Raw genomic sequence first — 144,179 nt, 5'->3', positions numbered from 1 at the left:
TTCTCCACTTCTAGTAAATCATAAACTCTTCAATGCCCAGTTGGTGGTTCAGCATCAGCTACATTATCTGTGACCAAAATTATTTTCGGTGAATAACGTCCCAAAAATAATTAATTAATTAATTAAACATGAAAAAAAGAGTTAGAAGCACAACGATCGTCCTAAAAATTCAAATAAATTTGGAATAAAAGGATTCCATGTAACCTTAAATGAAATCTTAAATCATTAAACCATCATATCAAATATTATCACTTGATTTCAAAGAAGCAAATAAACAAAATGGATAATTATAAATAGATTACTAATTAAAACCATTGAAATATAAAATCATCAAATAATCAAATTCATATTTATAAGGACTCTTCAAAACAATTAACAAATGTGGACACACGGTCCATAAGGGTAAGTAACCAAACGCGGCTAAAGCCACGAAACAGATGTGGACACATAGTCCATGAGGGTAACTAACCAGACGTGGTCATAGCCATGAAACAGATGCAGCTATGATACCCATGAATAACAGATGTGAGGACAAAGCTCATGAAAATCAAACTAGCTAGCAATTGGCCATGGCACACCAAGGGCTAACGGAACTGCTGTTAGTAACCAGTGTTCTATCTAAAGTTCCTTTAAAAATCAATTTCCAAACATACAAGAAAATAATCATTATCAAATTAAAATTTTCTCTTCTCCATATCAGACTCGCATGAATTATATAAACACCCATTCTTTTCAATGTAAAAACTTACAAATTCTTTCATGAATTTTCATGATTGTCCTTGTTGAATAAAGGATTACTAGAACTTGTAAGAAAATAATTGATCAATGTTGTAAGCAAATAACATGACTTTAGGAAATAAAGTTATTCAATTAATAGAAATAATCAATGTTTTTGAAATATATACATATACATACATATATAAACAAATAAAATTGTGAATTGTTGAAATCAATATCTTTGATAAAAAGAAACTTTGCTAATAAATTATTTAGGACGTTATCTACTCACTTAAAAATTTTAAAATACAAAATTTCCCTTTAAGCTTTAATCACATTTTTTTCTTTTCCAAACACCCTAAAAATCATGTTAAGAATTTAAATAAACTTTGAATAAATTCAATAATTTCCTTCCAATATTACCACTATCAAAATTTTGCCATAATTATTTAAAATTTTAAAATCAAAACTCTACATATAAAATTCCATCAAAGCTATAGCTCAATGCTCGGTTAAAATACAATCTCATATTAAACTTTTTGTCAAAATATTAAAAGTACATTATTTTCAAAGAACTCTACTATCTACTTAATATTTTCATAATTAAATTTATATGGCCAACCCCAAGCTCAATTAGAACACAAACTCACATCATCATCACAAATGAACCTCAATTTCCACTTTTCTCAAACCTTGCATCAACATTTTATAAATATTTCGAAGACATGAATGTATTTACAATACATAAACAGCAAAATAGCTCTAAAATTACCAATCAATATACTCTTCCCAAACCTCTTTTCTTCAATTTCAACTTCCTTATGGATGGTAATTGGCTTTCATAACAATTGATTTTCCAATAACACAATCATATCTTTTAACTTTCATAACTCTACAAAATATTTCTTTTTAAGCATTTTAACAAGCATCCTATGGGCATGATTTCCTTTACTACTACCAAGCTTCCTTTCTTCAAATTTCATTCCCTAAACTTTACTAATATTCATATTTAAAATAAGACAGTCTTCTAAATTTCAGTTCTTCAACACAGATGCATCAAATTTTTTTTTATGTATACCAAGGAAAATCAAACTCCCAACTCTATAACATTCACAGGTAGCAGAATAAAGAAGGAAAATTCATAATATTTCACTATTTCAACCCAGAATCAGATGCATATAGCATGGGAAAGAGATTAAAACTCCTCACCTTAAGTATTTTACGAAACAAGCATAGTCAAGGGAAGAACAGAACCTTTAACCAAACAGGGGAAGGAGAAAATAACACTGAACTAGCCTCAACTCACAAATCAGTGATCTTATAGCATCAATCCAACTCCTCACTTGTCTATTACTCACAAATAGAAAGAATAGGGAAAGAAAAATATCCAACGATGAGGAACAAAGCAGAGAAAAGCTATGAGCATAGCGGATCAGTGTCGGCAGCCTCACGGCAACTCCTCTCCCTCGTCGGCGGTGGCAACGAATAAAGAAGAAGGATCAGAGGTCGAGAATGGCAGAAGAAACAGAGGTCACATGCAAGTTCTAGGTTTTTCTTTCCCTCTCTCACTCTGATGCCCAACACGATTCAGCAAAGAGGAAGAAGAAAAAAAATTATATCTGATAGGCTGAGGGTATTTTGGTAATTTGGAGGCTAGAAATAAAGAAAATTAAAAACAATAACTCCCAAAGGCTTCAGCTAGTTCTAACTCTGGACCTCCTAATTAAATGGCTGCACTAGCTCCACCAAGCTAGCTCTTGTTTCTTGCTATATTTACTCTAAAATTACTAAAATACATTTAAAACATAATATAATAATTATACTTAAAATTCCTAGGATATTACACCAAACATGGTTGAAACCACAAAAGAGACATGGACACGCAGTCTATGAGGGTGACTAACCAGACGTGGTTGAAGTCACGAAACAAATGTGGGTACAAGGCCCATGAATAATAGACATAAGAACAAAGCTCATAAAAATCAAACTAGCTAGTTATTAACCATGGCATGCCAAGGCTAATGAAATTATCATTAACAACCAGTGTTCTGTATAAAGTCTTCTTAGAAATCACATTTCAAACATGCGAGAAAAATAATCATTTCTAAAATAAGATTTTCATTTTCAATGCCAAACTCACATGAATTGCTTCAAATCTCAAAACTTGCCAAAATAATACTTCATAGTTAATGTACAAATTTGCATTAGTTGAGTAACCAAGAATTTTTAGAGTAAAATAAACAAAGATGCCTTCATCAATCTTGAAAGTATATTTCTTAAGAAAAATATATGCACACGTCATAATTTAATTATCCTTCATCATCATTCAATAATTTCCAAAACCAAAATAATTTAATTACGAAGTACTTAATAATCATCATAGTCGTTAAAAAAATGATTTATATAAAATTGCAATATTTTCAAAAATAGACTGTTTTTATTGATAGAATAATGAGGGTGCTATTCACTTACCTGCACTGTTACCCATCACTAGAATTCACCATCTAGAGCTTTAATCAAATTTTCCTTCCTCCAAACATCCTAACCAATAAAAAGGCAACTTAATGGCATATATTCAAATTTAATAGCCTCTTTCCCCATGTTAACAACACCACAATCAATTAAGTTCTTGATCCAATCTAATTTATACATTTGATCCTTCAATTTCTACCACACTATAAACACACATACTTTCTACCTAAAACTTTATTTATAACAATTTGTCTTCCCAACTCTTTTCAAGCACATGTAGCTAAATTTTAATTAAGGATGTATATATGCACATGCCATACCTTACTTCAAATTAATTTTGGGGAGTGGAATGGACAAATTTTAATTCAAACATAGCTCAAACATTACAACAGATTTTCTATAGATATACTAAAAACCAAAACAAAAATAGAAATTTGGTATATGAATTACTAATGAAAATACTCTCTTCAAAAATCCTATCTTCAATTACACTTCCCTTAAAGAGAATAATTATCTCCCACATCAACTTAATTGTTACTAATAAAATTAACATGTTTATTTATCCCACTATATACTAAAATTCTTCCTATCAATCAGTCATTTTATCATACATCTTGTATGTTTCAAAGTTTAAACTAATACTAAGTTTATTCTTCTTTTCCAAGGATTTTTCAAACATCTATATAAATTTTTTTTAATTTCTTTTATGCTTCCCATTAAAATAGAACCTAAATTTAAATTCATCAAAAAAACAAAATCTGTACGCACAATATAAGGCCTAATGCATTGAAAATACTAAATTACTCCACTCCAATTCTTCAACACATCTAATTGAACAGGTGCTTTAAAGTTCAAACTACAATAACAAGCTTCTTCTTCTTCTTCAATTTCCTTTCAAGTTTTCCTAATTTAGTTCTTTCAACATAGATCAATTTTAAACTCAAAGAAAAATCAGTCCACATTCATCTTCATCAACAATAATCCACTCATCAATTATACTGAAATTACATAAATAAAAAAATACTCTTCTATACTCCCATTTTCGCACTAGCTAGAACAAAGAAGAGGAATCATAGTTGCTCCAATCCAAGTCAGCATACATGCACAGATTTCTTTTTTTTTTTTAACTAAGGTAGAAAGGAGGGAAATTAAGGAGGGAAAATCATAACTTCAGCCCCAAAACAAACATATACACATGGCATTAGTAGAGAGCTGAAGAATGTGAAGACCCTTACCTCAGATCAATTACGAAAGAACAGAGAAAAAGAGAAAGAACTATGCGGTACTGAATAAGGGAGGATATAGACAACAACTTCAATGGCAAAGGAAAAAGAAGAAGGTCCAACGCACGTATAGCAACAAGGACCGAGGATGAACAAAAGGCTCAACAACAATAAAGCAAGGAGGACAAAAGAGCCAAGAGATTGATAGAGCATCAACAGGTCTCGTCCCCTTGCACATCGATGATGAATTGGGCAGCGGAGGATGATGGGAAAAGTGAACAGAGGGAGGAAAGGAATGACGATGGGCTGGAGGGAGATTGAATCTCTCTCGCTCTCTCTCAATGGTTTCTAGAGTTTTCAACTGGGAAAGAAATATAGAGAAGAAAGAAGAAGTCGTGTGTTTTAGATCTCTATCACTTTTTTTTACTACAGAATGGCATTTTGGTAATTTTGTCAAATAGGTTGAGGAAAAAAATGAGAAAAATTTTTTCACTCTTGGACTTAAGAGGTTCAAACTTGTGATCAGTTAGGCAAATGGCAACATAATCTCTACTAAACCAATTCCTCTTCTTGTTAATTTATTTCAAAACTAACATAAAAACACTTAAAACACAATATTATATATTTTAAATCTTACTTAAAATTCTTAGGTTATTACACCTAGCATGGTAGACCTTAGGATAACTAGGGTTTCTCTGTTGTTGGAACAAACAAAAGATGGATCAACCCTAGAATGAAAAGAGGAACACTAAATGATGCACTTTTGAATAGTGTTGAAATGTAGTATCTTTCACCAGAAGAAATAATCAGTCAAGTTGTAACATCCCAAAAAATTTTAAGACTTGAATTTATTTAAAAAAATAAAATATCTATAATTAAATTAAAATTTAGAATAATTTGATAGAGGTCCAGAGTTTGAATTTTTCTCAGCAAAAGTTTGGTTTTATTTGATTTTTAACTATAGAAAAAATTACCAAAGTTGACTCAAGCTTTTATGCTATAATAAAAAATGTTAGGCCCTTTCTTATAATTTTTCCCAAACTTTTAGATCAAGATTTTAAAGAGCAAATAGAATGTAAAAACGAAAAGCAAGAAATAAAGGAAAGAAGGAAACGAATGTGTGAGAGAGAGAGAGGAAGAAGAAAGGAGAAAGAGAGGAAGTTAGGCTCGGATCTAGGAGGCTTTGCAGCCATTACGAGCTCAGCTACATGATAAGTAAACTCCCTACTTCAATCCTCTTCCCTCCTTCTTTGTTTTTCTCAATTTTGGAAAAGAAAATTTTTGAAATTTGATCCAAAATGCTTTATTTTTGTAAGCTTTAGTTTCCTTGGGTTCTAGGGAGGATGTTTTGAGTTTCTATATGGTGTTCTAATGTTTTGAGTGAATAATTGGATGAAAAGAGGTGTTTTGGGCATAAATCAAACCCCAAGAGGTTGGGTTTTGCTCTTCAATGATTTAAATCTATTGATTTAGTTATAATTTTACCATTTGAGCCGAATAAGATTTAAATTAAGGTTTGGTTTTCATTATACGGGCTAATGGTGAAAGTTAGTGACATTAAGTAAAGGTTTTTAATTGATAAAAAATTATATAGATTGAAATTTAGCCTAATGATAGCTAATAAATGGTTTTGGTGGTTAAGTGACACTATGTGAATGGTTGGTTTAATATATGAACCATTGGAATGAATTATGGCTCATAGACCCAAGTTGTGTGGTGTGAGTTATAGTCTTCATTAATGCTATTTGTCATGATAAATGATGTGGATCACTTACATGTTGTAGGGATTGTTGGTGGAATTTGTTCGAAAGTTAAGGAATAAGCCGAGTCCTATTTTGTACAAGAGGACCCTTTTGGTACCAAAGGGTTGAGATAACAAGAAAATTTATATTTCTTATTACTTTGTTTTAGCTATTTTTGAATAAATATTACTAGCTATCATGCATTACATGTTTTAAAAGATTAAATGTGCTTTATAAGGGGTTATGGGGTACTACTTTGATTATAGTGCAAATATGTTTTCTAATTGTTTAACAACAATGTTTTTATGGAAACAAGATTTGTTTACATATATTTTAATCATAAGAAATAGAAGTTTCACTTAAGGAAGTGTAACTAAGTAAGGTGCCTTAAATAAGCTAAGGAACTGTTTAAGGGAGATTTATAAATGTAATACTACCTTAGAGTATTGAAGTGGTCAATACTCGGGAAAGGTAGACACAAATAAAAGGCATGATCTCAGAGGGAGTTCACTAATGAGAAGGTATGGACTTTTGTATTCTATGGTACACTGCCAGTACTCAGTGTTGTCTTATGTATTGTGGGCTCAGTACACTAAAGTGGTTAGTGTATTAAGTGTTCGACACCTCTCAGTGGGGGAGGGAATCCGACATATGAAGTGTGAGGTTGAGTGCCTAGGCCAAGGAAGCCCTCACATGGAGAGTAAGTCAGGCTGGCTCTGGGAAGGAGTTAGCTTTGACTGCTTAGGATTCACGTTGAAAGGGCATAGACGGTTTGGTGGATTAGATCATGCCTTAGATTATGTTTTGTGCCTGTGGAGGTACAAGTAGGTATAAGGTTTACCCACGAGTTAAAGAGTGTCAGGAGACATTTGTTGGTCATGAAAGGCCATACCGGCCTAGGTCATGCATTCATGCATTTTAAATGGCTAAATTATATACTATGTTGACTTTATTATTCGTTTATTCGATTATGGCTTGCTTTGTAATAATCAATATAGATTTTTCTATTACTGAGACTGTGGTTGTCTCACCCCTTTCTTTTCAATATTTTTAGGTCCAAGTGAAAGAACCAGTGGAAGACGGGGAAAGGAGCAGAGCTAGAGGTTGTTTGTGAATTGTAAAGGACTGCAACCCTTTTCTTTTGAGCAAATCTATTGTAATGTGTTTAGGATTAGGGTGCCAGTAGGATATGATTATGTATATGTATGTAAGTATGTGTAGATTGTATGGCTTGTGTATGAAGTTTTGTTTGCTTGTAGACTTGTGACTAGGAAACTTGGCTATGGTGTGTGATTTTGATAGATTTATTTAATAGACTAAGTTTTCACTACAAGCAAATATTTATTTTAGTATATATGTGATTTCACAAGCAAATGCAAAGTAGTTGCATTGCAAATGGTGTGTTATAGGCAAACATATACCTTAGATAAAGAGAGTGGGTGCGTGGACCCCACAGAGATCTCTGAGCTAAATGAAAATGTTTAGCATGTGTATTCATATGTATATATGATATTTGGAATAGTTTTTTGCCACTCTTATGTGATTTGTGTATTTTGGGGATTTAGGGTCCATTTTGAAAAATGGCATTCGAGTGGTCAAATTTTAGTATAAATGGTTTTTCTATCATTTAAATGTTCTATCAGGTGTTTTTAGTCCTATTTGACGTGTCCAAAGTGTTTCCACAAGTTTATGACCATTAGGATGAGATTTGGACAATTTTGAAAATGATTTTTACCAAAAAACTGCACTTTTACATTCAGGTGTCTAAATCTTAATCTGACTGTTGGATTTCTCTAAAATTTAGGTCACAAGTAAAACCTTTTATAAGCTTCGTGTGGGCTTTAGAATCACTTCGATCGGATATCAGACAAAGAAACGCCGCACTCTAAAATTTGGTCCGGAGGAGCTGTCATGACAGCAAAGGTGCTGTCATGACAGCAATATATATTGATGTTGCAATATACACGAAATTTAATTCATCCGTTGAATCTTTTCAAAATTTGGTATGCTAATAGTACTATTTAAAAGTGACATGTGGATTTTGGAATAGCTCCGATCGGAGGTCGGATGATGAAATGGTGCACCCCAAAAGTTAGTCCAGAGGTGTTGTCATGACAGCTAAAAAGCTGTCATGACAGCAAAAATAGCCAATCTTTTAACATATCTAATTTTTAATCCAACCGTTGGATCTTTTTGAAATTTGGTACACTTATAGTACCCTTTGAACGTGACGTGTGAGATTTAAAATCACTTCAATCGAAGGTCGAATGATGGAACGGAGTCTCCCAAAAATTAGCCCAGGAGGGCTGTCATGATAGCAATTTAATGCTGTCACGACAGCATCTTTTTATTCCACTTTCGTCTAGCTTGCTTCCGTACACTATAAGTAGAACCTATAAATTTTTTTTTAAGGTTTTAAATGATTTATGTCTTAAGTTGGTTAGAGGATCAACTCCTTAACCACACTTAATTTATTTGAATTATGTGATTTTTGGATAACACTCAGGGCAAGTATTACACAAGTCATGCCTTTGATGGATCCAAATTCTTGTCTTTTCAACCTATTTCTTGAACTAAATGGACTATCTTGGATAAAATGACAGCACACATTAGATGTCTTTCTTAATGGGTCAAGTAACTTATTTTCCTTGACCCATTTCTTTATTTCCAATCTAAGCTCTTGACATAACCTAAATCAGGTAGGCATGACAAGCAACTTGTTTCAAGCTTAAAACTTTTGCTCTGGTACCATGTTGAAGTTGGTGAATCTATAGATTCACAAATTTGAAAGCAATCCTTTAATAAATTGAATAATACACATTTGCATTAATTAAGAAGAAGAAGTATTTACACAAGTATTTATAAAATACATAAACTCAACAAAAGGCTAAAATACCCAACTAGACAAAAATAACAGAATACAAAAAATACATCATATATTCTCAACAAATAGATTCAAGATGATATGGATAATTGATGAAAGAATTTATTGAAGGTTTTGAAGAGTTTCTTAATCAAGCATGTCAATTAGCTCCTTACATAGATTCAAGGGAAATTAAGTGTCCATGTGCTAGGTGTGAATGCCTAAAGTATCGGTCTCTTGACATTAATGTAAAGTCACATCTATGTAAACATGAATTTAAGGTAGATTATTATCAATCGATTAGTCATTTTGAATAATCTATTAAGGCAAGTACAAGCCTCCATCTAATGAATGTTAACCAATGTAAATTTTGTAAGTAACTTGGTGAACATTTCACAGTCTATAAGTCTATTATGATAGAGGTAGTATGGCCAAGCTTTGTGTATAACTACAATGACAATATAGAAGAGGAACCAAATCATGATGCACAAGCCTTTTATGACATGTTGCATTGTGGGAAGGTTGTGAAGATTAGTCTCAACTTTTAACAGCTTACTAAATATTAAGGCAAACTCCATCATGTCACATCAAACTTATAATGAAATTTCATGGTTTGTGAGGGCTAACAAATTTATACTAAACAAAGAAGGTAGTGTCAAAGTTGGGGCTTGAATATAAGAAGATTGATTGTTGTGAGAATGGGTGTATGCTATGTTATAAATATGATTTGGGTGCAACCCTTTCTAATTTTCGTGGTGAAGCAAGGTATCTCAAAAGAAAAATACTAAGGGAAGAAAAAAGAAAATTCAAAAATAATAATTGCAGTTCCTACCACTTATACTTAGACTTCAAAAATTACTTACTTTCAAAAAAAATAGCAAAAGAAATGAGGTAGCTTAATGAGAATCATCAAGTTATTGGCATCTTATCTCACTCTTTTAATGGAGAAGCATGGAAAGTGTTTAATAACACCTACCTTAAATTTGCATGTGATCCATAAAATGTAGGATTTGAGTTAGGTGTTGATAGGTTTAACCCCTTTGCCTAATATGGGAGATGTTATTCTTGTTAGCTAGTTATTGTTACTTCTTATAACCTATCACTTGACTTATGCATGAAAAAAGACCTCATGTTCTTAACATTGATTATCCTAAGGCTAAATAATCCAAAAAGCATAATAGATGTTTATATTCAATTGTTGATAGATGAATTGAAGTTATTATAGGGAGTGAGTGTACTAATATATGATGCTTCATTAAGACAAAACTTTCAATATCAAACTAGAACCTAATTCTCTATTTGGTTTCAATATCATCTAAAATCAAGCAACAATGTTGTTCTACTTTTACCTGACATTGCTAAAGATTGAATTGGGTGGTTGTAACATAGCCTATCTACTTTGTTAATAAATATAAGTTTCACACACATTCATACACCCATAAAAAATCTACTATAAATAGTAGAGTTTATGTTAAGGGTTTTTGCTTTAGCTAATCAAAATGAAAGCATTACAGCATAATACAAGAGACTATGCAAATAGAATATATTAGGCTTCTTGAGAAAAAAATTTTTTGTTCAATTTTAAGTGATTTGATCCAACCCTTAATCGTGGTATGATAATTCATAAGCAATACAAGATTATTGAACTTAATACATCAAGGAGGTACAACAAGTATGATCCTTTCGTTCTTGCACAACAAGCAATGCAAGTATACTATATACCTTATCCAAGTTTTATTTGTCAAAAATCTAATTATGTAGTTGTCATTAAAGTAAAGGCTAGAAGTATAATTGATGCACCAACATGTACAACTAACATTGGGACATTTCAAGATGATGAGCTGCAAGTTGTGTAACCTTTTTTTGTTGTCCATGATGATGAAATGTACAATTTAATGGATCCTGAAGGTGATTGTAAAGTACGTGATGGAGAAGATGAAGAAAATGATGAAAAAAGAGGAGGAGAGGGAGAAGGATTGGTATTTAGAATATGATACTAAAGAAGGTGATGGCAAACATGATGTGGAAGATGAAGAATCAGATAATTTAGAAGATAATATTTAGAGGAATTCATAGTTCATGTTAAATTATAGGTTTGTTTTAAAACTATGTTTTTTATGTATTTGCTTTTTAAAAAAAAACATATATGTTACATACTATTGTGCAAATATAACCTATTTATGTTAGTTGTACAAATAGCAAGTCATGACATTAAGCATGGTTATTGTTGACTAAATAATCCCATGACACCACAAGCTAGTGTTGGATCATTATCTCCTCCTTACCAATCTCCTTCTATTGGCATATCTAATCCCTCTAGGATTTATAGCAGAGCTTATCATATCATCATCTTTTAAAGTTAGTAGTCAAAATCCTACCAATGGTCAAATTTAGGTGGAACTTGATAATAAAACATAAGCTAAAATTTTGAAATGGTACATTATTATAAATTTTATATTTTTATAAAAATTTTGAACTTTTTATAACAATTAATCTTATGGATGAAAATGTAGGTTTAACCCTGCCAATACTGTTAGGAGTTTCCTTCTCATTATTAAATCCAAATTTGAGTATACATATTCCAAAATGGGGAAAACACCTCCTAAGATTTAAGGCTATTAGTTCTCTAAATGGATGGTAGTTCTATTTGAACATTTTGAATTAACTTGTTTATGTTCTTGTTCTTTATTTCATTGGTGATTTATGAACTTTTCATTTTATACACAAAAAACTTTTGAATTGCTACCATAAAATGATATGAGAATTAAGGCTAATTGAAAGAAAAGTGTGGTGATATCTTGAGAAAACATATGACTAGAGTAAGGAGTTTAGATATTAGGACAAATTGGATTCTAAAAATAGTAGGAAAAGACTTAGAAGCACAATGGAATAAGCTAGAATATCATAACAAGAAATAAAAGGCTAAGGCAAATTGAGGCTCTACCAAAGAAGGAATGAACAATAGATGTGGTAGCATTTCTGCATCTAAGCCTAAAGGAAGTATGGTAAGTTTTTCAAAACAAATTACTAATTATTTTTTATATTGAATGAATACTTTTAATTATTGTTAATAATTGTAGAGAGCTTGGGAGGGAGCTAACAATGGTTGAGCTACTGAAACATACATATTATAATGAAAAAATGGACAATTTGTTGATCAGAGATCAACTAATGTATATGTTAGTATATATATATATATATTTTGTTGTGATTTGTTGAGATAATAGTGATGGTTGGAGGCTTGACTGCCTATTGTTGTGATTGGAATTGTTTTTTATACTTGCTAAAGTTGTGAGTTAGACTTGAATGAAAGTGATATCAAACTGTACCTCTTATTGTATTTTTTATAGAATGCTAAACCTTTGCATTTTAATTTTTCTTTGTAGTCACCTTGTCAATTTGTTAAGTTTAATGAATGCTTATCACTCAATTTGTTGAGTTATAAAATTGAGTTAAATTATAATATAATCACCTATCTTTTTATAGGAATACTACATGACTCTAAAGAGATCTAACAGATCCTCTAATTAGGGAGAGCTCCTATATATGGAAAGAAGAAGAAGAAGGCTATTGGTTTTGTTCACAAGAAGGGACGCATTTTTTGGCATTGGATCTAAGGCTTCTTCATAACATGGCTCTTGTTCTATATAAGTTGCCTCTTATCATACAGGATTCCATCTATAATCTAAAAATGAGCATAAAAGCATGTGGATGCTTTGATAGAGATGAACAAAAAGCTTGAGTCAATAATACACTAGCAGCGACAAGAGATCCAAAATTTCTAAAAGAATTTGCCAAACGAATATTAGTATTTTGCTTACGCATATACTATCTGTGGAGGTGAAGATGAAGCTCATGCTTCTATTTGATTATGTTTAGTAATTATAGTGTTATTTAACTACTTTATCCTTTCAAATGATTTTACTATGGTTTGACATTTGAGTATGATTTTATTATATTTTAAGTACTAAATGAGATGTTTTGTTCTTAATGTTTTAAGATAAATTTATTATAATTTTGCTGATTTTTATATATATAATTATTGTTATAGGTTGAGGTTGTAAGGTAATAATGAGGGAAAATAACAATTAAAATTAAATTAAATTAATAATTAAAAATTGCTTTGCTATTAGGCATAGATTTGCAATGGATTTGGGATAACATAGCCCTTCACAAAATTTGAAACACATTTGCAACAAACTTTCCTTCACAAATATTGGCATGCATTAATGAATGACAATTCCTTCACAAAACTTTAGGACAATTTTGTGACAACCAAATCCGTCACAAATTTAGGATGCATTTGCAATGCTAACATCATTCCCAAATGTAGGGATAGAAATTCTATCCCAAAATATTCCATCGCAAAGTGTGATAGATGTTCAAAATCCATCACGAAAGGCTGTCCATTGCAAACTATGTTTGAGATGGAAATTCCGCTCCAAAACTAGGGCAAAATCCATCACAAAATGGATGTTTTTTGGTAGTGAATATGAATTGTTGACACATTACTCTAAGTGTATGGCACCACATTACAAGGAGAACGAGAACAGTGCAAGCAAGGCAATGTGATATTTGCCAATGTATCAAATTTTAAATGTTTGTCAGCATACTAAAAGACGCAAAAAAATGTAACATAGCATGCAAATAAAAGGATTAAAAATGGCTTATTTTGGCATCCTAGCATCCTATCGACGCTTCTAAATGGAACAAGTTTAATCATAAATACCCTGAATTCTGACGAAAAGATAAGAACATGCACCTCACATTTTCTACTAATGGGATGAATCTGCATGGGCTTCAAAGCAACATGTATAGTACATGACCAATGATCTTGATAATCTATATAACCTTCCTCCATGGCTTTTGCATGAAGTGCCATAATGATTCAAAAATAATATACTTCCAATTTTTTTAAAATAAAATCCAAAAACTTTATTTTAATTTTAATATTATATATTAATTGAAAAGATTTCATAGTTTTGAAATTTTTATTCATTTAAAATTTTATATCATATATAAATTAATTAATTAAATTATTTAATTAAATTTAAAATATAAATTATGTCAACAAGCCATTTGAAAGCCCATGTCTGTAATTATTTACATTTTGAGTTATGGCTCCGTAGTAGACTTGTTGCCATTTAATACCTTCTTTTTATTTTTTTTAATTTACATTAATTTTTATATCCATGACGATTAACTTAACCGCCCGCGACTCCCCTTATCTTCTCTTCTATCAGACATCTCCCTCAGCTCAGCTGGCCTCCCTCTGACTCTAAAGAAATCCAACGCTTCATGGCCAGTTTATGATTTTGAATTGCTTTTTGTTGACAAGGATTTGTAGGTCCTTGGAGTCAAAGATCCCAAGAAAGCTCTTTTCCGATGATTGAATAAATTCTCCAAGGTACGCTCTTAACCTTCTTTACGCTTCAAACTATGTGTATGTTTGGATAACACCCCAACTAAGGTTTGGGCCCATTGTTTGGTTCATTCTTTTTTCTTTTTTTATTTTTTTTTTTTACCAACTTCCTTCAGAGGAAAAACGGCATTGTGGTTGAAGCTAGAGAAAGTAGCTTATCGCATTGAGGCCTGAGCTTTGCATTGTCATTTGCTGTCACTTTACTTTATGCTCCTCATTCTCTCTCCTCCATGGCAATGCCAGAAGCCATTTGTTTTTTTGTTAAAAATGTTGATATTAAATGCTTTTTTTTTCATTAAATGTGATTTTTAATTAGAATTGTTACCAATATTTTTAAATTAGATCACGTATGTAAGATATGATATTTAGTATATATCTATATGATAGGATTAAAATATTTTGTAATCTAATATTTTTCTAATTTATTAATTTATTTTAGCTTTTTAAAATTTAATTTTTTTATAGTTTATCATTTAAATTTTACAATTTATTTTATATTTTAAATTCTAACTTTTAAAAAATATAATTTTATGTTTAATTTAATTTTTTTCTTAAAAATATTAAATTAATCATAAAAATATTTATAAAAAAACTCATGTCTATTTTTGTTATTATACATCTAACTAGCTTCTAAATTGAATTATCTAAACGAATTTGCCCAACTAATTTTTGAACAAAAAAATATATTCAAATATAAATCACAGACTTTTTTCTTAACGTTAGTTTGCTAACTTTAATTGATTCTAATATCAGTTGTAAATTTTTTAATTTAAAAAATCTTTTTCTACTCTCCACGAGGTGTTGATTTTTTGGGGGTCTTGTTATTGTCTTTCTCGACTTGTTACATGTTTAGTATCCAGTTTATTTTAATTTGTATCAGATCATCCTTAAATTTGATAAATCTATGCAGTATGCTAGCCAAATCATGAAGTGAATCTTTGTATATATTTAGTCTTTAAAGCCACAGCATCCTCAACTATATATCATCACTGTTTATATGCATTTAAGAAAAATATAAATTTAGGTCCTTACAGTTTACTCAAATTTTGTTAAAGGTCCCTGTATTTTTTAGGAGGGATCTAGAATATCAAAAAATAAAAATATAAAGGCTTAAAATATTCAAAAAAATACAGAAATTTATAACAAAATTTAAATAAAGTATAGAGACATAAAATTATATTTTTTCTATATATTTCTTTCATAACGGCGTAGTATACTTTGTATAACATGTACATATGAATCAGCAATGCAACTTCGAGAGAAAGGAGAGGTGGTGGTAGATGATACTTTATTGAAGTATTTGAGTTCTGTCCACATCAAGAATGAAATTAATACTTTATACCCAATTTGAGGTAATCAATTACCACTGCATTTTTACTTGTTACTTTAATGTTGTGATTGGCTTACTGGAAAAAATAAAGAAAAGAAAAAAATATGCAGAGACAAAATGAAGAGAAAAGAAAAGTAGATAGATATAATTTTCTTTCATATATTTGGCTGGATAAGAGAAAATAAGAGGAAGAAAAAATTATTAATTTCGCATGAACAATAATAACCTTATTTTTATATAAAAATATTTATATATAACAAAATTTAATATTTTAACATATTATTTATATATTTTTTATTATATATTACTCATTAAAAAATATAAATTGTAAATTCTTTTATCTGATACTAGCAAAAAAATTATTTTGTCCATTTTTAACTTTTATTTCTTAAATTATTAAATATATGATATTATAAATTATAAAGTGAAGGGGAAATTATGATGAAAATGGAGGGAGGTAATAGGTAGGAAATAAAAAGATTCATATATAAATTTGAAAATTGAGTATTCTTTTTAAAATCTTTTCAAATTTGAAGAGAAAAATAGAGGAAAGGAAAAAGTGAGAGAGAAAAGTGCGGGAAAATTACATTTTCTTTTACTTGGATGAGAAGAGAAAAATGAGAGGGATAGAAATAGGGAAGAACATAACATAATATTGAAGAGTCTTATTCTTAAATTTCCGGGTTGCAAGTTTTATCTCACATTTTGTAATTCATGACATGATTACAAATATTTTGTACATAGATTCACTTATTTAACTTACAATCTAATTTTAGCAGACTAAAAAGATGAAGTTGACTGCCAATTTTTTGTTTGCCATGTAATGAGATTTTGATAAATACCTGATGCCAACTCTTTCAGTGCAATAATAAAATTAAGGTACTTTTAGTTATATAACTCATGTTATAGATTAAACTAAGCAAATAATTTAAAATTTATTATATTTTGCACTATAGTCAGTTTATTATATTTATCAATGATATGCTATTGTATATTAATGATAAATTTTTTATAAATTTTTAAATTTTTAATAATAAACTCCCTGTATATCAAATAGAACTAGCCACACTCCCAAATTTTTAAAAATTTGGTATATAATTTTTGGGCACAAGATTTTTTTTTTCCAGTGAATTAATCTATCCTATAGGAAAAGCATCTTTTTAACTCAACAGGGCATATAGGAAAATACAAAGGCAAAAGATACATAAAATTCTCTACGAGCATATTTTAATTTGTCGGTAGATGGGATAATGGTTATCAATCATTCTTTTTCCCATTCTTCTAATTAGGTCCTATGAGCATATTTTAATCAGTCAAGCCATGCCTCCGAATTTAAAACATATATATATATATATAGATATATATATATATATATATATTTATAAAGATACTTACAAAAGACTAAATATAAAATGTTGTTTCGCTAGCCTGAATTATTTTCCCCCTTTCCAATTATGATGGGCTTGAATGCTTGTTGTTTGATAATTGACAACAAGAAATGGATCTCCAACAAAGGACTTGAGGCCCAAAGAATAGGTTTTTGGGCTTGAAGGACAATGAGCCATAGTAAACTAAAACCCAGGCCACCCTATGTTTTATAATGTTCTCATTTTCTGTAATAGACATAAGAAATGAATATACAAATGTGAATATATTATTGCGATAACAAAATTTTAATCCTTTAAGTTTATCTCAATTATTAATTTAATCTATTAAATTTAATTTTTATTGATTTGGTTTTTTTTTTGTTTGATAACTGACAACAACAAATGGATTCTAATAAAACACTTGAGGCCCAAACAATAGATTTTTGGGCTTGAAGGACCATTAGCCGTAGTAAACTAAAACCCAGGCCACCCTGTTTTTTAATGTTCTCAATTTCGAGTGATAGAAATAAGAAATGAATACAGAAATGCCAATATATATTGGGATGATGAAATTTTTATGGGAGAATAACACTTAGGTTCTAAGAGAATGAATTAATGACAGTTGAATTATTGATAAAAAATTTTATAAAATGAATTATAAAAATTAATTTAAATATTTACAAACAAAAATTTCTATTACAAACTTAAAATTATATTTGATATTTAAATATTAATTTTTAATTAACGCTCCTAAATTTATAATAATTTAAATTGATATTTTTAACTTATTTTTTAAAAAATTTGTTAGGACTTAATTAGTATTAATTCAACATTCTAAGACCTACTTGTCATTATTTCAATTTTTATTCTCTTAAGTTCGTCTTAGTTATCAATTTGGTATATTAAATTTAGTTTTTATTTATTTGATTCTTTATATTTGTCTCAATTATTGATTTGGCCCATATTGTTTAAAAAGAAGATAATACTATTAAAATGTGCTGACACGGATAATGGAATATTGATAACAGTTTCTCCCTCCGTTTAAAAATGTAAAGCATTTTTAACTGAATCTCACCCCCAATAAAGTAGTTACTTATTTTTCAACTAACCTTATCTTTCTATATTTATCCCTATTAAACACCCTATAATAAATATAAAGTCATTATAAATAGGGACACTTTTGAAAAAAAAAAAAGACAATGATTATACCTCAAAAGATTAAAAATTTCTTACATTTTTTAACATCCAACTCCTCAAAAAATACCTTACATTTTTAAACAGATGGAGTATATAGATTAATGAAAAATGTGCAATTATTTAGGTAGACAAAAAAAAGACCCAAAAAATTTTAAAAAATAAAATAATAAAATGCAACAAAACAGACTATATTAATAAAAATTAATAATATGATTTACGGGTTAATTGGTTTTCATTTAACTATATATACATATCAAGTTATCAACATACTTCAAACATTAGATTAATTTAAAAATTGACTTGCGTTTTAAGCATAAGAAACAAAATTAATAAAAATTAAACTTAAATAACTAAATTAATAATTGAGATAAATTTCAAAGACTAAAAGTTTTATTTTCCTTATATTATTAATCTTTAATGCTAGAAAAGTCATTAACAAATTACAAGTACCGAGGATGATATAATATATTTTTTTCAACCAGTTAGAACATATCACTAATGAGAAAATGCTCATTATGAGCCAAGTAAATTGCCTTGTTATCTAACTTGGTTAATTATATCATTACATTGATCTCTTTTACAATTACCTGACATTGCAGGAAAATGATGGACTCGGCACAAGGACGTATCCACGTCATGGAAAGAGAGGGCAATTGTTCCCATAAATTTGCAAAAATTACACCAATTTCTTGTCAAAATTACACTTGCCACCCCATGGAAAATTAATTGTCCCACTTTTTTAAAATTATCAAGCACACATATTTAAAAATATTGTTTACTCTTGTATTTATTATAAAAATAATTTTATATATAAACAAAATTAAGATATATTTTAAATTCTTATATAATTTTTATATATTATTTTTAATTAATATTTAGAATTATATTGTTTAAAAATATTAATATTTATATTTGACAAAAATATTGCCTCTATTACTAAATTTTTCTGGTCAATCAACGACTTGACATATGAGAAAGCCATCTATGTACAAGAACAAGCTTCAACTTCCCCTTTGCACCTTATATACTCATGGAGTATGTACATTGCATAGCATGACATGAAGATATATATGAAATGAAAAGGGAAATTTTAGTTGCCAAAAATGACAAAAAGCTCGACTGTAATTACTAAAAGGCATATTGACCCAAAAAAAAAATTACCAAAAAGCATGCTTCTCAATAATATTTGTATAATTCCTGTAAATAGATATTTCATTGCACTTAAATTTTAGGAAAAATTATATATAGATTTTGTGGAGCAGACTTATTTACTAATAAATCTCATGAAGTTCAAAAACTGTAGCAAGGTCCTTGAGACCTAAGTGTAATTTGAAATTAGAATATAAAGATAATAATACCCCTATTAAACATATATTACATTAATTAAATAATTAATTTACAACTACTTCATCAATAATTTATAATTATAATTTTAACTTTTTATAACTCTAATTTCATATATCTAATAGTTAAAAAATTATGTATTATTAACAAAGATTAATATTAATTATTTACAACTACTTTATCAGTATTTTATAGCTATAACTTCACATGTTCAATAATTAAACTAATCAGTTTAACTATTAGATATATAAAGTTACAGTTATAAAAAGTTAAAGTTATATTTATAAAATACTGATGAAATAATTGTAAATTATTTGACTGATGTGATATATATATATATATATATTTAATAAAAGTGTTATTGTCTTTTTATTTTAATTTTAAATTACATTCAAATTTTAAGAAGTCTAGTTGTTGTTTCTGAATTTTATACAATTTATTGTAAATAAAATTACTCAACAGGACCCATGTAGAATTTTCCCTAAATTTTGTTGTTAATTTTTTGGGTGCATTGTGGGGCTAAAAGTGGCCTAAAAGGTTTTTATTAATTTAATTACTTATATAAATTGTCATATTAATATTAATATAGTAGTTCGGACAAAAGTAAAATTGAGGCTGGGCCTCTTGTCCCAACAAAGGTCACAACCTAATGTTGGATGTGCATCTCACAAATGTTACAATAATTGTCACATGTGTATAGAGTGGTTTATTTACTAGAATAGCAGAGTAAATTAACTTTTAAACTATAAGTTCATGATTATTTGAGATTTTAAATTTATTTTTAATACATTAATTTTTTTTTAATTTTTGAGAACAATGAAATTTAGTTCTTATCATTAATAAAAGTTAATTTTATCGTTAGTTGACTAAAAAATAATAAATAATGAGCTTAAAAATTATAAAAAAAATGACCAAAAAAATTATAGTAAAGGACCTGAAGATTATAGATAAGTATATAAAAAATTATAGAAAATGACTAAAAAAATTGTATTGGTCCTTGTTATAATTTTTGAGGTCCTTACACCCAAAAATTACAAAAAAATACTAAGAAAATTTTATTAGTCATTTTTTTATAATTTTTAAGATTCTTTTCTATCATTTGTTAGTCAATGAATAGTCAAAATTAATTTTTATAAATGATAGAGGCTTAATTACATTATTTTCAAAAGTTGAAATGAAATATTGCATCAAAATTAAATTTAAAATCCTAAACATTTTTAACCATGTATTTTGGGATCAATTTGTTCATTCACCCCATTTTCTTACATGTGCGTGTGTGTGTGTTTTTTGTGCAAAACATGTGGATATTTCATGTTTTTTAATTAAATTATTTTTGCACGCCATTTTTAATTAAGTTTTAGTACAGTGTTTACCATATGTGTGTAAGCCATTTTAAATTAGACTTTTAATTAAAAAAATTTTAATTTTTAAATCAAGGGTTAATATTATATATTCCCTCCATTCAAAAATATAAGACATTTTTTGAGGAATTGAATATTCAAAAATGTAAGATATTTTTTGTCTTTCAAGGTATAATTACTGTCTTTTTTTAAAAGTACCCCTATTAATAATAAATTTATATTTATTATAGGGTATTTAATAAGGGTAAATATAAAAAGAGACGATTAGTTAGAAGGTATGTAAATACTTTATTGAGGGATAAAATTCAATTAAAAATGTCTCATATTTTAAAATGAAGGTAGTAATTGTTTTTTAAAAAAATCAATATAGCTACTATTCTTTTATCAATTGTTGTGAAAATTCTCCAATTATATTACATTACATCTTGTATTGCAAAAATACTTTTTTAACTTCATGAAAATTATTTTTGTACTAGTTTTTTATGGACTCAAGAGCGTTTTCACTCCACAATTTTGCAAATTGCACGAAGGTATATTAGGGTCTAGAATTTCATGAGATACATGAAGAGAAAGGGAAGCTTCATGTTACGGGGTTAGTCTTTCAACCCGCGCGGCACTTAGACAATTTTTATTGAAAGTTGCTAAGTAAGTCTAACTTGTATGAAAAGAGAATGTTTGGTTAAGTTGAGGAAAGGGAAAGCTTGAGGGCAAAGGATATTTAAAAGAGAGCTTGGAAAATGTGAGAGTAGTATTGCTTTGAGAATTCAAGATTGGTTACAAATGAAGTGGGGTGAGGTATTTATAGACCTCCCCCTTGGATCTAGAAAGTTTCCACCTCCTTAATGGACGGTGTAGATTAAATCAATCCTATAGTTATAATTATTTCTCTAGAATTCTCTCCTAAATATTTATAACAAATATCTAGATATTTACATGAAAATATCTAGTGGCAAATATTAAAATATTGAGGCTAGAGTTGTGTAGATTTCTTTATAACATTTTTGCACTCTCTAGCACTCATAAGGTTATCTAGGAGCCTTTTAGAGGGTTCTAGAACGTTCCAAAGCTCCTTAACCTAATGAAAAGTAATGAATCGTGACATTTAGCTGGAACAAATAGAAACAGATGGGAATGAATTCTGGAAGTAGTGTAGGAACCTCATGCACCTTTTTTTTGGAAAAATTTCACTCAAGACTCTCTGACTATACATATTAAAAAGAAAGACCTCAAAAATACCAATATATCACTGCAAGGTCGGGGCACTGATTTAAGATTGAATTTCACAACCAAATGACATTATTGCCCCTCATTGAAAGAAAACAAGCGAACATAGATCAAGAAATAGGACGATGCATGGAGTGAAGATGAAGAACACAGACACCTCCATCACCGGAGATGAATCTCTCCAAGACTTGAACTAAGGCATTTGAATATCAGTGAGACCTCCATCAACTTTTAGTACTTAAACTAAAGGATCAACTCTTATGTATAATTAATTACAAGCAAGGATTATTCATCATAATTACAAATCTTAAAATATAAAAACTATAAATAGAGATTCGAATCTCTTTAAGACTTGAACTAGGGCACCTGAAGATCAACGACACCTCTGTTGTCAGAACTCCTGCACAAGAATCATTTGATGGATGAAGAATTGTGGGTAACGCACGAAAAATTGGACAAAGAAACCATAAATGTCATATCCATATGTCTCTGATACACCAATATGTGTTTGAAAGAATTTCAAGTAAAACATACTAGTGAAACATAATCATACCGATATGTCTCTAATATACCATTATGTGTTTGAAAGAATCTCAAGTAACACTTACCAGTAAAACATGCTCATACTAATATGATTTTATGTTTAAATGACTTGTTTGTTGCCTTAGAGTGTGTGGTTAATTACTTTACGATAGTTTTTAATTTCCTTCCCACACTTGTTTGTTACAATATTAGTTGAAAGAATTCCAAGCAAAATATACTAGTAGAACATGCTCATATCGATAGGATTTTATATTTGAATGACTTATTTATTGCCTTAGTGTGTGGTTAATTACCCTATGACAATTGTTAATTTCCTTATCGCACTTGTTTTTTCACAACAATGACTGCTTTCCAAGTGTTGGTTTAATGTTTGAATGACTTATTTGTTACCTTACTATGTGGTGTTCATTACCCTACTGCATGTTGTTAATTTCCTTACTTGTTCTTTACAACAAGCATATATGGTAGAGGAATAGAAAAAGAGGTATCGATATGTAACACATATATTGATAAGAAGCACATATATCAATATGAGAGGGATATACTTATTTGATTCTTCAATATGCACAAAGGAATAGCTAAGGAGATATCAATATATAACACATACACCAATAAGAATGACATATACTAGTATCAAATGCTCAATAGAACCCTCTTTTTACATCTAAACTGAGGGTAGAACAATGCAGACTAAAAGAAGCTGTGAGGTTAAAGGCAGCGCTCGACTGGCTAGTGACTTAGTCAAGGGAGATTCTTGGGTAGAAATTCCGACAATAGAGGTGTCACTGATCTTCATGCTTGAGAGTTTGTGAAGCTTAAGTGCATCATCTGTCCTTATTGAAGATGTGTCTAATGATGGATAAGATGAGAATTCCCCTAAGTGAGATTTTCTCACTCGCTCAAGAGAGATTCTATTGGTTCAAATTTGAAATGGAGGTGTTCTTGATCTTTTATATCTTTACAAGATATGTGCGTTGTGGTTGAGTTAACGGACAATTTTGTTTTTGTTCTTATAGTAAAGGGCAATATTGTCGTTTGGCTGTAAAATTTAATCTCAAATCAGTGCTCGTGCTTTGTAGTGATGTATCAACATTTTTGGGGTTTTCTTTTTTATTGAGTAAGGTCAGAGGGTCTAGATTGAAATCCCCCCCTTTCATCCTTTATTCTAAACTTTTGTTCAATGATGTTGCTTAGATATAATTTTTTTTATTAGTTTGTTTCAATGAAGATAAATCACTTATTTTTTTAAAAAAATTATTTTATGATTTCTTATTATTATTTAAATTTTTGAAAATAATCAAAATCCAAAAAAATATAAATTTTTAATTATTTTAAGAATTTACTTTTAATAAATTCTAAAAATAGATTTTTGAGAAGATATTTTAGTAACAATACCTCAATGATTTCATTTGTTCCCAATGGTAGTCTGATTTGTTCCATTAGTAATTTGTTGTTTTATTGTATGCTTGGATTAATGTGAATTTGGATTTGAACCAAATTCTTTAGTTGGATATACAAAAATTTATGTTAAATCCAAATCCATCTTTTATTAATAAATTTTATTTATAATTTTAAATTTTCTCTATATCCTTATTATTTGAAATTCTAGTCATTCCAAACCTATCATTCTCTTCATATTTTTACTATTCATATCTCTCTGACTCTTGTATTTTTTTTATCTCTCATCGATTAAAAAATATATGTAAACTCATCACTTTCAATTTTTTTATTTTCGTTTTAGATTTCAATCATATCTTCATTTGAATTTTTTTAAATTACTTAAATCAAGAATTTTAAATACATGAATTCCAAATATGAAATTTGAAATACAAGATTTTAAATCCAAAATTCAAACCCAAATTCACCAATCTACACACTATTTTAATGTTACTCTTAAAATGAATTGGAAGTTAGTTTTCTAATGATTTCAAATAAAATGACCGTATTTATTCAATTATGTCAATATATTTTAGAGAAAATAATATTAAAATCTCTTTAAACTATCTAAATGATATTTTGATCCCTCAAAATATTATAATTCTCCTAAAGTCCCTAGAGACTTTTTTATCATTAAGTAATTAATATAAAAGATCAAATTACCCTTGATTGAAATAAAAATCCCAAATCTCAAAAATAGATACTTATAAACTTGTGAATTGTTATTAAATTCTTATAATTTTAGGTAGAAAAGTTGTGAATATTAAAACAAAACTTGTGAATGGTAATTGATATTTACAACACTTAAGAAATATCAGGATTTTACATGCAAACTTGTAAATTGTTATTACATTCTTGTGAATTTAAGAAGAAAATTTATGAATCTTAGAACAAAATTTATGGATGATAATTGATATTTGCAACATTTGAGGCATAATAGAATTTCAAATGCAAACTTACGAATTGTTGTTGCATTCTTGCGAATTTAAGAAGAAAAGTTGTGAATCTTAGAACAAAAATTGTGAATAGTAACTGATATTTGCAATATTTGAGGAATATCAGAATTTCAAATGTAAACTTGCAAGTTGCTGTTAAATTCTTACAAATTTAAAAAGAAAAGTTGTAAATTTTATAACAAAAATTATGAATTAAGGGCGTGAAGAATCTATTTTGAGAATTGGGTTTTTTATTTCAATTAAGGACATATGGTCATTATATTAATTCCTTGATAACAGAAAAGTCCCTAAAGACTTTAAGAAAATTATGACATTTTGAGGAATCAAATGTCATTTACATAATTTGAAGAGATTTTATTATTATTTTACCTATATTATATTATGTAAAAGTGAATCTAGTTGATGAAAAGACTCATCATCAATTCAACCTCAACATAGCAAACCTTATTATTGGGTGATAAATAAAGTTTATATAAGTTCAATCTTGTAATGGAGTTTCATCAAAATATTGAGAAAATATTAATCTTTATGTGTAATATACTTGGGCACTTAGGTACAATTTTCTCCTATCTATTTGAAAAAAGTGAAAACAATTTTTATAATGCAAGTGCTAATTTCTGTGGGTCTGGCTTATTTAAACTATCCCATATAAGCCCAAATTTGTTAAAAATCCATACAGTTAAACCTGATACTCCCAAGTTTTGAACTTATTCAAGCCAGTGGGAATACTCAATTGTTAAAAAAATTTTCATTTTTTCAAAACAAATTTCAATTTTTTCTTTAAAATTAATTATTTCTATTATTATGGAAAATGTAAAATATATTTTTTGAATACTTAAAAAATATATAAGACTCCATTTTTAAAAAAATAATTGTGGGTGTTAATTTTTAAAAAATTAAGATTAAAATGCTTAAATAGTATATTAAGATATTTTATAAATTAAAAATAATAAAAATATAACAATATTAATTTTTTTAAAAAAAATCTATAATAATATACTCAAACATATGACCTCTTAATATAAAATTAACTAAAACTTAAAGAATTAATTAAAAAATAATATTATATATATATATATATATTAAAAAAAGTAAATTGTCATTCAAGTATTTGGGATTGGTGTGGCCGAAATTTGTTCGGGCCTATTTAAATATGACCAAACATAAAAAAAGTATACTATTTTATGAAACTTGGCCCTAAATTTTTTTTTTTTGAACTCATACAAGTTGGTCTGTTAAACTTAATCTAAATTATTAACTTTAATTATAACTGTGCTTGCACGATTAGCATAAACCACCAGGTGTGGGTTGCACATTAGAGAGGCCAGCATATGAAAGTAAAAGCTCTCTCTGAAACCAGAGGAATGTCCCTTCTCTTTTTCTCTTCTCTTCTCTTCTCTTCTCTTCGTGTATTTATTGTATATAGTCAAAAATGAGTTCAGACATGTAACTCCGTTCCGCTATAAAATCCAACCAGTGCTACATATCAGGTATATTTCCTTGTCTGCGAACACTTAGAAAAGAGACGCATAACCGAACAAAGAAAATTGAAGATCAGGCCAAAACAAACGTGACTCCATCAAGTAGGCATCCACTGACATGAATAAGGGTTAGGTTTAGATATTTTTGGATCGTTCAACTAAATAGATCAGCTTTCGGTCAAAAGGTTGGGGAGCGGGGGGAATTTCAAATTTTCAATATAAACCCTTGATCAAACTTATTTATATTTAAAATTCTTAAATTTTTAAAATTTTATTGTAATCTATTGATATTAATTTGATATTAAATTTTTTTTAAAAAATGATAAAAATTGCTTCTTTTTTAAATTAATATTAGAACTTCTTTGTTTTATTTATTGATTGCCCTACTTCACTCGTTTACTTACTTATACAATATTGTTAATTGCCTTATTTAACTTATTTTCATTTTATATATTTAAATTATTTTAAAACAACTTGTTGATTCCCATACTGTATGTTGTTCATTTACTCATGGACTATTATTAATTGTCATATTTCACTTGTTGATTGTTTTACTTCACTTGTTCATTACCAAACTTTTACTTGATTTCATTCTAAGGAAATAAACAAGTGAAGTGAGGCAATTAACAATATTTGGTAAGTAAATGAATAAGTGAAATTAACATGTGAAATAGGGAAGTCTTAATATTAATTTAAGGGAAAGCATAACTTTTGATTCTTACATTTTGCTCGTATTTTATTATAAGTTCCTGCACTTTTTTCAGTGTTTTGAATCCCTATACTTTCATTTTTAGTGTTTTATGTTCATTTAAAGTCCCTAAACTTTGTTCATTTTGGCTATTTTGGAATATAGAATATCAAATAATAAAAGTGTACGGACTCAAAACACCAAAAAAAAGTATAGGGATCTATAATAAAACATGAGCAAAAGACAGAGATCAAAATTTATGTTTTCTCTTAATTTAAAAGAGAGGCAATTTTATTATTTTCTTTATAAATTTAATATTAAATTAATACCTTGAATTGTAATGAAATTTTAAAAATTTAAAAGTTTAATTTTAATAAATTTGGTCAAGTGGTCATTATTGAAATTCTCTCCAGGAAAAAAAGAAAAACCTAATAGATCAGCTTGGTATCAAGTTTTATTCGATTTAGACTTTGGTAATAAAAATTTCCCCATTTATTGACCTTTTTGCCCCCTTGCCAAACAGTAAGCACTTGACTTAATATAGGACTTGTGAATTTAAATCTTATTATCCATGTGAGATTTTTTTTAAATAAGGATAATGCATCTCAAATATACTCTTAAACAATAAAAATAATAAAATAGGTTAAATATCTCATTAAACTTTTTAACTTGACGTGTCAATAACTTTTTTTTCGGAGCATAATTCATCTCCAAGTGTTTTCTTCAGTGCAGGTCGATGGATTCAAGTGTTTCGAGGGGGGAAAAAAAGTGACAACATAAAATTGGTAAATTCGATAACATCATAAATCCTATAAATGGCGGGACAAAAATTTCATTTTCGGTCTAATAAATAATCTATAAGTATTATTTTTCGTTACTTTTCTCTGTGTTTTTTTGACTAGTTCGTTCTTTTCTTATTAAAATTGCTTTTCTCTGCTTGACTTGCTGGACTCACCTTACCTTTACACTCCCTCTCTCTCAGATAATTATATGTGTGTATATACACACACCTTTACTCTTAAATATAGTTGAAAAAAATAAAAGAGATTAAACAATCTCTGATATAATGGAAGAAATGATAAATAAATTTTATGGTAATAGACAAATGATAAAAGAGTACCATCAAATGGAAAAATTACTTTAAATTCTCTAGGAACCTATATGATTTTTTTTTTGTAAAATTATGTTTATAATATCAATAAAATAATAGAAAAAGTATAGTTATCAAAACTTAAACTAAAGTTATTAGTAATATAATGAAAGTAAAGTTATTCATATAGATAGTTAATTGTTATTTTTTAAAAATAAATAGTCAATTATTAGTTTAGATATGCAATAAAAAATAAATTTTTTATCTTAACAATTTGAGTTCAAACATTAATAATGTAGTTGACCAAAACTTCTATTACCTTTTTTTATATTAATAAATTTATCTTTATTATTATTAGCAACTTGAATTTAGATTTTAACAACTAAATACAGGATTAAAACGTAATTTTATAAAACTAATTATGTCAAATAAATTTTAACAACTTTAAAGTAATTACCCGAGCTACAAATATATTATTTAGACATTAGATGATTTATTATTATTAAAAAATTACTTTTAAATCTCATAAAAAAGAATTTATTATCAAGAAGTACATAAAATTTATAAAATACTTTTAAATATTAAATCATGTGTATTTACAACTTAATAAAAGACATTTATAAATGAACAATGAGCAAATTATAAATGCTTGTTGTCTAGTTATAAATGTCCATTTTCAAATTATAAATTTGTAAGATTTGAGACTTGAGAGTTTGTAAATTTTATGACAACTTTTGATAATAAATTCTTTTACGTGGACTTTCCCATAATAATAATATTAATATTATTATTATTATTACTTTTTTTGTTTTAAATTATAAAATACTTTTAAAAAAATTTAATATTTTAAAATATAAAAAATTTTGATGAAAATAAGGTTTCATTAATGATAGTTTTTTAATATTACTCTTTTCATATATTCTCTCTCTTCAATATTCTTTTATTAATGAAGTACTAAATGTAGGATATTTTTAAAATTTTATATTTTTATCTTGAAAAGGTAAGGTCATAAAGTATATTTAATAGACTTTATTGATATTTGAGATTTTATTTAAAAATATTTTATAATTTTAGATATATGAAGTATTATACTTTTTCTGTTTAAAAATGTAAAGTATTTTTTAAAAAGTTAAATATTAAAAAATATAAAGAATTTTTAGTTTTTCGATGTGTAATTATTGTCTTTTTAAAAAAGTATCTAATAGTAACTTTATATTTATTATAAGATGTTTAATATTAATAAATATAAAAAAATAAAATTTTTTAAAAATAAAATTTAATTAAATTAATATTTTATTTTTTAAGTGGGTGCCACCGACACCGAATGCACATGGACTTCTGGACCCCATCACACGCGTGCTTGTGTTGTGTATAAGAATCCACGTGGAACATTACTATCTAATGCTATTTTCTTATTACTAGTTTTCAAAACCTTTTCCCTTTCTTTTCTTTTCTGTTTTTTTTTTCAGTAAGACCGGAAAAAAAGGAGCTTTTTACGACTATTATTTTGTCAGAGTGGCAGGCTGGCAGCGAGCCACGATGACAACATTAATCACACGAATTCAACCAAACAAAATGAAATAAATCATTACTTGTTTTGTTGGTCAAAAAACATCATTACTGTTTCTGTTTTTTTAACTGACTCAGCTTCCCTTCTTCCACTTTTTATTAAATTTGAATTATTTCAATTAAATTTTTTAATTTTAATTTTTTTAAAAAATTATTAAATCTCATTGGCAATTTCTTCGGTTTTTTGGCGCCTCGTCCTAATTTTTTTAATAAATTTTAAATTTTTATAACCCTTTATTAATAAGAGAGAGTGAAGAAATTTTATTAAAGAAACAGTAAAATGATAAGAAATAATATTAAATATTTTGTAAAATAGGAGTATTTCTTGGAGCATCAACGGGCCTCATAAATCGAGGGCCCATAAATAGTGAAACCAGCAATGCTGGCGCCATACTTGACTTGCCAAAAGCGACCCGTTAAAATATACATGTGTGTTTGGATAATCAAAATTGCACAGTTTAAATTAATATAAGTTATTTAAATTTAATATTAATAATTTTTATAAATTGACTATTTAAATATTATTTAAATAATTTAAATTTTTAATTTTTAATTTTTAAACATTTCCATGTTAAAAGATTATTTCTATTTTTAATATTGTATTATCAAAATAAAATTTATAAAAATTATAAATAATTTTAATATTAAATTTGGACTACCTTTATTAAAAACTAGACAATCAGGTTGATGACTGACAAATTTATCAAAATTTTTTATATTTTTATAAATTATTAATTTAATACATAAAAATTAAAATTGAAAACTTTAAATATTTAATACATATAGAGAGGAGGGTAGGAGGAGGGGCTTTTCAAAAAAGGAAAGCCAACTCTTTTATTTTATTTTATTTTATTAAGGGTCTAGTAAAAGAGATTAATTTTTCACAAGTTTACAAATATAAAAAATGTGTTCACACTTTATAATTGATCATACTTTAAATGAAATTATTTTTAATAGAAGAATATTTTTTATAATAAAAAATATTTTTTTTAATAATGGAAAAAAAACCTAAAAGCACAAACAATGCTTGTACAGTCATTATTCAGAAGAAACAAGAAATCCCATGAGGATTCGAAAAGCGATAAAATCTCAGTCATGCGTGCACAAGGTTTTTTTTTTTTTTGGGGGGGGGGGTGGGGCAGGAATGAAAATCTTTATTTTAAACCATGGTTAGTCATCTATTAAAAAATAAAAAATATGGTAATTAGATTAGTGTAAGAAATTTAATATCTTTTTAACCAAAATCCTAAAATCAATTATTATGAAATTAAAATCATGTTTGCTAATGATTTTCTAATTAAGACATAGCCCAATTTTAATTTAAATTAGTTTAATTTTATTCCACATAAGCGTTCTCTTATTAGAAGTAATTAGTAGACATTCTCAAGTGCACCTAGTGCATCACCATTTATACTCTCTCCAGTAAAAATATACCAAGTCACATTGTTTTAATTATACAAGACAATTCCTTAATATGTACTCCCTCCATTTTAAATATAAATGAAAATGATCAATTCATACAGTTTAAAAAAATTGATTAAGTATAATAATTATGTTTGAAATGAAAAAATTGATTAAATTATCCCTATAATTAATGGAACAAATTTGTATTATGAAAATAAGCATTGACTTTATGAGGCACAATTAAAAAAAATGTCATAAATGTTTGTTGAAATTTATAGTTTTGCTTATAAATAAAAATAAAGAGATACAAGAGAATTTCTCTTATATTTGAGGAGTACTAATATTTTATTGTTTATGTTTTTGGTTTTTCTTAAAAAATATAAACACTTAAATATTACAAATTTGGAGTGGCAACATCGAGTTAAAATAATGTGATTTGTAGAATCCCCGATGGAAGAGGTGCCCACATTAATGCTCAACCATGTCTTGAACAAGATTGTTTCTAATTAAAGAATACTTCTATTTGTTATCAATAAAATGTGACTTTGTAGATAATTTTTTAAAATAAATTTGACCAAAAATTGAAAAAATAAATAAAAATAAAAAATCTTCCCTTTTTTTTTGGAGAATGACATTGAGAGCCTATAAAAGAAAATTATTACAATAAAAACCTATCAATTTTGTATAGGATATTGTGTTGTGAAAACACAGATATATTATTGTGAAAACCTGAACCTTAATTTGTTAAATTTTTAAGGAAACCGTAGCAAAAAAATATAAGTTAAAGTTTAACTTTACCAACAATATGTGTATGTTTTCACAATACGATAGTTGATATAAAATTGATAAGCCTTTATTATAATAATTTTTTTTAAGGTCTTCAATGTCATATTTCTTTCTTTCTTTCTTTTTTTCAGCAAAAATCTTCCCTTAGTGAAATTGCCAGTCTCTGGACTTTCTATTTGCCTTGGCTAAAAATATGACTGCGTTTCGAACTAGAACATAGATTCCCTTTTCACATGTAAAAATACACACTGCTACCTCATGTTCTTAAGAGAGCACTAGAAAGCCAGATTACTCGACATCTAGAACAATTATGTTGCTCCCAAGAAAGGGTAATAACTATTATTGCCTGAAAATGCCAACGCATGCCTTAACTGTTTCTCTTGTCCTTCCCTTGTCTAAACTCTTTTTTTTTTTTTTTAATTTCATTACCGAACACCAGTTTTGCTTTCATTTAAAATTAAAATTAGGACCATTAGCAAGTGGGTGAGGGACATGCAATAACGATATGAACTCTTTAAGTATTATTCCAGAGTTTGATTCCTAAAGCTGCGTATGGACATCTCGCTATTTTAAAAGTTAACATGGACTATTAGTTGTAACATCTTGATCTCTAAATAAAAAATTAATAGTGGAAAAAATTTAAGGTTTATTGAGGAATTTAAATGGGCACTATTATTACTTTTAGGTTTCATTAGGAAATAAATTTTTATTTGACATGAATTGAGGTTAACCAGGTGTTTAGGGAATTAATCAGGGTTTAAATTGGGCTTACAGTCATATGAGAGGGGGTGAAGGGGTCCAAAATAAGAATTAGGCCAAATTAGGGCCTAAAAGGGGAGAACTGGGTCTATGAAGCTTGACCATGCATGGACAAGCACAACACAGTGCACGATCGCTCATGGAAAACAAGGGGAAAACAAGATCTTTTGATTAATGGTCGTTCCAGTGAGGACACGATTTTGCTTGTCTCGACCATGCGCAGACAAGCAAATTAAAAGGCACCCCTATTTCACGTTTTAGACATGACGTGATAGAGGGAGGAAGAAATCAAATGAAGCTCTGTCATTATAGTTTTAGGCCATGAAACTATTTGAGGTAAGTTTCTAGCCTTCCCCTCTATCACTCTAGGTAACTTTTCTTGAGTTTGAGGAAGAGTTACATATTAGGTTTTTTCTAGAGATTGAATAATCCAAAGTTACAATGATTTATTAGGTTTATTGAGATTGTTGGGAGTCTATTGAATAGTATGGAACATCTCCTAGAGGTTGAATTTCAAATTTAGAGATTTTGATTGAAACTCTAGGCTCATAATGTTTAATCTGAGGATTAATTTGAACTTTTGGAATGTTTTATGATGGCTAGATGCTTATTTGAGTATGAATAAATGATTCTAAAGTTGTGGAATGGTGATTTGAGGCTTGAGAGTAATTTTTGAATTTTCAATGAATTTTTTTGTAATATGGACCGGTAAAGTTGTGATATTAAGAATGATTTGAGACTTAATTATAATTTATTAAGATAGGAGAATTTTAGAAAGGAGTTTGGAAAGGTCATTTGGGACACTAATATTAAATTAGCCTTAATATGAGTTTTCAAGCCAAAACTTTCTAACTCTAAAATTAAATATTATTTATTGATTTCAATATGAAATTAATATTTAGTATTATGAAATAATTGTGTAGATTGTATTAACAAAGAGAGTGTTGAAGGAGGAGTAAGGGAATTTGTTGTCCAAACCACAAAGGAACCATTATTAATGTGTGATTATGTTTATGTTATAATTGATTATGTGTGATTTTATCTTGTTTGGAAAATAATGTTGTATTTGGAAAGCATGTTTAGTGTTTGGAAAATAATTGCCAAGTGATGAGTATTATTTTGATATAAATATTGATTGGAAGAATGAAAACTATTTGATTATATTTTTTTTGTCGATTATTGTAAAAATGTGCATGACTAATCAGGTTGTTTTGAAATATTATTGATGTTGGGATTTTATTTAGAAAATTAATTATTATATGGTAAGCCCTCATTAGATTCAATGAATAGTTTGTAGCTCGACCCAACTCACCTTTGGCTAGGTGATTCGACTTTTGGGCATGGTGAATGAAGGGATATGATGTATAGTCATGCAATTTAATATTTGTTTGGATTATTTGAACAATTTTTATTTGAAAAAATGTTTTACATGCCCCACTTAATAATTGTATAGTTAGTTGCATCACAAGCATAATTGTATATTGATTCTAGTTACTAGGACCTTTGTATCTCATTTCTCATGATTTAACATTTTTACAAGAAAAGAGCCAGTCAAAAAAGCATTGAAAGAGTAGCTTGGTGTGTATTGGCACACATGGGCTTGGTTGGCCTATTTTGTTGAGTTTTATATAAATGTGCCAAAGTAGAATATATTTTGATTACATTTTGAGCATGTAGACTCATTATTTTGATTAACTCCTCATTAGTTGCCTGAGATTCATGTTTGCCCCTCATGGCGATATTAAATACATTATATTTTGATTAAATATTTCACGTGTTGGTTATGAGACTTTTATCTACCTCTCATGGCTATAGTTTAGACTTTATATCTTGAAAGAATATTTTATTTACTAGCCATGATACTTCTTTTTGGCTCTGATGGCTTTAGTTGATTAAATTGAATATTTATACATGAGATTTGAGGTTTATATTAGAATGTGATATCTATTGTTGTGGTGTTGTGATCAAGTGTACACCATTAAGGACTTTGGTTGAATTGTAACCATGTATGGAGGAAAGCATTGTTCAGGCCCAAACCAAACCTATTTTTATAGCGAGTGTTGGTTAACCAACTAAGTTTTGTATTCATGTCAAGGGTGTACACTTGAGTCACTTAAATGATAAATGTTTTGAGGGTAATATGTTGTTTGAGAAATAATTTGCCTGAGAAATCCATGTTTTAGAAGTATCTAAAATTTTCAAGGAAGTGTTGAGTTTTAAATAATTGTTTTTTTTAGGGATCATATTAGGTACACTTTAATATAGGCATTTCTTATATTTTCATAGTAGAAATTTTTTACTATGTTTAATTTTTTTATCATAGTAGATCCTGTTTTACCAAGATATTTTAATTGTAAAATGTTTCTATTGTAAGGAAATCTTTTTCTACCATGGAAAATTGTATGAAAATGGTTTTATTTATTTGTTACCATAGTAAACTTTTTTTACCACGGTAAGTATTTAATAACTGTGACTCATGTAAACAAAATATATATTTATGAAAAGTTAATATGAAATTTTAGGATATTATATTAGTCAACTAAAAAGATTACAAAAAAAAAAAGGAATCATAAATTGCAAATAAGTATCCTATTGAAAAATTAATATCAATTAAGTGTAATGTTCAATCTCACATTACCAAACAATTAACATTCCAAACAACCTATCACAATAATTACAAATTAATTAATCTCCTGTAGATTACCATGATAAAAAAGGTTAAACAAATTCATAATTGAAAAAATTCAAAACTAAGATCTCATTAATAACCTTTTTATAAAAGGTGTTTGAGCTTAAACAATATATTTAAATTAGAGTTGAAATTCATTTGGAAGCATGGCATAACTCAACAAAAGATAATACAAAGACACAATAGCAAAAAGGTCATTCTTTCAATATTGGTCCATGCTATAGCTAATGTGTCACGCATTGCTATGTGGACAACATGTGTCATAGAGCATTATGTAGTTCATGACAGCATTTTACTATCATGATTGCATGTCGAGATAAACTTTCAATGTTCATCATTTCTTTGTCGAACATCCGATTAGGATGATTCAAGTACTCACACAAAGATTATTCATTTATTTAACTAATGATGCTACTTACATTTCAAAATGATACCTTGTTTAAAAGTTAGATACTTAGATGCAAAAAGGTTACTTTTTAAAAAGAAAAAGCGCAATTAAGTGTCCTAAAACTAAACCAATTGTCATTAGTCTTAATTAAAGCTTGGACCATGTCAAATGGATTGAGAAAGCACTTGACTAATAATTTATACAAAGAATAACACAATTCATTCAAGATTTGGCCAATCAAACCCCACTTTGAATCAAAATGGGGACACATGTTTTAATTACCCTACATTGACTACTAAGTGGCTATTTCATAGCATATCCAAGTTACATATTATTTAATATATACTTATACTAGTATTTTGGCTCCACACCACTGATACATCTCAAAACACATATTTCAAACCAAAACACATATTTCAATCCAAAATACAACACACAACAGCCATCCATATCATGCAAGCATATCTAAAAACTACATACAATCCTAGTTCACAATATAATTACATATACATTCATTTACACATTAAACAAAACAACAAGGCTATACAAAAGTAGTAGTGCACTACCCCTTGCCTAGATCCTTTCCCTTACTCCTATTAGTGTTATCACTTATAAAATTGTAACTATAAGATGAGATAAAGTTCTAGTAATCAAATAATCTAAACTATTTATAAACAAGTCAAGCTGTAAACAAGCATGCAAAGTGGGATAATAGTAAAACATGTGATCATGGCACATAAAGTATAATTGTCAAACTATATCATGCATAATCATAAATTTCCATCTTTACCTTTGCAACGACTTCCAATTAAATCCATTAGCTAACAATATACTAGACCAAGACTATATAACTAGACTAACGTGAGCTCACCTAATATGGAAGGTTGCTTGGCCAATGGAGCTATTACTACTTTTGGACTACATATTCCCCATTTATAGATACTCAGAGTACCATAATGCTATGGGCCACACCCTTTCGAGTGATAATAGAGCTTCCAAAATAATAATTGAACACCAGGGCCATTTATGGTGTTAGTGGTATTGTATGAATTTTTAACCTAACTTCTTTAAGGGTGAACTCCCATCCTCTCACTGATCATGCCATGCAATACAATAATACAACTCATGCATATTCTTTAACTTACGTATGCTCACCACACAACTAGACCGTCATGATCAACTTATCCATTTCATAAATTTATAAATATACTTTTAATCTTTTGAAAATTATTCTTCGCATGTTTCACATGTTTCTAAAATAAAACACTTACACACACACAAACATGTATGCTCATAAAATAACATTTATTTCACAAAAGCTTATAAATAATCTAACATGCAAGTAAAGATAATAGATTATTTGGTTATTTCAACTCTTTTATCGCTAAAATGATTACCCATGAAAATTAATACCCTTTACTAGCTTCCAATTGCTCAAAGAGCACTTGATAACAAAAATTTACAAGATTTATCACTATATGTCAATTCTTTACTTAACATAGGTACTTCATAGCTTAAATAAGTTAACCAAAATTTTAAGTTCTATTAGTAAGCAAATCAAAGTCCTAATCATCTTTCATTAACTTTATTTAACTTCTATTAAGGGTTAAATTCACTTCCAAAATCCCCATTTAAAGCTAGGGTTCAACCAACCCTAAGTTCCCGACATTTAAACTCCATAAAACCACTAATCCTAGGTATAAAACTTAATCAACTCCTAATAACTCCAATTGAGTCTTTCTTTGAGTTGAACCCAAACCCTTATGTTACAAAATCATCACCTCCCACTTCACAAAACCAAGAGAAATCCAATAAAAAAGAAGAGGAAAGAGATACAAAGTTTATCTGAAAGATCGGAGGTTCAAACTAACTCTCAAGTGACCAAATTCTAAAGCCCTAGCAGAGAAGACTCTTCTCCCTTGAGTCTTCCCAATTCTCTCTTCCTCATTCCTCTTTTGTTTTTTGTGATTGAACACATCTAATTTATTAAATTTTCAAATAGTCCACCATGGCAAATGATATAGAATGCCCTTAATGCTCCACTTAGGCCCAGTTTTCCTAGTAACCATCCTTGCCCAATTTCAAACTGTGCAAACAATCTAAAAGGTCCAGTAGTAATTCAAAAACCCAAATAACTTAATTTATTCACTAATTCACTAATTTACCCTTGGTTAATTCATAAATTTTTGAATTTAAAATTTGGGATGTGATATTAAGTTCCTAAAATAATGGTCAGTCAAAATTATATTTTGGCCTTTTATGTGGTTAAACAATAACATTTGTATCTTGTTATTTAAATGTAATTTAAAAGACTTAATTGACATTTATTTTCTTGTAAGATACTTTTGTGTAATTTTATAGGTCATTTGCTATAAATTTTGAGGTCATTTTCAAAAATTTTTAAATCAACTAACCATTAAAGTTAACTTGTTTAATATTAGGGTATTCAATGTACTATTTTAAATGTTAAAGGAGAAAATTGTAACGTACAAAAGTTTTTGACACCATATATTCCTGAGCAAATATGCTCTATAACCCTACTTTTTTTTGGCCAAATAAAAAAAAAACTAGAGGCTAAAGTGCACCTTTACTCCTTTAATTTTATAAAAAGTTTCATTTTAGTCTCTTAATTTTATAAATTGTCATTTTAGTATTTTAATTCTGACACTGTTAGTTTCATTAACAAAAAATTTCCACATTTAACTTTTAAATATTGATAAAATATTTTTTAAATATTGACCTATTAAGTTTTAAAATAACAATGATTAGTAGAAAAAATCATTTGAGACTATTGATGTTATGGTTAAAGTAGTACAAAGATACTTTATAAAATTAACTATTTATTTGGATGGAGAGAAAAAAAAAGAGAAGAAAGAAAATTAAGAGAGAAAACTCCTAAAATAATAAAGAAATTTATTTATTTATTTATTTTGGAAATTTCTCATTGTAGTTTTCTCTCACTATTTTCTTATTACTTTTTTCTTCATCCAAACCAAACTTAAAGGACCAAACTAAAAACTTATATAAAATTAAAAGATTAAATATATACTTTAGTCAAAAAATTATGATTTTGTGCATAAATGAACAACTATGTTGTCATGTAGGGGATGTTCAACCAACTTGATAACTCCAATAGGCTAATTTTAGCTGAAAATCAGGCTAGGCTAGGCCCTAAATTTAGTCCAAATGCGGTCTTGCCTAGCTCTGAGTGTGTACATCTTATTATAAATTTTTGTACTAGTATTAACAGACTTTATGTGATTGGTTTTTCCTTGTAGATCAGTAGATTGTTTTATTTTTATTTAATAAAAAGAAAAGTGGGTTCCCGGTAAATGAATGTTCGTTGGCTTCATTTGTTCGGTTTGGCATGCGCGTAGTGAACAGTGTTTTGCAAATCAAGAGGTACCCGACCGAAACGAATTTTTTTTTTTAAATATATATTAGATTAGGAACTGAAACGATTTTTAAATAATAGAAGAGTCTTGCACGCACCAAGCCAACTGATTGGCGGTAGATGAAGATCCCATTTCCGTTTTGTCGTTACTGCAGAGATTCAAAAATCATCTTGAGGAGCCACGTCCATGCTTGAATCAGTGGCCAGCTATTTGAAACTTTGAAGCAAGAAAATCCTCGTTCGGCCATTTGGGCTGTGGGTGTCTTCTCTATCCCTAGTCGTCTTTCACTTTACTCACAAGGTTCAAGAAACTGGAAAGTGCGGTTCTTAGTAATCTTATTCTGTAAGTATTACCATTTCGATTAAAAATTCTGAAGAATCTCTCGGCGTTTCCTTGTTTTTATTTTTTTATTTTTTGGGTTGTAGGAAAAATGAAATAGCAGCAAGACGCCATGCGTCAAGTAGCTGAACCCTCTTCCATTTCTGTTGTTAAATTTGGGCAGTTAGCTGATTCTGTTACTACTGTAGAACCAAAAGGATTCAGGTATTTAAGTGTTAGATTTTAGGATTTCTTATTTAGAATTTTTGGACAGGCCCCTCTATGTTGTTTCTTAAGTCTAGTTTCGCTCTTGATTGTTTCAGTTTGATTGTTGGGGAAAAATTATGTTAGTTTACAGTGATGAATATCCCTCATCTTCACAACCGTGTATGATGATGAACTTCGTGTTGTTTTTGTTCTGTTAAACTTTGCTGAGAGTATAATATGGCGTCCCAAAGAATGTATCGCTTAATTGAATTAATTTTTTTCTTACTTGCTTACCGCTTGAAGACTTTTAACAATGATTTACATATTTTTCTTTTATCCTTATTCACTTGTCCTGCAGCGAAACCGCTAAATTATGTTCCCTCCTTTTTTTTGTGGAGTTTATAATTAATTTGATATTTCTCATTGTTTGTTTCTTGTTTTGCAGGGACCTTAATCATAGATGGCAGTGATCATGGCTTCACAAGGTTGCTATTGCCACCATGTAGGGGTGACAAGCCAAGGAAGAACACCAACCAATCTTGGATTCTCTGGCTCAATTTCTATTGATAGATTTTTCAAGTCTAAAAAGTTAAGCCTTATTTTGGCTAGGAAACACAGATTCCCAATGTTTCTAGTGGAGATGCAACAGACTGAGGTGGGATCATCAAAGTACGGTACCAATGGTAGACCTATTAAAATGGTACCAGCGAATGAACTAGTGAAAAGAAGGACAACGTCAGCAAATAAAATCAAGATTGTAAATGGTTCAAAGCAAGTAGTTAATGGGGCAACTATAATAAGAAAAGATCTTGCCACATCATTGACAAAAAAAGTGAAGTCTGGAAACTCGCAAGAACTTCAACCGTTGGAGGAGCTAAAAGTTTTGCCTTCAGATGAAGGCTTCAGTTGGGCCAATGAAAATTACAATTCTATACAAAGATCTATAGATGTTTGGTCATTTGTTCTTTCTTTACGCATTCGTGTTCTGTTGGACAATGCTAAATGGGCATATGTAGGAGGCTTCACAGAAGAAAAGCAGGTAGGTTCTTAAAAAAAATTCAATGTTACATGTTGCTTTTAAATCATTATCTATTAAAAGCCCCTTAAACATAGTTTTCTGCAGCTAGAAGCTAGGTTTTATTTTGGGGTCTTATCATGTCAAGTTTCAGTTTTAGTTATTGAAGTGTTTTATCATTTCATTCAGAAAACCAGAAGGCAGAAAACTGCCTCATGGCTACGAGAGTGTGTATTACAGCTAGGTCCAACTTTCATCAAACTTGGACAGTTATCATCAACAAGGTCTGATCTATTTCCCCGTGAATTTGTGGACGAGCTTGCAAAGTTGCAGGTATTCATTTTTACTATCTCATCTTTTTCTTTCTTCTCATTTTTTTATCCTTATTACACAAATATCTTATTCAAATTAAAATCCCTTAGCCTAATTAATTTACTATATGTGCATGAGATTTTGGCCAACCATGAGATTTGATCATTAATCAACGTATATCTCAATAAAACATTCTTCAGGATAAAGTCCCTGCCTTCTCACCAAAGAAAGCAATAGGATTCATAGAGAGTGAACTAGGGGCACCCATCAACGTGTTGTTTAAGGAGTTTGAAGATCGTCCAATTGCTGCCGCTAGTCTTGGTCAGGTATTTGAGTCATGGTGTTGAGTGTCTACATTCCTTTGTGCATTAACTTTTTTAAAAGTTTGTTGGTTATGGTATGTTTTGATGTTTTCTGATGATGATTTTATAGAAAGTGAGATCATAACATCAAAGTAGCTAAAGGATCTTTCTCAGTAGATTCGGAGCAATATAAAAATCTTTGATGGTTTAGTTTATCTTTTCTAACTTCTATTCTTGCTCAACAAATCTGCAGTATTCATGTAGTGTTATTTGCTGAATAATGTCACTGCAGCTTTTATGTACAGAGAATCCTTGAGCTTATTATTTTATGTGCTATGAATTTTGGTTGGCCATATCTGTAGGTTCATCGTGCTATTCTGCATAATGGAGAAAAAGTAGTTATTAAAGTCCAAAGGCCTGGTCTGAAGAGGCTTTTTGACATTGACTTGCGTAAGTTATGCTTACTTTATTTGTACCAGTAACCATTGCTGACATTTTGTTGGAATGGGTTGATGTTGCTGTTGCTCATTACAACTTTTGGCATCGTTAATATTGTAAATCAGTCTCACTTGTTACACTAATAAACCTGATACTTACATCCAGGAAACTTAAAGCTGATTGCAGAGTATTTTCAGAGAAGTGAAACTTTTGGTGGTCCAAGTAGGGATTGGATTGGAATATATGAAGAATGTTCAACGTAAGTGATAATCATCAAAATTCATCATTATTGAGATTTTCTGATGTGGTCATTCACCTACTAAGAACACTCTTGGAAGTTATTAAACGCGATCTCTTAATTAATAATATTCCTAAAAACTTGATAAATGATAAAGCACAATGGCGTCTTGCAATCCATGTAGCCGACCCCACCTAGTGGGATAAAGGCTTGTTGTTGTTGTTGGTCATTCACCTACTAAGTTCTCGTGGTTGTCTAGATGGGCAGTTTAAGTAGATGTGTCTTCTGGTGTGCTTGGGAAGAAAGGAAATTTTTTTGTAGCAATTCACCATATGCATTGTGGCATTTAAGATATGTTGAATTGAAGAGAATGGAGGGAAAAGGAGAGGATGAGAAATACTAATTTAAACATTTTATTTGATATAATTTTTTTTTTGGGGTCAAATTTGATATTCTGTTCATTAAAATATGTTTGGTTTGGATACAATAGATGTGAAGGGAAGGAAATAAGCATTTATTTAAATATAAGCTTCAAATAAACATGATAGAAATTCCTTTTCCCTTGGCCACCATTCTGCTCAGTCCAAACATATACTTAGTCTTAATTTATACGGACTGGTTTACCCATTCCCACTAGTTAGTTATGTTGTTGTTGTGCATAATGCTTGATCTCCCTCTGGTAATGGATTTCTTGTTCTTTTTCCCTCTAATACTAAATTGTATTGCTTATGTTATGTTATAGGATTTTGTATCAAGAAATTGATTACATAAATGAAGGAAAGAATGCTGATAGGTTCCGCCGAGATTTTCGAAACATAAAGTGGGTTCGCGTACCTGTATGTTTCTTTCTGGAACACTAAAAGCTATTGTACACTCCTATAGTTTCAGTTTCCTCAAAGCATTTGGCCCCCTTCCATTTCCCTTGCTTATGGAATATGTCAAACATGTTAATTTATGATGCAAAAGCTACTAATATCAAGAATTGAATTATTAACTCTTAACCTTATGTGCTTCTTTATTTGCTTCTTTGCAGTTGGTTTATTGGGATTATACTGCTACAAAAGTGTTGACCTTGGAGTATGTACCAGGTTTTCATCTTGCCTCATTCACATGTCTTGTTTCCTTTTTTACTTATCAATGGAACCTAACAATATTTTTCATGGTGAAAACTTGCATGTCATTATTTCATTGAACTTAATTTCTTATCCCATGTTGCCTGGATTTTACTTGTGTTAGGTGTCAAAATAAATCAGGTGGAGACGCTAACTTCTAGGGGCTATGATCGATTGAGGATCTCATCACATGCTATTGAAGCATACCTTATTCAGGTACTTGATTTGAATATAATTACTTTTCTATTGCTGTGAATAATAAAGAATTTTTAAGGGTATTGTCCTTTCATTTCCCCTATCATTTAACCATGTGGTATCTTGTTAATTGGAGCAAGGATAAGTGACAATATATGTCAAATTTTGCTTGTCGTGCAGATACTGAAAACAGGATTCTTCCATGCTGATCCTCATCCTGGGAATCTTGCAGTTGATGTGGATGAAACACTTATTTATTATGACTTTGGCATGATGGGGGAGATCAAATCATTCACCCGAGAGAGGCTGCTTGAACTTTTTTATTCTGTTTATGAGAAGGATGCTAAAAAGGTCTAGCTTTCTGCTATCTTTCATGGATCACTTAAAATTTTATGTATTATCTCATTCTAGCAAGCTACTATCATATGATACTTGATATCCTATTTGGGATAAATTTTCTTCCTTCGTCTTATGAAATGATTCTTAGGTTGGTCCAAAATTAAATAGCTTAATATCCTGCAATGTTGGAATTGAAATTTTTCGATGGGTTATTTGTCACATGTTTGTCATCAAAATTAAATTTATGTTTCTTAATAGATCTGAGGAGTGCTTGAATATATTTTTTTAAAAATCATGATTTTGAGTTCATAATTGATTTTGACAGATAATAGGATGTTTGGATATATTTTTACAAAACCATGGCTAGCTTATGCATTTAGTAAAGACAGAAGTAAATATTTCTATGCATAAATATATGTTTGAACTAACATGCAGCAATGGTGCAGGTTATGCAATGCCTGATAGATCTTGGTGCACTTAAACCAACTGGAGACTTATCATCAGTAAGTAAATTAACTTCCATGGCTTGACAAGATTTCCGTTTCATTGCTTTTATTTATAATCCATATGTTAGAGATATAAATTCCTTTACTTGACTTCTAGGTAAGGTGATCTGTAAGGTTTTTCTTAGTTCAGTGCGTTTACTTATAATCCATGTCTTAGAGTTTCAAATGACTAATGTGATTTCCAGGTGAAGAGATCTGTACAGTTTTTCTTGGACAATTTGCTAAGCCAGACACCAGATCAGCAACAAACTTTGTCTGCGATTGGAGAAGTATGTGAATATTTTAGTAATGATGGATCAATGAATTTTAGTTTTTTTCAACATTACTTTGGGTTTTTGTTTCTTCGCTGATGAAGATCATGTTAAGATTGATAATTATTGCCATAGGCCATACTTGACTATAATAATTTCAAAAATTATGCAAATGGCCTCCTTCAACTTTGAGCTACTTGCAAACTACTCCTGCGATTATTAAAACCAGTAAATGCCACACTCAAATGCCTTTTAGGATTTTGATGCTTTGTTTAGATTTCATATTTCTTAGCTGATGACAATGCTACATTAGAACAGTGACATGCTATGATGCACAACTAGGATAAATGGATACGTTCCGAGATGTTGATACTTCCATTTTTGAAAAATATAATATATGATATTTTTTAGGATACGTGTGTGTGTGTGTGTGTGTGTGTGTGTTCATAAAACATCTATTAAACACGCTCCAAACTAGAAATTCGTATAGTATTGAATACCAAACAAAAGCTAGCCATACTTTTACTATTATCATTGTCTACTTGCCTACTGCCTAGTGCTTATTAATAAGAACAGTATCATATATTTTCTATTCCCTGCCCATCATCTATGAAGCAAATAACTTCTATATCTGGGTCATCAAAACATAAGTTTGCCAATGCCATTATGGGGTTTATTTTCCTATTTTTCAAGTTAATGAGCGTATTTGCTCAAAATTCAAAGGGGCTATTTGCATTTTCCCCACGATCTACACCTGACAGCTTGTAAACTTGTGGCTTTTCATGGCAGGATTTATTTGCCATAGCTCAAGATCAACCTTTCCGATTTCCATCTACCTTCACCTTTGTTATCAGGGCCTTCTCAACACTTGAAGGTGTTCCTCTGCCTTTTGCTTCTGAAAATTTTATCTAGTCAGTAGATCAATAACAAAAGAATGAACTAAAGATTATGATTTAACATACTGTCTTTTCTTCCCCCTTCCTCGCTTTTTCAACTGCTTGTTCTTTTTTTAACAGGCATAGGTTACATTCTCAATCCAGATTTCTCCTTTGTGAAGATTGCTGCACCTTATGCTCAGGTTCATATTGTCTATAGCATGTTTGTTTTCTCATAATTTGTTAATTGTTGTTTAGCCAGTGCCATTTGTTATAACCATAGTATGGAAATTTAGGTCAACTTACTTGGTTGAACCGGTAAACCGTTAAACTAGTGCCTTAACCGGTTTAATACAGTGCTTTGTTTATGACCAGTTTGATTATAGTTCAACTATAGTTCTGATCATCAACCCTTGAATTAGTGTCTTAACTAGCTCAATAACTAGTTTGGTTTTCAATAGCTTGGTTACAACTCTAAGTGGGCTTCCATGCATAACATAGAGTCCAAGGAATCCAAGGACTAAGCTACACTGATGACTAGTTACAAATGGTGTGGCTTAGCTTACTATATTGCATTTGATATTGATTATGCCTTTTAATTTGTACAGGAACTTTTAGATATAAGGCAAAAGCAGCAGACGGGGCCACGACTAGTGGAGCAAATAAGGAAACAAGCAGATGATGTATGAAACATTACCTAGAACTTGTATTTTTTTTTCCCCATTTGGTTCAGATGATGTTCTTTGATGCAAGAAAATTCTTAAAAGAAATTATTCAATGATGCTATAATCAATCAACTTATGCCATTTTGTTCCTTGGAACTATATTAGGCTAGATCCTCCACCATGTCAATGCCATACAGAGTACAAAGAATAGAGGAGTTTGTGAAGCAACTTGAGGATGGGGATCTTAAACTCCGGGTCCGGGTGCTTGAGGTAAACATTTTTTTTCTTTTAAATTTTATTCAAAAAGACTGGTTACTGAACAGTGAACTAAGGAGGTCAAGTATAATTATAAAACAAATTTAGCACAACATACTTTATTGTGATGAATCAAAACATAAATATGAAGTTATGGAAAAGTAGTCATGAACTAAATAAAATGAATTATTTAAAGGAATGAACCTGTTCATCATGATTCAATTGTGCCAGATCAACGTTTTATTTGTTTAGCTGGTGGAACAAGGTCAAGGCCTGAGTATATATTAAAAGGGAAATGATAAGCTGCAACATAGTTTAATTGTAGAACCAGACCAGTTTGGTGGAAGGTTTAATAGCTAAACTAGTTATGTCGGTCTGGTTTGTGTGGGTGTTTCCTTATATCTCAAAAGGCATGGAATGTAAACATTTTCTGAGGGAATTAATATCTAGTAATAACAAACCTTATTCCATTAGGTAGGGTTGGCTACATGAATTGCACGATGCTGTTGGCTACATTAGTATATAGTAAGATGCCTTTATTTTGCTTACAAATTGTCATCTTAAACTTGTGACTTGATTTTCCAGTCTGAAAGAGCTGCTCGAAAAGCAACAGTATTGCAAATGGCAACTATGTATACAGTGTTGGGAGGAACCTTGCTAAATCTTGGTGTCACCTTGAGCAGCCAAGGAAATATCGCCATTGCAAATGGATCATTTGTTGGTGCAGGTAACTTCTGCATCAAAACGCTTCGATTAAGATGTTTATCCTCTCAATTCTTTTTGCCCTGAAAAATTTACAACATTAATATGAGATGGGTGTGGGGTCCATAGAAATGGGTTTGGCACTCCCAATTGAGCCTCAATTGAGGAATCTTAACCATTAGACTATGATCTAATGGTGTTAAGAGAAGGGTTACATTTTTTTTTTAAATAAAAATAAACAGGGGTCTTTAATCATTAATTTTCTTTAAAAAAGATTGTAACTTTCCTCAGCACATTATATTAATATCCCTCAATTGAGACTCAACACCAAATCCCCAGAGAAATTTGTGAGGTCCATCTTTTTAAGTGGGTTATTCTGCACATTTGGGGTGTTGTAAATTTTCGAGTTCTCTCATCATCCTCTCTCTCATTTTCTTCTCATCTCATTCTCACCCTTGAATTAAAAATTGAATGGTTAAGATTTAATATTTTAAAAAATATTATAATAAAAAAAATAAATGAATAGATATAAATTGTTAAAATCTGATTTGAGCAGTTCACTAATGTAAACTAACTGTAGACTATGATTAATATATGAATTTGACTAAATCTCAACTGTTGAATTTTTAATCCATGGGTGACTATGAGACGAGGAGAAGAAAAGGAGAGAAAGGATGATGAGATGATCCAAATCCGTGGATGTCCAATGGCCAATGCCAGCATTGGTTTGAGAGATCCAATGGTTTACATTCGCTGTTGCCATGGCTATTGAATGAACAAGTCAATTTCTGGTCGTTAGATTTTGTTGTGTTGGTGCAGAGAATTTGAATCCCAATTTGCAGGAGTCTCATACGCTTTGTGATTGCCTCTCTTAAAGAGCCCATTTTTGATTACTAGGAAGGAATGAAATGAATTAAAAAAAATAAAGATAAAATTGGAATGATTGTGGAGAAAAAATAAATTAGCCATGTTCATAGAAGCGAAAGGTAATTTGTTTTATGAAATTAGGAATCATTCATAAGATTTGTGAAGTGTGTGGTGATTCCTATGTTTGTGGTATGTGGTATTATAGGTTTTATCGAACTTATCATGAGGATTTAATTTATTTTGTTTCTATTATTTTTAATCCATTTCATTCTTATCTTCTCCTGCAACCAAATGAGTTCTTAATCTCTAAAGAAATCCAAATGACTCATATCTTGATGTAATCTTGTTTGTGTTTCCAATTTTTTCTTCACGTGGTTGATCAGCATGACTTGGTTGTTATGCAGGTGTTTTTATGACACTATTGTTCAGGTCTATGCAAAGAGTAAAGAAACTTGATAAATTTGAGAACATGATATAAACATACACCGAACAAATTAGATTCTTTGAAGGATATACAGGTAAATTTACAACATAAATTTTTCCCGTTGAATATCAAATTATACGAGTTTCACAGCCATAGGATAGGGGAGAATGATGCAAGACATTATATTGTATTAGATGCATTCAAGTTCAATAAAATATCATAGCTTCTTCTGGTTTTCTTTTATATAGAACAAACACAGCTACCTTACAAGAAAAGGCCATCATTTCTTTTGTATGTTTTTAATAGAATGCCACGGAAACTGTGCAGGAGAATAATTAGTTAATATCAGAATACATAAAGCTTCTACACCCTTGAGGGTGGTTTTAGAAACGCAGTGACAAGATAGCCATGAGATGAATAGCAAGCTAGTCAATGTGCTCATCTGTTCGCTTCACAAAAAATATGGTTAGAAGTAACAATCGAATTTCTTATGACCAAGTTCTTAATTTTAATGATAATATTTGAGAGATGATGATTTGACTGAAGTCATGCTAAATGAGCATGAAAAGCATCATTTTTCTTGAATTGTTCATTTTTTGTGTGAAGTTTTCCTTTTAACTTTTGAAGATGGTATAATACTATCCTTATCATTAACAAATATTAATTTTGACAATTACTTGACCAAAGAAGACAGAAATAACTGAAAAAAAATTGTGAAATTTTTTTAATTTTTTTCTGTAATTTTGGATCATTGTCTGTAAATTTTAGTCATTTTTTATAAGTTTGAAGTCATTTTTTATAATTTTTTAATTAAATAATGGTCAAAATTAATTTTTGTTAACAGTAAGGTGACAGTTAAAAATTAAAGGGGGATATTATATCAAAAAAGAATTTAAAGTTTTAAATAATTTTATTCTATAATTTAAGGGTCAAATTATTTTTTGACCTCATAATATATTACCGAGCACGTGCAGGTATGCGTAGTTAATTCCAATGAGAACGATGCAATATTAACGCCTCTCTAATTTTGGAGATTATACCGTTATCGTGTTTTAATACTTGTGCAGTGGCAGTAAATAATTATTCTCAAAATTCACAGTAAAAGCAGGGATATGAAATTATGCCACACTCCTCACTAACTGTCTTGAGTCAAGACAAAAAATTTCGTTAATAATAACACTTCAAAAAGTAGAACAATATAATTGAACAATAATCTAAATTCTTCTATAAACCAAATAAATATAGAAGATAAACAACTATAATTAAAAAATAAAAGCTTAAGGCACCATAAGAACTTGCATAACATGAATCCATCTATCTTTTGGTTTTGTTTGTTTGTTTTTGGCAAAGTCCAACTTTTTTAAATAAAAAGGTCAGTGCAACATAAAAGCCCAATTAAGAAATTGGGCCAGCACATAATAAACATAAACAACCCAGCAGACAAGGAATGAAAAAAAAAAAAACGCCCATTGAAACAAGTCCAGAGTCGCGCGTAATGCAAACTTGCAGAAACAGTTATCGGCACCTTCAAAATAACATCATGAAGGGAGAACTTTGGTCCCGTTTGGTTCATGAAAATGAGGTAATGAAAAGGATTGTAATGATAGGTAATGGAAAGGATTGTAATCAATAGTAATGGAAAAGAATGGAGTGATCATGACCATAAATTTATTTGGTAGAATACTTAAGTATGTGAGAATGTAGTTTATTTTTGTTATTTTTTAATATAAATTAAAATGTACAGATCATAATAGGTTTACCATAATAAGGCAGCAACAACAACCTTTTTCTTGTCTCTATGCATTTTTGTTTTCTTTCCAAAGTTTTTCATGATGGTTTATATATATATATATATAAATCCACACATACATATTAAAGTTTCTTCAAAAAATTTAAACTATTTTAAATTTAGGGGTTAAAGTTTATTTTTCTCCCACACTGTTTTTGAGAAGCGATAGGCACAATGCATTGATAAATAAGGTATATTTTCTCTTATTGATAAATAAGGTATATTTTCTCTTAATTATTTTTGAAGAGCATGGGGCCCTCATGTGAGTGATCTATTAATTATATTGTTTTCTTTTAACATGACATATGCATGGGACCCTTACAACAGTGATAGATAGGACTATGATCCCTCATTGATTATATCCTTTGATTCTAATGTTTGCTCTTGAACTTTTTTTTTTTCAAGAGTGCTAGGTACTATAAAGTTTTTTTATATAAAAAATGGTAAAAATATAAATTTGGCCATTAATTATTTTTTCAAGAGTATTAGGTAGTCTATACTATAATGTGATATAAAATAAATTCTTAACTTTAAAAAAATGGAGCATCTAGCAACCTATGTTAATTTTCATTTAACTAATATTAACTTTTCATGTGGGGCCCATAATTTTTTGACTGAAATGACACATGGCACTCCACTTTAACAAATAAAATTTAGTCATAAATTTTTTTTGTAGCATTTGGTAGCTTTTATTATGAAAAATGAACTATCTAGCACCTTTCCATTAATTTTAACCAAATAACATTTATTTTTAAAGCTCACAACATGTCAATCTCTTTAACCTTCTTGCCTTCATTCTCAGTCTTAGCTCAAAAAGAAAATGTTCAATGAGTTTTTATTTAATTAGTTGACGGTATAAGAACTCATTTAGTTGATGTAAACTATTTCAAAAGAAATTGAAGTGGACGAGGTCTCCTTTTCAGTTAGTGCAAAATATAAAATTATCATATCATTATTAAAAAGAAAAATTATCAGATTATTACCTCCAACCATACAAGTCTTATGAAATTATGGGCTTTCCATTGCCAAGACTAGGGCTTTACGGCTTGTAATTTTGCTCAGCTTTGATATCGTATTGTAATATCTAATTATCGAGTGTTCTACTGTTCTTCAATTCTTCTTCTTGAAAGGTGCGGCTTTGTATTTTCTATGTAGTTGTATTTTTTGTTCTTATTCCGAACAAATTTGGGTAACTTGTTAGTCATTAATTACTCAATTGTAACTTCATCACAAGCCTATGATAATAAAAGGTTATTCATCACTATCTGTTCTTCATCTTCTAGTGAGCAATGTCCGTGACTTTTGAAAAGTGAATCGGAGGCTTGGAGATGGAGTTTTGGGGCTAGGCATTTTCAGTTCTTAGGAGCTTGTGGAGATGCTTGATTGTGTAAGTTGCTAAGCCCAGTAGTATATTGTTGTCCTCTGTTACAGTGTCCAACTCTGTTCTTTATATTTTTGGCTTTATCACATTATACTCCGTTTATTGATCTCTTTGATTTTCGTTGTTGTTATTGTTGATCTGTTTAGCAGCATATTTATGTTTCATGGACACCATGGCTTGTGGCCAGCGGGCGTGTTTCTTTCTTCGTATTACTGTCTTTCAGTTTACATATCTAAATCATTTAAATTCGATCTACGCTGTTTAAGTTTGTTGAAATACAGCAAAACCAGAAGCAGAGGATCCTGTTCTGCATATAAATTGGTGTTGTTTCTATTCAATCGACTTCATAGGAATATTAAATATATATTAATTCAGCTCTGAGTTATACGTTCCTTGTAATGTATAATTAATTTGGGCCGTATAATTAATCATACTTTCAAGAAGCCACTTGACAGAGGACACGAAACGTGGAACAATGTTGAAGCTGTCATTAAGTCCAAAAATGATGGGCACCACATACTCTCTTTTTTTAATCTGATTTCTATTATAAAACACATCTAATTATCTTATTAGAATTAAAAAGAGGTGGTTAAGTTATTAACTTTATTTAAAAATAGAACAAATTTGAATTTAACCCTTATTTAAATAAAAGTTTTTAAAATTTGCATCACATTATTTCCCTTAGTTAATAAATTTAAATATAAATAATGTTGAAAAATCATAATTAATATTTCATCAAGTGCCTTATATAGATTAAGAATTAAAAAATTCTAGAAGATGCCCTACAATAGGAACCAGAGGAAGTAGATTGATACATACGTGACAATAGGAACCAGAGGAAGTAGATTGATACATACGTGACATATATAGGCACATAGGTGTTAATTTTTTTTTTTTGGGCCAAAAATAGGTGTTAATTAAAAATTTATGAAGTATTATTTTGGTTATGCAGGAACATAATGAAGCAAAGCATTTAAAAAATGACATACATGAAAATACCTTCTAGTGTGTGTGCATATAACTAAATTCAAATACCATGCGTTGCATGGATGATGACTAATTAAGATGAAATCAGCATTTTCAATTAAAATACTTAGGATTGATAGTTTGATATTTGACATATAAAGTAATCATAAGAAATTTGGTAAGAAATATAACAGTTCAAATAAATCATACATGTACATAATTTAAATTATTTCAAAGAATTGAAATAATGTCAATGAATATATATATATATATGTGTGTGTGTGTGTGTGATTTTTACTATATAACGTTGATTATATCAACAAATTATAATGATGCCAATAACGATGTAATTCATGAGTATTAAAAAGGAATGAATTCCAAATCTATGCTATTGGTTGGATGTGTAAGAAAGAAGACACTTAAGAAAAAAACAATTAAGCATGTTTACAAAAAAAAAACATATTTAAACTTTTGTTTTAAATTAAATACATTGATAATAAGAATGTCACCTTCAATTTTCACCTAGAAACGTTATTCCAACATGAATACAATGTATCTTTATGTCAAAATGAATGTTGTAAAGCTATCACGCATTGCAATCCCCAGATACTAAATTACATTAAACAGAGGCAAAATACAATCTTACAAGGCCTATACATAGCAAGGCCTAATTGCATTATCACATTCATATCCTCATCTGTAATAGTAAGAGAAATGATTGTCATGATCATCTGAAGCCTCACTGCAATCGTAATGGCCTGTACAAAAATACGAGAAAATTAGTCTCAAAGTCAGTTTATAATTGACATTGACCATAATAAAGAATGAGTGTCAGAGGAAAATATGCAGAACGCATCTGTTAGCAACGGTTCATAGTGCCAAAACTTATACTCCCTCGAGACTATAATATAAGTCATTTTCTAGAAGCATTTCTTAATCTAAAATATAAAATATTAGGTAAATTTTATATTTTGTTCCCCATTTATACCCTTGCTTTTTTTTTAAAAAAAAAAAAAATTCCTTGTCTTTAAATGCTCCACATTTAAAAATTATGCAGTTGTGGCTAGAAAACTCAAGCGAATAAATGGAAACATGTAGATATTTTTTAAAAAATGAGGCTTTAACAAGTATTTTTTGTAAACCATAAATTAGTTAACAATAATAAATATTGTGATCCAGAGGAAGTATATCAATTAATGACATCTTTTTAAAAAGAAAATGGATATTGTGTTGTTAATTTATGGACATTGTCACATTACAAATAGACATTATGTTGTACATACTGAGAAACTTGTACATTTCAAATGAGGGGCAAATAGGTATTTTACTAGAAAACATATTAACATCTAAGGCTTTGGGCTTGCAGAATAAATTCATAATGTATTTGGCTTTAGGTGCAATTTTTTTTTTTTTTTTTGTTATTTGGATGCCTTAGGTGCCATTCTCCCAAACTTATAGATCAACCGCATCTGTTTGAAAAGAAAATGGATGAACGATTGAGGAGATGATGTATAAATAAATTCAAAATAAGGGGAAAAAAAAGGTGTAAGCTATGCAATGCAAAAATTTCAAGGTGCTTAAATATAGAAGGAAATCACGAGAGAAGAAAATAGAAAATATCAAGGAAACAAAGAAGATCCTATGCTGTCAAATATGGGCAAGTGTGGATAGTAAAAATATTCATACCTGAGTGTGGTGCTTTGAAGAGCAGCGAGTGTGGTTTCAGAGAACATGGGGCAATCCTCAACTATAAGATATAGCAGCTCTGGAAGTAGGTTATTGTCGAGATTTCACTTTTCCTCTTGGATTTCAACTTCACATTTGAAAAGTCCCTCTACCTGATAGCATTGTCTAGAGGGCAGAGAGGGGAAGAGCCACTTCAACTTCCTGCATTTAATTGCATAAAGGCTTTGAAGTTTTGGGAAGCATAAGGAAGAAGAGGAGGCATTTGGAAAGAGAGGCTCTGATGACATTATTTCCTCCAACTCTTCACATTCTTCAATATGTACATACCACAAACATGGTAGGCTTTTGATGACAGTGCCGGGAAAGATACACTTCAATTTCTTGCATCCATTTACATATAAGTCCTTCAGAGTTTGGAAGCTGATGAGAATGGGACCCTCCCATAAAGACATGAGGCTCCCTGAATCCTTCAGAGACATACGTTCTACTCTTGAGGTCAAGATCATCCCTTTTTCTTCATTTATAGATAATTGTCCTTCTACATCTGTTGCAGTCTGGAAATCTGAATTTTCTATAGAAGCTTGGGGGACCTGCAACTTCAATTAACAAAAGAAAAAAAAATTATTCACACCAATCAAACTTAATACTAAAATATTTTATTTATACTTGGATTTAAAAAATTGAAAAACTAATATATTGGAAACAGAAATTCATGAATATCGAGAAAACTTTATACAGATATTCAAATGTGTTTATATCAATGTGTGATTACATGACAAACAAAATTCAATTTATAATTGGTATAAAAAATCGATTTATAATTAATTTATTTTACTATAAAATAACTTTCTATCAAAATATTTTGTGAATAACTGTGCATGAAAATTTTAAAACAAGAATATCTGTAGAAAATAAAAATTAAAGGAACATGGAATGAAGTCACGCATGTTCTATATTTTCATTAATCATACTCCTAACAACAACAACAACAACAAGCCTTTATCCTATTAAGTGGGGTCGGCTACATGGATTGCAAGAGGCCATTGTGCTCTATCATTTATCAAGCTTTTAGGAATATTATTAATTAAGAGATCGCGTTCAACAACTTCCAAGAATGTTTTCTTAGGCCTTCCTCTACCTCTCTTAATCGGACTCAAAGTTATATGTTCCACTCTTCTCACCGGTGCCTCCCTTGGTCTTCTTTGTACATGCCCAAACCATCTCAACCGATTTTCTACCATTTTTTCCTCAATAGGTGCCACCCTCACTTTTTCGCGTACGTGCTCATTTCGAATTTTATCTTTACGTGTATGTCTGCACATCCATCGTAACATTCTCATCTCTGCTACTCCAACTTTATGCTCTTGCTGTCCTGTTAGAGCCCAGCATTCACTACTATATAACATTGCCGGTCTGATAGCAGTGTGATAAAACTTTCTTTTAAGTTTATTAGCACCTTACGGTCGCAAATAACTCCTTTAGCTTTTCTCTAATTAAACCACCCAGCTTGAATTCTATGTGAAATATCTCCACTGATTTCGCCATTATTTTGAATAATGGCTCCCCAAATATCTAAACTTTTCCACTTGAGATATAATTTGATCTCCCAATTTCACTTCCAAATTATTATCGAATATTCCTTTACCAAATTTACAATATAAATATTCTGTCTTACTTCTACTCAGACGAAAACCTTTCGACTCTAATGTCCTCCTCCATAACTCAGTTTTGCAATTAACCTTTTCTTTTGTTTCTGCTATAAGAAATATATTATCCACGAAAAGCATACATTTCGAGATTTCCTCTTGAATATGTTCCGTCAAAACATTTAAAATCAAGTTGAACAAATAAGGACTCAGAGATGATCCCTGATGTAGTCCAATCTTTATAGAAAAATCCTTTGTTTGACCACTAGGTGTTCTTATACTAGTTTTTACCCCCTCATACATATCTTGTATGGCTTTAATATAAGCAATCCATATTCCTTTTTTTTCCAACGCTTTCCAAAGCACTTCTCTTGGTATACGGTCATAAGTTTTTTTCAAATCAATAAAAATCATGTGTAGATCTTTATCTTTACAACGATACTTTTCCATTAATCCCCTTAGTAGATAAATCGCCTCTGTAGTTGATCTACCTGGCATAAAACCAAATTGATTCTCAGAAATACTTGTCTCCAATCTCAACCTGTGCTCAATTACTTTCTCCCATAATTTCATTATGTGGCTCATGAGTTTAATCCCTTTATAGTTAGTACAATTCTGAATATCTCCTTTATTTTTATAAATAGGAAATTAATGTACTTCTCCTTCACTCATCAGGCATTTTCTTGGACCGTAAAATCACATTAAATAACTTAGTTAACCATCTCACCCCTTCTTCACCTAAACATTTCCACGCTTCGATAGATATACAATCAGGTCCGTTGGCTCTACCATTTACCATTTTCTTAAGAGCTTCCTTTACCTCCTTATCATGTATTATTCAATAAAATGACAAATTTTGTTCTCCTTCACCAGTTACTAAATCCTCCTAAATTTAAATAAAATCTAGTTGTGTACATCAATCAAGTATATGCTGTTTTTGTTCTTCATGTCCTTGCATCTCTTTGAAACTTATAAATTCCCTATTTAATTTATATATAAAATTGTAGCGAGCAGAATGATATATAATTCTAATCTACATATTATTCATTCTCATTTTTAAGACTCTAATCAATATATTATGTAACGTTCATTCTTACCGATATTGTTTCCATTGTTGAAGAGCTGGTCCCAAACTTGAATCAAGAAATTTGGGGCAGTTTCTCTATACTGATGTCACTTAGTTGCACCTGAATCTGCATCCCTTGACAAACATTGATAAAATTGGCAAATTATGAAGACATATCTTCCTCAAGTTTGAAAGTCCAATTTTGTCATTGTAGCTGGCATCATGTTCATTACTATGTCCAAAAATCACCTCCAATTCCTCACAATCAGATAAGATTAGGGAACTCAGATTTGGAAGGTCATTATTGACAATGGTGCTTATTGAGAATAAAAACTTTAACTTTTTGCATCGAATCATTTTCAAGGAATGTAGATATTGGAAGATCAAACTTGTGTGGGAACAAGACCTCCTAGCATTTGTTGTTCAGATCTCAACATTTTGAGTTCTCAATTTCTTCTTGGTCATCATCACCGATGACTTCAAATGTGTCTTCAACAACAGTAGAACTTTGAATAACAAGCTGCTTTCTAGTAATTATAACAGAGAGTGAAAGATTGGGAGCTTCATTATTATTTAATTCTCCGTATCTCAACTTATAATACCTTGCAATTCTCTGTATATAACAAAGGTAAAAGGAAGGGGAAAAGTATTTATTCAGTTTCTTGAAAAGATAAGAAAAATTAAACAACATCAAGTTAACCATTATCTTCACACACCAGATGAGACTTCAGATTTGTATTCATTTAACATCTGTGTCTCTATTTTATTCAATCAAATGTTTCTTCATGTTTCACTACAGTTACGTGATTATTACAAATCAAAGTGAAGAGAATGTAAGATGTAATTCCTTAATTTGGTTGCTAAAATCTATATGTAGGAATATAAGCTGTTTTAGTCATTTATTTGATTTGTCATTTATTATACTCCAATCATGTTAAATCATGGAAATGTGTAATGCATTGAGTATATCAAATTTTTCTAGTGTTTAGCTTCTATTGTTAGAACTATCATTGATTGTCACTTAAATAGTTACTAGCTGATAAACTAAACCGTAGTTCTTTTGGCTTGTTGCGCGCATGTGTGTGTGTGTACATAATAGTGTGCGAAGTATATTACAAAAAAGAAAATAAAACATGCTTTAGCATAGATACATAAAAAGAATAACGCAAGATTGTTTTTGAACTGATATGTATGCTGATATCTACTCCATATGCGTGAAAAAGGAATGAATTCAATAAAGCAGGGTCATTTAGCTTAAATGAACCAAAAATTAAAAGATAACAAAACTTTTTTTAAAAAAATTGAAGCATTAAATATTCACCTAACATCAATTGAATCAATATTGCAAAACAATACAAAGGCAAGATTTGCAGCATGGAAAAAGAAAAATTGAGAATCGCAAGTTTAGAATGTTAGTTACCTTTCCATTCCAATCAATAGTTGCTCTCATAATTGACGTAAATTTTGGGCATTCATAGACGTCAACTCTTATAAACTCCCCTGGGTGCATCTTAAACCCTTGGCAAACATTAACAAGTCTTGGAAGCTTCTCAAGTGTTATATGTTTCAAGTTTGGGAACACAATCTCCCTTTCACTGTCAATGTCATGATCTTCAATATTAGAGAACTTGAAAATTTCTTCCACCTGAGAAGAATCTGATATAGTCAGGGTACTTAGTTGTGGAAGCATTGAGGTAGTAGCATGATTGATAATGAAAAATAAAATGAATTTCAGCTTGTTGCACTTTTTGATTTCCAATCTCCTCAATTTTAGCAGACAAGTTTCAGTTATGGATGCATTCTTGTCAGACTCTTCATTCCCTAAAAAAATTGCCTCCAACTCCTCACAGTCAGATATGGATACATTAGATAACTCTGGAAGGCCTTGACAGATATGAGTAGAGAAGACAAATTTCAATCTTGCACATTTTTTCAAATTAATTCTTTAAGGTATTGAAATGTTGGAGTTTGAGCTTCAATCCCAGTCTGATAGTGAAAAATTGATTCTACTTCACAATTACAAAGATTAATCCGTTCTATGGTTGCCAACATTTCCACGTTGAAGCACCGAGGTCTGAGATGAAAGTGTAGTTTCTTGAGCAGTGGTTTCTCCACGTTATAGTCACGTCTCGATCTCCACCATCTCCACCAGATCTGAGATTTCCGTCACCGGATCTACTTCCCGTCGACTGTCCTTGGCAAGTAAGGTTCTTCCTTTCATCTCATTCATTGACGAAGGTTGCTGCTATGCTGAGTTTTTTTTCTTCCTCTTCATTAAAAGTTAAAGTTAAAGGGAATCTGACTTTTTTACTTCTGTAAAGGAACAATTATTTGATATTTCAGAATTTTTATTTTTGCATTAATTTGTCTAAAATATTAATTATCTTTTACTCTCCCTCTAGTATGAGACATTTTTTTTTAAATATTTGCTTATTAATTAGTAAAAAAAATATACGATATTGAATTGCTTTTATAATTCTTCAACTATACACACACTTTATTTATTATTTCTTTTTCAAAAGATGTTTATTGGAGCAGTTATTGATGTTTTATATAATGAATTAAAGAGAGTATAATTTTTGAAAATGACATCAAAATGTGGGTTGCATTTTCAATTTGATTTAATATTCATCCTAACCTATTTAATTTTTGAATACAAGTTGAGTTGATGTTAAAATTATTTAAAAATATAATAAAAAATCTTTAATATGGTTTGAAGTGATACTTTGAAATTGTTTAAAGTGATGTCTCTTTCATGTCATATCATACCACTTTAATCAAAAATTCATTTTTCTACATTATTTCATGGACCAACATAGCTTCAATTTTAAAATGAATGGTTATTTAAAATAATTTTTTTAATAAAAAATATCATTTTAACATGTAGAGTTTTCTTAAGTTAATACATACTTTCTTTTACCTAGTGGTGATTGCCACTTCTGTGATTTTATAATCTTCCAAATATGTTTTTAGAAATTAGAGATACATGACATTTCTGATTTTTAGAATTATAAACGTAACCTTTCATAGAATCCCTTAATTTGAAAGGAAATATTTAAAAAAAAAAAAACACACATGTTTTCATTTTGAAAATGCCTTGACGTAATTGTCCTTGCAAAACGCAATACAGATTCATACTGTGAGCATCAAAACTTCAAAGTTCTGCCAAAAGATAATACATTAACCAGAAAATAAAGGTAATATATAGAAAATTAGAACAAAAATCTTAAGTAGTCAAATTAAATGAGAGCAAATGTGGTGTTTGAGAAGATATATAAATATACCTTAATTGGTTTCCATTAAACAAAAAGTTGTTAACAGTAGCAAGAAGACGGAGCAATCCATAGCTTTAATTATTAGAATGAAACTGAAACTGACACAGTGAGGTTGGGAAAGTCTTCAAATATAAATTGCTTCATGAAATTGATTTCGAGTTCTCAACTAAACTTGCATTAATCATAATTATTGCACCCAAGAATGTGACGCGGACGGTATGGGAGAGTGAATTTTCCAACCTTTAGAGCAAAAACCAGCTGAGTAGGAATTGCAACTAAAATTTTGAGAAAAGTTTTAAAAATCATTTAAAGAAAAAAAAGGATGGTTTGCAAAATTAAAAATAAGTTCGAGAGTCTATTAAATATGAGGAAGGTGTTAGGCACCCTACATCACCCGTTGGTGAGAACGGTTACCTAAAGTTAATTATACTAAATTAACATAGTTTTAAAGTTCTTTTAATTATCCCTTCTTATTTATATGTTTGATAAAAAATGATAATAATTAACTGAGGAATATTTATTTATTTATAAGGGAGGACTTGACTCAGAATCAGACTCTGAGACCTACGTACCCTGCAATAGGGATTAAAGTTTATATAGTTTGGGTAAGTTTGTTGGTAAAAATATTTTTGGAAGAGAAATTAATTAAAAATAATTCCACCATTTTGCAAATAAAATAATTTTCTGAAATTTTGATATGCATGTTTTAAATTACAAAAAGTAATTTAATGTCAATTATTTTCTCAATTTTTAATTTTTGAAATAAAGAAAAGAAAAGAGTTTTAAATTATTTTTTAATTTTTTATTATTAAAAATTTAACTGCTATACCTGCAGAGCTTTATTGGCTCATACGATAATATAATTATTCTAAATATCTATGATGATTCAAAAATCTCACACGATAAAAGAGTTTAACAACTTAATTTAATTACTTATATTTTTAAGTGTTAATAATTATTTTTTAGCATGTGCATACATATATATTTTTTAAAAGACTCTTAATCATCATACCAGCAAAGCCTTATTGACTTATACGGTAATACGATTATCCTAAATATCTGTGGAGATTCAAAATCCTCAAAAGATTAAATAATATTTTTTAAAAATATTTTATATTTTAACTTATATCTTATTATGTATGTATGTAATTTAAATATTTTTTTAAAAAAACTTAATTGTTATATCTGCAGAGTCCTATTGACTCATGATAATATGATTATCCTAGAGGTCTATGAAATTTAAAAATTTAATATGACTAAAAGATCTAATGGTTATTATTAATTTAATTAACTAATTTTTTAATAAAATGTTGATTATATTATTATTTACAAAATCTATTTATTTATTTACTATATAAATTATTAATCGTGAAATCTGTAAAGACTTATTATCATACACGATGATGCAATTAATTTAAGACTCTGTGAAGATTCTTGAAATCTCGCACGAGATTTAAATATTTTATTAATTTAAATTATAAAAAAAGAAAATTTAATTTTAATGATGGCCCATTGAAACCCATATTAATATGAATAATTTGGATTCCCATATCTTGTGAAATTCTATTGATTTATATGATATGAAATCATTTTAAATGCTTGAAAAATTCTTAAAATCTCACACAGCATGTAAATAATTAAAAAGAAATTCTCTTATTCATTTCATTTTCTTTTTTTAATTGGATTTCAATTGTAATACGAATCAAACTCTCTCCCCTCAAGCTCGTCATAATAATTGGAATCGTGCACACAATCATAATAGAAAGTACCATAAGGTATATATGAGTATAATAATATTATGGATAAATAAAGGACCCTTGGGCTAATACACAGATGAAAACCATACCCCTATATATTAGTATGCTCTTTCATGCTAAGAGAATTTCTTTTAAATCCAATTCAACACCTAGTCTAACAATCACAACAACTTCCTTCCCTATTTAAGACAAAACTATGGCAGAAATATATCCAAAAATCAGTTCCAACAAATTATTGCCACAAACAAAAAACAGTTATTGTAAGTCTCTCTTTTTCTTAAACAACTACCACATCAATTTCTTCACTGTCCTTGGCCAAAACATGATAGGAATATGCCAACAATGAGTTCGAACTAATTAGTACAGCAGGCAATATTTGAAATCTCTTTTCTTTGAAGAACAAATACAGCAATTTCTTACTTGTTTTAGAGTCAAAAACGTGATAGTCTAATGCCCAAATTCGATCAAACATTTAGGATAGCAAGTCAGATTTTCATTTGGAGTTTCCACCTACATGTATTACATGTTAAAGGCTTGCTGAAAATGATTAACTATAGCAACTTGACCTGGATTACATGGAGAACCACAATCATACTGATAATAGGCATTTTAACCAAGACTCAAATCAAGTACTATCAAACAATATCAGCAACTTTATTTAAGAGAAAACCAGGATGGGAATATGCGTTTAAATTAGATGAAGTCAAATCGAATAGCAAGCATAAATTTTATTTAGCATCCCCCCTTTTAACAACAATCATCACATGTTCTTCACAATTTAGGTTATAGAATTAATCAAACATCAAGGACATTCAATATATATTAAAAATTTAATGAACATGATTAATTACACAACTCTTAATCAACCAATGATCACACTTATAACGGGAATAAGCCAAGACTAAATCCAATCAAACGATTTCATCATTTTTTAGCCAAAAAAATGACTAGGAAAATCCAAAAATTCCTCTTATCAATCAACAACATTTTTCTCATAGGCATTTGTCATACACCTTATAGGTGTGCTAACAGATCTATACAAAAACAAGCTTCTCTTGAATCCTTAATACCCAAATATCCATCCAGATCAATTCACACCCTCAGCTAACAAAAATTTCATGGTGTTGCTAAGGTAGACATCGTTCTCATGGGTGAAGAAAGAAAAAAATTTTCTGCTAAACCATATGTCTATGGTTCATTTTATGCGTCTTAAAATTAATCCAAAGTCTAATAGTACAAGATGGATGCTATCTAGAAATCAAAATTTACATTAAATCAAAGCTCAAAATTAGCTTCAAACCTTTCAACAGAGATAAGTGTCTTCCGGTCTACCTCTTCAGCTGCGTCGTGCTTTGCTTCTGTGAATTCTGAATCGCTCCCCACTAGCTCTTAATCTCTAATCGCTTCTCCTTTTGAATGCCTCAATCGCTCAACATCCTCTACTCTCATTCTTTGTTCTCTCTTTAGATCTCTTTCCCTCCCTAGAAATCTCCCTCAATCTCTCTCTCTCTCACCCCCTCTCGGTTCCCTCTCTTTGACTTTGCCTCTCCCGTCGAACTCTGCTCTCTTCTTTCTCTCTTTCAACAATCTTCAAAAATCTCCCTCAAATCTTTGGTCTCCACCCCTTAGACTTCAGTCTCTCAAACCTAGCTCTCGATTTTTTCTCCTTTATTTCCAACTTCCCCTCCCTTTACCTCTGCGTAGTGAATCCCTCTTCCGAGGCTTGCATGAGGGATTAGAAGACTAGAAGGCTGCTTGTGTGTTCCCTCTTCTTGCTCTGCTGTGTTCTGCTCGTTCGTCTCTCGTACGCGAGTCTGCTTTCCTCTGCTCTTTCATCTCTGGCTGAAAGTGTTTTGCGTGACTGGCGTTTCTTTGCTTCCTCTCTGTGCAGTGGAAAGGAGACAAGGCCTGAGTGAGACGCTGATCTAAATATATTTTTTTATGTTTAAAGAAATTTTTTTTGAAAGGTAATTTTTAGAAATTAGTTAAGGAGGAAAATTTGATTTTGAATGGACCAAGAATGTCTTCTCATTTTTTAAAAAATTTAACTCTCAACAATTTGATTCCTATTGTTTCTGAATTGTTGAGATAATTTAATAAAAAATTTTCAAGATTTAAGCAAGGTATATTTTTTATTTTCAAAATTTATTTTGAAGACCAATTAAATTTATTTATATTCTTTATGTTATTATTTTTTTTGAAAATATAATCTTAAAAAGGATTATTTTTTTGTATTTTTATATTTTTTGTCTTTTTAATGAACTAGAAAAAATAAAATCCTAATCAATAAAAAATTATCTAAGCTAAAATGAAAAAATGTTGAAAGGCATTTTGATCATTGCATGCATGTTTTGCTTTTTTGCAAGAGATGATCTTAATTAATGTAAAAAATTAAGGTCTTTTACAATAAATAACTTGTCATAGTGATCTGTATTTATAATTCTCAAAAAAAAAAGAAAAAGAAAAAAAACAGCTTCGCACTTCTTTTTGTTGAGCACAAGAAGTAGATTGCATCGATAACAGGAATTATCTCTGGTGAGATATTTAAGAAAAAATGTACACATCTTTGGATCTTCCAACTAAATTATTATGTGCACAAATATTATAATTCAAATCTTAGTTGATTGCAGTATCCTACTTTTTTTAATGATCAAAATATATTTTTATCTGTATAACTTATAATAAGGCGTTACCCTAATCACAAAGCTGTAAATATTTTATTTTTGGGGCTTCATATCTTGCACAATGCTAATTCTAATTTTTTCTTAAAATTATTCAAATTAATATTTCAATAGATCTTACCTCACATAATTATTTGAATACAATTTCGTTGACTTTTACTGGGTATGCAATTTCCCATTGATTGTTATTTTCATTACGCTCAGATATGATCAAATTAATATGCATATTCAGTTTGCTTTCATGTGAGATGTCACTTTCTTTTTTCCGTAGCCACAAAAAAAAATGTGAATTTGTAATTTTAAAAAATCAATATTTTAAAAAAGTTAAGTGTCTTGACTAATTGAATCTATTTCATTCATGTTAAATTTAATATAAATTCAAATAAAAATATTTTAAAGCATCATAATAAGACGAGTCTTTCTTCTAATCCGTTTAATACTACTCAAATCACACTTAATAATATAATAATGAATCTCTAATAGCCTTTTAGGGGCGAAAAGATGAGTAGTTTTCCCCGGTTTGGTGTACTGGATTAGGTGTTGACAAGGCCAACACACAAATTCGAAGTCATCAAAGAGAGATCATTTTGTTTGATATGATAATATATTATGACAAATTATTTTTAATAGAATAAAATAATATGCAGCGACATTTTCTTAACAAAAAGACAAAAAGAGATGTAAAATATTTCCCCACATTATTAGTTTACTATGTAAAACGTGTGTCACTATCACTATTTTATTATCTAAGAGAAACGATTTTATATGATATATGATATATGATATATGATAATCATGACATTATTTTTAATAGAATGAAGCAGTCAATGACAATTTTCTCAACAAAAAGACAAAGAAAACGCGTAAAATACTGCCCCACAATATTTTATTATTACGTATAATCAGGCGTGTGCGACAGCCATTAAGACTGTCGTCTTAGATTTCAAAAAATATTTACTTATACTTCATATAATCGATCATTATTTTTTCAATTAAATACTAATGTTAATTATACATTTTTATTAACAATTTATTACTTGTTTATGTCCAATGTCCTATATAACTAGTCATTGATTTTTTTTAATTAAGCATTAGGCCTCTTAAATAATTTAATATTTAATTTTGCAGCTTTTTTTTTGCCAATAATTTTGCTGCCTAAAAAGCTATAAAAGTGATATAAATATACATAAATAATAATACATTAAGTCCCTTAAATAATATTACCTTAAACCCCAAAACTCCTGTATAATGTGTCCATGAACAAATCATCATGCATGCATTGATAAATTATAGATAGATTCCTAGACTAGTTCTTGCAAGTCTTCTTTAAAATATTAATTATTGTTACGAATAGGTCATTCAACATAAAAAAATATAAAACTCCAATTATTAAGAAACTGTTGTTAAACATGAATTAAAATATAGTAAGTTTGGTGTATAAATTTTAGTTGCTTCAGTCATCGTCTCATTCACGGGGCTTCAGATCAGTGGAGAAGAAGGGCAAGGCCATCACAATCTTAATTGGTTGTGGCCACTACATAGTCTGGTTTGGTTCTCTGTTCTACAAATCTCTTTCTTTGTCAATCCATGATGATGATTCCAAAGCTGAATAATATTTTGGATCTTGTTGCCAGAAATTTCCAAATCTATATATTCGCCTTCTTCATCAAAAAAAACTTCATCATCTAAGTTAGAGTTGAAGCCACTTCACACATATACCAGTAAGTGTTGAAAACAATATATTCATCCGGGTTGTGTATTTCTCTTTTCTATGTTGCTTCTTTCTAGGTGATTATATTTAATATAATAGTATTTCTGTCGATTAGTTTTTTTCTTTTTTTCTATCACTACAGTTCCTGTTTGTGGATCCAGCTCCCAAGGGATGAGCACCATGACGCTTATCACCCGCATGAGATCAGGATTGTTCACATTTAATTTGGAGAGTCAAGATTTAAAACTTTCACTTTTTTGTTTTTATTTTATATTTATCAAAATAAAAATTTATAAAAAATATATAAAATGTTTTAATAAATTAAATTTGTTAATCACTAATTTGGACAGTATGAATTTAATATAAGAGTCCAATTTAATATTAAAATTTGTATAAATTAATTATTCAAATATACTCTGGACAATCTATATTTAATATTTTTTATATTTTTATAATTTTTTATTTTCATAAATGCAATATTAAAAATAAAAATGACCTCATAACTAGCAGTCTGGAACTTTCAAAATTTTCTTAAGAAAATTAAAAATTAAAAATTTTTAAATCTATCCATTCAGAGTAAATTTGAATAGTTAATTTATAAAAACTATAAAAATTTTAATATTAAATTTAGACTATCTAGATTAAATCTAAACTATCTAGATTGATAACAATTGGTGATCAAACAGGTTTATTAGAAATTTTATATTTTTATATTAATACATTTAAAATAAAAATAAAAAATTAAAGTAAATGTAAAGCTTTAAATCTAAGCCATCCAGATTATTAAGTTTAGACAGTTTAAATCTCATCAAGTGTGATGACACTGATAAGCACCATGATACTCATCTTGAGCACTGTAGCTAGTGTTAGTTGGCTACGATCTTTGTTACCCAGAAAGTTATTAAAAAGGATAGTTCCCTTGTTCCTTTTCTTGGAGGGATTGTATTGTTGATCTTACTTAGCTTTTGTCTGTAGAAAAAAGGCTGATCGACCAAACGATATAATTGTTACTTGTGTTCAAAATTTATGGATAGTTTCTTGTGTATCTTGATTATTGAAGGTAGGGGATGATGAAAAGGTAAAAAGACATCGGAAGTTGTTGTAAGTATTTTGGTATCAATAATGAGGATATGGAATTTTCATTAAAACTTGCAAATTTCTAATCCAAATTCAAATAAAAATATTTTGAAAGATTGTACTCCCCCTATCCCAAATTATAAGACTACATTTTTAGATAAAATCTCACATATCAATAAAACTCATTAAATACACTTAATAACCTTATCCTTTCAAAACAAGAATATAAACTTTCAAAAATACCCATCATTTAATATATTGAAAAGAGAAAAATGAAAATTAATTATAGAAAGAGAAAGGGTAATATTAAAATTGGTGTATTTAATGAAATTTTAATCTACTTAAAGTGTTTTATATTTTGGGATGGAGAAACTCCTTCAAAAGTGTTCTATATTTTAAGACGGAAGGAGTATTAATATAATTTTTTAAATAATACTCCGATGTAACTCAATAATATCAAATATATAATAGTTCATTTTTTAATAAGTGTAAGAAATATGTTCCATTAATAGCAAAGAATATCTTCCCTAAGATATCGAAAGTAATGAATAGACTTCTTTTAATTAAATTGTTATATATATAAGAAGGGGAGTTAAAACCCCAATATATAATAGTTTAAAAAACAAAAGAAACATATGAGTTTCTTTAGGCCGGTGAAATTACCCAGTCATGCATTCAAAATAATTTAAGAGAGATTATTTTATTTTATATGATAAATTAGGTAAAATTTCATATATTTAGCTTATATTTGTTTTTCACAAAATCAAAACATATATTTTTATATATTGTTTATTTTATGATAAACTCTTGTTCTTAATATTACTAGGGTTTTAAAATCTGCTTGTTGTGATCTGTTTTAATAAAAATATATTAAACATATAAGGCTTAGTGCTTATTGCTTAAGCCTTATCCTTATTTTTAACAAAGAAGTCAATGGCATTTTTCTTAACAAGATAAATGGAGAAATAACATATTGCACACCATTATTTTAATTTATTCTATAGAAGTTGACATGTTACCTAATGTGTGTGGGCACGCATGTTACGTATTCTTTTCTTATAGAGAAGGGTGAGGTTAAGGATAATTTTTTTTAAAAAAAAATTATTCTATAGTATGCGCGTTCCCATGTGAACAACTCATCATCATCATTTATAAATATATAATACAGTAAGTTAGTCTTCTTTATTAATTATTGTTAAGAATATGTAATTGAATAAAAAGAATAAAAGAAACTAAATTATTCATAAAACTGTTATTATGAATTGAAGCAGTTAAATTCGGTGTGTAAATTTATTTGCTTAGACCACCGGTCATCATTATCCTGTTCTATAAATCTCTTTATTTGTCTATCCATAATGATTAATATGCTGAATAATAATGTGGATATCATAATTTGCCAGAAATTTCTTAATCCATATATTTGTCTGCTTCATCAAAAAAGTTTATCATCATGTAGCTCGCACAGTTGCAGCCACGTCACACCCATATACAGGTAAGCCTCACTTATCTAAATTTTAACTTACAACCCCAATTATACATTTTCTCTTTAATTGAAAAAACAATAAAAATAAAATTCGTTAGGTACATGAATAATATGACTTAGTCTTTAAAATTTGTTAATTCATGGGTGTCATGTCTAGTTTTGTTCGAAATTAATTAATTTTTTTGATAATTCATAATATTATTCTTGATATCTCTCCTATAGAGCGTAGGATTTTTTTTTTTTTTGATAACATATTGAGTGTTGGCTTTTAATTTTTGAAGATATCTGTGATTTGCTCTTCGCAGCCAGCTGTTTACCCATTTGTATTAAACAAAATCATAATATTATTATTGTTGACTTCAAACCCATTCCCCACTTTTAATTTTCAAAAATCTGCTTAACTTTATTATAAACAAGGTTTAAGAATTAAAATTTATATTATTTTAAAAGTTAATACAAATCTTATTATTGCAAATCTAACTTGGTTCTCTAATCTATAAATGATTTCTGTATTTATCTATCCATAATGATTCCTACGTTATACAATAATTTGGATTTTATTTTGCCAGAAATTTAAATCTATAAAGGGAAAAAATTAAATCTATAAAAATTAATTTTATCAAAAGTAAAAGATTATAGAAATTTTAAGCAATGTAATAGCATACAAAATATAACTTAATTTAAGGAACTAAAAATATGAGTATGTACTGATTGTTATAACTTAGAATTATATTTTCCAGAATGAAAGAGATGGTCATTATAGTGTTGAGTGTAAATTAATAATTATTTATTTAGAAGGAAGATAAGCTTTTTTTTGTGTGAAGAAAATGATATATTATTATTATTATTATTTTGATGAAAGATATATTATTATTATTATAAAATATATTTTATCGACTAATGTAGGAAAAGTATTTTCAAGAGGGGGCATGCAAAAATTTTACGAGGGCATGTTTAAATTAAACAAACTTGTTACAAAAGTCTATTGTATAAACATTCAAAAAACATATGTAAAAGCTTTTTCTTTTTTCTTTTGGTTGGTTTGGCCACTATTTGTAACAGACCTAATTTTTTCCATAATAAATGGGCTTGGCCCAATAAAAAAAAACATGGTCTAGATTAACGTATTTAAAAGTTATCCAACTCAAACAAAAAGATTAAGTAGTTATAATCAACTAACATATAACAATTATTCAAAATAAAATTTACAAGGGTCCTTATGTCATGACAATTATAATTACAAAATAAATAGAAAACCACGTGCCAAGTCGAGAGAAAGGAGCCTAAGCTCACTTCTTCGGTGCCCTCCCTGTAGCTCCACTTGACTGCTCACCAAAAATGATAAGAAATAACATGTGAGATTTAAAAATCTCAGTAACAGTTGGTTATTCTAACATATACCAACATACTTCTTGAAATCATTTCACAACCATATCCATAGATATACATATACATTTCACAATTAACACATAAAACAAGAAATGCAATATTCATAATTTTATAACAATTTTTAAATCAATGTCAAATTAAAACAATAGTGATACATTTCCCAACCTCACCCTTATGGCTCCCAACTCCCTTATTACCGCTAGCTGAAGCCTAAATTGAGGTTATACCTGGCCAAAAGTACATTGCCGTCAGAATAAGACTCCCCTCCTTAAAAAGAAGGTGCCTATCGTCCCAAAATGTCAGAGACATTGAGAACTACATGAAAAAGGCCAACCACTACGCGCGTAGTGGAGGCAAACCATGCGGCATAATATTCAATCATCAATCCTAAACAAACAATTATATTACTAGCCATCCTTATTACCTCTTTTGCATCATAAAACAAATGTCACATTTCACAATAAGATCACACAAGTATTAATATATATATATATACACAATACTTAAAACCAGTATCTTGATATATAAAAGGATATTCCAATGTTACCTCTTTTCCAAGCTATAACTAACTCAGATGTGTAGGGAACTTTTTAATCACGATAATAGATAAATCTACGACATCGAATGATATAAATACCATTAGATATATATATATATATATATATATAATTTATCAATTAAATATAAAATTCAACTAAACTTCTCAAATTTACAATCATATCCTTTCAATCTAAATCCCTTCGGTAAAAATTCAAAATCAACTTAAATTAACTTATCTAAATCCCAAAAATATAATTTAATCCATATAGATATCCTATACATCAGAGATCACAAATTTTATAGTTAAAAACTTAATTTTAAACTCTCAAATCAATTAATAGAATAAATCTAAACCAATAGAATTTAAGTACTAATTTATCTCTACTAATTAATAGTTTTCGTTGTTAAAAGTCAATACTTACCCTAAGTTTAAACTTTAGAATTTGCTCCACTCATCAAAATTTTACTATCATTAGAAAACTCTAGACGAGTAAAAAAATATTTATAAAAGGAGTTTTGATAATAGAAATAATTTTGAGCATTAAATCTTACCTTAAAATGTCTTGCCTTCTCCTTTCCTTCTCCTTCTCTCTATCTCTCTCTCTCTTTCTCTCTTTCTCTTGTGTACAAATGCGTAAGAGAAAGCAAAATTGAAGTTATATACTCCCTTCTTTCCACCACCTCTCTTATATATTATTGTATCATATATTTTATTATTATTTTTTGTTTTGTTGTTTTCCTTATACCACCGTCCCTCCTTCTCATTTATTATTATTATTATTATTATTATTATAACTTAACACTTAAGTTAGAAAGCCTTAAACTCTTCTTCTTCTTTTTGTTGTTTAACTTCAATATACTTCCTCATTAAGTCTTCTCTTTATTATATATATATATATATAATATATATGCTTATCATTGTTTCCAATTTCTAAAAGCAAAACTTAACATAAAATTATATCCTAAGTTAAACAAAATCTCCTAATTAATTTATTTATCTTCAAAAATTCTTTCTATTTTTTTAAATTCTAATTAACTCTAAAAATTAAAGTAAATGTTATACTATTCACCATACTCATAGTCGTAGTAGATGAGTTATGCTGCATCTCATCTTCATATATGAATATGATAATGAAATCATGACAAAGTCTTTAAATTGTCTACTCATCCTGCATGACAAATCAAAGTTCAAATCTTCACCAATAGATGTACACACATTTAATATTTGATCATATTTTTTTATGATTCATTCATATTGAAAGATACTTATGTGTAATAAAAAACAAATCTTTAGTAATTGTTATAAATATGTTGAATAATTTATTTGTAAAATTAAAAAGAAGAACTGTAAATTTTCTCTAAAAATTAATATAATGTGAAATTAAGTTGTCAATTTCATGAGATTAGTTTAAAATCACAATCAATTGAAATGTAAGTGATGGAAGACTGGATTGTAAATTATTTCAAAATCAATTTTCATACGTTTATGATGTGAAATTGACTTATGACTTCCATATCATTATTTGTAAATATCATAGTCTTAGAAACCGGGTCAATCTAATCAGTTAAACTAAGGGAAAATAATACTAAAATTCTCCAGAATTATATAAATGACAATCAAGGTCCCTCAAAATGTTATAATTTTACTGAAATTCCTAAGGGCTTCTATGTCAATAAATTTTAGAGTAAAAATACTATTTTACCTTTATTAAAAATAACAATCCTTAATCACAACTTTTACTTAAAGAATAATAACTTTTATTTTGTGAATCACAAAAGTTGAACAAAAACTCACAATTTGTCAAGTGTAATTTCTATTATTAAAAAGGTAAGTTCTTAAAATATTCAAAGAATCGCAATAATTAAATAAAAAATCACTTGTCAAAATAGTCTTTTTAATTTAAAATTTATTGACATAGAAGTTTCTAAAAACTTCAGTGGAATTATAATATTTTGAGGGATCAGATTGTCATTTATATAATTTAGGGATCTTATTGTCATTTTCCCTTGACCAATTCATTGAAGCATTTTTTTTAATAATAGATATGACCATGGTTTTGACCAATAAATCATAAACTAGTTCCTAATTCAATGATTGGTCTAGTTTTTAGTATCTTGGTGAGTATGAACAATTGAATTGTAAAAAATGGAAGATGAAAAATCTTAAAAGAAATTGTTTTCTTTAAATTGTGCTGTAAATTCCACAAAATCAATTTAAATAATCATAACATCAGTTGTGAACTATCAAAGATTATTCATACAAAAACCAAATTACAGACTTTGTCAAAAAAAAAAGGAGAAAAGAAAAGAAAAAACCAACTTACAAATATATGATGTGAAAATAAAAATTTTAATATCACAAGAAGTAATAAATAATAATCGAATAAATTGTAAATTGTAAAATATAAGTTACAAATTATCCGAAAACCAATTTTGAATTTTGGATATATTATGTGAAATTGAATTGTGAATGTTAACAGCTTATTTATAAATAACAATCAGTTGTTTAGAATTTAAATATACCATTAATATTGTAAAGCTTATAACTCAATTCCACATCATATATGAAATTTAATTTTATTATAATTTATAACTTTCAAAATTGACATTTGAACTATTCCTGTATTCCATATTTACTACTGCTGCAGATTTTACAAGTCAATTTCACCTTATATCTGACAATAAATTTTGATATAATTTATTATCATAAACAGCCCACCTTAGGGCCAGTCGGGGCCAGCGGCACCATAAAAAAAGAAGAAGAAGAAGAAGTAAGCTATCATTATTTTGAACAATTTTTTAAATATGTGCCCTAGAAATTTTTGGTCCACCACCTATTGGCATTTTCTTGAATCACATGTTTTATAGACCTAATTTCTTTCTTGTTAATCACTAAAATAAAATTTATACAATAGATAATATATATATATATATATATATAACCATTTTAGAAAAAAATTCTTAAAATCATGTTTTAATGGATCATTATCACTTATATTTTTAAGGGAAAATTAAAAATAGGTCCCAAATAAGAGACTTATTTACCAATAAATTCCATGAATTTATTAAAATACTATTACATCTCATGAGGATTACATTGCAATTAATTTACGGCAAATGTCCTTGGACTCAAACCCTTTTGATTGATATTGACTGGCAACCCACAGTCCAAGATATCTATCTAGCTGGCATTGATTAGTCAATGACTGATATTGACTAGTCAAAAATAACTTTTTAAAAAATATTTTTATTAAAATATTAATGTTGTAATACTTTCAAATCAAACATTACAAATTTATAAATAAATTTTTAAAATTTACAAGTCTTATTTCCTTCATTTATAAGTTAACCTCTTATAACATTAATACTTCAATACTTTTTAAATATAAAAGGTGGACTTGTAAATCAATTTTAAAAAATCATTGAAAAAATTATATAAATTCAAGAGTAAATCATATGTTTATTTTTAATATTAAAGTACTATTTTTTTTTATAAATTTACTTATAAATTTAAGATGTTTGAGTTGTAAATCTTGAAGATATGTAAATCTATGATTTTTAATTTGTAAAAATTAAAATATAAATATTTCAACAAAAATATTTAGTCTAAAAAATTGAGCAGTCAACATTGGCCTATGACCAGTCAATAGTCGCCAACCACCAGTTAACATTTGTTGGTTATTAGTCAATGCCTATTGCCTACTGATGATCAGTCAACATTAATCAAAAGAAGTGAATTTAAGGACATTTGTGTATTTTCAATAATTCATAAGACTTAATTATAAGTAAATGTTTTATATGAGACCAATGTATAATTTTTTTTACATTGTCTTAATTTATAGGTATATTTTTATGTTTACAACTACTCGCTTAAAAATATAAAATATTTTAATTAAATCTTACATTTTAATAAAGTAATTACTTGTCTTCAAATTAACATTATCTTTCTATATTTACTTCTATTTAATACTAGAGTGTTTTTTACTTTAAAATAAATATAAAATAATTTATTTATCAGAGACACTTTTTAAAAAAATATAATAATTATTCTTTAAAATATTATGAATGCTTTATATTTTTAAACAGAGGGAATAATATTTATGAATTTATAGTTGAAAGATCATAATTTATAATGAAAATTTTGTAATTCACGACTAAATAGATGTGGCGTTTTAAGGGATTTGACTGTATTTTTGCAAATTCAAGAGAGTTATTTGTAAATAAATTCACATACATATAATTTATACAAAATTTTCCATGTTTAATTTGTCTGAAGATAATGTTTCTTGGCTCTATCGTACACACACATATCCTTTATTAAAAAATTCCCTCGCATTATTAAATGCTTTTATTTTGGTTCAGTGTTTGAAGGCAGTGGAATTGAATGGGACTAATAAGTGAGGTAAAAGATTTTTTTTCTTCTTTGCCTGGGCCCATAAAGGACTTTCTGAGACAAACAACTTGGGAACTGTCAATTTGCTATTTCTTATATGAGTCCAATGTTGCAAAGCTGGATGAATATCTTGAAAATCTCCAAGAGAGAAGAGAGAGCATACAAAATCACATTGACAATGAATCACAAAGCGGCCAAAAAATTGCACCGCAAGTTTCGGAGTGGTTGAAACAGGTGGAAGACATAGTTGCTGAAAATGACAAATTTTGGAGTGATAAAGACCATCCATTCGCAGTGTTTTGGAATTGTGCTTGCCTAAACCTGGGGTGAGGTTTCGTTTGGGCAAAATGGCTTATGGATTGGTCAAGGAAGTTGATAATCTTCGCAAAACAACCTTCGACACAATTTCTGATGGTATGCGGCCAATGTCGATGGATTTTATTTTACCTGGCAGTGGTTTTGTGAGTTTCAAATCAAGACATGAAGTTACGAAGAAAGTTATGGATATGTTGAATGATTCTAAGGTAAGAATAATTGGGGTCTATGGACTAGGAGGGGTGGGAAAAACCACTTTTGTTAAAAAGGTGGCTAGAAAAGCTATAAATGATAAGTTGTTTGACATGGTGGTCTTCGCACATGTGACAAGTACTCCAGACATAAAGAAAATCCAAAGTGAACTAGCTGATCAATTGGGCGTAAGATTTGATAAGGATAGTGAGATTGGAAGAGCAAGCCGCTTGCAAGATATATTTAACAATGAAAAGAAGAATACTCTTGTGATCCTAGATGATTTATGGGTTAGATTGGACTTGAACAAGCTGGGGATTCCAGTGGATGGTGCCAACCCTAGCTCAAAATCTGTTGAGGGAATTTACAATTTCAAAATGTCCAAAGATGAAGTTACAAATGATTCCAAGAGATTCAAAATTTTGCTCACTTCAAGAGACAGGGAGGTCTTGTCTGGTAAAATGGAGTTGAAAGACAACTCAATTTTCTCTCTAAAAGGCTTGCAGGACGAGGAAGCAGAGATTTTGTTTAAGAAGGTCACTAGAGTGAATGAAAAATCTCATGACTTTCAACAATTAGCCATTACAATTTCAAAGAAGTGTGGTGGATTACCGATAACAATTATCACAGTTGGAAGAACACTAAGAACAAAAAACTACATTGAGTGGAAGGATGCACTTGGACAACTTGAAAGGAAAAACTTTATTGGGGTGGATGAATCTCTACATTTCTCAACAAAATTGAGCTTTTATTATTTGGAAAATGAGGATCTGAAGTCTACTTTCTTGCTTTGTGCTCAATTGGGTCATCATCCCCTTATTATGGAGTTGGTGAAGTATTGCATTGGTTTGGGCATATTTAAAGGGTTTCTTTCAATTAGGAAAACTCGTGAAAAAATACTCACATTGATTAAAAGGCTCAAAGACTCAAGTTTGTTGGTGAATAGTTATTCTAATGATTATTTCAACATGCATGATGTAATTTGTGATGCTGCCTTGTCAATAGCATATGAGGATCAACATATTTTGACCATGCGAAATGAGAAACTAAGTGAGTGGCCTCATAGCAATGAATTTGAGATGTACAATGCTATATCTATACACAACTGTGATACCCATGATGAGCTTCCAAATTTTGTGAGTTGTCCTAAACTCAAAATGTTCCATATTGATAGTCTTGATCCTTCTTTTAGACTACCAGATAACTTTTTCAATACAATGGGCATACTCAAAGCATTGATATTGACTTGTGTTGATCTATCAAATTCACTCACTTTAATTAGTTGCCTAACAAACTTGAGAATGCTTTGTTTAGAGCAATGCATGTTAGGTGACATATCCTTCATAGGAGAGATGAAGAAATTGAGGATTCTCAGCCTCTCAAGATCTAATATTCAAAGTCTTCCAGCTACAATAGGACAATTATGTAAATTGCAATTGCTTGACATAAGTAATTGCATTGAACTTAGAGAGATTCCACCTAATGTGTTGTCAGGTTTGACTAATTTAGAAGAATTGTATATGACAAATAGTGTGAAGTGGAAGAGTGAAGGAAATCGAAGTGGAAATGCTATTCTTGCTGAATTGAGGTATCTACATCAATTGAAGAGTCTAGATATATGCATACTAGATGCTGCCTCTTTGCCATGGAACTTGTTCCTTGACAACTTGGATAGCTACAAGATTGTCATTGGAAATTTCAAAACTCTTTCTGTGGGAGATTTCAACATGTCAAATAAGGATGAAAACTCAAGGGCATTGGCATTGCAAATAAAAGAAAGGAACCACATTCACACTCATAAAGCCATTAAACTATTATTTAAAAAAGTAGAGAAATTGTTATTGGGAGAAGTAGGTGTTCAGAATATTTTCTAGGAGTTGAATTTGGAAGGATTTTTGTGTTTGAAACAATTGTCCATTATAAATAACTCAGACATTAAATGGATCATCGATTCGATGGAGTTGCTAGATCCTGAAGATCCTTTCCCCAATTTAGAATCACTTTGTCTTTATAAGTTGGGGAGCTTGGAGAAAATAACCAACAGTAAGCTTACAGCCACAAGCACATCCTTCTCAAATCTAAAAATTGTCAGGATCAAGAGCTGTGGTCAATTAAAAAGTATTTTCTCCCTTTCCATGGTTTTGCTTCTCAAAAATCTTGAAACAATTGAAGTTTCTGACTGCGAATCCGTTGAGAACATTGTGGCCAAGGATGTAGAAATTGGTTCTATTCAATGGTTTCCTGAATTACGCTCACTGATGCTACAAAATTTACCAAAAATTTCTGAATTCTATTCTAATGATAGGGGTGGAAGTAGTGCTGAGATATGTTTCTTTAATGAAGAGGTATTTATCATCAACTATTTGGTAGATGTAATTTTTATTTTGAAACTTCTATAATCTTTTGTATTGTTATTAGCATTTGCAAAATTGGTTAAATTCTCTCCTATTGGCGTATCTTTTTTTTATTGTTTTTATTTTATTTTTATTTTTTAATTAAATCACCAAGTTTCTCCTAAGATAGTAATTGCTGATGTTGTAGGTTGCAGTTCCCAAATTAGAGAGCTTGGAGTTGTCTTGGATCAACATGCACAAGATTTGGAGCGAAGAGTCAAAACCCTTTGAAAAGTTAATGAAATTGAAAGTTCAAAATTGTAAGGAGATAAAATATTTATTATCAATTTCAGTGGCAAAGGATCTAGGTAATCTCAAAAGCTTGTCAATAAGTGACTGTGAGAAGATGGAGAGAATATTTGAAAGTGAATTAGCAACCGTACGCGAGCACAGTAAATTGGATTTGGTACTTTGATACTTGTTTTACAAGTTTTCCTTTACAAAATTGATATGATTACTTTATTTCCTAATGCTTAATTTCTACTACATGTAGGTCCGTGTGTTTCCCAAGTTAGAGGAAATCCAACTCAGTGACATGGAAAATTTGACAAGTATATGGCCTAAAGAAGTCACCCAAGATTCCTTCTCCAGCCTGAATTCTGTGTCTATAGAACACTGCCATAAGATTGTCACAGTTCTTCCTAGTCACATGGTGGGAAAATTTGGTGGACTAAAGAGTTTGAAAATTGGTCAATGTGATTTGTTGGAAGAGATCTTTGACCTCAAAGATCCTCCACATATTAGTGGTGAAGCTAAAACTCACTTGCAAGTTCTTGAAATAGAAGAAACAGCTAAAGCATGTATGGAATAAAGACCCTGTAGGAATTCTTAACTTTAACAGGTTGGAAAAAATAAAGGTTCTATCGTGTGGTAACTTGGAATATCTGTTTCCACTTTCCGTAGCCACAAGGGCTCAAGAATTGGTTTCTCTTTCTCTTACCCTTTGTTTTAATATGGAGGAAGTTGCAAGGAAAGAGAGGCTAGCTGATGAAATTTCACAAGAAGAAATTGCATTTGAGTTTCCTAAATTAACTACTTTGAGGATGCAATTACTCCCAAAACTAAAGAGTTTTTACAAGGGGAGACATTGTGTAAAGTGGCCAAAATTGAAAAAGCTAGGAGTCCTCTTTTGTAGCATGCTTGAAGTATTCCATATAAGAACCACATCATCAGAAGAAGCAACAATCTTCTTGCCCAAAGAGGTACAAACAATACCAAACTTCTTTCATATTCCTTATATAAAGTTGTTTTCACTTGTGGCATGCCTTAATTCCGCTTATATTGGTTACTTGTAGATACTCTCCAACCTGGAAACTATGTTCATAACCCTGAAGGAAGCAGAGATGCTGAAGCTCTGCATTAAAAACTATCGTATGAGCTGTCTGAAAAAATTTACTTTGCTTAGGTGTCCCCCAGTTGAAACTCTTCATTGCTTTCTCTCTAGAATGCCTTACCTGGAAGAGCTTACATTATTGGCGGATGACAAATTGAGAGAAGTAATACCTAGTGGAAGTCACATGACACAAGAAAATATTGGTAATGTTGCCCCCCTTAAATCCTTAAAGTTATCCGGTTTGAGTGATCTCAAGGAAGTAGGATTTGAGAGAGATCCAGTTCTCCAATGGTTAGAGAACTTGTCAATAAAAGAATGTGGGAAACTGGTCAATTTAGCTCCTCCCTCGGTGACTCTCGCTCACTTGACATCCCTTAAAGTACGTAAATGTAGAGGATTAGAAAACTTGATGGGATTTTCAATTGCAAAAAGCTTGGCTCAACTCACGTCCTTTAAGGTAGTGGAATGTACGATGCTAGAGAAAATTGTAGCAGAACAAAATGGCGAAGACAAAATAACATCCCGCCAAGAGATTGTTTTTAGCAAATTGAAGACTTTGGAACTTGTGGATTTACCAGCACTCTGTTGTTTTTGCAACTTCGAAATGCATGCCTTTAAGTTCCCATCACTCGAAAAGTTGATAGTGAGAGATTGTTCAAATATGACAAAATTCTCTGTGCAAGTCACAACTCCAATAAATCTACAAGTACTTAAGAGCAAAGAAGAGGAAGAGAATTGGTATTGGAAAGGAGATTTGAATGCTACAATTCTACAAATGTTTCTCCATTCAGTAAGTTTTTTTTTTTGGTTTCATTTTGTCATATCTGTATACTTAACATCTAAAAGTTATTTTGGTCTTTATGTATGTATGTATGTATGTATGTATGTATGTATGTATGTATGTATGTAACAAGGTAGTTAAGAAACTGATTATTGAATCAACATTTTGTTAATTTCCTTGGCTTTCTATAATTAATTTTACAGTTACAATCTTTGGAGCTTTCCAATTACGCGGAACTAGAAGAAATATGGCTTGGGAAAATCTCCCCAGCAAACAACAGCTTTCAAAAATTGACAACCTTGGTGGTAAAGAATTGTGAGTTTCTATCAACCGTAATTCCATCGTATTTACTTCCTTACTTGGAGAACTTGGAGGAATTACATGTTGAAAGATGTGGGTCCGTGGAGGTAATATTTGATGGGAGTGACATGGTGATGAAAAAATCCCATTTGAAAAGATTGATTTTATGTCAACTGCCAAAAATGAAGCATGTGTGGAACAAGAATCTTGAAGGGATTTTGAGCTATGAAAATCTTGAAGTTGTGGCAGTCACAAAGTGTCAATGCTTGTATGTTTTGTTTCCAGCCGTACCTTTGGCCAAAAATCTTTCAAAACTTGAAACGCTCAAAATAATACATTGTGGGGCACTTGTGGATATTGTTGGAAATGCTGATGAAATATATGAAGCAAGAGCTATTGAACAATTTCTTATCAAAAAAGAGCTATTGAACAATTTGAGTTCCCATGTCTACGAACACTGAGCCTTGGCAACCTACCTGAGTTGAAGCACTTTTACCCAGGAAGAATGATACTACGGTGCCCAAAGTTAGAAGTTCTTGATACTTATCAATGTGGTAAGTTGCAGATATTCGCATCAGAAAAACAAAGCAACCACAGATCAACCATTGAGGATCAAATTGGCCCTTCAATCAATCCCCAAACCCTTTTCTCAGCACAAGAGGTTTGGTAGCATTAGTTTCATAACTTTCAGTTCTCCTGTTCTTTACACAATTTCTAAACTTGTCTCATTATGGTTTTCAGGTTATTAGCCGCTTGAAGCACATATCAGTGAATAAGGAAGAGGCAATGATGCTCTGCACTGAAGACATTCAAGCTCATCTTGTTTCCAAATTAGAAGTCCTTCAGCTATATTGCTTTGACAATGTCAATGGGGAGGATGGGTTACCATTCAAAATGCTTCACAAATTACCCATCACAAAGTCTCTCGTTGTGGCATACAGTGACTTATGTGAGATATTCCCAACGACACTTAAATCTGGAATTGGTAGTCCAAGATTCAGCGAATTGAGATTGGAGTTTCTACCTAAACTCAAGTGCATAGGGTTAGAACACCCCTACATGAATTCACTCGGACAAAAACTCCAATACTTACGAATAGAAAGATGTCCTAGCTTGACAAAACTAGTACAGTCTGCAGTATACCTTCCTAAGCTTCGAGAGTTAGAAATAACAAAATGTCATGGATTGGAATATTTATTCACAACCCAAACTGCCAATAGCCTGATGAAACTTAAGGAATTGAGAGTCTGTTCATGTGAATCAATTAAAATGATAGTAGCCCAAGAGGAAGGCCACGTAATTGACGATATTGACAATGAAATAGAATTTGGGAAGCTTCGACGAGTAGCTATACATTCTCTTCCAAGCCTACAATGCTTTTACAAAGGGACTTCCACCTTGGAATTTCCATATCTGGATTACCTGAACATAGAAGGATGCCCCAACATGAAGTATTTCTCTCAGGAGTGTATTTATGCGCCCTCCATGAGAAAGACAAACATTCCACCTCTAGTGAAAAATGATGATTGGACTTGGGAGATCAATTTTAGCACCTCATTGCGCCAGTTGTTTACCAAGAAGGTGTGTGTGTGTGTGTGTAACAATTTCATTATCTCTTTCTCTCCTTCATATTTCCAATGACAAATACAACAATATCTTGAAACTTGCAAACTGATTCAATATTATATGGTATTCTCTGGCCTGTGTGATCTAAAGTTCAGAGTTATTATCATATTGGTTCCAAGTTGTTCGTCAAATAACAAAACGAATAATTACAAGGGAAGTATCGTCATATCTTTCTAGATACATAATATATGGTAACTATAATATATCTTTTAAATTTTTGGCATTTGTAGGCTGAGACGGACCATCGTGATACAATTGAAGTAGCAGCAGCAGAATGATCATCGCAGCCTCTTCTGTTTTACTACATTATTGCTTTTATAAAAATCCAAAAAAATAAAAAAATGGAAAAAAATGAAAAACTCAAAAACTGTGTGGAGTTTTTGCAGCTTCAATGGTTGAATGTGTGGGATTGTGAATCAATTATAGAAACAGTGGTCCAAGGAAGACGAAGATGATCATTCTACAATCACTTCCAAGCCTAGCATTCTTATTTTCTGTGAACAATGATTATTACCACTTTCTCTGCAGCATATGTTTCATGAAAAGGTTAACGTTGATATACCAATCTCATTATCTCTCTCTTTCGCTTTTCCATTAATAACTATAGAAATAACTATAATCTTAAAATTTCACTTCCCATCATATAATTCTTTGTGGCCTATTTTAATTTAATGTCCAGTATATATTATTGGTCCCAACTTAATGGCCATATAACATAAAATTAATTACAAGTATAATTGAGGGAAGTATCACCTACAATGTGTTTATAGCTAAAAATTAAAATTAATGTCAATTTTCTTTTATTTTTTTAACTCCTATAAATTAAAATTAATGTCAATTTTCTTTTATTTTTTTAACTCTTGTAGGCTACAACGGGCTCTATTGATGAAATAGGAGGAGGTCAATGAGAATGATCACATCACATCCACTTTATTTTATTGCAGTGTTCTATAAAAAAAAAACTTAAAGGAAAGTTTTATCGCACTGCTATCAGACCGGCAATGTTATATAGTAGTGAATGCTGAGCTCTAATGGGACAGCAAAAGTATAAAGTTGGAGTAGTAGAGATGAGAATGTTACGATGGATGTGCGGACATACACGTAAAGATAAAATTCAAAATGAGCACATACGCGAAAAAGTGAGGGTAGCACCTATTGAGGAAAAAATGGTAGAAAATCGGTTGAGATGGTTTGGACATGTACAAAGAAGACCAAGGGAGGCACCAGTGAGAAGAGTGGAACATATAACTTTGAGTCTGATTAAGAGAGGTAGAGGAAGGCCTAAGAGAACACTCTTGAAAGTTGTTGAACGCGATCTCTTAATTAATAATATTCCTAAAAGCTTGATAAATGATAGAGCACAATGGCGTCTTGCAACTCATGTAGCCGACCCCACCTAGTGGGATAAAGGCTTGTTGTTGTTGTTCTATAAAAAAAAAACAAAAAACAAAACAAAAAACTGGAAGGAAAAAAAAAAGGTATGTAGTTTGCTTGTTCTATGTACGTAATGTCTTGTGTTCTTTCATTAAAAAAAAACAAAAAAACCCAAAAAAAAAGACTGTGTGCTATTATCCAAGGCCGCCTCGTACTGACTTATCTGATGATATCTCTCCATCTGCTGAAAATTAATATATTGGCCATGTGGAAAGCAAATTATGTAAAATACTAAGCACTGTCATGCATGGCACATTATGTGTGTTGGCTGTCCCAGTAGCCTCTGAATCTACCTTCAGCACAGGAGATCATGTGATTAATGAATTCAGAAGCTTATTATCTCCTGGAATGACTACTCAAGTCTTATTTGTTCCCAAAATTGGCAATCACTGTCAACTTGTTGATAAGCTTTTTGAATTTGACAATTTTGAAGAGACCGAAGTAGTTCGTCTTGCAGGTAGTGTTTCTAAAGTAATGAGTCTTTATCTTACTTGATAATTTCCTCAATGTGACCAATTCTTTATCTTTTCAGATGCTTCATGTCTGACTGATGGTGGGAAATGATGTTATGTGCATGGAAGTTGAGTAAAGTAGAGATGGAGATAATATTATGCTGCAGAGCTGTCATTATGTTCTATTTTGTTGTGATTCAATTCAGTTCAACAATGATATGTTGTGTTAACATTGAACTATTGTACAAGTAATTTGGTGTTTGCTGTGCCTGGGGATATATCTTGATGATTTGGTATTTTTGTTGGCTTCTTGCTTGTTAGAATTTGGAACTTGGAACTTGATATGTTGTTGGCTCGTTAAGTATGAAGTGTTTGGCATTTCATATAAGGATGTTAGTTAAATTGATCGATTATTACTTTGATTCGTGTCTTTGGAATTTGATAATTGCAGGAATACATATATATATATATATATATGGATTTATTTAAATATATTTATATATATTTATCTTATTTGCTGATTGAAGACGGTAATGATTTTATTATCTTGTAGCGGGTATTATTACATATTTATATATAGGGCCTTCAAGTTATTTTATAGGGAAAATGACAATAAATTTTTTTTAAAATATATAAATGATAATTTAGTCTCTCAATGTCACACCCCAAAATTTGGAGAGCGATCGGCACAGGATGTGAACCGTTTCACACATCCCTGTAAGCCTTAAATTGTAAATTCACTCTGTTTCTAAAATTAAATTAAATTTATATTAAAATTATAATACTTTTAACACTAATAATTATAGCAAAGTTTCAACATGTTCATAAAAATTTTGGCAAAACCTTTCTTGTAAATAGAATTTTTTAAAATTTTTACAATACATTGATGTAGTCAAAATATCAAATAAATCAGGAGCTTAACTCCTTTCAACCGACAGACAGCATATATGTAAAAATGAAAGTCCTAATTATAGTTTATGTGGAGCACCTAATCATACTTTTTAAAAATAAAATAAAAATAAGATATGTAAACATTTATAAGTACATCAAAAGAAAAATTTCAAACCCTCCACCTGTCTATAATTGCTCAAAGATCGGCAGGAAGATCAACGTTAGTTAAAGTATCTGAGACCAAAATAATTTTCTAGTGAATAACGTCCCAACAATGAACAATAGAACATAAATAAAATAAATAAAATAAAAAGTTTGAGATAGTTATGTAAGTTAAATAGACAAAATTTTCATAAAAAATTTAATAAACTTCATAATAAAATGGCTCTATAAATTTCAAATAAAATCTCAAATCATTAAACTATCATAACAAATGATAATATCACTTGATTTAAAGAAAGCACATAAATGAAATAAATATTTATAAACAAATTACTGAATAACATTAATGAAATATAAAATCATCAAATAATTGTATTCATGATTATAGGGACTTATCAGAACAATTCACAAATGTGGATACATAGTCCACAAGAGTAAATAATCAAACGCGGCTTATGCCACAAAAACAATCGTGAATACACAGTCCATGAGGGTAAGTAACCAAACATGATCGAAGCCACAAAACAAGCATGGACACATAGTTTACGAGAGTAATGCTAACCAAATGCAGCTTGAAGCCACGAAAACAATTGTGAGTATGATGCTCACGAATAATCATTCCTCCGTTCCACGTGCATTGGTCATCGCACGAGGCTATCACCTCCTATAAGAACCTTGCTAGTTAGGTATACCATGGCGCGCCAAGGGTTAACGGAACTACCGTTAGCAACTAGTGTTCTATATAAAGTTCCTTTCAAATTTAATTTCAAACATGTGAAAAATTGACCATTATTCAATCAAATTTTCCTTTTCAATGTCGAACTCGCATGAATCATTTTTCTGCAGTAATTCAATAATTTTCAAAATAAAATCCCACAATTAGAATTCAAATTTGTATTTACTGATTAACTAAAATGATCAATTCTGATAAAATAATTTTACAAAATAAAATAATTTAATACAAAATATCTCATAATCACATTGTTGTCATAAAAAAGAATTTGCAGAAAAATATAATATTTAAATAAAGGAGATTTTAATGAAATATCAGTTGGGACGCTATCCACCTACCTAAGCATTTAAAATCTTACGGTCCAATTCTCACAACTTCTTGCTTATTCCAATGGTGCTCCAAAATTAATCTAACACATATCCCAACAATTCTTTTGTCACTATGTATATTTGTAATTTCTTCAAGCTTTATTATAAAATTTAACAATCCTAATTTCACCAATTTCCTCTTTCAATAATTCCTACAAGCATTATGAGAACCTTTATAATTAACTAAATTATATGGCTAGCTTCGAGGCAAAATCAATAATTTCTACGTTTAGTTTCTTCACCACAGTTTCAGCTTTGCTTAACATGTAAAGATAGTGTTTAATATTAACTAAAACAACACCTAAGTCTTCCTACAGGTCTTATGATAGAACCATTGAGGAACAGAGCATCAACATCGGCCAGTGAAAGGGAAAAGGAAGGATTCACGTCTCTATTGGAATTGAAGGAATAGGAAGAAGAATCAATATTTTACCTCTATCAAAGTGTACCGATAGCTACTACGCACCGAGATCTTAGATCAAACAAGAAGAGTGTTAGTGCTTCCACTCAGCTGTACAAAGAGGAGGAGATGGAGCCCGAAATTATTGACAGATAGAAAAATAAAAATTTAAAACCAAAGCTTCCTCCCACACAAAGGTTCAGCAGACAAATAAAGGAAGGATGAAGTCTGAACTTGCACTCACCACCAGCGTCCCTGTAACCGAGAAGAACGATAGAACCGTATCTTCTTCTTCCACCGTGATAGATAAACGAAGATAAAGGAGAGGAGGAAGAAGGTGACAGCGATGACGGCAACGCAATGACAGACTCTCGGTGACATAAAATAGCACGATACAGTGGAAAATATTAGCAATCCAACTCACAGTGGCTGGCAGGGGAACGATGAGGCCGACAGTGACGATGATGACAGCAAATGAAGCAACAACGACATGAAAACTCTCAGCCGAAAACCAATTAAGGATGTAGGCAAGGGTTAGAGAGAGGAACCGACTATGGGAGGCTCTAAAGAAGTGTAGAATGGCGGTGAGAAAGAATAATCGAAATGCTCTGTTTTTTATTGGCGTAAATGAGCTGATTCAAAACAAAAGAAGAAGTGAGAAAATTACAAAAAGAGCACAAAAAAATTACAACAAAAGGCACAAAAAATTACAAGAAAGAACAAAAATTTTTTTATAATTTAAAACCAAACTTCAACTTAGACTCTGAATTCTTGCAAAAGTTTCTAGCATAATCTCCTGTAACTACCACCTTTAATTGCTACAAAACTTATTAAAATATTAGGAAATTTTTTTAAAATTAAGATTTAGGGTCATTACACTCAAAATGTCATAATTCCCCTGAAGTCTTTAGGAACTTTTATGTCATTAATGAATTTATATAAATTACTAAATTATTCTTGTTGAAAATAAATAATTCACAAGTTTTGTTTAAATATTCACAACTTTTCTTTTTATATTTGTAACAATGCAACAACAAATTAAGAAATTTAACATGCGAAGTTGTGATTTGCTGTTGCATTGTTACGAATATAAGAAGAAAAGTTGTGAATATTTAAACAAAATTTATGAATTATTTATTTTCAACAAGGATAATTTGGTAATTTATATAAATTCATTAATGACATAAAAGTCTCTAGAGACTTCAGGGGGATTATGACATTTTGAGGGACGAAATTGTCATTTTCATATTTGAAAGAGATTTTATTGTCATTTTTCCTATTTTATATGTCCTGCCCCACTGTTGTTATTTTCACGCAATTTTCAGATATTTTAATTCATATATTTATATTATTGTCTCAATTCTCAAAGGCTCAAATTATTAGCTTGTAAGTTCTACCAACTCGCGTTTAGAAGTATGTAATCATGCTGTATAGTTTTGCTATTATTAGGCCCATAAAATGTAAAAGAAAAAAAGAAAGACAGAGATGCAGTCTAGGCAATGCAGGCGTATGTCCATTACCAAGCTTCTTCATGAAATTGCCTCCACTTTGCTCATCATCGCCATCAATCTAAATTAAGAAATTCCTCAATCTCCGACTCTTCATCATAGCTATAGCCAGAATCAAAAGAATCATCATCATCATCTGTTGGCTCTTCACTTTCTTGATCATCATCTTTAGGATTTCAAATGTAATTCACAACAAATGAGTGAATCAAAAATAACGATTCAGGGGAAACGAAGGCAGCATGTACTTGTCACATACTGTCTCCCAACATCATGAGAAAGTTCATTTTGAATTAACTAAAGTATTTTAGCTAGAAAAATTAGAAACACTGAAATCAAATCAGATTTTGTGTAAACAAGGTTTCTTGAACATGTTCCAGACACATTGTCCGGCTTAGAAGTAACATAAATATCAAACACAACAAAAATATTAAAGAAAACACTATGATAAAACAAAATATGTATGTATAATTAGATTGACAGAGTATACGTGAAAAGCAAAGAAAACTAAAATGAACATGAAAGTTGCACTCTTATTTAATATAAAGAATTTGATTTCCTCTACATAATCTAATGTCTGAAGCCTCTTCAAATTGTGATCGAGCAAGTTCAAGAATTGCAATGGTCACATATGAAACTGTGTTGTATATGTTCTCACTCTGTTTGGTTATATGTTTTTGGGAAAATATGGTTTGTGGTTTTCTTTACTTCCTTTAGCTTGGACGAACATCACTGTCCTCTGTTCCTCAGACTCATTCATGTATCTTTGCTTCCAGAGCACATATGGATGATCCATAGGCTTAAAATTTGAGTAACATGGGGAAACCATAATCTAGAAACATCTGGTATCACACCATACTCTATGTTCAGTTCATTGATATCTCTGTTATTTTCGATCCTTGTTTTTCTTGGACTGTTTATGTTTGTTGAAAAATAGCTTGATGCTACCATTTTTCAACACCAGAGCCAGGGCATCCTATCCTCTACAGCATATAAACTGGTGATGTTGGCAACTGGTGTTAATTTTAACTTTATAAAGTATTATTTGTCTATGCAGACAACAAATTAAATTAAGCAAACAAGTATTTAAATAAAAAGAATATAAATGAACGTACCACCCAAATTTATGTGATTGCATGCAATGCATTGTAATTTATGTGAAAGTGAACGTTATTTTGTAACACCAATTCTCACATACCGTATAAATACTAGGAATAATGATCCTCATCATTTGTCTCTTCGCCTAATCGTCGTAATTGCTGTCGACTGTACTAAAGTAAAGAATGAATCAGAGGAAAACATGCAGTGTTTGTTTAAAAAAAAGTAATAATAATATAAGCTACATCTTTTCTAAAAGGAATTGGATGAGGAGATGGTATATAAATAAATTCAAAATTCAAAATAAACAAAATTTTGTAAGTTGCGCAATAGAAATATATCACACAAGCAGTGAATAAAATAGAAAATACCAGGAACATGATTTGATGTCAAATATGGGTAGGTGTGGATAGTATAAAGGGAGATTCACATCCCAAACCTTCTAAGAAAATTATTCATAGATAAAGATTAATAACAAGTCATTGTTCGAGGAAAAAAATAAGTCTCTATTGCCAGTGCGTGGTTCTGGAGGAGATGGGGCAATCCTCAACATGAAGATCTATCAAGTTCGCAATAAAATAGTCGCTTTACTATGATTGCTCAACAAGAAAAAAAATGTAGAGTCTTTGAAAGCGTTATTCGTTGAAGTAGGAAAAGCCTTTCCATGTTACTTCATACATCCTGCACCCCCAAAAATATTGCACTGAAGATGATATTCAAGATGGTAATTGGATCAGATAATAGAAAATAAAATTATGTTGATTCAGAGAAATCAATATAATTTTGAAATCTTAGAGCATGTTTGGTTTCTATTTTTAAAAATTATTTTCTTTTTTAAAATAAAAAATTTAAAACTTATTTGGATAAGTGTTTTGGATTTTATTATTTTCAAAACTGTTCTCATTTTAAAAAAACAATAAAATATGGAAACATCTTAAAATTATTTTTATTTTATCTTTTCTTATATTCAAAACACACTACATTTAATTATTGCAAAATATATTTAACTTAACCAATTTATATAATAAATTATCACCATTAACTATCAGCAACTATCACTATCAAGTTATTTACAGTTTTTAAAAACAATAAATGAGAACAAAAACCAAATAGGCCCTAAATTATTCATGTCAATATACAATAAAATCTATTCTCACATTTTATTATGCTTAGTGTTAGATTTCTTATATTGAATATGCTTAAAGATAATATTCCTCCAAAATAATTTATGCCATTTAGTTATATATTTTTTAAGCTTATATATTTATGAGTTATCTTCTAATCTTTATAGTAAGAGAAACGATTATCACCAACTGAAGCTTGGCCATCTGTAAAAATATGAGAAAATTACAATGTCAAAATCAGTTTCACACCGTAGCGCTAAAACTTATACTCCATTTGGACCATATAATATAAGTTGTTTTTTGGAAGTACTCCTTGGCTCAAAATATAGGATTTTGGGTAAATTTTATATTTTGTTTTATCCCCTTGCTTTTTTTTTTAATTTCTTGTCTTTAAATGCTCCACATTTAAAAGTTATGCAGTTGTTACTAGAAAGCTCAAGGGAATAAATGGAAAGATGTGGATATTTTTAGAAAAATGAGGTTTTAACTAATATTTTTCATAACCCATAAATTAGTTAACAATAATAAATATTGTGGTCGAGAGGGACTATATCAATTAATGACATCTTTTTGAAAAGAAAACAAACATTGTGTTCTTAATTTATGGACAGTGTCACATTATAAATAGACATTATGTTGTACATACATCTGAAAAACTTATACATTTCAAACAAGGGACAAATAAGTCTTTTTACTGGAATACATATTTATGTCTAAGGTTTTTAGGCTTGCAGAATAAATTTAGAATGGAATACATATTTATGTCTAAGGCTTTTATGCTTGCAGAATAAATTTAAAATGTATTGGGCCTTAGGTGCAAATTTTTTTGATTTGGGGCCGGGTGCCATTCCCTTAAACTTATATATCAACTGCATCTTTTCGAAAAGAAAATGGATGAATGATGGATGAGATGGTGTATAAATAAATTCAAATAGACAAAAAAATTTTGTAAGCTATACAATGCCAAAATTTCAAGGTTGCTTGATATAGAAGGAAATCACACAAGAGAGGAAAGTAGAAAATACCAAGAAAAAAAGTTCCTATGCTGTCAAATATGGGCAAGTGTGGATAGTTAAAATATTCATACTTGTGTATGGAGCTTTGAAGAGCAGCGAATGTGGTTTCAGAGAACATGGAGCTATCCTCAACTTTAAGAAATCGCAGCTTTGGAAGTAGGTTGTTGTAGAACCCTTCCTCTTGGATTTCAACTTCACATTTGAAAAGCCTTCTACCTGACAGCAATGTTCTATTAACAGATTTTCCAACAGCAGAAGATGTTGAGTAGAGGGCAGAGAGGGGAAGAGCCATTTCAAGTTCCTGAATTTTAAGACTTGAAGACTATAAAGTTGTGGGAAGCAGAAGGAAGAAGAGGATGCATTTGGAAAGTGAGGCTCTGATGACATTATTTCCTCCAACTTTTCACATTCTTCAATGATTAGAAGCCTCAAGCATGGAAGGCTTCTGATGACAATGCTTGGGAAGACACTTCAATTTACTACATCCATTCACCTTTAGATGCCAAAGATTTTGGAAGCTAAGGAAACTAGGACCCTCCCATACACACATGAAGTTCCTCGAATCGTTCAGAGACAGCACCTCTACTTTTGAGATTAAGATCATCTCTTGTTCTTCATTTACATATAATTGTTTTTCTACATTTGTTGTAGTATGAAAATTTGAATTTTCTATAGAAGCTTGGTGGAACTGCAGCTTCAATTAACAAAAAAAATGTATTCACACTAATTAAATTTAAAGATAAAAGTTTTTATTTATACTTGAGTTTAAAAAGATGAAAGAAACTAAATATATTTAAATAGAAATTAATGCATATGCCGAGCAAATTTTGTACATATATTCAAATGTGTTTTTATCAATGTATGATTATAGGGAAAACGTAAAATAACTTTTTATCAACATATTTTATGAATGAATATTCACACAATTATTCTTTCCTTGTCAATTTTTTTTATATGATTGTACATGAAAATATCATATAAGAATATCTTTAAAAAATGTTTAAAGAAACTTGAAACGAAGTCCCAGATATGTTCCATATTTTCATCAATTGTGCTCCAAAATTAAAAGAAAAAACATATAATTGTGTACTTCAAGTATAAATTGTTTTTGTTCTTTCATATGCTTATATCTCTTTGTAATTACTTACATGTTCCCTATTTAAGTTATACATTTAAAGCCAAGATGATGTTGTTAAGAATCCACATATTAATTTATCTCATTTTGAAAGACTCTAATCAACATGATATGGAATATTCATTTTTACCGATGCTGTTCCCAATTGTTGAATAGCGGATCCCAAACTAGAATCAAGAATTTGGGGCAGTTCCTTATGCTAATGTCACTCATCTGCACTTGAATCTCCATCCATTGACAAGCACGAACGAAATTTGGCAAATTTTCAAGTTCTATCTTCCTCAAGCTTGAAAGCACAATTTTCTCATCATAGTTGACATCATCTTGACTACCATGTCCAAAAATCACGTCCAATTCCTCACAATCAGATAAGGTTAGGGAACTCAATTTGAGAAACTTATTATGGACAATAGTGCTTACAGAGAATACAAACTTCAACTTTTTGCATCCAACCATTTTCAAGGAATGGAGATATTGGAAGCTCAAAACTTGTGTGGGAACAAGACCTCCTAGCATTCGCTATTCTGATCTCAACAATTTTGAGTCCTCGATTTCTTCTTGGTCATCATTACCCATGATTTGAAACGTGCTTACAATAACAGAACCTTGAATGGCAAGCTCTCCAACATTTAGAAGAGAGAATAGAAGAGTGAGAGCTTCGTTATTATTTAATTGGCTACATTTCAATACATACTCCCTTTCAAGTTTCTCTATATAACATAAAGGTGAAATGAGGTGGAAATTATTCTAAGTTCCTTGGAAAGATAAGGAAAAGAAAATGAGATCAAGTTAATAACCAATATCTTCACACATTGGATGAGACTACTTACAATTGCAATCATTTATTAACATATGTACCTATTTTGTTCTACCAAATGCTTTCCGTCGTTATTATTATCAAAGTGATGAAGAGAATATAAAATGCAATTCATTAATTTGGTTTCTTAAATTTGTATGCAGGAATATAAGATATCTTATTAATTAACTTGTTTGAATATGAATTTTGTTTTGAATATTCGCCTAGCATCGATTGAATTAATATTATATTTTTTTGAATGTGTCAATTGAATTAATATGGTAAAATAAAACATAGGCAAGATTTGCAGCATGGAAAAAGAAGCACTGAGAACCACTGTAGAACATTACTAACCTTTTCTCTCCAACCAATAGTTGCACTCCTAATTGGCATAAGTTTTGGGCATTCATCAACCTTAAGTCTGCAAAACTCCACGACGTGCAACTTAAACAGGTGGCAAACATCAAGTCTTGGAAGCTTCTCAAGTGTTACATATTTCAAGTTTGGGAACTTAATCTGCCTTTCAAGTTCAATGTCATTATCTTCGATATTAGAGCAATTGAAAATTTCTTCTAGTTGAGAAGAATCTGATATGATCAGAGTGCGTAGTTGTGGAAGAATTGGGGTAGCATCATTGATCATGAAAGGCAAAATGAATTTCAGCTTGTTGCAATTAGAGATTTTCAGATCTTCCAATGTCAGCAGACAGGCTTCAGTTATGGATAGATTCTTCTCAATTCCTTCATTCCCTGAAAAGATTGCCTCCAACTCCTCACAATCAGATATGGATAGATAAGTTAACTTTGGAAGACTTTGACAGATATGGGTAGCGAAGATAAATTTCAATCTTGAACATTTTGTCAAATTTAAATGTTTAAGGTATTGAAATGTTGGAATTTGTTCTTCAAGCCCAGTTTGATAGTGGAAAATGGATTCTACTCCATAGATATGAAGATCATTCCTTAATTGATACCCCTTACGTTCCTGCAATTGCTCCGTGAAAAAGGAAGAAATAGAAGAAATGAAAACCATTAACATATTTCCAAAAAAAAAAAAAAACTATAAATCAGGATTTATTTAAAATCTCTAGGTACATGTATTATTCTTAAGAAACAGCCATATCCATATATATCTGAAAATGGAGTTCACAATGAAGTTTGGGAAAACATTATGATGAGGGACCTATAAGAGTGAATATTTATTGTGGGCCATAAAAAAAGATAAATAATTGAACAACCAAATGCTAAATAACAAACAATAATTAGTTGCTAGTTCTCACGTGCAAAAGAAAATTTAATTACGTGAAGAAATATATTTTTTTAAAAAAAGAACTTTAGTATTCTTAAACATATTTTTAAATCTAATTAAAGCATTGGAAAGCAAATTTGTACCATATTTGGACAACATTAAAGTTTTTTAATGAAAAAAAAACCATGTTAGGGATTTTAGTAGTGAGGATTAATCACTTATTTTATTTATAATTTAGATTTTTTCACAATAAATTTTGACTCCTTTATATCATTTTGTGTAGTTTTTCTAAAAATTAATAAATATGATATAAGTGTTATTAACGTAATTATTACAAAAAAAGATAAGGATAGTTTAAGAAATGATGAAAATAGAATTGTATATCTTCGATTGATATTGGTGACTGAATCTTTATTTGCATACCATATGGTACCTTCAAAACCAAGAGCACACTGGGATTGAAAAACAATGGCATAGGACATCATAAATTTTCTTGACACGAGAATAGCATGTTTTTAAAGAATATAATGCAAATTTATGTGTCATTTTCTTATTTCAGTTCTCATTTTAAATAAAAAATAGCATGTTCTCATTTTCAATAGGTATTCACATAAACACTACTTGCTATTTCAAACGTGCTAAAAAAATTTAATTATGTGAACAAAGATACTTAAAACAACTTTAGCTTTTTAAACATTCCTTATCAATCAAATTAAAGCATCGGAAAATAAATACATACCATATTTGGACAATCCTCCGATACTATTTCCTTTATAGATGGGCACCTTGGGTGATACTTGTAATAAACCTAAAATTTAAATTAAATAAATTCCCTTTCAATTGATAATTAATTAATTTTAATTTTATAATAAATAAAGAGCAGCGATGTATTGGAATTCATATTGGATATTTATATAGAGGTTTGGAATTTAAATTTTATTTTAGCCAAATGTTAGTTTATTTTTATTTTTATTTATATGAAAAAGTACTAAAGAGTCCTTTTTTTTTATTATAGAAATATTATAATAACAAAAATTGAAAGGGTCTTCTTTTAAAATTTTCTCAATAAACTTTGGGTCTAGTTTTGTAAATTTCCTCATGAGTTTATTATTTGAATTTCTTTGTAGCTTCTTAATCAGTGCAGCAGGCAGAAGAGAGGGGGAGAGCTCACGATTTTTTTTATTTTCCTCTCCTTCTTTTTCGATCGTGTTTTAGGACCAGAGAAGTCTAGAAAACTCTACAATTTCTTCCGTCTTCTCCTTCTCCCCTGCCATCTCTAACTGCTTGAGGTGTGTGAGTGAGAGAGTTCCAGCCATTGTTGCATGGGCTTCGAGTTACCGTCTCTCCTGCTTCTCTTTCTTCAATCCTGTTTTAAGCTGCAGAGAGGGCCAGAGATCAAAACTCTGGACTTGTCCATAGTGTGCTCCCTGACTCTGCTTCTCTCTACTATCCTACCCTTGCCGCCGGCGAAGTGGGAGCTTGTCACTCCCGTGCGATGCCAGGCCCTCAGTCGTGCTCCCTGTTCTTGTCTTCCTCGGTCGCTGTTGTCTTCACCGTTCTTGTTCGCGTCTTGCTGTGAACGTCTGTGTGCCGTTGGATTCTTTTTCATCCTCTTTCATCTGTACGTTGCTAGTGTTTGTGTGAAGCGGGATATCTTTTGCTGCTGAAGGCCGTCGGATTCTTCCACGTCTTCCCCTGTTCGTGCTGTCTCTGTTATGGTGAAAGAGTGAGAGCATGAGGAGAGAGAGTGTCTGTTTTTTGCTTCACCATTTCCTGTTCATTTCTAATTTGCTTCTCTGATTCTTGCCGTTGGTATGCGTTCTGGGTCTTCACCATAGATTCTCCATCTATGCCGTCAACTTGAAGTGCTAAGCCGCGTGATTTTTGTTCTCCTCTACTTTCTTGTTTGCTGGTCGTGCGAGCTCGTGTTGTGCGTGTGTTCTCAGCCTTCAATTTCCTTTTTCTTCTCAGCTTGGATGTCGAGTTTGTGTGTAGTAAGTTCAGCTTCTCTTATTCTTTATTGTTGTTGGCTGTTCAAACTTCAATACTTCATTGATTGTCGATCATTCTCCCCTATTTTTGGTGTCACTACCATGCTCATGATGCTGGACAATATTTCGAGTCTGCCTTTTAAATTCTCATATGCTCCATAGATGGGTGAATACCACCTGTCTTCTTCTTTTCCTCGGCCAGTTTGTACATGGATATTGGAGTGGATAAAAATTTGTTCTTTTCCATTTGCTCTGTGGCTGTGCATGAGCAAGGATAGGAATAGTGTTGAAGTAAGTTTGAATTGAGGATTAGGAAGCTTATTTTGAATGGCAATCATGCTTTAAGCAACTTGTTATTGTAAGGGAAAAATTTTGATTATTGTGGCAAATTATATGTGATGGTTGTACTATGATTAATAAAAATTATAGACCCACGCACACTTGATTAAAATTTATTATAAGAATTGGAAGGCAGATTAAAATCTAATCAAAGTGTCAAATAGAAAGGTAGACTTAGAAAGGTAGACATGTAAAGTATTGAAAGGATTAAAGAATCTGATATTGGGTTGATTAAATTATAATGATTTAGAGTTCGATTGGTTATAGTGTTACCAATATTGGAAGATAATTTATTTGGCTAGAGTAAGGTCATTAAATTATTCATCACCTTGAATAGGGTGCTTAGAGGAAGGGAGACATGGATGAAGTCGAAAGAAATGGATTTTGGTTCTTGGGCATACTAAAGGTAAGTGGATAACGTCCCAACTAATTTATCAATTAATTTTTCTTATTGAAATTTATATTGTTATATTGATTATTTTAATAATAATTATGTTGATTAGTGAATACTTTGCTATTAAATTTCTTCATTTTTAAGTTTCAAAATGTTGGTGAAAAACGATTCATCATAGCATATGAATGTTTTACCCCTTATGAGATATCCTTTCAGGATTAATAATTTTTTTTTTCATTAGCATTGGCAATTTTTGATTATTCAATAAATGCAAGTATGAGCATTGGATATAAAATTTTATTTTGACAAGTTTTAATGTTTAAAAGTATTTATGCGAGTTTAATTTGAGAATGAGAACTGTATCTTGAAAGTGATGATTTTCTTGCATGTTGGAAAATGGTTTTAAAAAGGGATTTTATACAGAATACTGGTTGCTAATGGCATTTTTGTTAGCCCTTGACGTGCCATGGTACACCTAGCTAGCAGGGTATTTATAGGAAGTGCTAGCCTCGTGCGATGGCCAACGCACGTGGAACGGAGGGATGATTATTCGTGAGCATCGTACCCACGTTTGTTTCATAGCTTCGGCTGTGTTTGGTTAGCATTACTTTTGTGGACTGTGTGTCCATGTTTGTTTCGTAGCTTCGGTTGCATTTGGTTACTTACTCTTGTGGACTGTGTGTCCAAATTTGTTTTTGTGGCATAAGCCGTGTTTGGTTATTTACCCTCATGGATTGTGTGTCCACATTTGTTAATTGTTCTAATAAGTCCCTATAATTATGAATCCAACTATTTGATGATTCCATTGATGTTATTCGGTAATTTTTTTATAAATATTTATTTTATTTATGTGCTTCTTGGAATCAAGTCCTATTAACATTTTCCATGATAGTTTAATGATTTAAGACTTAATTTTACAATTTTATAAAGCTATTCTATTTTAAAGTTTATTAAATTTTTATGAAAGCTATTGTCTCTTTGACTCACACAATTATTTTAAAATTTTCATTTTTATTCATGTTCTATTATTTATTGTTGGGACGTTATTCACTGAAAATTATTATTTTGGTCTCAGATATGTTAGCTGATGTTGTGCCTTCTGCTAATCCTTGAGGGGCTATAATATTCAGTTGAGATGCAAAGCTGTAATCAAATTTCTTTAAAGTAAATTTCTTATGTCAGATGCTCCACATAAGCTATAGTTAGGGTCCTCATCCTTATTATTTATATTTGTTGATTGGAAGAGAGTTCCTTGCTACTACTATTTTTTTGTAAAATATTTGTAAATTTGTTTTGGAGATTCTATTTTAAGGAGAGATCCTATTGAAATTTTTACAAAAATATTAAATCTTTTGTTCACATAGGTTATATTGAAGATGATTTAACTTATTATAAATTGTCTTCATGGTTTATAAATTAGAGTTTTTTTGAGTAAAAACTTTTGGGATATGAGTATTATCCCTATATTCTATGCCGAACATGTCCTATTTTCGGGGTGTGATAATACTTTTCAGAGCAAATATCGGCAACATTTGGAAGATTTTCTAGATTGATATATTCTAAGAGAGGAAGCACTATTTGAGTCTCAATTCAATCATGATCAGGTTGTTCCTCACTGTTTTCACCAAATAAAATTTTCATATGAGGAGCATCACTTATGAATAGCCTCTGCAATTTCAAAAGAGTGCAAGCAATAGAGACAAGGAAGAGTGATGTCAACAAAGGACATCCAGAAATTTTGCGAAATTTAAGATTGCCTAAGTTGCAATCATTAGGGAACATGTGAAGCAAATGAGGGCAATCAGATATACATAGTCTTTCTAGCTTTTGGAACAAGCTAAGAGGAGAGGCTAGGACATAGTTGTTTTGGATTATCCATATCTGTAAGCTCCAACTCATTCAATCTTGGGACAATTACATCTTCATGAACAGTAGTTTCATCCACAATGCATTCTATCTCTGACCAATGTTGAAGATAGAATTAACTCATTCATGCTTCTCATAGCTTGAAGCATATTAGGAATGAAACTTTTGCAACCTCCTTGAAGCTCATAAAATTGAATTGCAGTTGCCCTTCGTGTAAGATCTTTGATTATTACACCTGACATAGAGATATTTAACTGAATCAAGCATAAAGATCTTGTGCCTTCATTCCAAAATTCAATGTCTTTGCCCCAATCCCCTATTTGTAGCTCGTACCTTCTCAATTTTTTCATAGCAAATGTACGTAGAAGGTATTCATAGCAATTTGTGTTTCTTAGATGGTGGAAGTGTGGATAAACGTACAACTCTTCAAGCTGTGAACACTTTTCAATTGCTTTATAACAACACTCATATGTTGTACATCTTGATAAATCTAACAACTTCACCTTGTTTAATTTTTCAATTCCATTTGGTACTTTTTCAAATTTACTACCCTGCAATTCAAGAATTTCAAGTCTTTTAAGGCTTACCATAAAAGAGATGTCTCCTAAATCCCAGTTTTGCAACCTTAGAGTTTGAAGATGAGACAATTTTGGATTGATCGAGGCTTTTCCATGAAAGATTAATATTTATTAATTATAGCTAAAACCCTGAGTCCTTTTATACCTTCAAATGATGCAACCAATAAATTAGAGCCTTTATTCTATTACACGGTAAATTGAAGGCTTTTGTTGAATCTAACAAAAGAATCTTGAGCTTAGGAGCATCCAATTGAGAAGCAAAATGAGCTAATTCATTGATGTTATACCTTGAAGCTACTGCATAGCGATCTTTTACTCCTTTATCATCAACCAATTCATTCAATTCTTGTTTGCAATTTACCATAATAGTATGATCCTCTTTAGATGCAATCCATAAAATTACATCGCAAAACATGTCATGCATTGTCACGTAATCTTGTTTGATCACATTGATCTTTGAAAAATGCATCAGCAATGAGAACTCAATAAGATTATTTATAGCTGCTCTAACATAGCTCCTTGCTATTTCAAATGAGTCTACATCTCTGCGTAGGCCTAGCCCCACTCCATTTCTGAAAAGATCGTCAATGACAATTTTATGATCTTCAGGAAACATAGCACACATTAACAACAATAGCTTAGCTTCCGTTGTTCCTAAATAAACATAGCTTAATTCAAGATAGGCAAAAGCACCCCTCACTCCTTTATCCACATTGTTTTGTTTGGCATTCCTCAATCTATACAACACTACTTTTATCTCATCAACTCCTTTTCCTTTCAAGCAAGTTCCCAAAGCTACAATTGCAATGGCTAGTCCCTTACAATATTCCTTAACAACTTCTCGAGCCACAAACTCTTTAGTAGCATCATTAGCATTAGCATGAGTTTGAAACAAAGTCCAAGCTTTATTTTCATTTAACAAATGAAGATGGATATGCTTTTGGCAATCCATCAAAGTGCATACATCTAGGCAGTGTGTGGTTAGGACAATTTTGCATCTTCGTTGATGATTTCCCCCAAAGGGAATCCCTATGTCCTTAAGATTCAACTTAGCCCATACATCATCTAATATTATCAAAATCCATTCTTCATTTTGTAATCTTAGTGTTATTCTTCTTTCCCTTCCAATTTTAGATTCTTCCTCCAATTTAAGTCCGAACATGTCAACAATTTCACCTTGAACTTTTCTTATATCAAGGTTTTGAGAAATTATAGTTTTAACAACTCGATCAAAGAGCTTTGATTCTTTGGCTTTCTTTCCTACTTCTGTCACCAAGGCAGTTTTCCTTGAATCTCCCATGCCCCATAGCCCAATTATGGAGTTGCCATCATCTTTCAGTGCCTCCCACAATTGATCAAAAGCCCTTTGTGTAGAGTTGAAGAACTTAAAGTTTTGAGAAGAGTGATATTCTATATCTGGAATAGTAACAGGATGAGACAATGAATTAAAATGATCACTCTTTGTATTTAGCTCTATCATCCTACGGGTTGTCTTAGCCAACTTTTTGTTGAGACAATATCTCCTCCAAGTGGGACACCACCTTCGAAGGAAGCTATTGGTGGCCTTTACCTCTTCCTCCAAATTCTCCAGCTCTTCATATCATTCTTCCACTTGTCAACCTCATCATCAATCCTCTCAGTCCTATTGATGGCCTCTTGAACAAGTTCTTGGACCCTCCCTTGCTTGAGTATGAGCTCCTCCTTTCTAATCTTAACATTTCTGGTGATTTTGCCGACACAAAACAAATATTGCAACTATTGTGAAGTTGGATGGACCAAATATTCAGCAAGTTTTGATGCTACTGACACTCCGACCTCTGCCATTAATATTAATAGCAACCTAAAAGGAGACATTCATAATCACCAATTGATTAATTTCAAGGTTCGTGATGTGGAATATAAGAATCTTGCAGCATATCATTCACGACAATATCACCAGATCAAAATGAAAAGCATGGGCATTCTTTTTTGTTATATGAAAACTAAAATGGGTTAATTTTTTGTTACATTGTGGCCCTGATTAGCTCTCTAGAGATCGAGTACAGTTATTGCAATGTCGATCTAATACTTCCTTCTAAATTCTAGTATTAGAGAAATAAGTTCATTACATCATTGTTCTTTTCTAGCGGATTAATCAACACAAAAGGTGAATACGCTCAGTTCCTCGAAATTGACATATGATCATGTGCATCAAATAGAACAATGAGCCCAAAGCCTAAAAAAATAAATAATAAAATGAAAGAAAAAAAGAAAGGAGAAGATTAGTCTTTTCATATTCAAAAGAGCAATTACACACCTCGTTAATTGACTTCCTCTTTAGGTGGTGATCTTCGGCTCTTATAGATTCAACTGTCAGCACACTTCCACTCAAACTAATGACGATGTAGATAATTTCTTGAGATTGAGTAGCTAGCTAGTCAAATCAGCTAGAAATGATAAGGCTCATTTTGTAGTGCACTTCAAACAATTTTGCATTACTAATTCAAACCGGAGAAAACTATCCCAAAAAGATATATGCATGTCCATATTTTAATTTATTCTTTAAGAAAATACTTATTATTTACATCCAAAAATTATTAAAGCCCCTATCAATATGAACAAAGGGTCAATTAACCGAATTAATTGACCGCCAGAAAAGATGTGATGTTCTTTTATATTTTTATTTCTTTAAAAAAAATAGAAGTTAAATATTAATACAAAACTGTTAGAACATACATCTTTCAAAGACGTGAACGGTAATTTACTCTAAGCATTATTATATCTTTCCATTCACACAGTAGTGTGCCTTGCACGTTCCATGAGAAGTTGCGTACGTACTGTAGATCCGAAGAATATGTCACTTTAAACGTAAATTAATACGTAAAGGGCAAATTGAGATAGTTAAAGAATCTAATGAAGCACCACCACTGGATTCTAAACCAGACTTAAATCAATAAAAGCAACGGTTAAATCATCAATACTATCATTTGAACGGTCACGTGGCGATAAACGACGATTCATTCTGCGGAACCGCGAAAACATTCTGAAATTAGCTTCTCGCTGGCTGGCACACCCAAATCGACAGATTTGGGTGCCTAAACGGTGGGATTAAAAGACCTATCGGGTAAAACTTGTCATTACGCCCCGGTCCTCTCTCTCTCTCTATATATATATATGCATGTATGTATGTATATGTGCCCACTATATTCCCTCCATCCTTTTAAAAATATAAGACATTTTAATCGAACCACACCCAATAACATAATTAGTTAATTGTCTTTATATTAATTTTTTTTATGTTTGCCCTTATTTATAGTGTGTCTCACTTAAAAGTAAATGGTTTATTGGTTTTACACAAAAAAGGCGATTATTGGTTTATTCATCAAGGGTCTTTTAAAAAAAACTCATTAATTACACATTAAAAGCTAGAAATATTTTATATTTTTAAAATCTAACCTCAAAAAAATGTTTTATATTTTTTAATGGTTTGACCCTGTTTGGATATCCATAAAAAAAAAGATTATGAAAAAAATCAATTAATATGATTAATTTTTAAATACAATTGATTATATTATATGGAAAAAATTACATATAGGTCTTGTGGAGTAAACTTTTTTATAAATAAGTTCTGTAAAATTTAAAAATCACAACCAAGTCCCTTGAAACTTGAGTGTAATTTAAAATTAGAGTGTAAAGACAACACTGTGCTTACTAATTATTACTCCCTCCATTCCTATATATAAGATATTTTCTAAAAGTTACACTTGTATTGAAAAATGAAATAGATTATTAATTGTATGTTTTCCCTACCACTATCATGATATTAATTATGATATTATTAGGGATAAAACTAGAAAATTATTGTGTTTTTATGTGAGATTAATTAAATAATAAACCTTTATTGGTATGCGGGTTCGATTAAAAACATCTTATATATAAAAATAGAGGGAATAGGTTACAATGACAAAGATACCTCTCTCCCTCAATTATACCTTATTCATGCTCTATTCTTTCATGATCGCTTCATTCACATTCATGATCAATTTGCCATGTTTTTCATGGCAGGATGCTCTCTTTGCCTTGTTTTTTCCCCACCAATTGAAGCCGATAGAATTGTTTGTGATCGACACTCTCTCTACCTTATTTAAACAAGAAACTCCTTCATCATCACAAATCCGCTTGTCCTTATTCTTATACTTGCTTTGCACGCCAAAAACCATATCTAAATCAACTAGTAAGATTTCATTATTCAATCTTAGTTTTCATTAATTTAAGCTTTAGTTTTCATTATTCAATTTTCAGATTGCTTTTTGATTGCTAGGTACAAGGTAATGGAAATGAGATTTGACAGTTTGCAAAAAGGTTTGAATTTTTTCTCTGCTAGATGCAAATTTCTTTTGTTAAAAAAAAAAGAACAAGAATGACTGAGTTCAATTATGGCGAAAAAGCTACATAAAACAAAGTTGATTTGAGTGATTCTATAATTACTAAAAACACATGATCAGTTTAACTATGAAATATGTGATGTTGCAGTTATAAAATGTTGTAATAATAGTTGTAAATTATTGATGAGGTAATTGTAAATACTTCATGTTAAACTTGTTAGAAATATATGATTAATTTAACTATTAGATATGTAAAGTTACATTTGCAAAATATTGAATTGATAATTTTAAATTACTAATGTGATAGTTGTATAAAATTAGTGTTAAACTTATAATGCATAATTAGTTTAACTATTGAATATGTAAAGTTATAATTCTAAAAGGTTGAATTAAAAGTTATAAATTACCAATGAAATAATTGTGTACAATTAGTATTAAACTTTCTTAGTAGCGCATGATCAATTTAACTATTAAATATGTAAAGCTAGAGTTGTAAAATATTGAAATGGTAATTGTAAATTACTGAGAGGTAATTGTAAATATATGTTAAATTTTGTTAATAAAGCATGATCGTTTTAACTATTAAATATGTAAAGTTATAGTTTTAAACTATTAAAGCGAAAATTATAAATTACTAATGAGATAGTTATAAACAATTAATTAGTATTAAACTCGTAACACATGATCAATTTAATTATTAGATATTTAAAGTTACAATTATAAAAAGTTGAAGTGTTAATTGTAAGTTACTGACGAAGTTGTTGTAAATTATTTGATTGATGTAACTGATAAGTGCATATTTTATAATTAAATAGGAGCAGATTTTGGTTTGAATTTGATTATATTTATTAAGATTTCATATCTATTTAATTAATATTTATATATTTTCCTCTCATCACTTAATTATAAGATAGAAAGAGATTTTAATACAAAATGTACTCATATCTTTTTATTTTTATATTTTGCGAAGAAAAAAAAACCATATAGAAGAAAAAGAAGAAAAGAGAAATATATATATATATATATATATATATATATATAAAGGAAGGAAACGTGGGAAGCCATTGTCACAAGGACATAAATATATACGTGGAGACTAAATATTCTAGGAAGATGACATATAGGAGACGATTTTCAAAAGAAGGAAAAAGGCATAGCAAAAGATAAAATATTATACACACACATATATATATATATATATATATTAGAGTCCCACATCATCAAGGAACAAAAGAAGAAACCTTCATTTTAACTATGAATACTCCCTTTTATCAAGAGGAAAGTCATCCAATCACTTATCTGAGTACCTTAAGAATTCTCTATAAGATATTTGAAGCTCGTAGAAGCATTTTGAAGGTTGAAAGCAAGATTGTTGAGGAGTTCTACAAATCATAATTATTTCTTTTCTACTCCTTAATTTTCTTTGTAATCATTTTTCATAATTGGAATTTTAGAATGGCGTTATTTGATTTTATTATGTGTTTTTAAATTACCTAGTTGGGATAAAGATATAGCTCAATTGGGGAGCTAGTTTTCTATTTCCTTTGTTTTGACTTTTTACATTTATATTTATGAATATTTTTACTTTTCCAATTATATTTATTTCTCTTATTCTTTATATTTATTTAATAACTAGCCACCATTTAATCAAATCTATGGGTAATCTTGATAGATTGGGAGGTGAAGAGAGAATCAAGATCTAGAGAAATAGACATAAATAACTAGGCTAGGGATAGTTCTAGAAATTTGTGGTGATTTAAACTATAGCTTCATGGTTTAATTAGTTGCTTGAGTATCGTGGGAAAGAATTCAATGCTAATTAAAAAGGGACTAATAATTTGGGAGAATATTAGCATACTTTAGGAATAACTGTCACTATGATTGATTAAAGTTAACTCAAAAGGTAGAAACTAGCAAACTATAGGGTGAATCCTAGACCCCAACGTTTCAAGTGATTGTGTTTTTATCATCATTATTTTCTTGATTTATTTTTATTCTTTTTATTTTCATCAAATTATCCATTGTATCTATTTTTCTTAAACTATTAATTATTTAAATTAGTAAAAGCACAACTTTCCTATGGGTTCGACACCTGGAATACTCTAAATAATTTATTACTATGATCTCGTACACTTGCGAGATCGATCAAGTTTTTGGCACAACTGTCGGGGAAGTCACGAATTTACTAACTATTTAATTTTTAGTTCATTTTAATTTTAAAATATTTTCCTTTTTTCCTTTTTTATGATTTTTTTATGCAATTGAGAAGTTTAGGTGACTTGAATTTGATTCTTATTAATCTAGAAATTGAACAATTTTGCAAAAAAAAATAGATCTAAAAGAAGAAGAAAGATGGCTGATGAAACTATTCTAGAGTCATCCATTACATTGAGAGATATTCAACGCCCATTCATCACATCTAATCCATCATGCATCCAACTGAGTACTAGAGCATGTAATTATGAATTTAAGAATATTTCCTTAAACACGCTACCTAATTTCAATAAACACCGAACTGAAGATACTTTGGATTTTATATGAGAATTTTATGCGGTAATTGATACACTACCACTAAATAATCTATCGGATGATGATTTAAAGCTGTGTTGCTTTCCTTATTGTTTAAAAGGAGAAGCTCGTCAATGGCTTTTATGATTACCATAAGCTTTCATAAGCTCTTGGATGAAGATGTATGAGCAATTTATATTGAAATATTATTTTCCTTAGAAGACTTCGAAATTAATGGACAAGATTTACTTCTTCACACAGCAAAATAGTGAATTATTCCATGAGGCCTGGGAACATTATAATCTCCTCATAAGCCAATGTCCCCATCACCAACTTCCACACATACTCTTGATGGATTTTTTTTTTTATGATGGGTTGAATGTTGAAAGCCAATCAAATGTTAGTAATGCAGCTAGAGGTGATCCAAGCAATATGATAGCTGAAGTAAGGGAGGAGATTTATAAAATTCTAGTAGCAAATTCAAGGCAGAAGGAAGTTTGAGGAAGGAGGGCAATGGCTAATGAAGTTTCTACATCAAATATCTCACATGAACTATGGGATTTAACAAAGAATTTAAATTTATTATTGAAAAATTTTAATTCTGTTAATTCCCTTTCTTTTTCTACTAATAATTCTTTTCATATAGGTTATGGTAGTGATTATGTGGAGGAGGCCAATTATATAGGAACTGGTATTGATTGAATTAATCCTAGGAACGACCCTTACTCTAACACATACAATCTAGGGTGGAAAAATCATCCAAATTTCTCTTGGAAGAATTCCTCTGCTCAGGGGCCTCAAGCACAGCTAGGCTTCAAACAACAAAGAAACACAATTGAGGATTGTACAACAAAGTTGGAGAAGCTTTGGCTCAAATGGCTACTTACCATGGCTCAAATAGCATGAAGAGCATTGATCAAGAAATTGACTAACTAAAACAAACAGTTACTTCAACTCAAGCTTCTATGAAGAATATGGAATCTCAAATGGGTAATTCTTTGATGAATATGGAGAACCAAATAAGAAATTTGGCTAACTTAATTACTGAAAAGAGTCAAAATAAACTTTCAAGCAATACTGAAGTAAATCCATAAGAGCAAGTTATGGCAATCACCTTACATAATGGTATGGAATCCCAAAAGGTCGACGGTGGAGGTAAAAGTGGGCATTCTCCCTATGAAGCCAAACCTTATATATCCCCCATTCCATACCCTAAGTGCCTTAAAAAAAATATCAAGATGTAGGCTTTCAAAAATTCCTTGAGGTGTTTAAGAAAATTCAAATCAATATTCCCTTTATAGAGACATTGACAAAGATGCCTGCTTATGCCAAATACATCAAGGAGTTAGTTTCAAACAAGAAAAGGTTAGAAGAATATGCCACGGTTACACTTACAGAGAAGTATAGTATAATTCTACAAAAAAAGTTACCACCCAAATTAAAAGATCTAGGGAGTTTCACTACTCCTTGTGGTATTGGTTCTAATGTTATTGAAAATTGTTTATGCAATTTAGGTGTGAGTGTTAACTTAATGCCTTATTTTTTATGCAAGAAACTTGGTATAACAAATGTCAAGCCAATCAATGTAACTCTTCAACTCATAGATAGATCACTCAAATATCCATATGGTGTAGTTGAGGATGTCATAGTGAAAGTTGGTAAACTTTATATTCCTATAGATTTTATTATTTTAGACATTAAGATAATTGGTTACTCATATTAGGAAGACCATTTTTAGCCACTAGAGGTGCCTTAATTAATGTGCCTAAGGGAGAATTAATATTCAAAGTAAGTGAGGAAAAAGAGATATTTAAATTTACTAAAGCTACTAGCCTCATTATTTTTGAGAAATCTTTATGCAACATACAGACGATACAAGAAGAGGAGAAATATCCAAAGGACCTCCCTTACATTCTTTAGAAAATAAAGAGGAGAAAATTAGCAATGGAGAAGGGAGGGAGCTACAAAGGCATTCTAATGATCTGCCTACTAGTCCTCACAAAAGTTCTTGCACTCATAAATTGGAGTCAAATTGGAAAGTCCCTTATTCATTAACAAAAACCCTCTCTAAGGGAAGGATGAATGTTAATTGGGATAGGAAGGTGTCTTCTGATCTAGGAGGACAAGGACTCATACCATACTTAGAAGACATCTCTTAATTTTGCAGCAATGTCTAGCTATAGACATTAAATGTAGTGCTTGTTGAGAGGCAACCCAATTTTGTTTTTATTTCCTTTTCTTTGTTATTTTAATTTTTTTATTATTTTTACCATCTATTATCCCCATAAAATTTTATTTGATCACTAAGACCCCCTCTAAGATGAATTGCAGGATTACAATGCTTAAAAGGGAGCTTCTTAAAGGTTATCAAAGTCACTTCAAAGCAAATTAAACCAGGGGAGTTTCAGTTGCTTTATCATCTTCTTTTTTTTTTTTTGCAAACATTGAGGACAATGTGAAATTTAATTGTGGGGGAGGGTATAAAATGATAAGTTCTTATTGCTTATACTGTTATAATTTCCTTAGCAACTTACATGCTGTAATTGGCCTTATTTCTAAAAATTTTGAACTTTTTGCTCTTTTGTACTATTTTATTTAGCTATATAGCTACTAAGGGTAACTATATGTTTGAGAAAGAACTTAAGGCTGTCAATACCCCATAGGAGTTTATTAAAAATATACTTATTGCATGAATTATCTATCCTATTTATTTATGTTTATGCTTGGAAAGCTAACACCTTACAAAGTAGTTAAAAAGGAAAATGATCCTAAAAAAGAAAAAAAGAAAAAAAATGCTAAGTACCCACTCCGCTGATGCCTACTGGGCCTAATAACTGGGGACTTTCATCACCAATGTCGGACTTCGCGTTAAACAGCTTAGTAAGTATCAAGAGTGTGCCAATAAAATTTCCTAAGTCTGAGTAACCGAGTCCTTATATCACTAATATAAAGGTTCGCATCAAAAGGACCTAAGGATTATCTAAGGAAGAAAGGCAATTCATGAATAGCTAAGAATGGTGACCCCATTATACTAACTCAAAAAAAGAAACAGGTAAGACCTAAGGGTATAACCAAATTCATTTTACAAATAAGTGTTCAAGCAGAACTAAATTCACTCATTGTGTTGGTACTAGTAGAATTATTGGCTTTCTCTCTCGTATTGAAGCTTGAAAGGTTGGTTATACAGTTAAGTTTTACTAGTGCTTTAAGTAAAGGTCCTACAATTGATATACTTATATTAGGAATGAGGCTAAACACAAAGGTATTTGCTTGAGAACAAGTAACAAGCTAAGTGTGGAGGAATTTGATAAGTGTATATTTTACAATTAAATAGGTGAGATTTTGGTTTGAATTTGATTATATTTATTAAGATTTCATATCTATTTAATTAATATTTATATATTTTCCTCTCATCACTTAATTATAAGATAGAAAGGGATTTTAATACAAAATGTACTGATATCTTTTTATTTTTATATTTTGTAGAGAAAAAAAACCAAAGAAAAGAGAAATATATTTTATATATATATATATATATATATATAATATAAAGGAAGGAAACGTGGGAAGCTATTGTCACAAGGACATAAATATATACATGGAGACTAAATATTCTAGAAAGATCACGTTAAAATTGAAAATAAGTTAAAATCATATTTTTGTAAAAATATATCCAAACACCTTATGATTTTGGTGTTTGTGAGAAAATAACAGGGTGTTTGCATTTTCTTTTTTGTCAAAACCATGGTCTTGGGCTGACATAATTGATTATTTAGGCTTATCCAAACAAGCAATCATTAGGCAATCACATTTGAGAGTATTTGCAAGCACCATAAACGTCTGGCTCACACCACGAACTCAGGAGCTGGCTGGACTGTTGGCTAGAAAATCTGCAAACCTGATTAAAATCCCAAGCTATGTGCTCTACTTATAAAAATTATGAAATGATAAAATTAAAAAAATAATTAATAATCCATCTTTTCATGTAAAGTGACTTCTAAAATGGATTATCAATTCTTTTCATGCAAAACAGAGTACAATCATTCACTGTTTTATGAAGGTAAAAAAAGTAAGAGGAATGAAATGATGTGAAGGGGAAAACATCTAAATATGCTTCTCAAAATATTATAACTGAAATTTTTAGTGTCTTTTTTTGTTCTTGGACAAAGCAAATTACGAAAGTCTGGGCATATGTGTTTCCAGACGCTGATCAAGTCCTTCTACTTTGACAAGCACAGAGAGCCCCAGAGGATTCATCCATTTGCACAGCCAAGTAAGCAAAATAAAGTGTTTAACTCAGAATTGTGTGTGTGTGTAAGAGAGAGAAAGAGTGGCGGTATACGTATTATAGTTGAGAAACAAATTGCTTGTAAATGGAAAAGCAAATAAAGTCTCATAAGCAAATTGCCTGTCAATAATCTTGTCCATTACTAATCTTCTTCAAATTGCGTTCATCATTTTGCTTATCTTCTTCATCGCTCATCATCATTGGATGGCTCTTCACTCTCCATCATTATCTGTATTTCAAATTCAATTTACAAAAAATGAGTGAATACAAAATAACGAATCAAGAGGGGAAATTAAAATATGCAGCATGTGTTTCAACAAACACTACAAAAAAAAAAAGGACTTTTGGCAGCGACTATATTTGTCACCGCCAAAAACTATTAACGACTAGGCTTTTGATGACAAAAAATCTTTAGCGGTGATTTTTGGTGGTGATGAAAAGTAGCTGCCAAATGTCAATTAAAAAAAAAAATGAAAGTGTATGTCATGCCATGTTAGTGCCTCATCAAATCACGTCAACTGACACCATATGTCACATTACCTTACAATTTTTGCCATGTCACGTCGCGTGCCATGTGACATATTCATTGTGAAATATGCCCAAATCAAGATTTGAGCACTTAACCTCCACTTTCCCAGCCTCAAGCCTCCTTTTTTGCCAATTAAATGAGATACACTTATAGTTATTATATACAAAATTAAATATATATTATTTAACTATATACTCATATCAAATAATATATTATTATAAATATATACATATACATATATATATATATATATATATTATAGTTCATTTTCATTTATTAATATGATAAAATAATTTATATGAGTGCATATATATTATATTTTTTTAATAAAATATTATTTTTGTTAGCAAAATGAACTTAAAATAAAATAATTTGTAAATATTAAATAATTTTCTTATAAACATTTTGACCAATTTTTAAATGAAAATAATTAAGTATATAATTTATTTATAAGTATATATTAGATTAGTTTACATTGAATATCTTTTACTTTTTTTTCCATATTTTTTCAAAAATTAATAAATAAATTATTAGATATCTTCTTCCAAGTTAAATGCATCCCCTTCTTTTATTACAAATAAATTTTATCTACAATTTTTCAATTATCTTAAAAAATATTTTAATAAAAAATTTATTTTAGTCATATAAATTTTGTTAATAGTCATTTTAAATAATTATTCTTTTTTATTTTTGAGATAAGAAATGGGTGGATATATGATAAAGTTAAAGTAGATGCTAAACAAAAAAAAAATCTAAGTGGATATTTCATAATCAAAATTGAAAGAATCTTATCTTGATTGTATCTAAATTAGTTTGGACTTTCAATAAAGTCTCTTTAATAGAGTCAATTTCAAGATAATAAGGAATACTTTTCAATAATTTTACAATTTAAAATAAATAAAATTTAATAAGTTTATATATAATTTCACCATAATTCAAATGTTAATATAAATTAAACAAATTTAACATTAACAAATTAAGCAATTTGCGTAATTTGAAGAACAATAACCAATAGTAAGTTTACAATTCTCATCCAATAATAATCCCAAAAATTAAACAAATTTAACATTAACAAATTAAAAATTTGAGTAATTTGAAGAATAAGAACCAATAATAAGTTTACAATTCTCATCCAATAATAATCCCAACAAATTTAATATTAACAAATTAAACAATTTGAGTAATTTGAAGAACAAGAACCAGAAGAGGAAACACTACTATAAAATATCTCCATACTTGATACTTATTTTTGTTAATACTTGACAACATATACTATAGCTAACTTTATTTGATGGTTAAAAGCCATTAAGTATTCTCTACCTATTTTATCTGTTGCTTATTTTAAATAACTGTCAAATATGAAGCGTCCTATTTAAATAATTTTGTGGTAGTGAAAAGTAGAGCTCAACAGATGAAGTAGACACCATGTGTATACCAAACTAAGCATCAAGTGCGTAATGTATTAAATAGTCTGGAATGTCATTTGCATCTTATAACGTCTATACAACTTTAACATTCTAATACTATCTATGTATATGTGTGTAAGTAAGTAGTATTTATTTAGAACTTAGCCTAATTATAATTTAAATAAATTTTTTTGAAATAATTCATAAAAAATTATGAAAAATAATTCATTTATAATTTATAGATAACTTAGCTTGATTATGTATACTAGCTTAATAAGATCATTATTAAAAAAATAATCCATAAGAAATTTTTAAATGTAATTATTAAAATAAGATTATTATTAAAATACTACCTTAACAAGATCATATTTTTAAAAGTAATCATTATTGATCTTATATATAATTTATTTCTCATTCTATATATAAATACCTTTAGTGGCAACAAATTTTGCTTCTAAAAATAATTATTTAAATTAATTTTTCTAAAAATATTTTTAAGTTTTTAATTATCTTTTTATGAAAATAATTTTTGCAATGACAGTGCTGCTAAAAATAATTACATAAATTATTTTTAATTTTTTAATAAAAATACTTTTGGTAGTCACAAATTGTCACTGCTAAAAGTAATTATAAATTACTTTTTTATGAAAATACTTTTAACAGCAATAAAAAGTATTTTTAGTGGCTTGATGGTGACTTGATGGTGACATTTAAAAGTCATTATTAAAAATGTACTTTTGAAGATGACTTTTAGTAGCTAAACATTATTGCCATTAAAAATAGGCATTTGACGGTGACTTTTTTTGTCATCATTAAAAGTCTGTCAAGTTGCTAAAAGTTAGTAAAAATATATTGTCTGGCTTTGAAGTAACATAAATATCAGACACAACAAAAATATTAAAAAAAAAAAAACACAGCGATAAAACACTACATATTGCAAACTTAGATTGATAGAGTGCAAATGAAAAGCAGAGAAACGTAAAATGAAGATGAAAGTTGCATTCTTATTCAATGTAAAGAATTTGATTCCCTTTGCATAATCAAATATCTGAAGCTTCTTTAAATTGCGTTGGTCATGCTTCTTCACAAGTTTATGAGATGCCACAAACATGGTAGGCTTTTGATGACAATGCAAAGGAAGATACACTTTAATTTATGCATCAAAGTTAAGCACTCTAGTCGTGAGATCATGAACTAGATCTTCTATAAAAAGATAGAATTTGAAATTCCCGTCCTTATTCAAATTAGTCTCACATGCATTAGTCTGATGAGAGAAATTGATGTCCCCTAAGACTTAGGCTCTAGCCTACGTACTTAGACTCTAACTCATGTATCTTCGCTTTATGTTAAAGTTCGGACTCAGTTACGACACAGTACTCCATGGCACATGTGGATGATCCATTGGCTTAGAATTTGAGTAACATGGGGAAAACATAATCCAAAAACATCTGGTATCACACCATAATCTATGTTCAGTGATCTCTTTGTTTTTTTTTTTTCTTCTTGTTATTCTTGGTCTGTTTACGTTTGTTATTGAAAAACAGCCAGATGCTACCATTTTTCAACACCAGAGGCAAAGCGTCCTCTTCAGAATATAAGCTGGTGATGTAGGCAACTAGTGGCAGAGCCAGGATCCTAGGTCAGGAGGAGCGAAATCATTTACATATTTATAATTTAAAAAATAACAAAAATTTAATAATTACATATCTTATAAATTTTTTCTACATGGTTTCATGTTCTGGAATCATTTAAACAATCAGCTCATTGTCAATGCTCTCAAATATATCTTTTTTAATATAAGCCATGAGATAATCATTCATTCACTGATTCTCCATTCAATTGTGCAACCGAATTTTTACAAATTTTATGACAAAAAAGATTCTTTCAACTATTGTTGTGGCAATAGACAACACCATTGCTAATTTCATGAAAAGGTAAACTAATAGATAAACAATGTGTTTTCTAGTTTCAACTAATTTTTTTACAAATTTGTTTTGAGATTTCAAACGACGTGGGTGAGATCAATTTTTTTTTCTTATTTTCTTATAGGTTTAATAATGTTAATTTTTTATAAAATAATATTACTGTTTGGGTATATTGAAATTGTGGGCTAAAATTTATTGGGCTTTTGAGTTAAAAAAAATAATTTTGAATCTGATTTAAAAAATAATATGAAATGGTTTAAAATGCAAACTATAAAAAAAGGAGTGCAAAATATAAATACTTATACCCCATTCCTATGTAACTAATTTTTCTCATTTGAGGGGGGCATATAACAAATGTGGCTCTGCCACTGTAGGCAACAAGTGTTAATTTAAACTTTATAAAGTATTATTTATCCATGGACACAACAAATTAAGTTGAGCAAAATTTATCTATGAAGACAACAAATTAAATTGAGCAAACAAGTATTTAAATAACAAGGATATAAATGAAAATATACCATCCAAATTTTATCCGATCGCATGGTGCATTGTAATTCTCACGTGTACACACAGCAAGAATAACGATCCTCATCATCTGGGGCTGGCTCTTCACTTTATCTCCGTAACCGCTGTCTACGATAAAAATTACATTCTAAGAATCAATTTTCATTCATAAGCATTTATGACCAGAATAAAGAATGAGAGTTGGATGGAAATATATATGCAGCGGGTGTTAACAATGTTTCATACCGTAGTTCCAAAACTCATATATGAGCTACATCTTTTCGAAAAGAAAAAATAAATGACGGAAGAGATGGTGTGTAAATAAATTCAAAATTCAAAATAAACAAATAAATTAATACGCTATGCCATGATGCCAAAATTTTTAAGCTGCGTAAAAGAAAGATATCACATGAGGGTAGAAAATAGAAAATACCAAGAAAAAAATGATTTCAAGTCAAATATGCATATACACCTGCTTATGGACGTCTGAAGAGTAGTGAGTGTGGTTTTGGAGAAGATGGGGCAATGCTTAATTTCAAGCATTGGAAGTACGTTGTTGTTGAGCCCTTCCTCATGATTTTTTCTTCACACTTAAAAAGTTGCTCTACTTGACAGCACTATTGTGTTCTCAGAATTTTCAATCGTGGAAACTGTTGAGTAGAGGGTGGAGAGGGGAAGAGGCATTTCAACTTTCTGCATCTCTTGACTCTAAGATATTGAAGTTGTGGGAAGCAGAAGGAAGAAGAGGAAGCATTTGGAAAGAGAGGCTCTGATGACATTATTTCCTCCAACTCTTCACATTCTTTTATGAATAAAAACTCCAAACATGGTAGGCTTCTGCTGATGACAGTGTTGGGGAAGATACACTTCAATTGCTTGCATCCATTCAACTGTAGCCACAACAGATTTTGGAAGCTGATCAAAGTGGGACCCTCCCATATAGGCATGAGGCTCCTCGAATCCTTCAAAGACAATCTTCCTGCTCTTGAGGTCGAGATCATCCCTAATTCTTTACTTACAGATAATTGTTTTTCTACATTTGTTGCAGTTTGAAAATTTGAATTTTTTGTAGAAACCTGTAAGAGCTGCAACTTCATTTAACAAAAAAGAACAAATTTATTCACATCAATCAAACTCCATACTAAAAGGTTTTATTTATACTTGCTGGATTTAAAAAATGAAAAAAATTAAATATATTGGAAATAGAAATTCAAGAATCTCGAGAAAATTTTATACAAATGTCCAGATGTGTTTATATCAATGTGTGGTTAATTACATGGCAAACAAAATTCAATTTATAATTGGTATAAAAAATCAATATATAATTAGTTTAGTTTAATATAAAGTAATTTTTTATCCAAATATTTTGTGAATGACCGTGCGCACAATAGCTCTTTACTTGTCAATATTTTGATATGATTATGAATGGAAATTTTAAAAAAGAATATCTGTCAAAAAAAAAATTAAAGTAACATGGAATGAATTCACACACATATTCAATATTTTCATTAATCGTACTCCCAAATTGAAAGAAAATCTAGCTGTGTACAGTCATCAGGTATATGTTGTTTTTTTCTTCGTGTCCTTGCATCTTTTTGAAACTTACAAATTCCCTATTTAATTTATATATACAATTGCAGCTAGTAGAATGACATATAATTCTAATCTACATATTATTTGGTCTCATTGTGAAGACTCTAATCAACATGTTATATAACGTCCATTCTTATCGACATTGTTCCCATATGTTGAAGAGCCAATCCCAAACTTAAATCAAGAGATTTGGGGTGGTTCTGTATGCTGATATCACTCAGTTGCACCTGAATCCACATCCCTTGAGATACACTAATAAAATTTGACAAATTTTGAAACTCTATATATCTTCCTCAAGCTTGAAAGCACAATTTTCTCACCTAACATGGAACTTTTGGAATGAATACGGGAACAAATTTGGATTTGGAGTTAGAAAGTATAGATGATAGAGCAAAGAGTAGAAAAGATGGTTCTCTCATTACATATAGATATGTATGTTGTAAAGAAGGTGTTCCAAAAAAAAAAAGATAAAAGACAAACAAGCTCCTCTAAATATCAGCCTGAGACAAGAACCAAGTGTAAGGCACACAGCATAAAAACAAACTTTTTTTGTTGCAGGAAAAAGTTCAAAAGTCATTACTAAAAGTTTTTAAAGATGACTTTTCTCAACTAAAAGGTCGTTGCTAATAGTTTTTGGCAGCGACAAATATTGTCACCACCAAAACTTTTTTTAAAAAATAATAATTTATTTTATGCTGCATCACTCTACCACATGTGTATCAAATGATACTACGTCACCTGTCATATGTGACAAATGATACAATGTCACTTGCCATCTTGTGTCATGTCACAGGCCATGTTCAACAGATGATACCATATCACCTAGCCATCTCATGCCACGTGTGCACTTTCTCAAGCCACCTTATGTGCCATGCCACCATTTCATGCCATGTCACCTATCATGTGTGTGCCTCCTCAAGCCACCTCATTTGCTACGCCATTATCTCACGCCATGTCACTTGCCACGTGTATGCCTTCTCAAACCACCTCATGCACCATGTCACCACCACACGTCACGTCACATATTTGTTGCAAAATATGAAAAAATCAAAGTTTGAACCCTTAAACTCTCCTACCTCCAAATCTTAAGCTTCCTTTCTTTGCTAGTTAAACTAAACTACATTTACAATTATTATATGTAAAATTAAATATATATTATAAACTGCATACACATATATCAAATAATATATTATTAAAAAGATATACATATATTTTATTTTATTTTCAATTATTAATATGACACAATGATTTATATGAAAATTTAAATTATAATTTTAATAAAATATTGTTCTTCACTAGTAAATATTATTTTTGTTAGGAAAATAAACTTAAAATAAACAATTTTTAAATATTAAATAATATTCTTATATACATTGTAATCAATTTTTAAATTATATTTTATTTTTTAAATGAAAATTATTAAGCATATAATTTATTTATAAATATGTATTATATTGTTTTATGTTAAATATCTTTTACTTTTTTCATCTCCATATTTTTCTCAAAAATTGACAAACTAAATGATTAAATTTTTATCTTCTCTTAAAATAGCTAAATGTTTCCCCCTCTTTTATTAAAAATCTATTTTATTGATAATTTTTCAATACTTAAAAAATTATTTTAATAACAAATTAATTTTAACCACATAAATTTTTTTAATAGTCATTTTGAATAATTTTAAAAATGAATACTAATAACTTTTACAATATATGATAGTTATAAGAATCTCATATGTGATCAATCTAGTTAACATCTAATCATCCTCAACCTCATAGCAAGGTGGATTTGAATAGTTATTCATATTATTCTCAGTAATAATTAGTTATAAAAATGTTATTAGTAACTTCTTTTTTATAGCAATGGAAACCTAAATATACTAGGAGAAATTACATGGAATCCTTGTCCAAAAGCCATTAGAGCTCAGTAGAAGAAATAAACACTATATGGCAAGCTAATAATCAAGTGTGCAATATGTTAAGTAGTCTACAATATCATTTGCATCTCATGACATTTGTACAACTTTAACATCTCAATGCCATTTATGTATTTGATTGTGAGTAATAATTTATATATAACTTAATCTAATTATAATTGAAAGCAATAGCCCATCAACATTTTAATTTATCATATTAAAATAATAGCTTAATAACATAATTCTTAAAAAAATATGAGCTGTATATGTCTAAAAAATGATTATGAATAGTATAAAATTAGAAATAATTTAATAATTAAACTTAGCACATTTGACTATTATTTTTTTTGTTTCATGATCCTATATATAATTTATTTCTAATTCTACACATAAAATAAGAAATTTAATTTCATATATATATATTTGAATAATTTTATTTAATTTCAAATTTAAATTCATAAATTTTTTTAAAAAAATTTAAATTATAATTTTACAAATGTCACCATCAAAAGAAGATTATATAAATTATTTTTAATTTTTAAATTATTTTTTATAAAAATACTTTTGGTGGCCACAAATGTTCCCACCAAAAGTGGATTATATAAATTATTTTTTATAAAAATACTTTTGGGGGCAACAAATATCGCAATCAAAAGTAAACTTTTAGTAGTAATAAATTAAAGTCGCCACCAAAAGTCCACTGACTTTTGGTAGTGACATTTAATTATTGCCTGCAAAAGTAAACTTTCGGTGGCGACTTTTTTAATCGTCGCTACAAGTTACCGCCAAAAGTTATATTTTTTATAGTGGTAAGAATGATTATATTTCGTGTTGATCAAATGTTCAAAATTACTAAGTTTAATGAAGGACATAATCACCCCCTTCTTACACTAGAGACAATGTACTTTTTATCACTACAAAGAAATTTATTAAAAGCTCTAGCTTGCAATGTGGATCTTGCAAAAGAATCTACGCTTGAACCAAAGGATGCTTTTGACTTATTGAGTACATATGTAGGTGGTTAAGAAAATCTTGCTTATATTATGATAGATGCAAATAACTACTTAATGTACAAAAGGCAAAGATGTATGAGGTTTGGAAAGGTGGAAGTGTCTACTTGAATATTTTCAAAAACAAGTTACCAAACATCTTGCGTTTTATCACAAATACTAATTGGACAACGAATAACAAATCAGCAATATGTTTTGGACAATTTCTCATGTGCTAATAGACTATGTACATTTTGTTGAGGTTGTATCATTAGACACTACATGTAGTACAAACAAGAATTATCTACCCCTTGCTCTCTTTTTTGGAGGAAGTGTAGTCATTTTCGAAGCACAACACTTTTGCACAATGAGACCATTGAGTTTTTTCAAGTGGCTATTGGAACTTTCTCGGATTCTCACGTGGAAAACAAACCACAAATTGTGTTCACTATCCAAGATCAAGATATGCTACGTACCGAACCGTTCCAAATATAAGACATTGTTTGTGCACTTGGCATTTATTGCAAAATGGTATTAAACACCTTGGGAACTTGATAAAAGATAGGTCACACGTTTTAACCAACTTCAAGAAGTGAATGTTTTATTATGTTGAAGTGGATAAGTTGAAGAAGCATGGAGTGAATTATTATGTACTATATGTATATGAAAGTGGGTGGTTGAAGTCTACTTTGAATGTTAAGGAGAAATGGGTGGTGCTGTCTAGTTTGGCAATAAATTATAGAAAATGTGAGGGGGAAAAAAAATCAATGTCATCTAATTGAAAGATCCAGACAAAAAAAATATGTTCCTCTTCCTTCATATTTTTAGAAAACAAAAACGCCCCACTTACAAGAACTCTAACTCTTTCAATTTTGTAATTTGAACTTAATTTTAGACACACTAAGTTAACAACTTATAATATCTTCTCCCACTACGTACCGATCCATTCCTTGAATGTAGATTGTAGAGGGGAAGATGAGGAAGAAACTTAAAATATCATGTGATACCGGATCCAATGCCTCCGTGCAACGTCCAAGTATGGCTGCCGCCAGTGAGGCTCATGGAATAATACTGGATGTCCAACCAAATTCGATACCTCCAAGCATTGTCTAACCAAATTTGTTCAACCAAATCCAATACCTCCAAGCCTCTCCGTAGATAACAGAGAAAGAGAGACGAGCCAAATATTGAGAAACTCATGGTGGCTAAGCGAACACCGAATTGGTTTTGAGAGAAGCGGAGAAGGGAACATGAAGACTGTAAAGGTTTAGCGAGAAGCCATCATGTTATAAGTTCAAAATAATAATAAGTAAATGAACTGCTAGGGTTACAATATAATGGATGGCCAAAATTATTATTATTTTTTCCCTTTACTTAAATGGTGCATTTGGGTGATGAGCTCCTCGTGCTCAGGTCACCACTTGGCAACGAGGCTGAACCGGGAATTAAAGAAGGCTCAAGAACATCATCATGCTTAAGCCACTTGACAAAAGGACCAAAATCTGAGCTCTCAGCAATTCTCTTCCTCTTGGACGTGGCTATTGAAAGAAACTCCATCTATAAAAGATCATCCAAGCTACCACGCAAGGATCGGGCACAATGGGACTCGTTAAACACCTACGTTTACCTTCTTTCATCACTTTTCACTAACTAGTAATATGGATTTCGGTGCTCATCACCAAAACTGTGTCGTGACAGCAAATGTTTTTTTTTAACCTTAAAACCACAAGTAATTATTATAATAAATGAAAAATAAATAATTATTACAAAATTATTAGAGAAATTTAATCATTGGTCCTTGTATTTTTAATTCAAGGGTAACTCAGTACCTAAAATTTGACTCGATTGTAACTTAGTCTTCGAACTCTTACTTGATACAACTCAATTCTTATAGTTTTAACTATTTATAATATTAATTCCTATATTTTTATAAAAATTAAAATTATTTTAAAACTTATAAATTTATATTTTAAATTTCTAAAAATTTTAATTTTTATAATTTCCCTAAAGATTATAAACATTTAGATTTGACAGTAATTTTCCGTAAAAAAAAAAAAGATGTTTGGCAAAACTGGAAAGAAAATCAAATAACTCAAATGTAATAAATGTACACATGAAAATGAGGAAAAAAGAAAAAAAGACGAAATGGTTTTTTTTTTTGGCCAAAATGAAATAAAGTATTGACCAACATCATTTTTTCTAGAGGAGCCATCACTATTGATGGCATTTTGATTCAAATCGGGGTATTTGTTGATCATATCATTAGAATTTGTTCCACGTCTAGAATTCTGATGTAATTTTGCTTTCCCCTTTCGCTCTGGTTGTAACTCAGCACACGCGCGCATTTATGAAACTTCCTTTTCACCCAATATGCATACATACATACATATATATATCAGCCAACATCTCTGAATTTTTTTTAGAAAATTCAAAGTATTTTTTTTTTTTGAGTAGGTGACTTGAGTAGGCCAGATTTAATATAGGCAAAACTTATTTAAATCGGGCTTAAAATATCCTTAACATATAAGAAAACCCATATGGCCAATTTGGCCCTAACCCTTTGAGCTTTCAGGCTAACCCAAATACTCAAATTATTAAATATTATTTTTTATATTTTTATATAATTTCAATTTTTATTTTAAAAAATTAATATTTTCAATTTTATCCTTTTTATATTATTTTATTAATAATAAAAAAGAAATTTGGGTATTTAGGCTTGGCTCATATTTCTTGAGTTTATTTGAACAACTTAAATAAGCTCAGAGTAAAGACAATTTTCTAAACTTCCAAACTCAGCGTTAAATTTTTTTTAGGCTTATTCAGGTTAGCTCGTTAAGCTTTATTTAAATTACCACATCTAATTGTTTTCAATGGTTCATTGGAAATATAATTCATTATCTTTCTAGTTCAGCATTCAAGGGTACAGTGAATTGGTCCAAAGTTCTAAAATAATTATTTATTATTTTCTAAAATAATTTTAATGTTATAATTTTATTTGTTAAAATGTAGGGATCAATATTTTAAATAATTAAAACTACAGGGATTTGGTTGTACTATGTCAAAATTCAGAGATTGAGTTACAATCGAGTCACAATTATAAGGACCAAGTTACTGTGAATCAAAATTCAGGTAATGATGAGTTACAACTAAGTTAAAATTATAGGAATCAAATGATTAATTTTTTCAAATTGTTATTATAATATTAAGAAATATGAAACTTTTAGTCCCTCAAGTTAATTGTTGATTTGGTCCCTCAAGTTTTAATTTTTATCAATTTTCCCTTAAATTTGCCTCAATTATCGATTTAGTCTTTATTATTTAAAGAGAAGATAACATGGTTAAAATTTACAAACATGAACAAAGAAATATTAATGATAGCCATATAGATTAATGAAAAGTAGTGTAATTATTTAAGTAAAAAAAGTATTAAAAGACTAAATTAATCTAGTAGTTAATTTTTAATAATTTTAAAAAACATAAAGGACCAAATATATTAAAATTAAACTTGAAGGACCAAATCAATAATTGAAGCAAAGTTAAGGGATTGGATATTTCACTATCCCTAATATTAAATAAATAAATAAATTTAAATTGTTCAAATTTGACTTAAACAGTTTAGATATAAAATTTGACCTATATAGTATAAAATTATAATGAAAGAATGACTTGAGCAGTTCAAAACAGGGGTTAAGTCTAGTTGAATTGGCTCTTTCCACACGATATAACAAATCAAGATTTGATCCTTGCTAAAAAAAGTTGTCTATATTTAGTAACCGACCATGCTTCAAACAATATAGATTAATTATCTTTTTTTTTCTCCCTCCAGTTTAATATAAGACATTTTTTAAAAGGTTTGCTTAATTAATTAGTCAAAAATAAAAGATATTGAGTTTTTTTATAATTTTTTAAGGATTAAAAAGAAAAAATATCCTGCAACTTTTTATGAAAATTATCGTTAAATTACCTGCTTTGACCAATAAAATTACACGTGGTTTTGAGTGGGATAAAAAGTATGATCCACGTGGACCAAAAGAAATGACCTAAACCTGAGGACCCGACATCAATATTTCCCAGCATCGCTAAACCAGAACGCATAGGAAAATAAACTGACGATCAAAATAAATATGAAATTCTAACAAATAGATGAGGTCACACAAGAAATCACAAGAAGTAGGATGTTTTTGTTTTTGAAGAAAATAGATTGATGGTCAAAAAAAAAAAATTGAAACAGAAGTTATGTGTCACGAGCCAACTTGAGGAAGCAACTCAAAATGACGAACTGCCAGCAGAGGAGAATATAAGAGGAAGTCCAATACAGGGGACAAATTAGGGGATGGGCTGTAATCCTATAAGTTCAATAAAATAGTTACCTACTTTTAAATTAATTATAACTTTTTATATTCACCTTTATTAAATAGCTTATAATAAATATAAAGTTACTATCAATAGAACACTTAAAAAAATAATAATTATATCTCAAAAGATTAAAAATATCTTTTTGAACATCTAACTCCTCGAAAAATATTTTACATCTGTGAACGGATAAAATATTATAAATCACAAAAAGTATCATTTCTAAAAGTAATGTCAAAATGTGACTAACATTTTCGATTTGATTTAATATTCACTGTCACTTATTTCAATCTTCGAGGTGGGTTGATTTAATATTTGAAGTGATGCTTTAATGTGATGACCATTTTGTGTCATACCTCTTTAATTAAAAATTTATTTTTCTATTTTATTTCATGAACCAACATAGCTTTAATTTTAACATGAATGATTACTTAAAATATTTTATGAAGAATACCATCATTTTAATATGTGGAGTTTTCTTAAATTATTGCTTTCTTGTACCTAGTGGTGGTTACTACCTTTCATAAAATCTATTAATTTATAACGAAATATACACACACACACATTTTCATTTTGAAAATATCTGAACGTACTTGTCCTTGCAAAACGCAATACAGATTCATATTGTAAGCATCAACACTTCAAAGTTGTGCCAAAAGAAAATACATTACACCAGAAAATTAAAGGTAATATATAGAAAATTAGAACAAAAATCTTTAGTCAACTTAAATGAGAGAAACTGCGGTGTTTGAGAAGACATATAAATGTACCTTAATTGGTTTCCCTTACTCAAAAAGTTGTTAAGAGCAGCAATTAAAGAGTGATTTTGGAGAAGACGGAGCAATCCACAACTTTAATTAAAGGACGCCAAATTAGAATGAAAATGAAACTAACACAGTGATATTGGGCAAGCCTTCAAATATAAATGAGTTAATATACAATTTGAACTTTAAACTTTAGGTTGATAGGTGATTTGAACTCCAAACTTTTATTTGGTCTGTTAAAAAAATATAAAGCATTGTTTACCAAATCTCATCTCTTAATAAAATAGTTAATTATCTTTAAATTAATATTATATTTTTATATTTACTCCTATATAATAGGGTGTTGCACTCTAAAACAAATATAAAATAATTATTTAATGAGAGAAATTTAAAAAAAAAACAATGATTAAACCTTGAAATATTAAAAATGCTTTATATTTTTTAATATTCAACCTCTCAAAAAAATTACTTATATTTTTTAAAAGAGGGAATAATTATCATTACCTCCAACCATATATGTCTTATGGAATTATGGGCTTTCCATTGCCAAGACTAGGGTTTTAGGCATGTTGTTTTGCTCAGCTTTGATATCTTATTATAATATATCGAGTTTTTCTTCAATTCTTCGTCTTGTGAGATGTGGTGATGTATTTTTTTTTTTTTTTCACTTCGTCATTGTTGTTCCTATTCCTAGCAAATTTGGATAACTTGTTAGTCATTAATTACTCAATTGTAACTTTTTCATGAGCCAGTAATGATGAAAGGTTCATCGTCACCATCTATTCTTCATCTCCTAATAAGCAATGTCCGTAACTTTTGAAAAGCAAATTGGAGGCTTTCTCGGTTTTAAGGAACTTGTGGAAATGCTTGAGTCGTTGGATCTTTATCTTATAAGTTTGCTTTCCAAATTCACACTTTGACATTTGCATGCCAATATTGACTCTATAAATTGCTAAGCTACATCGGATATTGTCGTCCTCTGTTACTCAGTCTCAAACTCTGTCCTATTTCTTTTTTTCTTTGTCACACTCTACTCTATTGATCTCTCTGCTTGTCATTGTTGTCATTGTTGGTCTGCTTAGCAACATATTTGTGTTTCGTGTACAAAATGATTTGTGGTCAATGGGCGTGTTTCTTTCTTTGTGTTGCTGTCTTTCAGCTTACATATCCTAATAATCATCTAAATTTGATCTATACAATTTAAATTTGTTAGAAAAGCAGCTTGATGCTACCATTTTTCAACAGCAGAGGCAGAGGATCCTCTTCTGCATATAAATTGGTGATGTTTTTATTCATTCTACTTCTTAGAAATATTAAATGTATATAGAGTTATACGTTCCTTGTCTCGTGTAATTTGTAAGGGCCATATAACTAATCATACTTTCAAGAAGCCACTTTGACAGAGGACACGAAATGTTGAACAATGTTGAAGCTGTCATCAACTCCAAAAATGATGGGCGCCGCCTACTCCGAAAATCAATAGCATGTAAAAGACTATTAAGAAATAAACAATCAAGCATGTTTAATAAAAACGTATTGAAACTTTTGCTTTAAATTAAATACATTGATAATAAAAAACGTGTCCTTCAATTTTCACCTAGAAACGTTATTCCAACATGAATAAAATGTATCTTCATGCCAAAATGAATGTTATAAATATTGAATGCCAATTATCACACATTGCAAATCTCCAGATACTTGATTACATTAAACAGAGGCAAATGCAAACTTACAAGGCCTATACATGGCAAGGCTTAATTGCATTATCACTTCAAATCCTCCTCCGTAATATTAAGAGAAATGATTATCACCAACTGAAGCTTGACCCTCTGTAAAAATATGAGAAAATTACAATCTCAAAATCAGTTTCATACCATAGTGCTAAAACTTATACTCCATCTGGACCATGTAATATAAGTTGTTTTATAGAGGCACTCCTTGGTTCAAAATATAGGATTTTGGGTAAATTTTATATATTGTTCTCCATTTATACCCTTGCTTTTTTTTTTTATTTTCTTGTCTTTAAATGCTCCACGTTTAAAAATTATGTAGTTGCTACTAGAAACTCAAGGGAATAAATGAAAAGATGTGGATATTCTTAGAAAAATGAGGTTTTAACTAATATTTTTCATAAGCTGTAAAATTAGTTAACAATAATAAATATTCTCGTCCGGAGGAAATATATCAATTAATGACATCTTTTTAAGAAGAAAACAAACATAGTTCTTTAATTTATGGACATTGTCACATCATATATTTGAAAAAACTTGTACATTTCAAACAAGGGGCAAATAAGTCTTTTTACTAGAAAACTTATTTACATCTAAGGCTTTTGGGCTTGCAGAATAAATTTACAATATATTGGACCATAGGTGCAAATTTTTTTGATTTGGGGGCCTTAGATGCCATTCCCTCACACTTACATATCAACTACATTTTTTCGAAAAGAAAATGGATGAATGATGGAGGAGATTGTGTATAAATAAATTCAAAAATAAACAAAATTTTTTGTAAGCTATGCAATGCCAAAATTTCAAGGTTGCTTAATATAGAAGGAAATCACACAAGAGAAGAAAGTAGAAACTACCAAGAAAAAAAGTTCCTATGCTGTCAAATATGGGCAAGTGTGGATAGTAAAAATATTCATACCTGTGTATGAAGCTTTGAAGAGTAGCGAGTGCGGTTTGCGAGAACATGGGGCAATCCTCAACATTAATAAATTGCAGCTTTGGAAGTAGGTTGTAGAACCCTTTCTCTTGGATTTCAACTTCACACTTGAAAAGTCCCTCTAGCTGATAGCAATGTTCTATTCTCAATTTTCTCAATTTTTCCAACAGCGGAAGATGTTGAGTAGAGGGCAGAGAGGGGAAGAGCCATTTCAACTTCCTGCATTTTAAGACTTGAAGACTATGAAGTTTTGGGAAGCAGAAGGAAGACGAGGATGCATTTGGAAAGTGAGGCTCTGATGACATTATTTCCTCCAACTCTTCACATTCTTCAATATGTAGATACCACAAACATGGTAGGCTTTTGATGACGGTGCTTGGGAAGATACATTTCAATTTACTACATCCATTCACCTTTAGATGCCAAAGATTTTGGAAGCTAAGGAAACTAGGACCCTCCCATACACACATGAAGTTCCTCGAATCCTTCAGAGACAGCACCTCTACTCTTGAGATCAAGATCATCTCTTTTTCTTCATTTACATATAATTGTTTTTCTACACTTGTTGTAGCATGGAAATTTGAATTTTCTGTAGAAGCTTGAGGGAACTGCAGCTTCAATTAACAAAAATAAAAAAATTTATTCACACCAATCAAATTTAATGATAAAAGTTTTTATTTATACTTGAGTTTAAAAAGATGAAAGAAACTAAATATATTTAAATAGAAATTCATGCATATGCCGAGTAAATTTGTACATATATTCAAATGTGTTTTTATCAATGTATGATTATAGGGCAAACGTAAAATAACTTTTTATCAACATATTTTATGAATGAATATGCACACAATTATTTTTTCCTTGTCAATTTTTTTTTTGATATGATTGTACATGAAAATGTAATATAAGAATATCTTTAAAAAATGTTTAAAGAAACTTGAAACGAAGTCCCAGATATATTCCATATTTTCATCAATTGTGCTCCAAAATTAAAAGAAAAAACATATAATTGTGTACTTCAAGTATAAATTGTTTTTGTTCTTTCATGTCCTTTTATCTCTTTGTAATTACTTACAAGTTCCCTATTTAAGTTATACAGTTAAAGCCAAGATGATTTTGTTAAGAATCCACATATTAATTTATCTCATTTTGAAAGACTCTAATCAACATGATACGGAATATTCATTTTTACCGATGCCGTTTCCAATTGTTGAATAGCATATCCCAAACTAGAATCAAGAAATTTGGGGCAGTTCCTTATGCTAATGTCACTCATCTGCACTTGAATCTGCATCCCTTGACAAACACGAATGAAATTTGGCAAATTTTCAAGTTCTATCTTCCTCAAGCTTGAAAGCACAATCTTCTCATCATAGTTGACATCATCTTGACTACCATGTCCAAAAATCACTTCCAGTTCCTCACAATCAGATAAGGTTAGGGAACTCAATTTGAGAAAGTTATTATGGACAATAGTGCTTATTGAGAATAAAAACTTCAACTTTTTGCATCTAACCATTTTCAAGGAATGGAGATATTGGAAGCACAAAACTTGTGTGGGAACAAGACCTTCTAGCATTTGCTGTTCTGATCTCAAAAATTTTGAGTCCTCGATTTCTTCTTGGTCATCATTACCCATGATTTGAAACGTGTCTACAATAACAGAACCTTGAATGGCAAGCTCTCCAGCATTTAGAAGAGAGAATGGAAGAGTGAGAGCTTCGTTATTATTTAGTTGGCTACATTTCAATACATACTCCCTTTCAAGTCTCTGTATACAACATAAAGGTGAAATGAGGTGGAAATTATTCTTAGTTCCTTGGAAGGATAAGGAAAAGAAAATGAGATCAAGTTAATAACCAATATCTTCACACACTGGATGAGACTACTTACGATTGTAATCATTTATTAACATATGTACCTACTTTGTTCTACCAAATGCTTTCCGTCTATTATTATCAGAGTGATGAGGAGAATATAAAATGCAATTCATTAATTTGGTTTCTTAAATTTGTATGCAGGAATATAAGATATTTTATTAATTAACTAGTTTGAATATGAATTTTGTTTTGAATATTCACCTAGCATCGATTGAATTAATATTATATTTTTTTTTTGAATGTGTCAATTGAATTAATATTGTAAAATAAAATATAAGCAAGATTTGCAGCATGGAAAAAGAAGCATTGAGAACCACTGCAGAACATTACTAACCTTTTCTCTCCAACCAATAGTTGCACTCCTAGTTGGCATAAGTTTTGGGCATTCATCAACCTTAAGTCTACAAAACTCCACGACGTGCAACTTAAACAGGTGGCAAACATCAACAAGTCTTGGAAGCTTCTTAAGTCTTACATATTTCAAGTTTGGGAACTTAATCTGCCTTTCAAGGTCAATGTCATTATCTTCGATATTAGAGCACTTGAAAATTTCTTCTAGCTGAGAAGAATCTAATATGGTCAGAGTGCGTAGTTGTGGAAGAATTGGGTTAGCATCATTGATCATGAAAGACAAAACGAATTTCAGCTTGTTGCAATTAGAGATTTCCAGATCTTCCAATTTCAGCAGACAGGCTTTAGTTATGGATAGATTCTTCTCAATTCCTTCATTCCTTGAAAAGATTGCCTCCAACTCCTCACAATCAGATATGGATAGATAAGTTAACTTTGGAAGACTTTGACAGATATGGGTAGAGAAGATAAATTTCAATCTTGAACATTTTGTCAAATTTAAATGTTCAAGGTATTGAAATGTTGGCATTTGTTCTTCAACCCCAGTTTGATAGTGGAAAATGGATTCTACTCCATAGATATGAAGATCATTCCTTAATTGATACCCCTTAGCTTCCTGCAATTGCTCCGTGAAAGAGGAAGAAATAGAAGAAATGAAAACCATTAACATATTTCCAAAGAAAAAACTATAAATCAGGTTTATTTAAAATCTTTATGTACATGTATTATTCTTAAGAAACAGCCATATCCATATATATATATATATAAGAAAATGGAGTTCACAATGAAGTTTGGGAAAACATTATGATGAGGGGCCTATAAGAGTGAATATTTATTGTGGGCCATAAAAAAAGGATAAATAATTGAACTTAGTTGCTAGTTCTCACGTGCAAAAGAAAATTTAATTACGTGAGCAAATATATTTTTCTAAAAAAAGAACTTTGGTATTCTTAGACATATTTTTAAATCAAATTAAAGCATTGGAAAGCAAATTTGTTTCATATTTGGACAATATTAAAGTTTTTTAAGGAAAAAAAAAACCATGTTAGGGATTTTAGTAGTGAGATATCAAAGTAAATTCACTGTGATTTAATCACTTATTTTATTTATAATTTAGATTTTTTCACAATAAATTTTGACTCCTTTATATCATTTTGTGTAGTCTTTCTAAAAATTAATAAATATGATACAAGTGTTATTAACATAATTATTAAAAAAACAAAGATAAGCATAGTCTTTGATGTCTGGTATGCTCATAGTGCCTCGGGCAGTCATATGTGCCATTCCCTAGGGTTTATTTTAAGAAATGACGAAAATAGAATTGTATATCTTCGATTGACATTGGTGACTGAATCTTTATTTGCATACCATATGGTACCTTCAAAACCAAGATCACACTGGGATTTAAAAACAACGGCATAGGACATCATAAATTTTCTTGACACGAGAATAGCATGTTTTTAAAGAATATAATGCAAATTTATGTGTCATTTTCTTATTTCAGTTCTCATTTTAAATAACAAACAGCATGTTCTCATTTTCAATATGTATTCACATAAACACTACTTGCTATTTCACACGTGCTAAAAAATTTAATTATATGAACAAAGATATTTAAAACAACTTTAGTTTTTTAAACATTCATTATCAATCAAATTAAAGCATCGGAAAACAAATACATACCATATTTGGACAATCCTTCGATACTATTTCCTTTATAGATGGGCACCTTGGATGATACTTTTCAGAGCCATTCCGGCAAGATTTGGAAGATTTTCTAGATTGATATATTCTAAAAGAGGAAGCATTATTTGAGTCTCAATTCGATCATGATCAGGTTGTTCCTCACTGTTTTCACCAAATACAAATTTCATATGAGGAGCATCACTTATGAATAGCCTCTGCAATTTCAAAAGAGTGCAAACAATAGAGACAGGGAAGAGTGATGTCAACAAAGGACATCCAGAAATTTCGAGAAATTTAAGATTGCCTAAGCTGCAGTCATCAGGGAACATGTGGAGCAATTGAGGGCAATCAGATATACTTAGTCTTTCTAGCTTTTGGAACAAGCTAAGAGGAGAAGGGCCAGGACATATTTGCTTTAGATTATCCATATCTATAAGCTCCAACTCATTCAATCTTGGGACAATCACATCTTCATGAACAATAGTTTCATCCATAAAGCATTCTATCTCTGAACAATGTTGAAGATAGAGTTTAGTTAACTCATTCATGCCTCTCATAGCTTGAATCATATTAGGAATGAAACTTTTGCAGCCTCCTTGAAGCTCATAAAATTGAATTGCAGTAGCTCTTTGTGTAAGATCTTTGATTATTGCACCTGCCATAGAGATATTTAACTGAACCAAGCATAAAGATCTTGTGCCTTCATTCCAAAATTCAATGTCTTCACCACAATCCCCTATTTGTAGCTCGTACCTTCTCAATTTTTTCATAGCAGATGTACGTAGAAGGTATTCATAGCAATTTGTGTTTCTTGGATGGTGAAAGTGTGGATAAACATACAACTCTTCAAGTTGTGAACACTTCTCAATTGCTTCATAACAACACTCATATATTGTACATCTTGACAAATCTAACAACTTCAGCTTGTTTAATTTTTCAATTCCATTTGGCACTTTTTCAAATTTACTACCCCGCAAGTCAAGAATTTCAAGTCTTCTAAGGCTTACCACAAAAGAGATGTCTCCTAAATCCCAGTTCTGCAACCTTAAAGTTTGAAGATTAGACAATTTTTGCATTGATCGAGGCTTTTCCATCAAAGAGATAAATCCATATTTATTAATTATAGCTAAAACCTTGAGTCCTTTTATACCTTCAAATGATGCATCTAATAAATTAGAGCCTTTTATTCTTTGACACGGTAAATTGAAGGCTTTTGTTGAATCTAACAAAAGAATCTTGAGCTTAGGAGCATCCAATCGAGAAGCAAATTGAGGTAATTCATTGATGTTATACCTTGAAGCTATTGCATAGCAATCTTTTACTCCTTCATCATCAACCAATTCATTCAATTCTTTTTTGCAATTTACCATAATGGTATGATCCTCTTTAGATGCAATCCACAAAACTACATCGCGAACCATGTCATGCATTGTCACGTAATCTTTTTTGATCACATTGATCTTTGACAAATGCATCAACAATGAGGACTCAATAAGATTATTTATAGCTGCTCTAACATGGCTCCTTGCTATTTCAAATGAGTCTACATCTCTACATAGGCCTAACCCCACTCCATATCTGAAAAGATCTTCAATGACAATTTTATGATCTTCAGGAAACATAGCACACATTAACAACAATAGCTTAGCTTCCGTTGTTCCCAAATAAGCATAGCTTAATTCAAGACAAGCAAAAGCATCCCTCACTCCTTTATCCACATTGTTTGGTTTGGCATTCCTCAATTTGTACAATACTACTTTCATCTCATCAACTCCTTTTCCTTTCAAGCAAGTTCCCAAAGCTACAATTGCAATGGCTAGTCCCTTACATTCCTTAACAATTTCTCGGGCCACAACCTCTTTAGTAGCATCATTAGCATTAGCATGAGTTTGAAACAAAGTCCAAGCTTCATTTTCATTTAACAAATGAAGATGGATATGCTTTTGGCAATCCATCAAAGTGCATACATCTAGGCAGCGTGTGGTTAGGACAATTTTGCATCTTCTTTGATGATTTCCCCCAAAGGGAATCCCTATGTCCTCGAGATTCAACTTAGCCCATACATCATCCAATATTATCAAAATCCGTTCTTCATTTTGTAATCTTAGTGCTATTCTTCTTGCCCTTCCAATTTCAGATTCTTCCTCTAATTTAAGTCCTAACATGTCAACAATTTCACCTTGAACTTTTCTTATATCAAGGTTTTGAGAAATTGTAGTTTTAACAACTCGATCAAAGAGCTTTGATTCTTTGGCTTTCTTTCCTACTTCTGTCACCAAGGTAGTTTTCCCTGAACCTCCCATGCCCCATAGCCCAATTATGGAGTTGCCATCATCTTTCAGTGCCTCCCACAATTGATCAAAAGCCCTTTGTGTAGAGTTGAAGAACTTAAAGTTTTGAGAAGAGTGATATTCTATATCTGGAATAGTAATAGGATGAGAAAATGAATCAAAATGATCACTCTTTGTATTTAGCTCTATCATCCTCCGGGTTGTCTTAGCCAACTTTTTGTAGAGACAATATCTCCTCCAAGTGGGACACCACCTTCGAAGGAAGCTATTGTTGGCCTTTACTTCTTCCTCCAAATTCTCCAGCTCTGTTATGAGACTTTTCATGTCATTCTTCCACTTGTTAACCTCATCATCAATCCTCTCGGTCCTATTGATGGCCTCTTGAACAAGTTCTTGGACCCTCCCTTGCTTGAGTATGAGCTCCTCCTTTCTAATCTCAACATTTTTGGTGATTTTGCCGACACAAAACAAATATTGCAACTGTTGTGAAGTTGGATGCACCAAATATTCAGCAAGTTTTGATGCTACTGACACTCCAACCTCTGCCATTAATATTAATAGCAACCTGAAAGGAGATATTCATAATCACCAATTGATTAATTTGAAGGTTCATGATGCGGAATATGTCACACCCCAAAAAAAAAAACTAGGTGGGACTAGAATGGGATATGGGTATAAAACTCATATTCCTTAAGTTGTCGCCAGAGAAACTCTGAAATTAATACATTAAACACACTAATAGGGTAATTAAAAATGATTACATTATTAAATCAGATATTAAATTTTAAAACAAATGTGAGGATCCTACCTGTAGTTTATGTGGAGCACCTAAGGTCAGGTTCCAACGTAAGTATAAAGTTCAAATTTTTGTCAAACTAGGATTTAACTAAAATAATTTTTCTTTTCTTTCATTCAGCAATAAAACTCCTCAGTGAATGCCTCGAGTCACAAGTTCCGCTATACCATATAAGACCCAAATATATTTTTCCAGTAAATAACATCCCAACAACAAATAATTGAACATAAATAAAAGAAAAGTTTGAAACAATCATGCAATTTAAAGACGCAACAATCTTCATAAAAATTTAATAAACTTTGAAAGTAAAAGGATTCTATAAAGTTTTAAATAAAATCTTTAGCTATTAAAATATCATATGAAATATTATCATCACTTGATTGCAAAGAAGCGAATAAATAATTATACATAATTTACTACTTAAAGTCAATGGGATGTAAAATCATCAAATTCATATTGCGGGGACTTATCAGAACAAGTAACAAACGTGGACACAGTCCATGAGGGCAAATAACCAAACGCGGCTCTTGCCACGAAGACAAACGTGGACACATAGTCCACGAGGGTCAGTAACCAAACGCAGTCAAAGCCACAAAACAAACGTGGACACACAGTCCACGAAGGTAAGTAACCAAACGCGGCCGAAACCACGAAACAAACGTGAGTACGATGCTCACGAATAACCATCTCTCCGTTCCACGTGCGTTGGAAATCGCACGAGGCTAGTACCTCCTATAAACACCCTGCTAGCTAGGTGTACTATGACGCACTAAGGGCTAACGGAACTGCCGTTAGCAACCAGTGTTATGTATAAAGTCCCTTTTTAAAATCAATTTCAAATATGCGAGAAAATCATCACTTTCAAGATACAATTTTTATTCTTAAAATCAAACTCGCATGAATACTTTTAAGTATTAAAACTTCTCAGAATAAAATTTCATATCCAATGCTCACGCTTGCATTTATTGAATAAAAAAAATTTTCAACATCGAACTCATATGAATCATTCTCTGTATCAATTCAATATTTAATAAAATAAAAATCTCATAATCAAAGTTCAAACTTGATTTAATTGATCAAATAACATTTTAAATTTGGTAAAGCTAATTTATCAAAATAAAGTAATGTTAATCAACAAATGTCCAATAATCGCATTAATGCTATTAAAATGATTTTCAGAAAAACGGAATATTTTAGGAAAGGAAATTTTGATGAAAAAAATCAGTTGGGACGCTATTCACTTACCTGGCAAGTTCTCAAACGTAAAACTTACTTCTACTTGGCACTCTTGCGTCAATGCTTGATCTCTAAGCTCCTAATATCCAATTAATATCATTATCATTTTCTTATACATGCCTCATCATTCTTAAAAAGAAAAGATAAAACCTTCAACTTCAAACTTTCTCAGACATCACACCAAACACTTCACAATATTCCAAAGATGAATATATACATACATACATACATACATACATACATACATATATATATATATATATATATAATTTGGTCTTGAATTATCAACAAAGCCTCTTTTCCTAAAATCTCTAATTTCAAATCTTTCATTGTAGAAAATAAGTGTCTTCCATATTTATAACTTTTTATTAAAACACCAAATGCACACAAATTCCAAATCCCTCCATAAGGGTTTTCAACATTCAAATGTTTTGTCTGACAATTTCTTAACAATCATATCTACATTATATTTGTGAGCAAATTTCTATAAAATACCAAACTCAATTCACAAGTCAATAGCATCCAACCCACTTAGGTCTTTTAAGGAATTCAATGAAATTTTATAAAATACACAATCAAGCAAATCCATCTCGCTAGCATTTTATCAAGCATCTTATGGGCAACATTCTACAAGCTTCAAGCCTAAGTTCTTTTATCCAAATCTCATCTTTAACTAATTCTTCAATATCAATCAATCCAAACAAACTAATTTAACTCAAAAATTCTAACCTATATTCATCATAATCTTGCTCTCAGCACATAAGTTTCAGCTTAAACTCTTCTCTCTCTCTCTCTCTCTCTTCTCAACAGTCACGAACAGCAGCAGCCGAAATTCAAGAGAAAATTGGCAACTTCAATTCTATCACATCTTACACTTACACGCACAGATTTTTCAACGAAAATAGGAAATCGTGGTTCCTCACCTCAATAGAAACAACAGGACAGAGCAGCGAAAAGGAGAGGAATGTTTGAATCCATGCTAAAACACAATAGAAAAGAGAGATGACGCATCAGAATTGGAAGGAGACGAGGAAAAACCTGGAGCTCAACCTGTCACAGCAGCTCGAACAGAGGAAGGAGAGGAGAGGAGTTCACAACAAAGAAAAACAGGGGAGGAAGAAGCCCAATGAAAACGCGCGGCGCAGCACTGTCAAAGGAAGGGGTTTCAGTGTTTTTCTCCAGTCACCGGCAGCGGACGGCGAGAAGGAAGAAGCGTCTTAAATGCTAACAGAGGAAGAGCTTCGACAGAGCTTCCATGGTCTTCAGCAGCGACAAACGGTAAGGAAAATGAAAGGGAAGAGAGACCTGAACATTCACATCATCACTCGCACAGAGGAAGGAGAAGGACGTTGATGATCTGACAAGCAGTGACGGATGAAGCTCTGGCACACTCTCACCTGATGACGCCGAAAGACGGAAGAAGATGGAGAAGGAACGAAAATCAAAGGACTCCCTGTCTCTCTCTGATGCTGACCGAGAAAAGTTAAATTACAATATTTTTGATGAGTCACCATAAGAACAAGGACACATGTATAATTTCTCAACCTTTCATTACTTTCCTCCAACTTTCGAATGGCGGTGCAGGAAGAAAAATCTGACACTAATAAATAATTGAAAAAATTACAAAACAGGGCATAATGAAAATTATAAGAAAAGACACAAGATTTTTCTATAATTTAAAATAAAATAAAATTCAAACTCTAAAATTTTAAGGAAGTCATTAACATAAGTTTTATTAAGTTATCTCTCTCCACTTATTATAGAATTAATTTAAATAAAATATTATTTTTAAAAAAATTATTAATTATGTATTTATCTTTTTATTTTAAATTTAGGGTCACTGTAGAATATAAGCATCTTGCAGCATATCATTCACGACAATATCCCCAGATCAAAATGAAAAGCATGGCATTTTTTTGTTATATGAAAACTAAAATAGGTCAATTTTTTGTTACATCCTGACCCTGATTAGCTCCATAGAGATCGAGTACAGTTATTGCAATGTCGATCTGATACTTCCTTCTAAATTCTGGTATTAGAGAAATAAGTTCATTACATCATTGTTCTTTTCTAGCGGATTAATCAACACAAAAGGTGAAAACGCTCAGTTCCTGGAAACTGACGTACGATCATGTGCATCAAATAGAACAATGACCCAAAAATCGAAAAAAAAAAAAAAAAAGAAAGAAAGAAAAAAAAAAGAAAGGAAAAAATTAGTCTTTTCATATTCAAAAGAGCAATTATGCTTAGTTTACACACCTCGTTAATTGACTTCCTCTTTAGGTGGTGATCTTCGGCTCTTGCAGATTCAAGTGCCAGCACACTTCCACTCAAATTAATGACGATGTAGATAATTTCTTAAGATTGAGTAGCTAGCTAGTCAAATCAGCTAGAAATGATAGGGCTCATTTCGTAGTGCACTTCAAACAATTTTGCATTACTCATTCAAACCGGAGAAAACTATCCCAAAAAGATATATGCATGTCCATATTTTAATTTATTCTTTAAGATAATACTTGTTATTTACATCCACAAATTATTAAAGCCCCCGTCAATATGATCAAAGAGTCAATTAACCGAATTAATTGACAGCCGGCAAAGATGTGATGTCCTATTTTATTGTATTTTTCTTTAACAAATAGAAGTTAAATAGTAATACAAAAATGTTAGAACACGCATCTTTCAGGGACCTGAATGGTAATTTACTCTAAGCATTATTATATCTTTCCATTCACACGGTAGTGTGCCTTGCGCGTTCCATTAGAAGCTGCGTGCGTACTATAGATCCGAAAAATATGTCACTTTAAACGTAAATTAATACGTAAAGGGCAAATTGAAATAGTTAAAGAATCTAATGAACCACCGCGTCTGGATACTAAACCAGACTTAAATCAATAAAAGCAACGGTTAAATCATCAATACTATTATTTGAATGGTCACGTGGCGATAAACGACGATTCATTCTGCAGAACCGCGGAAACATTCCGAAATTAGCTTCTCCCTAGCCGGCACACCCAAAGCGACAGATTTGGGTGGTTAAACGGTGGGATTAAAAGACCTATCGGTTAAATGTCGATTTGGGTGGCTAAACGTGGGATTAAAAGACCTATCGGTTAAAACTTGTCATTACGCCCTCTCTCTCTCTCTCTCTCTCTCTCTATATATATATATATATATATATGCATGTATGTATGTATATGTTCCCACTATATTCCCTCCATTTTTTAAAAATATAAGACATTTTAATTAAACCACACCCAATAATATAATTAGTTAATTGTCTTTATATTAATTTTATTTTATGTTTGCCTTTATTTATAATGTGTCTCGCTTAAAAGTAAATGGTTTATTGGTTTTACACAAAAAAGGGGATTATTGGTTTATTCATTAAGGGTCTTTTAAAAAAAATTCATTAAGTACACATTAAAAGCTAAAAATATCTTATATTTTTAAAATTTAACCTCAAAAAAATGTTTTTTATTTTTAATGGTTTGGGCTTGTTTGGATATCCATAAAAAAGAGATTATGAAAAAATTGATTAATATGATTGATTTTTAAATATAATTGATTATATTATATGGGAAAAATTACACATAGGTCTCGTGAAGTAAACTTATTTATAAATAACTTTTGCAAAATTTAAAAACTATAGCTAAGTCCCTTGAAACATGAGTGTAATTTGAAACTGGAGTGTAAAGACAATATTGTGCTTACTAATTATTACTCCCTCCGTCCTTGTATATAAAATATTTTCTAAAACCTTATTTTATCCTTGTATTGAAAAATGGAATAGATTATTAATTGTATATCTTTCCTACCACCATCATGATATTAATTATGATATTATTAGGGGTAAAACTAAAAAATTATTATGTTTTTATGTCAGTTCAATTAAATAACAAACTTTAATTGGTATGTGGGTTCGATTAAAAATATCTTATATATAGAGATGGAGGGAGTAGGTTACAACGACGAAGATGCCTCTCTCCTTCAATTATAACTTGTTCATGCTCTATTCTTTCATGATCGCTTCATTCACATTCATGATCAATTTGCCACGTTTTTCATCGCAGGATGCTCTCTTTGCCTTGTCTTTCCTCACCAATTGAAGCCGATAGAATTGTTTGTGATTGACACTCTCTACCTTGTTTAAACAACCAACTCCTTCATCATCACAAATCTAATTGTCCTTATTCTTATACTTGCTTTGCACGATAAAAACCATATCTAAATCAACTAGTAAGATTTCATTATTCAATCTTAGTTTTTATTAATTTAAGTTTTAGTTTTCATTATTCAATTTTCGGATTGCTTTTTGATTGCTATGTACAAGATAATGGAAATGAGATTTGACAGTTTGCAAAAAGGTTCGAATTTTTTCTAGGCTAGATGCAAATTTCTTTTATTAAAAAAAAAAAAGAACAAGAGTGACTGAGTTCAATTATGGGGAAAAGGCTACAGAAAACAAAGTTGATTTGCGTGATTCTATAATTATTGAAAATATATGATCAGTTTAACTATAGAATATGTGAAGTTTCAGTTGTAAAATGTTGCAATAATAGTTGTAAATTGTTGATAAGATAGTTGTAAACACTTCATGTTAAACTTGTTAGAAATATATGATCAATTTAACTATTAGATATGTAGATATTTGAAGTTACATTTGTAAAATATTGAATGGATAATTTTAAATTACTTATGTGATAGTTGTATAAAATTAGTGTTAAACTTATAATGCATAATCAGTTTAACTATTGAATATATGAAGTTATAATTTTAGAAAATTGAAGTAAAAGTTGTAAATTATCAATAAAATAGTTGTGTACAATTAGTATTTAACTTTCTTAGTAGCCCATGATCAATTTAACTATTAAATATGTAAAGTCAGAGTCGTAAAATTTTTAAATGGTAATTGTAAATTACTGAAGAGGTAATTGTAAATATATGTTAAATTTTGTTAATAATACATGATCATTTTAACTATTAAATATGAAAAGTTATTGTTGTAAAATATTAAAGCGAAAATTGTAAATTACTAATGAGATAGTTATAAACAATTAATTAGTATTAAGCTCGTAACACATGATCAATTTAATTATTAGATATTTGAAGTTACAATTGGAAAAACTTGAAGTGTTAATCGTAAATCACTGATGAAGTAGTTGTAAATTATTTGATTGATATAACTGATAAATGCATATTTTACAATTAAATAGGTACAAATTTTGGTTTGAATTTGATTATATTTATTAAGATTTCATATCTATTTAATTAATATTTATATATTTTTCTCTCATCACCTAATTATAAGATAGAAAGGAATTTTAGTACAAAAAGTACTCATATATTTTTATTTTTATATTTTGTAGAGAAAAGAAATAAACTAGATAGAAGAAAAAAAAGAAAAAAAGAAACATATATATATATATATATATATATAAAATATAAAGGAAGGAAACATGGGAAGCTATTGTCACAAGAACATAAACATACACATGGAGACTAAATATTCTGAGAAGATGACTTACAGGGCAAGATTTTCAAAAGAAGGAAAAAGGCATAGTAAAAGATAAAATATTTTATATATATATATATATATATATTAGAGTCTCATATCACCAAGGAACAAAAAGAGGAGCTGTCACTTTAACTATAAATACTCCCCTTTATCAAAAAGAAAGTCATCCAATTACTTATCTGAGTATCTCAAGAATTCTTTATGAGATATTTAGAGCCCATAGAAGCATTTTGAAGGTTGAAAATAAGATTATTAAGGAGTTCTACAAATCATAATTATTTCTTTTCTACTCTTCAATTTTTCTGTGATCACTTTTCATGATTGAAGATTTTAGAACGGTGTTATTTGATTTTATTATGTATTTCTAAATTACTCAATTGGGGTAGGAATATAGCCCAATTGGAGAGTTATTTTTTTATTTTTTTTTGTTTTGACTCTTTGCATTTATATTTATGAATATTTTTCTTTTTTAATTATATTTATTTCTCTTATTGTTTATATTTATTTAATGACTGGCTGCCATTTAATCAAATTTATCGATAATCTTGATGGACTGGGAGGTGAAGAGAGAATCTAGATCTAAAAAATATATATATAAATAATTAGGCTAGGAATAGTTTTAGAAATTTATGGTAATTTAAACTATAGCTTCGTGGTTTAATTAGTTGCTTGGGTATCATAAGAACGAATTCAATGCTAATTAAAAAGGGACTAATAATTCGGGAGAATACTAGGACATTTTAAAAATAGTTGTCAGTATAATTAATTAGAGTCAACTCAAAGGATAAAAACTAGCAATCTATAGGATGAATCCTAAATTCTAATGTTTCAAGTGATTGTGTTTTCATCATCATTATTTTTTGATTTATTTTTATTCTTTTTATTTTCATCAAATTATCCATTGTATCTATTTTTTTCGAACTATTAATTATTTAAATTAGTAAAAGCACAACTTCCCTATAGGTTCGGCACCTAGAATACTCCGGGTAATTTATTACTATGATCTCGTACACTTGTAAGATCGATCATGTTTTTTCAAGAAAGTCATGAATTTACTAACTATTTAATTTTTAGTTCATTTTAATTTTTAAATTTTTTTCATCTTTTCCTTTATTATTATTATTATTTTATGCAACTGAAAAGTTTTAGTGATTTAAATTTGATTCCTATTAATTTGGAAATTGAATGGTTTTGCAGGAAAACTAGATCTCAAAGAAGAAGAAAGATGGGTGATGAAACTATTCCAGAGCCATCCATTATATTTAGAGATATTCAATGCCCATTTATCACATCTAATCCATCATGCATCCAACTAAGTGTTAGAGCACGTAATTATGAATTTAAGAATATTCCCTTAAACACACTACCTAATTTCAACAGACATCAAACTGAATATGCCTTGGATTTTATACAAAAATTTTATATGATAATTGATACACTACCGCTAAATAATCTATTAGATGATGATTTAAAGCTGTGTTACTTTCCTTACTGTTTAAAAGGAGAAGCTTGTTAATGGCTTTTATGATTACCAGAAGCTTCCATAAGCTCCTGGATGAAGATGTATGAGTAATTTATATTGAAATATTATTCTCCTCAAAAAGACTTTGAAATTAAGGGACAAGATTTACTTCTTCACACAGCAAAATAGTGAATTGTTCCATGAGGCTTGGGAATGTTATAATCTCCTCATAAGCCAATGTCCCCATCACCAATTTTCACACGTACTCTTGATGGGTTTTTTTTTTATAATGGGCTGAATGCCAATTAAAAGTTGATAATGCAGCTTGAGGTGATCCAAGTAATACGACGGCTGAAGAAAGAAAGGAGATTTATAAAATGCTAGCAGTAAATTCAAGGTAGAAAGCAGTTTGAGGAAGGAGGGCAATGGCTAATGAAGTTTCTACATCAAATGTCTCATATGAACTATAGGATTTAATAAAGTGTTTAAATTTATTATTGAAAAATTTTAATTCTGTTAATTCCCTTTCTTCTTCTACTAATAATTCTCTTCATACAGGTTATGATGGTGACTATGTAGAGGAGGCTAATTATATGGGAACCAGTACTGATCAAATTAATCTTAGGAACGACCCTTACTCTAACACATACAATCTAGGGTGGAAAAATCATCCAAATTTCTCTTGGAAGAATTCCTCTGCTCAAGGGCCTTAAGTACAGCCAGGCCTCCAACAATAAAGAAACATAATTGAGGATCGTACAACAAAGTTGGAGGAAGCTTTGGCTCAAATGGCTACTTACTAAGTGAATAGCATGAAGAGCATTAATCAAGAAATTGACCAATTAAAACAAATAGTTGCTTCAATTCGAGCTTTTATGAAGAATATGGAATTTCAAATGAGTAATTCTTTAATGAATATGGAGACTCAAATAAGCAATTTGGCTAACCTGATTATTGAAAAGAGTCAAAATAAACTTCCAAGCAATATTGAAGTCAATCCACAAGAGCAGGTTATGGCAATCACCTTACATAATGGTAAGGAATCCCAAGAGGTCGATAGTGGAGGTAAAAGTGGGCATTCTCCCTATGAAGCCAAACCTTATATATCCCCCATTCCGTACCCTAAGCACCTTAAAAAAAAAGATCCAGAGGTAAGCTTCCAAAAATTCCTTGAGATGTTCAAGAAAATTCAAATCAATATTCCCTTTGTAGAGGCATTGGCAAAGATGCCTGCTTATGCCAAATACATCAAGGAATTAGTTTCAAATAAGAAAAGGTTAGAAGAATATGCTACAATTACACTTATTGAAGAGTGTAGTGTGATTCTATTAAAAAAGCTACCATCCTAATTGAAAGATCTAAGGAGTTTTACTATTCCT

At 30.1% G+C, this 144,179-nt stretch overlaps 6 protein-coding genes, 1 long non-coding RNA gene and 2 other non-coding genes across 17 annotated transcripts; 2 read left to right on the top strand and 7 right to left on the bottom strand.

The window, feature by feature from the left end:
- Window positions 1-39,545: 39,545 nt before the first annotated feature.
- Window positions 39,546-49,060, top strand: LOC129318347 (protein ACTIVITY OF BC1 COMPLEX KINASE 7, chloroplastic). Of its 3 annotated transcripts, XM_054963071.1 has the most exons (20): window positions 39,546-39,789; window positions 39,873-39,990; window positions 40,418-41,011; window positions 41,177-41,320; window positions 41,500-41,625; window positions 41,964-42,051; window positions 42,205-42,298; window positions 43,020-43,113; window positions 43,311-43,365; window positions 43,514-43,605; window positions 43,765-43,935; window positions 44,370-44,426; window positions 44,615-44,698; window positions 45,470-45,554; window positions 45,697-45,758; window positions 46,164-46,238; window positions 46,386-46,490; window positions 47,061-47,202; window positions 48,449-48,562; window positions 48,796-49,060. In XM_054963071.1, exons 3-19 carry the CDS (start codon window positions 40,433-40,435, stop codon window positions 48,520-48,522), a joined length of 2,127 nt encoding a protein of 708 aa, XP_054819046.1. In that variant the 5' UTR covers window positions 39,546-39,789; window positions 39,873-39,990; window positions 40,418-40,432; the 3' UTR covers window positions 48,523-48,562; window positions 48,796-49,060. The 3 variants fall into 3 exon arrangements, with proteins under 3 accessions (XP_054819046.1, XP_054819045.1, XP_054819047.1); XM_054963070.1 differs by lacking the exon at window positions 48,796-49,060 and having other exon boundaries at window positions 48,449-48,706; XM_054963072.1 differs by lacking the exons at window positions 39,873-39,990; window positions 48,796-49,060 and having other exon boundaries at window positions 48,449-48,706.
- Window positions 49,061-54,394: 5,334 nt separating this feature from the next.
- LOC129317510 (uncharacterized) lies at window positions 54,395-59,045 on the bottom strand. Its single transcript, XM_054961825.1, has 3 exons — window positions 58,423-59,045; window positions 54,618-54,886; window positions 54,395-54,491 (listed from the first exon to the last, which is right to left on the bottom strand). Exons 1-3 carry the CDS (start codon window positions 58,690-58,692, stop codon window positions 54,395-54,397), a joined length of 636 nt encoding a protein of 211 aa, XP_054817800.1. The 5' UTR covers window positions 58,693-59,045.
- A 7,034-nt stretch (window positions 59,046-66,079) lies between these two features.
- On the top strand, window positions 66,080-83,221 carry LOC129318262 (probable disease resistance protein At4g27220). Of its 5 annotated transcripts, XM_054962962.1 has the most exons (12): window positions 66,080-66,436; window positions 67,487-67,504; window positions 68,904-68,995; window positions 73,630-73,686; window positions 75,278-78,160; window positions 78,357-78,614; window positions 78,702-79,410; window positions 79,504-80,331; window positions 80,526-81,283; window positions 81,364-82,203; window positions 82,479-82,794; window positions 83,115-83,221. In XM_054962962.1, the coding sequence occupies exon 5, from the start codon at window positions 75,656-75,658 to the stop codon at window positions 77,687-77,689; it is 2,034 nt and encodes a 677-aa protein (XP_054818937.1). In that variant the 5' UTR covers window positions 66,080-66,436; window positions 67,487-67,504; window positions 68,904-68,995; window positions 73,630-73,686; window positions 75,278-75,655; the 3' UTR covers window positions 77,690-78,160; window positions 78,357-78,614; window positions 78,702-79,410; window positions 79,504-80,331; window positions 80,526-81,283; window positions 81,364-82,203; window positions 82,479-82,794; window positions 83,115-83,221. The 5 variants fall into 5 exon arrangements, with proteins under 5 accessions (XP_054818937.1, XP_054818938.1, XP_054818936.1 ...); XM_054962963.1 differs by lacking the exons at window positions 67,487-67,504; window positions 73,630-73,686 and having other exon boundaries at window positions 66,080-66,261; window positions 66,350-66,436; XM_054962961.1 differs by lacking the exons at window positions 67,487-67,504; window positions 73,630-73,686.
- Window positions 70,085-71,546, bottom strand: LOC129318264 (uncharacterized). 2 transcript variants are annotated; one of them, XR_008595218.1, is made up of 2 exons: window positions 71,468-71,546; window positions 70,085-70,602 (listed from the first exon to the last, which is right to left on the bottom strand). It is a non-coding gene; the product is annotated as an uncharacterized LOC129318264 (long non-coding RNA). The 2 variants fall into 2 exon arrangements; XR_008595219.1 differs by having other exon boundaries at window positions 70,085-70,762; window positions 71,468-71,515.
- A 15,703-nt stretch (window positions 83,222-98,924) lies between the features above and the next one.
- Window positions 98,925-121,353, bottom strand: LOC129317509 (putative disease resistance protein At1g63350). Its single transcript, XM_054961824.1, has 7 exons — window positions 121,215-121,353; window positions 120,937-121,053; window positions 120,736-120,838; window positions 101,349-101,498; window positions 99,924-101,259; window positions 99,299-99,751; window positions 98,925-99,215 (listed from the first exon to the last, which is right to left on the bottom strand). The coding sequence occupies exons 1-7, from the start codon at window positions 121,351-121,353 to the stop codon at window positions 98,925-98,927; spliced, it is 2,589 nt and encodes an 862-aa protein (XP_054817799.1).
- Window positions 106,879-106,985, bottom strand: LOC129319103 (small nucleolar RNA R71). The gene has a single exon (XR_008595415.1). It is a non-coding gene; the product is annotated as a small nucleolar RNA R71 (small nucleolar RNA).
- Window positions 121,354-126,517: 5,164 nt separating the features above from the next.
- LOC129317088 (putative disease resistance protein At4g19050) lies at window positions 126,518-132,645 on the bottom strand. 2 transcript variants are annotated; one of them, XM_054961426.1, is made up of 6 exons: window positions 131,495-132,645; window positions 129,795-130,427; window positions 129,097-129,351; window positions 128,773-129,000; window positions 127,563-128,194; window positions 126,518-126,742 (listed from the first exon to the last, which is right to left on the bottom strand). In XM_054961426.1, exons 1-6 carry the CDS (start codon window positions 131,495-131,497, stop codon window positions 126,721-126,723), a joined length of 1,773 nt encoding a protein of 590 aa, XP_054817401.1. In that variant the 5' UTR covers window positions 131,498-132,645; the 3' UTR covers window positions 126,518-126,720. The 2 variants fall into 2 exon arrangements, with proteins under 2 accessions (XP_054817401.1, XP_054817400.1); XM_054961425.1 differs by having other exon boundaries at window positions 128,773-129,351; window positions 131,495-132,644.
- Window positions 131,527-137,212, bottom strand: LOC129317508 (putative disease resistance protein At1g63350). Its single transcript, XM_054961823.1, has 2 exons — window positions 136,859-137,212; window positions 131,527-134,353 (listed from the first exon to the last, which is right to left on the bottom strand). Exon 2 carries the CDS (start codon window positions 134,335-134,337, stop codon window positions 131,527-131,529), a length of 2,811 nt encoding a protein of 936 aa, XP_054817798.1. The 5' UTR covers window positions 134,338-134,353; window positions 136,859-137,212.
- A 5,736-nt stretch (window positions 137,213-142,948) lies between these two features.
- On the bottom strand, window positions 142,949-143,055 carry LOC129319101 (small nucleolar RNA R71). The gene has a single exon (XR_008595413.1). It is a non-coding gene; the product is annotated as a small nucleolar RNA R71 (small nucleolar RNA).
- Window positions 143,056-144,179: the final 1,124 nt, after the last annotated feature.

Source organism: Prosopis cineraria, unplaced genomic scaffold (assembly GCF_029017545.1).
Source record: "Prosopis cineraria cultivar Desert tree isolate PC_DT_omini unplaced genomic scaffold, ASM2901754v1 PC8, whole genome shotgun sequence".
NCBI lineage: Eukaryota > Viridiplantae > Streptophyta > Magnoliopsida > Fabales > Fabaceae > Prosopis > Prosopis cineraria.
This window is presented reverse-complemented; position numbering and strand designations above follow the sequence as displayed.

Coding starts and splice junctions, on each gene's coding strand:
- LOC129318347 (XM_054963071.1), top strand. CDS start 40,433: ATGGCAGTGATCATGGCTTCACAAGGTTGCTATTGCCACCATGTAGGG. Junction 41,321..41,499: donor ACGAGCTTGCAAAGTTGCAG/GTATTCATTTTT, acceptor AACATTCTTCAG/GATAAAGTCCCTGCCTTCTC. Junction 45,555..45,696: donor GGCCTTCTCAACACTTGAAG/GTGTTCCTCTGC, acceptor TTTTTTTAACAG/GCATAGGTTACATTCTCAAT.
- LOC129317088 (XM_054961425.1), bottom strand. Junction 129,352..129,794: donor CTATTGGTTGGAGAGAAAAG/GTTAGTAATGTT, acceptor TGTTGTATACAG/AGACTTGAAAGGGAGTATGT. Junction 126,743..127,562: donor CTTCAAAGCTTCATACACAG/GTATGAATATTT, acceptor ATATTTTTACAG/AGGGTCAAGCTTCAGTTGGT.
- LOC129317509 (XM_054961824.1), bottom strand. CDS start 121,353: ATGGAGTTTCTTTCAATAGCCACGTCCAAGAGGAAGAGAATTGCTGAG. Junction 101,260..101,348: donor TGGAGAATTTGGAGGAAGAG/GTAAAGGCCACC, acceptor GACAACCCGTAG/GATGATAGAGCTAAATACAA. Junction 99,216..99,298: donor TAATTCTATCTTCAACATTG/GTCAGAGATAGA, acceptor TGGAGCTTACAG/ATATGGATAATCCAAAACAA.
- LOC129317508 (XM_054961823.1), bottom strand. CDS start 134,337: ATGGCAGAGGTTGGAGTGTCAGTAGCATCAAAACTTGCTGAATATTTG.
- LOC129318262 (XM_054962963.1), top strand. CDS start 75,656: ATGGCTTATGGATTGGTCAAGGAAGTTGATAATCTTCGCAAAACAACC.
- LOC129317510 (XM_054961825.1), bottom strand. CDS start 58,692: ATGCTTCCACAACTAAGTACCCTGACTATATCAGATTCTTCTCAGGTG. Junction 54,887..58,422: donor CTATTGATTGGAATGGAAAG/GTAACTAACATT, acceptor TGTTAATTGAAG/TTGCAGGTCCCCCAAGCTTC. Junction 54,492..54,617: donor AAAAGCCTACCATGTTTGTG/GTATGTACATAT, acceptor AATTAAATGCAG/GAAGTTGAAGTGGCTCTTCC.